The 131,792-nt window shown below is 36.6% G+C and overlaps 7 protein-coding genes, 1 long non-coding RNA gene and 1 other non-coding gene across 10 annotated transcripts; 4 read left to right on the top strand and 5 right to left on the bottom strand.

The window, feature by feature from the left end:
- Window positions 1-1,702: 1,702 nt before the first annotated feature.
- On the bottom strand, window positions 1,703-52,170 carry lars2 (leucyl-tRNA synthetase 2, mitochondrial). Its single transcript, XM_046846800.1, has 21 exons — window positions 52,021-52,170; window positions 49,629-49,860; window positions 43,171-43,299; window positions 37,762-37,853; window positions 37,164-37,224; window positions 36,078-36,167; window positions 34,944-35,087; window positions 26,626-26,733; window positions 25,923-26,082; window positions 24,512-24,616; window positions 23,560-23,675; window positions 22,554-22,837; window positions 18,167-18,265; window positions 16,535-16,672; window positions 15,403-15,506; window positions 13,900-14,082; window positions 12,689-12,858; window positions 11,366-11,443; window positions 9,192-9,303; window positions 4,966-5,093; window positions 1,703-2,173 (listed from the first exon to the last, which is right to left on the bottom strand). Exons 1-21 carry the CDS (start codon window positions 52,029-52,031, stop codon window positions 1,994-1,996), a joined length of 2,724 nt encoding a protein of 907 aa, XP_046702756.1. The 5' UTR covers window positions 52,032-52,170; the 3' UTR covers window positions 1,703-1,993.
- Window positions 42,387-42,458, top strand: trnae-cuc. Its single transcript has one exon. It is a non-coding gene; the product is annotated as a tRNA-Glu (tRNA).
- A 9,157-nt stretch (window positions 52,171-61,327) lies between the features above and the next one.
- LOC124384801 (transmembrane protein 158) lies at window positions 61,328-63,340 on the top strand. Its single transcript, XM_046847741.1, has one exon. It carries the CDS (start codon window positions 62,296-62,298, stop codon window positions 62,959-62,961), a length of 666 nt encoding a protein of 221 aa, XP_046703697.1. The 5' UTR covers window positions 61,328-62,295; the 3' UTR covers window positions 62,962-63,340.
- A 134-nt stretch (window positions 63,341-63,474) lies between these two features.
- On the top strand, window positions 63,475-71,728 carry cdcp1a (CUB domain containing protein 1a). Its single transcript, XM_046847740.1, has 9 exons — window positions 63,475-63,690; window positions 65,312-65,509; window positions 65,742-66,083; window positions 66,246-66,608; window positions 68,942-69,139; window positions 69,226-69,603; window positions 70,025-70,375; window positions 70,540-70,624; window positions 70,706-71,728. The coding sequence occupies exons 1-9, from the start codon at window positions 63,618-63,620 to the stop codon at window positions 71,172-71,174; spliced, it is 2,457 nt and encodes an 818-aa protein (XP_046703696.1). The 5' UTR covers window positions 63,475-63,617; the 3' UTR covers window positions 71,175-71,728.
- Window positions 71,701-74,685, bottom strand: clec3ba (C-type lectin domain family 3, member Ba). The gene is made up of 3 exons (XM_046847742.1): window positions 74,461-74,685; window positions 74,177-74,293; window positions 71,701-72,800 (listed from the first exon to the last, which is right to left on the bottom strand). Exons 1-3 carry the CDS (start codon window positions 74,552-74,554, stop codon window positions 72,400-72,402), a joined length of 612 nt encoding a protein of 203 aa, XP_046703698.1. The 5' UTR covers window positions 74,555-74,685; the 3' UTR covers window positions 71,701-72,399.
- A 2,481-nt stretch (window positions 74,686-77,166) lies between these two features.
- Window positions 77,167-89,071, top strand: decr1 (2,4-dienoyl CoA reductase 1, mitochondrial). 2 transcript variants are annotated; one of them, XM_046847953.1, is made up of 10 exons: window positions 77,171-77,419; window positions 78,718-78,923; window positions 80,986-81,043; window positions 81,332-81,418; window positions 81,555-81,702; window positions 83,035-83,134; window positions 86,036-86,108; window positions 86,358-86,504; window positions 86,789-86,851; window positions 86,942-89,071. In XM_046847953.1, the coding sequence occupies exons 1-10, from the start codon at window positions 77,354-77,356 to the stop codon at window positions 86,999-87,001; spliced, it is 1,008 nt and encodes a 335-aa protein (XP_046703909.1). In that variant the 5' UTR covers window positions 77,171-77,353; the 3' UTR covers window positions 87,002-89,071. The 2 variants fall into 2 exon arrangements, with proteins under 2 accessions (XP_046703908.1, XP_046703909.1); XM_046847952.1 differs by lacking the exon at window positions 86,942-89,071 and having other exon boundaries at window positions 77,167-77,419; window positions 86,789-86,938.
- calb1 (calbindin 1) lies at window positions 87,728-99,683 on the bottom strand. Its single transcript, XM_046847954.1, has 11 exons — window positions 99,531-99,683; window positions 99,140-99,216; window positions 94,180-94,254; window positions 93,520-93,600; window positions 93,034-93,090; window positions 92,177-92,254; window positions 92,041-92,096; window positions 91,904-91,943; window positions 91,761-91,814; window positions 90,737-90,808; window positions 87,728-88,583 (listed from the first exon to the last, which is right to left on the bottom strand). The coding sequence occupies exons 1-11, from the start codon at window positions 99,607-99,609 to the stop codon at window positions 88,470-88,472; spliced, it is 783 nt and encodes a 260-aa protein (XP_046703910.1). The 5' UTR covers window positions 99,610-99,683; the 3' UTR covers window positions 87,728-88,469.
- Window positions 99,684-108,614: 8,931 nt separating this feature from the next.
- On the bottom strand, window positions 108,615-118,982 carry pnp4b (purine nucleoside phosphorylase 4b). The gene is made up of 6 exons (XM_046846195.1): window positions 118,883-118,982; window positions 117,487-117,659; window positions 115,737-115,840; window positions 110,346-110,521; window positions 109,559-109,749; window positions 108,615-109,017 (listed from the first exon to the last, which is right to left on the bottom strand). The coding sequence occupies exons 1-6, from the start codon at window positions 118,903-118,905 to the stop codon at window positions 108,794-108,796; spliced, it is 891 nt and encodes a 296-aa protein (XP_046702151.1). The 5' UTR covers window positions 118,906-118,982; the 3' UTR covers window positions 108,615-108,793.
- Window positions 110,530-115,728, bottom strand: LOC124383859. Its single transcript, XR_006925289.1, has 3 exons — window positions 115,308-115,728; window positions 111,130-111,171; window positions 110,530-111,031 (listed from the first exon to the last, which is right to left on the bottom strand). It is a non-coding gene; the product is annotated as an uncharacterized LOC124383859 (long non-coding RNA).
- Window positions 118,983-131,792: the final 12,810 nt, after the last annotated feature.

The raw sequence follows: 131,792 nt of genomic DNA on the forward strand, positions 1-131,792 counted from the left end.
GTGTGTCCAAACTTTTGGTCTGTACTGTATGTGTGTATATATATATATATATATATATATATATATATATATATATATATATATATATATATATATATATATATATATACAATGTACATATACAGTTTTATGCTATTACCCAACCAATAAATTGCATAAATGCACATTCCATGAATCCCAGTTTCACCACTGAGTACATCCTCATATTCATATCTACAGTAAATAAATAAAGCAGATGTCTAATTTGAAATCTAAAGCATCAATGATCCAATAGTAAAACTCTGAAATCCAAAAAAAAATTTTAAATCTTCACAGGATTAAAAAAAAGCAAAACTGATCTAGACACTGCAGTCACAATCCTAAATACAGGATAAAAATAAACTCAAATAAGGCCTTAAGTTCCAGGGAACACCTGCGGAAGGTGAAAGGGGGAATGAAAATGCTTCCTTTGCAAAAAATGAAAATGAGAACATACAAAGGAAAGCATAAATATATTACTATCTTAGAAAAGGAAATAAAAAGTACTTGTGCAAGAAATGTTGATCGCTGTCATGTCAGATTTCCTGTCTTGTGAAAGTGTTAAAAGGCAAAAGACAGCGGCTTTGAGGACTGGAAAAATGGTTATTTTATTTAGTTTTATTGATATTATTCAGTGGTATAACATCAGAGAGTCACTGTGATGTTCCCATGGAACACAGGGGAAGGAATAGTTTTCAGAGCATGCAGATCTGATTGTGAGAATAAGTAATGTGTGGTTTGAGAATGACATCTGGCTGTGTTATGTGAATAAACCCAAACAATAGAACTACTGTATGATTCTGAAACACCCCCTGGACTCCAATACCCAGGAGGCCTAGCTCCTCTTGCAACATAAAAGAGGGGCTTTTATGTTTTTATTCGGATATTGTTCTTTTTTTTTATTGCTCAAAGGCCAAGAAAATTCTTCTGCAGTTGTGGGGATAAAGTTAGGAAACTCAAGAGAGACTGCTGTCTCCCATTCAGCACGGTGATAATGCCCACTGGAGCCGACAGGAAGGGGAGGACAGGGACACAGAGTTACACTGCTGCTGCAATGTGATGATTGTGCTCTCTCCAAAAAAGAACTGCTGATGGACTTGTGGCTGACCTGCAAGCCAACATAGACAGTAGTCTATTCGAATATCTGTTGTGCAAATGCAGCACATGAAACTAATTAATTACGGGTTTCAAGCAATTTGACACATACATTCAGGTGCAAAATTGGCAGTTAATTAAAAAGTAAAATAAATCTGATGACAAAAGTGAATCCCTAACACAAGCTTCTAGGCCTCAGTACAAGAACAACTGACTCAGCAGTTATTCATTTCGGTCGGTTGGATTTATTTTAAACGACAGCCATCAGTTTAAAAGAGAAAAATGAAAAGAACAGGTCTAGACCTTCCAAATATAACTCACTGATCCAAAGAGGACAGAATGAGTCACATAAAGCTCAGTTGTCATTGACTTTAGTCACAGGCACTAGCAGGATTCTAAGAGTAGAGCAGCCTCTCCATCTCTTCATCTCTCTATTAATTTCACAATCTCTTCAAAGATGGGTATCTGTTAGGGATTTACAGTTTTATAAGACATCCTTTTTCGTAAGAGGAAATGCAAGATATATTATTATAACAATGAAAATGGCTACCAAAAAGACCTAGAACACTGAAAATAAAGAACAAACAGGGACAAGCAATTAGTAGAATTTAATATCCATCATTATCTTGACAGACATCTTTTCTCATTCAGTAGATGATCATCAAGGTCAAGATTATATTCTGTAAAAACCCAAAACAAAAAAAACCTAGGCTTTAATTTAAAAACAGATATCGAACATTGTTCATCGTTCTCAATTCAATCCTCTGCCCAAGTGCAAAGGCATTGTCTCTCACTCTGTCTGGAGATCTTTAATGAGATCCTCTCATCTGACCATTTGCATACCGGAAAAGCATAATGGTTTCCTTCTTTCTCACACTCTTCATTCGTCCACTAAGAAGTTGATAAGAGCAGTCCTGGGAGAGAGAAAGGCTTTCTTAATGACCCGGTTGGCAAGAAGCTTCATGCCCAGTGGACTGCTGAGTACTAGCTCTCGCACCTTCTCAGCATCCTGAGCCGCCTGGCGAGGCACGGTCACACTCCCACATGCCTTATTGTTAATCTGAGAAGGGAAGAAAAAAAAGTTTGACTATTTTTTTAAAGAATCAACAGTAAAATAAGTGTTTACAAATCAGGGCAAAATGTCATTCATATGAATAAATAAGTCCCAGCAGGTCAAATACGATAAAAAAAATCAATTGTAATGATCAATAGTATTTTTGTGGAACTTCTTGAGGTAAAGCTTAAGGTGTGTGCACTTCAACCACATCCATTTGTGAAATATGTGTCACTGTCCAAGTACTTCTGGACTCATGTTAGTTCTCACTCGCCAGTGTTTTGTATTGTTTAAAGACTAAAATCACACTCTTGATATCACCTAAATGAGGATGGGTTCCCCTTATGAGTCTGGTTCCTCTCAAGCTTTCTTGCTCATAACATCCAAGGGAGTTTTTCCTTGTCACAGTCACCATGGCTGCTCATCAGGGGTAAATACACATCATTCACCTTATCTGTTACAATGTTCGTTGTGAAAAGCGCTATAAAAATACACTTGACTTGATGCATATTTCTTTTAATTAATAAAAATCTAAAATATTTTCCTGACGTTGCAGATAAATGGGCAAACAATCAGCCCCTATTCCTCATATGGTTCCTGCATTTGCCAAGATCAAGTGAGACCACTTGTGTTTTGATAAAATCTTCCTGCGTGTGTGTGGGTACTATTCTACCACAGAAGCCGCCCTGCTTTGTGGGTCATTACAGGGCATGAACTACTTTAACTTCTGCAACTAGGCAGGGGATTCCCAAAATACTGCAGTATGCACACCCATAAGCCCACAAAGCCAGCTCACCTCACCAGTTAGTTTCAATAGGGCAGAGCCAGGGGGTGGAGGACACCTCCGCATACACACACACACACACACACACACGCACACAGGATTAGAAAACAGTGTGAGAAACTGCAGCAGGCTTTTAATAAACTAGGGTCCTGGATACACAACTTTTTATAAATCAGAGCCTGTTTAAACTGTAGAAATGTAGCTAGATAGATAGAGAGATAGATTGACAGATAGATAGAGTAAGGGACAGAAAGGGTGACTGGGAGAGATAAAGAAACCCAGAGAAAGAAGGAGCGAGAGTGTGTGTCTGTGTGCATGTAAGAAAGACAGAGGATGTATGTCAGAGAGAACAGGAAGGAGCCAGAAGGAGCAGAGATTTGCGTAATGGTGTCTGAAGTTAAAAGACAGGTGCCTTGGAAATATTTATTATCCTTGCTGGCTCCCAAGTCTATATTTGAACCATTCCAAATAGAAGAAAATGTAGTTGAGCACAATGTTTTGAATTGTCTTTATCTGGAAAAAAATGGGGTAAATACTAGTTTCTGTGCAGGTATTATGTCTGAATCTAACACAGGTTCAGTATATACAGTTGGCTGATCAAAAACCCACACATCTTTTACAGTTCATTTATTATATTTATAGTTACATGTGGGTGGTCGTGTGTATGTAGTTCATATGTGGGTGTTTTGTGTTAGTAGATGTATTCATTCATGCAATTCTCTCAGCTAATCATGTGGCAGCGCAGTGCATAAAATCATGCAGATTTGAACCAACAACTTTGGGTAAGGCTCATGTCAACCATCAGAATGTGATCTCTGTGGTTTTGACCGTAGCATGATTGTTGGTGCCAGATGGGCTGGATTGGGTTTTTTAAAACCCGCTGATCCCCTGGGATTTTGACATATAACAGTCAAACATCCAGTGAGCAGCAGTTCTGCGGTCAGAAACGCCTTGCTGATGAGAATGGGCAGAGAAGCTACAGTAACTAAGTCAATGGATCTCTTTTGAATCCTTAGAACCACTTTGGGATGTGATAGTACGAGAGCTGTGTGGCATAGGAATGCACCTAAAAAAATCTGCAGGAAATACATGATGCAATTATATCGAGGGACCAGAAGCCCAATGAAATGTATCCAACATCTAGTGGCATCCATTTCCTGAAGAATTGAGGCTGTTTTGAGAGTAAAATGAGACCATGCCCAGTATTAGTTTAGTGTTCCTAATAAACAGATATAGTATGAAAATCTGCTCAATTGGAAAATTTGTGTAAAATATGAAAGTGCTAACATTCAACCAATAAGAACAATGGAGCATTTTTACCTACAGGTCAATCAACAGCATTTGAAATACTATCAATTTTAATAAAATCATTTGAAAATGCAAATTGGTCAATTATGTAATCATTAATATTATGTTAAGAAGATCATATACTATACCACTGACTGATATCCTAACTGAGCATTCATAGAGGATGTCTGATCTCTAACTCAATGCACATACATACATACATACAGCCTCCACAGTCAAATTTTATCTACTGTATGCACACTTACTAAAGTGAATTCTCGGTTTAAACTAAAGCAGAAAAGTGCGTTTGTCTGTCACTAGGGTATTCGAAACAAAGCTCTTGATACTGTTGAACCATCAAAGTGATTCAAAGGCCAGGGACTTCTACACAGCCTCCCACCCAGATTAATTACAGACATGCTATAAGAAGACACACTGGTCTCGTTAGGAGGAGATAGTTTCGCTTCCTGCATTCCAGCAGACTCTCTAGAGGATCACATACACTCATGTTCCTAAGTTAACACTGAGAGAGTCAGTAGGCTTTTGAAGACAGTAGATCATTCGTACTCGGTAGTCTTGGGGGTTGCGCCTGTCAGGCCTGGTTAACACATATTATAGAACAGTAGAGGAGATTTAATAAGACGGAAATCACGTCATAACAAGGCCGTTACTAGCATACTGTATTTATAGTTAATAAGTGTAATGCAAAACGATTTGTGTGTCTTACCCGTACAGACACCTCGACAGTGTCAGGAGTCTGCAGGTACTCCGGGTCCACGGTAGGCCAGCGCTGCTGCAGCACATCTCCACTCCCAAAGAGAGTGGGATCAAGAGGGTTTCTCACCTGTGACAACCCTGAGAGCCATAGAGAGAGTGATAGATTTTGTCTATTATAAAGACCCATTAACAACAACAACAACAATAATACATAATGACTTTTAATGACTTGATATTGTATTGTAAATTGTACACTGCATTGATAATACATTAACACTCACCAAACCAGGTTTTGTCCAAGAATATACAAATGCACTATGGATTATACTATTCTGTTCTTTTCTCTAATGTGTAAAAAGGCACTTACCTAATGCAAATTTCCTTTGCATTAGAATGAGATAGAGTTTTGATAAAGAATGAGGGCGAGCACTCAGGACTCATGTATGCAGTCCGTAATTGAATTTGCAACGCAAAAAACACTGGGATCAGTTGGCAAGGCCCTCTCTCCTGGGACATGGTAAAATTAGCATTCTCTCTATGACCCACACCATTCGTTCAGGAAGGATATGTGTTTCCGCTTAACTTTGTCCTAGTGTGTTTGTGTGGGGCTACTTATTGATGTTGGGCAGATGGGGGATGGTGCACAATTGTAATTTAATTTTAAATGGAACAATAAGAAATTATGCTCTCACTAGACAATTTGATTTTGTGTTTTCTTACAGAATCACATAATATTCTTTAATAATTAAATAAATGCACATCACCCCCATCACACACACACACACACACACATCCATCCTGTCTCTCTATTGTGAACATTCCTTGCAGTTATCAGCAAGAGAATGGGGATGTGTCCACGCAGAGGCCGAGAAGTTCAGGCCTTGTGTCCAAATTACATGTGCGACAATAGCTGGATGTGCCGGACAGTTGTTTCCCCAGTTTCTTCCGGTGTTTTCCACAGCCCATAACTCTTGAGTAGGTTGTCTCTATGCCAAATATTCTACAAATTGATACTTTTCATGTAATGATTTATTCGGGCTGACTCCACAAGTGTCATTATACAAATGATGTGTAAACACAAACACACAGATTATGTTACAACCTGTAACTAAAGTAGGAGGAAATCAATATGGCTTGCACAATTATTCAGAAATAAAAATACAAAAACGCAAAGAAATTCACCCTGGTACTGTGAAAATCCTAAATCGGTTCTTATGCAGCCAGTTGCTACAAGAAATTGTTCACCTGTGTGCAGTTAAAGTGTCATGTGTTCTCTATATAAACACAACTGCTCCTGAAAGAAGAGTGAGCATACCTAAACAAATAGAAGCAAAAAGACCAAAGAGCTAGCAAAATAAGTAAAAAAATATTCAGTCAGGGTTTGGGAATAACAACACTCGCAACCTTTGAAAACGACATTAAGAGTTTATGAGAATAAATGGAACAAAAATGACATTCTCGAGGACATTCACAAAAAGTCACTATGTAAAGTGGACATTACATAGAAAAAGCAGCCAATGCATTTCACACTATAGGGGCTGAATACTTTAGCAATTACCACTTTTACACTGTAAAAGTTCTCCCACTTCAGTAGTGTAGACTGTTTTGTGTATATACAATTTATTCTGATAGTTCTGTAACAACAAGGCCAATTCTATTGTTTTTGCTACATGTTAAAGACATTTATTCACATTAACATTCATGCCATTTGGCAGATGCCCTCAACCAGAGCGAATTACATTTATACCATTCATGCACCTAAACATCTATGAGGTTTAGGGCCTTGCTCAAGGGCTCAGGAGTGGCAGCTTGGTGTGGCTGGGATTTAAACTTTCGGATTCAAAGTCCAATGCCTTAACTACTAAGCTACCACCTCTTATGAAAACATGGGTTTAAGATCAGGGGATGAATATAAGAATTTTAACATCATTTCATCATCATTTCCCTTTTTTTATTTAATTTTATTTCGATGCTTAAACTTTGAACAAGCAAATACTCTGTATGCTACAATAAGTGAAGAATTAATTTTTTATACATCTCTAAATGTTTAATGCAAATGTTTCTTCTTTTATTAAACACCATATGCTTTGTTGCTTATTTCTATAAACTTTTAAATACCTTCTATACTTTTAAAATGAAAGGTGCTATATAAATAGAAAAAAAGCATTAAATTAATGTATACTAATAGTAACAATAATTATTGTGCACATTATTATTATTTTGTATTATTATTATTACTATTATTATGCGTCATAAAAATGCTGAGCAGGGCCATGTGACGGAAATTCTGAATGAAGATCTTTGTTAGATAACAGGTTTAAATGAATTTGAAACAAAGTTCAATATTGTTGTAAGGACGGAAGTCTCCAAGCCGGCTTGACTGGCTAATGTTTTAATAGAAACAATGACTGAAGTGACATCTGCATTCAAACCTATTCAAAAAGCACCAGGAAACTGTGGCAAAAAAAGTGCACATTCACATGACTGTGATGTTTGTGGAGTATGCAATAAAAAACATCTGTTCTCCATGTGACCGAATATTTCAATACGAGGCGTGATAGACTTTCAGAAAGAACAGTTTGTCCGCAACTACATAAATAAGAAGATTATAGTAGGATTTAAAGGTTGGTGCAAAAGGTGATATGATCAGATGAGTCATCCTTCCCTATAATGCTAAACAGTGGGTAAATGCATGTGTGGTGTGCATCAAGAGAACCGTATAGGGCTAAACCCTTGACCCATACAGTGAAAAAATCTTGTGACTTGGTTATACTCTGGAAACTTTCTGTATGCATGTTCATGATCCACTTGCCCCCTCAAGACAAACAGTTACTGCAAATCAACAAAAATCTTTTGACTGATAACCTTTATCCAATGATTAATCATTGATATCCTGAAGTAAAAATAGTATAAATTATATACCGTAATTTCGGACTATAAAGTGCACCCATATATAAGCTGCACCCACTAAATTTGACAAAGATTTTTATTTTGAACATAAATAAGCCAGACCTGTGTATAAGGTGTCTACACTGAAACTAATAAACTTTACACAGGCTTTAACGAAAGACAGTGCCTGTTACACGGGTGAAATATGTTGTGGCTCCTTTAAGAGCAGAGCGTCATTCTGGGAATAGCCTGCCACTGCATTTTTTCACTATTACTGCATGTGTGCAAGACCGAGGAATATGTCCTTATTATTTTCTGATGCTCATTTCTAAGTTTCTTTGACTAACCCATAATGCTGTTGCCAAGAAAAAATTAAAAAGCACGAGTTTTGGAAACCTGTCTGTGCTTATATGATTTCTGTTGCAACTGGAGTTAGCGAGCTCTCCCATGACCCAGACTCAACGCGTTACAACGACTTGTATCTAAACAATAGCCTACCAAGAAAGTCATTGTTCACTGTCTTCCTCCTTCCTTTCACAACTATTTCTCTCTGGAGTTTATCTTTTGGCATCGTTGTGCTTTAAAAAAAACTTTTTTTCTCCCGATGCCGTGCAGCTCAGAACACAGGTGAGGTGCGTTTTTCCGTTTCCGTTTGGAAATTTCATTGGTCTAATGTTATGTTGCTCAGTTTTTTGGCTTGAAGTTTGTGAAACCGGAAAAAACCCAGGAAAAATTCATAAATAAGACTCTTCGTTGTTTAAGCCGCGGGGTTCAAAACGTGGGAAAAAAGTAGTGCTTATTGTCCGAAAAATACGGTACTTTATGGTTACCAGATCTCAATAGATGAGCTTCCACGAAAGATTTTGGACTGGTTGTGTAAGACAGTTCTCGCTACCAGTATCATCAAAACATCACAAAATTTTCAAAAATGCTGTTTGCTCTTCAATCCAGAGATATGTAGAATGGATACTGAGGCACATTGAAGCTGTTCGTTTTGTCCAATATTCTTATATATATATATATATAATATATGTAGGTCAATCATCAGCAACTTTGACAATGGAAAAAAAAAAAAAAAACATACACAGTTGTATTTTTTCTAACATAGTTGAAGGTGGAATGAAGTTTTGGAATTAGATCAGTTAAGACGCTCTAAATCTGTCTGCTCTTTATTTCCCTGTTTAATTCTTTGCGAATCTGGTGTTAATATAAACCACTGATCCATGTGGAATTCAGTATAACAAAGGCTGCATGCAACTTATACCTGGGATTAAAATGCATGGGTATTTCTTAGAGAAAGCTAATGGGGATAAATACTTTACATTATTTCTTTAAGCTCAAACCTACCTGCCCAAAGCTCAGAGGTCAGATGAGGAGCCATGGGTGCAGCCATTACACACATCGAGACTAGGGCCTGCTCAAATTCCACACTGTGTAGCACCACACGAGGAGATGCTTGCTATAAGACAGAGATGAAAATAGAGATTTGTGCCCAGGTGCAAGCAGGGGGGATGAAAAAAAAAATCAACATTTTATCACTTTAAAGTTGTGGATTATCAACATGCAGCACATAAGGAATAAATATATAGATAAAAAAAAAAAAAACAATTGCAAACATGAAATACATCCTATAATGCAAAAAATGCATAACCATTGTCCCATATGTGCACAGCATAACTTCTTTAGGACAGGTCTTGATTACAGGAGAGGAGAGAATCCCTATATACTTAGAAATGTCATGAAGGCATCTTTATATGCATATATTTAATCTACACTGGTTTTCTAGCCTCTATCCTGAGTGGATAAGTGACTCATTACTCAGACTTACATCCACCAAACAAGTAAAAATAAATGTTATAATTAAGGTGCGGCCAGTGAGATCAGACGATATCTCATGTACAATTTATGGCACATAAAATCTACTTTGAAGATAATACACCTCAGTGTACACTGAATAGCATCATGTAATAATACCGTTAGACGTCTGCAAACCCGCAATGGGAAACAAATATAACAACAGAAGACAAATTACTTTCATAATATTGAGTCCCTTTTCATTTTGAAAAATGCTGCCTCTTATTTTATATAAAAAAAATAGGAATTTCTTTTTCTCCTCATCACAGCAACTCGCAGATAGATTTAATCCTCTTGGGGCCACAATTATAACATTTTCTTTACTCATGAACACAATGCCATACTTTGAACGGATTTCAGTTACATTTAATGCTGTGGAACATGTACAAGATACAAGTTAATCAGCCAAATAAAAAAAAAACACCCTAAAAAGACCCAAACATTTGGCATTTTACAAAGAAACCAAGTTCAAAGTGCTTCGTGTTGTCATGGAAAATTCTATAACAGCAAAGAGGACTTACACAGATCAGGCATAATTCAATGACCGTATAACATTATGAGCAGTAAATGACACTGAATATAACAGTATCTGTTAGTGGGTGGGAAATATTGTGCAGCAAGTGAACATTTTGCCCTCAAAGTTGATGTGTTAAAAGCAGGAAAAATGGGCAAGCGTAAGGTTTTGAGTGAGTTTGACAAGAGCCTAATTATGATGGATGGACGACTGGGTCAGAGCATCTCCAAAACTGCAGCTCTTGTGGGATGTTCCTGATCTGCAGTGGTCAATATCTAACGAAAGTGCTCTAAGAAAGGAACAGTGGTGAACCGGTGACAGGGTCATGGGCGGTCGAGGCTCATTGATGCACGTGGTGAGCGAAGGCTGGTCCATGTGGTCCGATCCAACAGACGAGCTTCTGTAGCTCAAACTGCTGAAGAAGTTCATGCTGTTAATTCTCGAAGGGTCACGACTGTTTTGGCAGCAAAAGGGGACGAACACAGTATTAGGCAGGTGGTCATAACATTATGCCTGATCGGTGTATATATTATGAACATATAACCCTAAATCCCTTCCAGTTTTAGGCATGTCATGAAAGAGAAAATAAGCAAAACTGTGTACTTTGGCTGGTTTTCTCATACAAAATAATTAACCCCTGTATAGGGGCAACTTATAGCCGCTGAGAGGCTAAGCAGCAGGACAAACTCTGTGACGCTTTTTGTTTCTCAGCATTTAAAACCATGTACATTTATTGATGTTATATTGAATAAAGTCCGTAAGAGAAAACACTTGAAACTGTAAACCCGTTGAGAATTATTTAACAGAGAGTAAGCGTTCCCACCAACTCACCCCCTCTCTATGCACTTCAAACAGGAAAACACTAATTACGTAAATACCCACTTACACCTGTGCGACCAACATTTTCGGAAATGCATACAAAAAAACAAAAAACAAAATAAAAGACGTACATTTTCTGCACTTACACCCTCTAAGGATTTAACCGTATAGAGCAGACATGGTCTTGCAAACATCTCTCATAATGTACATACCTACTACTTCCTTTGTTATTCTGTTTGTGAAATAAATGCTGTACCAGTGCAGACTTAATACAATCGTCCTGAGTGTGTGTGCAGAACTCTAAAGTAAGGATGAATGTGCATGGAAGACTTACTGAGAGTGTGTTGGTCAGGCCCATCAGCCGTGAGATTGCCGCATTCAAAAGGAAGTCTTCTGTCAAGTGAGTGGTGACCTGACAAGCAAACACTACACATAAGTATTCCAAACAATATTTTCTGTTCCCTTCAACCTTTATCGTTGATTCTTCTACTTGTTTGCCTCATTTATTACGAGTTACGACAGATAATTTATACCTTCTTCAGGACATTTCTTAAGGGTGTGGGTATAGCCAACAAAGCTCAGCAGGCTTAAAGATAAAAATGAATTTTGTATTAAAATCAATGCAAATTAGAACGTACCGAAACAGAAAAGAAGAATAATATAATTCCTGTGTCCTAGAGATGTTCCACTGCTACAGATATTTTGGCTAATTAAAGGGCACAGAGAATGTGAACATTATTCCTCTAATCCTGCTGGAAAAAATGGGGCCCTGAGGGTGAAAGTTTTTTACACCAGAAGTTTCATTATGATCTAAGAACAGTGTGATGTCTTTTCCTATGCTGATTAAGTTAAGGTCTGGGTGGTCTGGGCTAGGGAAACTGATCCTTAATCAGCTGTGGGGAACTGCAGGTGCTAAAAGATGCCCCTTATTCTAGAAAAAACATGATTGATGGCAGAGGATTTTCAACAACAAGAAACAAAGGGAGACAGCGTGGCTTAGAGACTCTGGTTGGATCGAGGCCCTCTACGAAGGGGAATCAATCCCGGCCTGGGTTTTCAGAAGCTATTTATACTGCACTAATGTATCATCTGCTCAATTTTACATTGTTCCCCTACACACTTACTATTAAGAAGTTAAGATCAGGTTGTGTTTCAGTGATGGAAAACAGGCATGTGGTAATGGTGACATTCTGTTTAATACATTTTCTTGTCCCTTTTAAGTCATTGAACACACGGAGGCACATCAGCCCTCACTCTGGCGACACCAAGTGGACAAAGAGTGCAAGCCTCGCAAGAGTTTTATATACTGTACTGATCAAAATTGGAAATGCAACAAAATTAGAAATGCAACAATTTTTGTTTTTGCCCACATTTTTCATGAGCTGAACTCAAAGATCTAAGACTGTTCTATGTACACAAAAGGACAAATCTGTCTAAATCTGTGTTAGTGAGCACTTCTCCTTTGCCGAGATAATCCATGTGTACATAGAAAAAGTCTAAGATCTTTAAATTCAGCTCATGAAAAACAAGGGCAAAAACAAAAGTGTTGCGTTTATAATATTGTTCAGTATAAGTCGCAAAGCATAATACAGTACAATGTACGCTCTCCATTATCATTATAGATGCAATCATAATCAGTGTAAGTACTTCCTCTAACCTGAACAATGGCTTGATTTTTGTTTTCCCAGATCTTTCGTGCCTCCAAGCGCTCTTTTTTGTTGAGGATAGAAGGGTCGGGTGTGTCGCTGCCCTCGCGAGCCTCTCTCAGCTTAGTGACAAGCCCCCAGAGACGAGACTGCCAACGCAGCACTCCCGGGAGAGCATCAGCTACACACACACACACACACACACACACACACACACACACACACACACACACACACACACACACACACACACACAAAATCAGTCCAACATACCATATCAAATTACTAGTACATGCCTTGTTATCTTTGTACTATAAGTTCTTTTGTCCGTTTGACCTTTATTCACATCCACTAAAAATGAATGAATGAATGAATGAATGAATGAATAACATGTATGGAACTTGGAAGCTTAAATTATAATTTAAAAAGTATCTTAAATAATTTCGTATGTTCGAATGTATACATAAACACATAAAATGAAATAGAACATTCTCTGTAATCTATTTAACGTTTAAATTTTTTCTTTGTTTTAGAATGGCTAAGATAAAAAAAAAATCTAAATTTTGGATTTAAAAAAGACTCTAAAAACAAAATATTAGTCAATTAGAGAAAAAAAAAACCTTCAACATAACTTATAATTGATTTAGTTATTTGTTAAGGCAAAAATAATGTTAGTTACTAGTTATTTATTATTTTTTAGTTGCAGGAGTAGAAGGAGTATTTTAACAAGCCATAAAATATACATTTTGAACAAATGTACATTCAAAACTTTCATAGTTCCCTGCCCACATTATGAATTGTTAAAAATTATATACATGTAGATGTGTGCAGCATTTCTGGGCCCATAATTATCAAATAATATTAGAGATGCCTTAAAATATATTTTTATATATTGTCATGAATTCTGCCTAAAGCCTAAATTCTTTATTACATGTGTTTGCATTTTGTGTTAAAACAAATTTCTGGACTAAAACCGACTAGCAGAGAAATGCCTCAGATTCAGACTTTTTCCTTTAAAGCATGTCTAATCCAGATTTAAGGATGTTTTAACACATGAACAATACTAGAAAAGGGGCATGCTACTGTGTGAGCTAGAAATCCAGGTCCAGCTGCTTCTGTCCATCTCATTTTCATTCTTTCTAATAAATAATAAATTATACAGTTAAACCGATCTGGGAGATGCTGGATCAAAATAGAGTATTAGAATTTAAAGACATCTCACTCTTTACGTCCCACAGGATGTCCTGCTCAGGGGGAGCAGCGTAGAGGATGTAGAGGCGCACGGTGTCTATGCCATACTGCTGCACCACTTCCTCAGGGTCTATACCATTGTACTTTGACTTACTCATCTTCTCCCAGCTCACCTTCAGCTGCTTTCCACTTTCACGCTGAACCGGCTCAGCGGCTAGAAGATAACAAAAAACACATGTACACCAGTCTGAAATGGACTAAAAAGCTGAGATGCAGAAAACTCTTAATAAATGGAGGTTATTTACCGTAATTTCCGGACTATAAAGCATATATAAGCCGCACCCACTGAATTTTACAAATATTTTGATTTTGAACATAAATAAGCCGCACCTGTCCATAAGCCGCAGGTGTCTACACTAATGAACTTTACACAGGCTTTAACGTAAGACACGTTACACACGGTGTAATGGGTGAAATATGTTGCGCTTCCTTTAGGAGCATAGCGGTGTTTTGGGAATAGCCCTGCACTGCATTCTGCCAGTAATACTGCGTGTGTGTAAGACTGAGGATTATGTCCTTATTATTTTCTGATGTTCATTTCTAAGTTTCTTTGACTAACCCTTAACGCTGTTGCCAAGAAAAATAAAAAAGCACAAGTTTTGGAAACCTGTCAGTGCTTATATGATTTCTGTTGTAACTGGAGTTAGCGAGCTCTCCCATGACCCAGACTCAACGCTTTACAACGGCTTGTATCTAAACAGTAGCTTACCAAGAAAGTAATTGTACACTGTCTTCCTCCTTCCTTTCACAACTATTTCTCTTTGGAGTTTATCTTTTGGCATCTTCGTGCGTTTAAAAAAAAAGTTTTTTTTCTCCTGAAGCTGTGCAGCTCAGAACACAGGTGAGGTGCGTTTTTTTCGTTTCCGTTCGGTAATTTCATTGGTCTAATGTTATGGGGTTAATTTTTTGGCTTGGAAAAAAAAAACGGAAAAAAACCAGGAAAAATTCATAAATTAGCTGCTTCGTTGTTTAAGCCGCGGGGTTCAAAACGGCTTATAGTCCGAAAAATACAATAATGGCTTCTTTAAAAACAACCCTAAAGGTAGGAAATATGTTAAATTATTAACCCTATTAAACCAGAGCATAAACCAAATCATCATCCCTGTCCTTCCTGACACAGAAAGTGTTTTTTTTATTCTTTTATCAAAATCCCTTTGATACCAAAAAAACACAGTCCAGACAGAAATTCCCTGTTTACCTGGTTGCCTGGCAACAGTTCAGCCATGTACGGTCCAATACTCACCAGAGACAGACACAGAGCGAGAAATACAGAGAAATAGACAGGTGGAAAGATAGAGATTTATACTGCATTTGTCTCGAGTGGTTTCTATGACTAAACTGACTGCTGTTGAGTTGCACCGAGGCATAATCTATTTTTGTCCACAGCAACAAGCAAACCATAACTGGCTCAAGATACCAGCAGTTTAAGGTCTAATGATCAATGAGCACCAGAGTGAAAGCGTTAAACACACACCTGTGAAATCAATATCCTCCTTCTTCACATACTGCCCACTCTCAGCTTCTCGAAAGGTCTGACCCTTAATAAGACCCTGCACCAGCAGCTTCTTAAATGGTTCCCTTTAGAAGAAAATAATTGATTATAATTTGCTTCAGTCCACTTCAAATTGTATTATGCTATGCTTTGAGATATTATGACTTGCACTCATTCAACAGGCTTCATTTATTAATCTTTTTATTAAAAAAGCTGTGTGTAAATACTAAAAATTCCTGTCAGACTCGCAAAGTTTCAGTGAGGCTAAATTTCTTTCTGGACATGTGCACATGTTGATAAATGCCATTCAGCTGCAAATTGCCAAGCGCATTCACGGCAAAGATCATTTGCATTTTGTGACGCCCACAAAAGTCCATAACTGACAGCACACAACGCTGAAAAGGAGGTAATAGCAACTAAATGGTGTGCACTAAATCTTCTAGTAATGTAGCTCAGTCACTGCAAATTGTCGAGCATCACAGGCACAAACTACTTACTCTGCTCATCAAATCGCAGCATTTCATTTGACCTAATGGCTAGTTAGATTTGTCTTAATAAACCGATTTCTTTTAGATCTTTTAAGCCACTACACAAACAAACGTTTACAAAGTCTTTCATTAAATTTGTGTGTGCAGTCAAAATATTAAACAGCATAATCCATATATAAAACTGTCTTGGGTTTGCTACATTTTAACGTTTTAAAGTCTATCAGCTGAGTTTCACATTAGTGGAGTCTTATTATATGGACATTTATATAAACTCAGAAACTCTTAAAGGATATGAACTCTAGTTTTATTAATGATTATAAATAAATCAGTTTCTTTTTCAGTTTAAAAAAAACGAGGCCTAATACTGTCATGTAAAGCAATATTATCCATCAATTTGTGATGTGTGACTTTAATATTATCATAGTCAAATTCTTCATCAAACATTTTATTACTACACAATAATTAGGTCATTTCTGACTTTTAAAGTCATATGTACATATGTTTTTACCCTGGCTAATGTCAGAATGTATTGCATTCAAGATAAGGTCTGTTAAAAGTGCTATACGTAACGCTAAATGAGAAATTGCTATGTGTGGGACATCTCATTTTTAATTTGTGTGATTTACTTGTGGGAGACCAAGCCCTGATCCTTGCAGAAGTGACTGAGGAAACGAGCGTAGTACAGATGCATGACTGCATGCTCTTTTCCTCCTATATACACATCCACAGGCATCCACTGGTCAGCCAGAGAGCAGTCAAAAGGCCTGCAGCAGATAGGACACAGTTAAATTGTGTAAATAAGTACAAACTCTTTTGTGAATTCTTTTAAAACAAAATATTGCACAATACAGTTTAAGAATGAATGGATACAAGGACTACCACTAGAGGACATCCTTGCACAGCCATCCAGTTCAAGCATACAATCTGATGTTTATTACATAGCACACACGAGTGCTAGGTGTGCATCTAAACACTTGAGAGCTCAACTTCAGATGGATGCATGATATCAAACTGACACTTAAACTCACCCATATCTCGTAGACAAATAAGTAAATCCCATATATCATATTGATGAAGTAGTAGCAGCTTAGGAAATTATGTTCCACAACCAGCACTGCTTTTCTCCTCTATTGTGAGGCTTTGGCAGAGCAACAGACTGAAATATGATTTGAGTGTCTGAGTGGAAGAAATGTATATATTATTCAGGCTGCTACATGGGTGATTCTACAATTAGGGTGCCATTTGCATCCCACTGATGTCAGATGTAGAGGCAAAACATTGCAATCATACAGATTCAGGGGTAAGTAGTTTAGTTAATGCTTGCATCAAACATCAGAATGGGGAAAGATGTGATGTCTGTGCCTTTAACCAAAAGATGGTTGCTGTTAACAGATGGGCTGGTTTGAGAATTTCAGAAACTGATGACTGACTGTGTAAGTTCACACACAACAGTTTCTAGAGCTGAGATAGAATGGTGCAAGAAACATCCTATTTGTGGTAAGTCTGCTGGCCGAAACACCTTTCTGATGAGAGAACCGAAAAGAATACCCAGACTGGGGTAAGCTGACAGGAAGTCTATAGTAACTCAAATAAGCAACTATCGTGGGCAGAAATGCATGTTCCTGTACATTCAACTCATCAAACCAACCATCACACTATGGTTAAGGACACAGAGATCACACCCACCTGTTCTGATGTTTAGTGTGAACATTTCCTGAAACTCTGGTTTTGAAGCGCCATGGTTTTTTGGTGTAATTGGTGATTAAACAACTGAATAAATGAGCAGGTATACAGATGTTAATATTATAGTGTTCCTATTATGTTCCTATTATAGAAGTGGACGGTGATTGTATATATATATATATATATATATATATATATATATATATATATATATATATATATATATATATATATATATATATATATAATATCATACTTAAGAATATCCTTTTGCATCAGTAATCCAGTACAGATAATGAAAAATTATTTGTATCCTAGAACATTAAATCAGCAGTGTTAAACAGGAAGCTGAATTATCTGAACTTCCTGAAGATCTTAGGAAGATGCAAATTAGTTTATAATCTCTTTAATGCTCTCAGGCCATTAGCACTAATGTTAGATAATCACATGCTGTGTATTTGCTAGGTCTTGACTAAACTCCATTCTGTTACATAAATGGCATAAAAGGTCAAAAGAAAGTGAAAAAATGTGGATAAAGAGGGAATTAATAAAAACTCATGAACTTTCATTCTTACCTTTCTGAGTTGTGTGGGTCGGTGTATCTGAAATAGTACCAGGCAGAATCTACAAACGTGTCCATAGTGTCGGTCTCTCTCTGAGCAGGACCTTTACACCTGTCATATAAAAGAAATGAGTGGGAAAAAGCAGTTACAATACAGACAAAAATTACGGCATGATTTTCCCAAATATAGCCTGAATACAAAACATAAAATGAGTACCTATCAAAGGAATGTACATAATTCATTTTACATGCAAATATTAGTTAAAAGTTAAAATGATACAATAGAAAACACTGTAGCAAATACAGTTTCCATTCAGAAACTGTTTATATATATATAGCCTTGTCAGTATGTATGTATGTATATACATACATACATACATACATACATACACACACACACACACACACACACACACACACATTTTTAATAAGCCTGACAAGTAAAACAAATCACAATGGAAAATGTCATCAGGAACCACAAAAATACGAAAAAAGCATTGCTATTAGCAATTATTTGTTTCATCTGTCTTTTCCACAAGGTGTTGCAGACATGATAGAGCTGTACAGAAACTATGCATGTTCAGAATATTTATTACTTTTATTTTCAGTGTAATACAAAGTCTTTAGAATAGATTATTTGAGCTATGCCATATAAATGTGAATTTAATAATGAAAAATTATTTCAAATGATATGTATACATTTGACTAATGAAACTTTTGTAACTGCATAATTACTTAATGGGAACTACATCCCAAATGACATCAAATAAGCATATTTATCCATGCTGCTAATTCACTGAACAACTTCTCCCAGTAGATTAAATTACATTTGAACCCCTGTTGGTTTACACTGGCCAGCAGGACACTACACCCGAAAGCACAGCAAATGCAAAATACCAATAATGTATAATAATGTTTCTCTAATAAGCAGCCATCCATGCATGAACTCTAGAATGAAAATGTCAGCGCTTGGTCCACTCCATCCTGTCCTTCAGTCATGTGAATTATTTAGGGACTGGCTGCTAATGGACACAGTTATGGAAATTTCAAGCCAAACTCAGAGCAGCACAGTGCATATGCGGCTGTTTTTGTGCATTGGAGTTCCAACTTCCATCTCTTTCTTCCAAAGAAAACAAAATGTCACCCAAAACACTTCCACGCCAAAAATCTGAAGAACAACTTGTCCACAGGATAATTAGTCCCAATCAGTTCCATGCTCACCTGCTCACCCTTTTAAATAATAAGTTGATATAAATATTTGGATAAATATTTACAATACAAAAATAAAAAAAAATCATGCTGATATAGGTCAAGAGCTACAGTTCATATTCAAACCAAACATTTGAATGCCACTTTGGCTTTAGCATGGTTGTCCATTCCAAATGGACAATCTTTGTGTATGTCAAACACTGCTGATCTCCTAGAACTTGAACATGGATCTTCATGTGGAACCATCCCCAGCTGTACAGAGTGGCCTCAAATATTTGTCCATATAGTGTATAAACAATATGTCATAGTCACTTCAGTAATCACACAAATGTAAAAAATGTAAAAAAAAAAAAAAACCTGTGAAAGAGCTAATAGCTCTTCTATAGCATTTTGTCCCAGTTCAGTCTGTTGAAATATTTTGCTAGATCTCCATCAGGACCAGAGTCTGCAATTAATGAAAGCTGCTTTGCAGTAACAAGCAGGTGATTTGTTATCAGCCTTTCTCTCCTCTTTTCCAAATTCATTCCAACATATATGAAAAGTTTTTAAAAAATAGAAAACAATAAAACACTTACAAAGAACAATTTTATTCATTGTTTTTTTACTGCATTATCTGTGTAAAGCTGCATTGAGACAATGTCCATTGTTAAACGTGCTATACAAATAAAAATGAATGTAATAAATTCCTAATGTACAGTACAATTTTTCAATATTCCTAATATAGCGATACAGATTGTAAATATAGTCATGTATATGATATATAAATTTTTGCTACACCCCTCTGCCTAATCTGATGCTTACAGTTTGAGCTTGAGGCTACCACATTGCTAAGCAACTGCCTCAAGGTAAAGCAGGTTAATTCGTTAAAAGCCAGGTGCCATTTAAAAGACTGAAAATCTTCACGCAACCCATAATGAAGTGTCCGGCTGAGACGGAAGTGTGCGTGTGAGATGGAGGATCAAGGAAAAAAAAAAGATGTGATGTCATTTTGTGAGTATAAAAAAATGGGGATTTTAGCAGCCCTAAGCCATTTCGTCTCTTGTTAAGTAAGTCTGAATGTGTGAATGTGTAATTCCGGTCTCACAGATTTATGGTATAAAAGGTTCTACGGTGGCGTATTATATCTCTGTACCTGACTGAGATAATGGCAGCTATTTGTTCACTGAGGAGATGAGAGACCCCATTAGACAGACAGTAACAGCTGAGGCTTGTTGAAGAGGAGACTAACTGTGGGTGGGTATGTGTGTGTTCTGTGTCTGCCCACACTACTGGCTCTTGGATAGAGTGGTGCTTTGCTGAAGTGAGCCAGACTCAGCTGCTTCGTGTTTGCTTGAATCATTTTCAAACTCATTATGCCATTCTGTTGTAATAAGACACTCTTAAAGTGCTTTATACATGCACATCCAAGATGGCTTCAATTTGGCTCGACATTCATTTGGATGGAAAAGATTTTACTTAACTGTAATTGTTGAAATGTTTGGTGGCTTTGGCTAAGGAATGGGTAGAGGATTTTTTATTTTTTATTTTAGTGTTAAATTTTTGTATTCATTACTCATAAATGTAATAATTGTCATGAGCATCCTCGGCACCAGTTTGGCTGCCTGCAGGACAACATTTGGGGTTTTATGAATGCTAGCCTACAGCAGGCTTTCAATTAGTCCTCTGGTTGCTACCACAAGACCAGACAGAGACAATATCACTGCTCAGGAAATGACTTGCAGCTTTTTTTAGCACTTCGCAAGACTCGGCCGATAAGCCTTATCGTGCACTCGATCTTTACTCCGTAGCCTGTCTGATTGAATGGGGGAGGATCAGTTTAAAACCGAAGTCATTTTCCTCAAACTGTCACCACGACATTCTGAACAGATAAGAAGTCTTTTAGACTCTCTATAATGACAAGAATCAATCGACCTCAACGACTAAAGTTTTCACTGTGACAAAATCACCTGACTTTAAGGATTGTATTGTCTTTATACAAAAGAAAACCCTTTCAAGTCCTTGAGGATCAGCAGTACTGCAAGTTAAAACAGAAAAGGAACTGAGAAATGTTACAGGAATATTCTGGTTGGAGAAATTCAACATTATAGTTACTTAAATATAATGAATAATTCTGGGTTGCTAAGTCACATCAAACAGACCTCTGTGGTTTCTGACACTGCAAGGTATATTTATCTATATAAATAGGTAAAAGTACAGTTCTTACTCAGCGTATTGGTTCTAACAAAAGGTGTGGCTATCAAACATCCAAAGTTTGCTCAGTGAGTAATCATTTATCTTCCCTGACTCTTAATCTTGTTCAGGGTCATGGTGGATCTAGAGCTTGTTCTGAGAATACTGGGCATGAGGCAGGATTGTATGAGATAGGGTACCAGTCCATTGCAGGGCAAGATGCACACGTATTCAAATCTTGAGGCAATTTCCTTTTTTTTTAAGTGGAAGGAAACCAGAGAACATGAAGGAAAAACCACAAAGACAGAAGGAGCACAAACCAAATACAGACAGTAAACAGATCAATCTGGGAACCTTTGAAGCTGTGAAGCATCAGCACTACATGCTGCATTAGATTATATCAGATTTTTTCTTTGTAACTTATGACACTGTTTATTTAAATATATGTTTTAAAAAGAAATAATGTGATTATGTGACAATGCAAGTCCTTGATTGTCAGCTAGACCAAATGAGGCAAATGGCACTTGGTTACCTGCATTTGTGAGAGGAAAATTGTTTTAATTTTCTCCTTAAACTGTCAATTTAATGCAAAGACACAGAATGTGTGTCTCAAATCAGTCAGAAAACATGCTCTGCACAGACTGGACATTTTACCATAATATTTTTCTTAGTCTGATTGGCATTTACCCAGAATAAAGAACTGAATAATCTTCAATGGTTTTAGCATTATGAAAGTTCTAAAACTTATTGCATAACTATGACACTTAAACCAACTCAGGAAGCATCATACATCCAGACACCCTTACAGACTTTTTGACACAGTTCTGACAGTGCCTACAGTCTCACAAAGGACATCAGTTCTGCTAAGGAAATATAATAACTTTTCAGTTTCTCAGTCCATTGTTTTAACCAAACATCTTTCTCTCTTCACATCTCTGAAAGACTCTTAAGCAAACAAAACAACAAAAGATTTCCTGGCACTTGTGGACATCAGTTAGAGACACAGAAAAGTTCAATTTTACCTTGGACATGAACAGTTGACCCAATCCTGGGCAGACTGCAGGGGCGATGCCCCTTTCCCTGTAAGTGACACCACTTTAGGAAGCATGACTGGCAGCTCCTCCACAGCAACAGGAACCGGACCACATGAGCTGCAATGCACTATGGGAATAGGCGTACCCCAGTACCGCTGTCTTGAGATCAACCAGTCCCTCAGCTTTGAACTTGTGAGGTAACCACCCACGTTTTTTTCCCGGGCTTTATGCGTAATTGAGTTGAAGGCCTCGTCTCGGTTCTGACCTGTAAACTGCAATAATTCAGATAATGATTATGAATGAAAAAAATCTCATTGTTTTCTCAATGTTAAAATCATAATTAATTAAGTAAAATATTTTTATTTTACACTGTATCACTATACACTTTATTATTAAATTATGGTTCTGTTCCTTCAAATTAGTCACATTAACTAAAGGGTTTTTTCATGGTAAAAAAAAATGGTAAATAATACACAATGAACCTAACATTCAACCACAGCAAATCAACAAATCTATCAAAGTACATTAAAACACAGGAGCATAAAGCTTGTAAAAGCTCATACATACCACTTTTTCCAAGTGAATATGTACTACAAAAGTAAAATTCACTGAGGATCTCTGGTTAATACTCGATTCATATTGTATGTGACTTAATGCTTTTGGACATATATTTGTTACTTTACAGCCATGATAATAAGAAATTCTATGCTTTGTCGAACACTGACTGGTTTTCTCTTCTTCGCCTCTGCAAGTGAAATCTGCCTCCGAGGCTTTTATGTAAGTCACCAGAAAACATGACACTAACCGAGACGAGGCTGACAAGCATTTCACCACATGCCCATTGTAACTGACTGGTGTGTTATGAAGAATGAAACAGCCTCGTCCGTTTCTAACCACCCCAATTTCTCATCTCTCTGTTCGCATGACATCTAGTTACCAACTGTGTCATTTTCACAAATATTTCAGGCTGGGAAGTGAAAGCTGACTGAAGTACCTCAGCAGAGTTGATCAAAGTGTGACTTCCATCGTCTTCACTCTTCACTACTGATTCCCAGTTAACTCCCAGCTCCTGTGCCACACATGCATCCTCCTCACTGCTGTCAGGGATGCCTGCCCTCACCCCACACATACAAACATACATACATACATACAAACATACAAACATACATACAAACATACATACATACATACAGAGATTTTATTGGTGTTATTAGAGCAGCATATTTTTCCAAAGGATTTCAAAACATAACACAATCCCACTCACTCAAATTCACTTCCCTACACATTTACTCTCGCAGTCCCTCACCCACTCACTCACATATACACACTTGGTCGCTCACTCACATACTCCCTCACCCCTTTCCCTACACACAGTGTCCATCCCAACTCCCTTTCTTCCTCCCTCCCTCACAGACTAGCTCCTAACTCACTCACATACTTCCTCACTCACAGACTCCCTCCTTCCCTCACAGACTTCTTCCTCACTCAGACACCCTCCCTCACTCACAGATTCATTCCCACATACTGTATACCCCTCTGTCCTTCTCTCCCTCCCTCATTCAGAATCCATCCTTCACATTCACTCCCTCACTCATTCACACAGACACACACTTCCTCCTCCTGAACTCCCTCCCTCACACATTCACTCACTCACAACCCCTTCCACCCTCACAGAAGACTAACTTTCTCTCTCTCACTTATTCACATACTCACTCCCATTCACTCCTTCACTCACACACTCACCCCCCTAATCACACACTCACCCCTTAATACACAAACTCACTCCTCACAGACTTTTTTCCTAAATATTTTTTTTTACTCAATGGCTTACTCACTCCCAAAATGTGGAATGTTTACCAGCATACAGAGGATCACAAACAGCCAAAACATGGAACACTACAGACACAATTTTACAGAGGAATACTGTATCACAAATAAATTCTCACCTATCACAGTATCAAGGTGTCCCATAAACTCAGACTTAGCGGAGACAACAACTGGAACCTCACGCCCGGTGAATAAGTTAAGTGCAGTGACCTCACTGAGCGAGTCTGTGGGTCAGAAGTCAGCATATAAGACCAAATAGTAAAGTGTTAACTCTGTGTGGGTGTGTGCACCTCTGACTGATTATTAGCCATGAGCTCATCCACATGGGAGGGAGCACTACCACCTGGGACTCCCAATTATACCACATCCATGTGTGAGTACTGTGAAGAAACACTTAAAAAAGAAAACACCTTTGCATTCATTTTCATTCTTAGGTGTGAAGTTTAGCTAGAGAGATAATGCTATCGAGTTTGTACAGAAAAACAAAATATACACAGAACAAAATGGTTATAACCAGACTTTATAGTTTTGCTCTCTAGTCTACATTTTAACTTGCTATTTAGCTAAAGGAGATATACAGGGTTTTTTAAAAAGCTTCATGTTTAGTGCATGCTGTGCACTATGAGTTTACAGTGGAGCAACGCCTTTCCCTTCAAACTACATATTACCGTTCTGAACAGTATTCCACTGAACCTCTGGTGTCATTAATATTCAGGCACACTACTTAGCATGCATTGTGTGGCTTGGGACACAGAATTGAATTCTATCTAAATGTGTTTACTTGCAGCACTGAGATTTATCTGCACAGGAAAGGAAGAGCGCTGTACAACCTACAGCACAACCCAAGACCCTCTACAAGCTCTGCATGATTTTTCTATTTGTTTTTTACCAAAATAATCAGCAAACTAGATATAAATGTAATAACTACTATTAAAATACACATTATTGGGTATATTATGTATTTGATAGAAAAGGAAGATATGATATGCCAATTTTCACTGTTTCAATACACCTTATTTAGGTATTTTAAATTATATATATATATATATATATATATATATATATATATATATATATATATATATATATATATATATATATATATAGACTTAAAATAACTAAAAAACCTGTTGAAAAATTAGGGACTTGTTACTTGTATGATTAAATTTAAAATTACACTTATCTCTAATTCGCATGCATTTAGAACATCATTCCACTTTTAATACTATTATTTCAGGCTATTCTTTGATATTGGCTGCTTTTTATTGCTTCGTATGTATAAATATTTGACTCAGTCTATGCCTGCTTATTGGGAATAAATGTTGAATTAATCATATTTGTGTAGTGGGATAAAAGTACAAGTACACAACAAGAATAGAAAACAGTTATATACACACTTTAGATTGTAGGAAATCTGTTAAAGTGACCCAAGCTAAAAAAAAACAAAAAAAAAACAAAACAGCAAATATACCTAATGAACTGGCAGTTGAATTTATTTTGGTATGTAAGAATTGTGTTTGTTTGTCTCACTTCTTCCAGGCTGAACTGCTTTGTGCAGGGCAGGTCCCACAGGACTAGAGCCATGCAAAAGCCGATGAGAAGGCAGGATGGAGACAAACGCTGCTCCGAACACAGCTTCAGGGGCCGACGTGTAAGCAGCCAGCACTTCACCAGTCTCTTTGCCACCCAACTAACACAGGAAGAAAAAGACAAAAAGAAAGAGAAAAAAAGAAATAGAGAGAGGGGGTTACATATAAAACAAAAACAAATTGTTCGCCAAGATTATAAGACTGAAAACATAATAAGGAGAAACATCAGTACAGTTTGCAATTAATAATTTTCCATTGTAAAGTACATCACTTGTACAAGAAGGCTATTTGCAGGATGTCACGGTGACGCTGGACATATCATCCGTCTCAGCCCACCTACACTCTCTACTTGCTCAAACGTTTGGAAATGAAATTAAGGATTTAATAAGCAAGGCCACTGCTAACTGAACATATTTCATCTCATAAAGAGATGGAGGAAAAGCAGCGTGCGTAGCCTTGAGCTCAGGCTGACACAAAGTGTAATAAAGTGCACAAAACGCAATAAAACGTTCAGACGTCATGATGTAAATTCATGGGTACAAAGACTCAGAACAGTTAAATACAGTGAGAAAAGATGAATATAGAGTAAAAAAAAAAAAAAGGAAAGGAAAGGCTTTTCAAATCAGGAGAAAGAGCAGGCTCACCCTCAGCACATGGTCGAAATAGCAGCCTGAGCATTCCCCAATCCAGTTGGCCTGCATCGCTTTCACACCATACCACTCTGGGAGATCCGCCAAGGCATCCAGGAGAGGCTGCAAGATAAGCCAAAGCAATATACATGCAGCTTCGGGAAAAAATAATAATAAATAAAAAGAAGGTGCTTAAATGGAAATTGCAGAGCTTGGTTAACCTCAGCAAATGCAAATGGCTGTCAGAATGCATAGTGCGCTTTTGTTGCAGTTTTATTTCATAGCTAATGATCTGTAAATAGTCATTTGAATATCATTTACCATTATAAAAATGTAGTTACAGCAACACAAAAGCACACAGTCTTAAAATAAGCACACACTGTCTTTAAGTAAAGCAAATCGAAAATAACTGTCTCCTTATCCACTCCTACACAAATGCACTCCAATCCACACACACACACACACACACACACACACACACACACACACACACACACACACACACAAACACACACACCTCTGACCCAGACGAGCAAAAGACTCCCAGAAGAAGCCGAGGGACAGTGAGTTGGAAGGATGTGAACACTGGCACAGGTGAATAACAAAAAGGGAGCTATGCATAATAACGATCATGGGGGCCAAGTGGCTCAGCTGGGCTGAAAGGCAGTGAAAAGAGAGGATATGAGCAGTCGCTGCTGCCTGTTGTGATATCTCTCTCCTCTCTGTCACTCTCCATTACCACAACAGGCCCTGAGGGGTTTGGCTCCCCAGAGGAAAGGCAAATACAAAATAATTGTCCGTACCCTACGACTGCTCCCGGCTTTGCCTTTCTCTCATTAATGGAGACAGCGTGCACTCTCACAGGAGGTAAAATGGGTCAGGTGTGTGGTCTCGCTGGGAAAGAGGCTGTAGATCTCACCTATCATTTCTGCCATTTACCTCAAGAAGATGGTACTACAAAGCTCTTGTAGTGCAATGGAGACCCACTCGTCTCTTCTGGAAACATTTTCTATTGTTAACGCTCGTGTGTCATCTCCTCACTATAATTAGTGATATTGATTAAGGGGGGGCAATGAGGTGAAAATATCAATACTAATCAATACAATACAATATCAATCAATATCAATACTAATCAATACAATACAATATCAATCAATATCAATACTAATCAATACAATATCAATCAATATCAATACTAATCAATACAATATCAATCAATATCAATACTAATCAATACAATACAATATCAATCAATATCAATACTAATCAATACAATTTTTTTGATTGGAGCTTATTTATGTTTCCCAACCTTGAATAGAGTCTGCCATCATCATGCTTAATCCTGGTTATGGTGCACTTTTGAGTGATCAGATGTTATGATTTTTGTGCCAAACATATCTATTAAAATGCTGCCTTTGATTTTTCATGTCAATTTCTAAAGAAAATTGGTATCATTTTGGTAAGGCAATGTTGTCTATTTGTTCATGATGGACTTCATGTTGTTCTATAGCACATCAAATGATTGGGATTTTCTTTTGTAACAATTTTCACAGTGAGATACCATACCTGCTTTGAAATCTCTTTGCAGAGCTTACATGGATTTAGAAATGAGATGAAACAAAGTTGTCAAGAAAACACCAACGCAACAGCTGCTTCCTTATAAGAGGTTTATCAGAATCCTTTTATTGATGACATGTAATTTTGAACGTTAGTTTGAATGTGACTGGTTAATTCTGTAAACAGGCACATGCCCCATTTTAAGAGTGCACAACCAGGTTATTCTTATTTCCTTCCTAAATGATTTATAAGGTTTTATTTATTTAGAATTTTTACTGCTATACAACATCAGTGGTAGAAACATACCTGACATGATTTTTGTATGTATATACTGTATATATATATATATATATATATATATATATATATATATATATATATATATATATATATATAGTATATAGAGTAGCTAGAGCTAGCTACCTATATTAATTACTATTTTGCTCACCAAAGGTAATTAAAGTTTCATAGACCTCTCACAGTTTCCTCAGTCAGAGCTAAATGTGGCCAAATATCCAATCCAAGGAGTTGCGCAAATCAGGTGTCAAAAACAAATTAAGCCAGCCTCTGTGGCCTTGAACCACGGCACACAATCTTGATCTATGTCCTTCACTAAATGAAAGACGTCCACACTTTCTTATAAAGTTTCAATTTGGATTTTCAACACACATCTACGGGCACAAACCGTCTCTATGGAAACACATAGCCATTAAGCACTATAGGGATAAAGTGAATGGAACCATGGCAAAAGAGTTTATCAAAGGATGGTGAAGATACAAAGTATACAAAGAAGAAAAGTGTACGTCTGGGGACGTGTTATAACCACAGGCAATCATTTTTACACATTTTCCTGTACTGCAAAACCAACAGAAACACACTTAACTCAAACTTCACTTACTGTGGATGTCTAATGGAAGTTCTTGGCCAATAATTGAATATTTATGGCAGGGGTCACCAACCTTTTTGAAACTGAGAGCTACTTCTTGAGTACCGATTAATGTGAAGGGCTACCAGTTTGATACACACAGTTTTCAGTTTGATCTAAAATAACAAATTTCCTCAATTTACCTTTTATTATGTTATTATTAATAATTAATGATATTCATCTATGTGAAGACACTGATCATGTTAATGATTTCTCATAATAATTATCAACAATGATTTAACAAATTAGGAAACATCTATTTTTAGAAAAGGCCCGCGGGCTACTCAGGTGGTCCTTGCAGGCTACCTGGTGCCCGTGTTGATAATTATTATAAGAAATCATTAACATGATCAGTCATGTTGGTGACCCCTGGTTTATAAAAGTTTTAGAGAGCACATTCACCAATTCTTCATTTAACGTCGATTTCACAAAGTTTTGCAATGTCTGTGTCATTCTAATGGTTTTATTGTTATAGTAGAATGTAACCTTTAATTAGTATTCTGCATTCTACTTTGTTAACAGAAATTCAATTTAAATTGCGTTATATCTAAATTGTTTGTATTTATTGAAAATGCACCGTCACTAATTCACCTGTGTGTTACAATTTTCTGGTAAATGTAGCCCAGAAAGGAAACATATTTCAGTTCTAATCTGGCTTTAATGATAAAAAAACCAAAACAGTAATAATTAATGTTCATGGTTCAATCATTAATTAGAGAGACAATTAATGAGTAATGATACTTCCCTTATTCTCCTTCTTTCTGCAAACTATACTTACTCTGTCACTCAGACACGCACACACATCCACACACGCGCACACGTGCATCCACACAGCTCCACTGCTGTGCAAATGAAAGAATCTGTGAATTCACAGGAACAAACTAGCCTACCTTAACATGCCAAACATCTGACAACAAAGAAAAACATCTACATAACACAGACGCAGTTCTAGTGCTTAAAAATAACAGCAGGCACAGAAAATATGCCCCACATATGCCCTGAACAAATATAGCAACTGTCTACTTTAATAAAACCGACTTTACCTGTCAGCATCATAATAACAGTAGATTTCCTTACTAATAGCATTCCCACACAGTGAAAAGTTTTTCATCTGAACACGTGGACAAGCTCATATCTCAATTTGCTCGCACATCAAATCAGTTTTCCATATTGAAAATACTTAAAATGGCATTAATCCGTTCCAACCCAGCAAAATGACACTCCGTTTTTATGTTTCATGTTATTAAATTGGAAAATACATTTCTAAATAACAAATCTTGTATAAAAACATAATAGAAATAGTATGTAAAGATATAATAAGGTTTTATTCAGTGTATTTTCCTTGGAGATGAAACGACTTGAGCTAACGAAAACGCCGGTGAGGTGTGTGTGTGTGTGTGTGTGTGTGTGTGTGTGTGGAGGGGGGGTAGAGGCGATAAGCGGAGGCGGAGGGAAAACTCGTTTTTTACTATCACTCCTGTACACTACGTATCCCTAAACTTAAAAATTTTTACTTTTTATTCTTTGCTTATCTTAATTTTCATCACAATCTTCACTTTCTGGCTTCGCTTTGCCATCTAGCAGCGGCGTCTCAAGCTCATACCTCAATTTTTTGCTCGCGTAACAAAGCAAAAAATCTAACGAGTGACCGCTCGTACCTTCGAAAACTCGTACATTAATGCACTCGTAGATCAAGGTACCACTGTAGTTGTAAAAGGAAGGAGGAAGACAGTGAACAATTACTTTCTTGGTTGGCTACTGTTTAGATACAAGCCGTTGTAACGTGTTGAGTCTGGGTGATGGGAGAGCTCGCTAACTCCAGTTGCAACAGAAATCATATAAGCACAGACAGGTTTCCAAAACTCGTGCTTTTTTATTTTTCTTGGCAACAGCGTTACGAATTAGTCAAAGAAACTTAGAAATGAGCATCAGAAAATAATAAGGACATATTCCTCAGTCTTGAACACACGCAGTAATACCAGAAGAATGCAGTGGCATTCTTCCGGTATTTTTTCCCATACAAGAAACTAAACTAAATCAGAAGCTAAACGTGGGGCTTATAGACAGGTGCGGCTTATTTATGTTAAAAATAAAAATCTTTGTTAAATTCATGCGGCTTATATATGGGTGTGCTTTATAGTCCGGAAATTACGGTATATATATATATATATATATATATATATATATATATATATATATATATATATATATATATATATATAAGCTGCAGGTGTCTACACTGAAACTAATGAACTTTACACAGGCTTTAACGAAAGACACTAAATGCAATATGTTGCGCTTCTATTAGGAGCATAGCGGTATTTTGGGAATAGCATGCCACTGCATTCTTTCGGTATTACTGTGTGTGTTCAAGACTGAGGATTATGTCCTTATTATTTTCTGATGCTCATTTCTAAGTTTCTTTGACTAATTCGTAACGCTGTTGCCAAGAAAAATAAAAAAGCACGAGGCCCTACTCAATGATAAAGTATCCAAGCTGAGATACATGGAATTCCAGCCTTATATCTACACTTTGAGGACATCATGTTACACTTGCAATCAGGGAGCAAGACCCAGTCAAATCAGCTGGCTGCTGTGCGGGCTCTTTTAGTCGAAAAGTCCTGGAACTGAGAAGGACATGCTGGATTTGACATGGCACAACTCTATAGACCTCATAAGCCGAACAACTCAAACGGTGCTGCTTGAAAGAGCGATGACCTGCATGAGGCACTGCTCCGTATGTGATTGTAGGAATGAGTGCTGATTGCCAGTTGAAAATCCACACTAGTCCACGTAACGTTATTCAGCCAGAACATGGTCATTAAAGTTCAGTGAACAAGCAGAGTCTGTGCAAGTACTTCTGTAGAAACACTGCTATTGATGAAGCAGGATTGGATTCCACCACACCAGAAAGCACAATGTCACACGGTATGCAGGTAAAAAAAAAAAACTTTACATTTTGAAATCCTGGGATGAATTTGATTTGATACAATAAGAATGATTACTAAATAACAACATTTACAGCATTGGATTATATTTTAACAACATGAAGTTTTAAGCTTTCGTTTTTCAAGCGATTTTCAAAGGATTTAGACATATTCCTATAAGCTTTACTGTAGTAAGGAAAGCTGTAAGTGGTAGCTCAGTGGATAATATGTTGGACTTCTAATCGGAAGGTCCACAGTTCAAATCACAGCATTACCAAACCAAAACTGCTGGGCCCTTGAGAAAAGCCCAAAGTTGTATAAATATGATAATTGTCGCTCTGGATAAAGGGGTCTGCCAAATGCCATAAATGTAACTGCAAATGAAAGCAACAGCAGCAACGACAGCAAAAATGAAATAAGTCTGTATAAGTTCTACAGAAATCATCTGGAGGTTGAAACCCCAACATTTTTATAAAAAATCTGATTTAGTCTATCTTGAGAACTCCCCTCACCTAATGCTTAAATAGCAATTTAGCAGAGAAAAACCCTGGAGAACTGTTCACCCAGACATGACTCCGGATGAACAGGAACAGAGCAGGCCTTTCAAGGTTTTAGAATTTAATTTCTTGATCATTGCAAGAAGGCCAAAAGAATAATATGAGAAATATGTCATATCCTAAGTATATATTGGACTCTTGAAGCAAGACGCACACAGAATATCTGGCTGTATCTACATCTGTCTGTCTAAATAACAAACATATAATGAAATCCAGAAGCTTTTTTTTATGGCCAAAGAGAAAAACGGAGTCTGCTGCTTTAGCTTTAATGTCATCAGAGAAACCACTTCGTAAAAAAGCCACATTAGTAATATGAAGCATAAGTACATTTTACCATTTACAACTGGCAAAGAAGGGAGATGGTCCATTAAGATGTGTGAAACTGGCTGCTTGACCACTAAGAGACAAAATCACGCCAAGGCCGAGCTACACTTTGGCACTGCAACTACTTAAAAGACATAGCAGGAACACAGCGCTATAACACAACAGATCTCTGTAACAGCCAGATTGATCTCAGGCCAACAGGATGCTTCACAATCTTTCAGCAGTTTTCTGAATCCCCTTAGTCCTCGCACTTTAGTTGTTTTGTTTTTTATGCAAAGCACAAAACACTACATCATTATAATCTGTCCAAAACTACAGTCTTTAGGAGCTGTAATTGCAGTAAAAGCAGAACAAATTCCAGACAAGAATAACACATGACCTCGTTATATGACTGACAATAGCGAATACGGCAATGCAGTTAGTAAAAGCTAGGATTTTTTTCCCCCACACCTAATCACTATCCATTGTATCCATGATAACAGTATATCTGGGATCCCATAGACGAGGGTTTCAGCAATTTTGCTTTGATAACATTTTTTTTTTACTTGAAACATACAGCAGAAGTCTAAGGTGACTTGGGGGCAAGTCTGAAGGCTAATGTAAAATATGTCTCTGTAGAAATTGTAGAACATTGCCACAAATTATTCAGTTAAATTGTAAATTAAATTCTAAATGTATACAATGACAATAGCAACAATACCAACAATAATGATAACAGCTTTAGCAAGAAATTTGGTGTAAAAAAAACATAGATTTCTTAAATATGGTATTTATTTCCGAGTTGAAATTAGCAATTTTTTATTACAATCACATTAGTCTTTATCCAACAAGACTTTGAAGTCTCTATTAAAAACTCATGAATTGAAATGAAAAAATATTTTTAAAAAAATCAATCAATAAATAAAAAAGGCACATGCGCAGTAAACAAATGACTCGACTATCAAAAACCTTAATGCTGGCTTTTAATTATTATTAAATCTTTATTATTTAAATCTTGTTAGCAAAATAAAAAGTTTTGTGGGTGTCTTTTCACTGTCAGGGAACACACTGTGCACTTTAGAGTTGATTAACATATGCAAGTATGTAAATGAATCAGCTTTTCCAAAATCTTTAGTTCAGCCAAATACAATTTTTTTTGTTCAGTTTGGCTTTCACAAGCATTTACATGTACGGCCAGTTGTCTTAAGCCTGGATCTGGATAATTAATCCCTATCCACATCTATAAAAATATTTTACACAACACCCTCATTAGAAAACTCCCTTGACATCTGGAAGGTAATTAAATTATTGGACAGCCATGCTTAACATGGTTGTTTTTCCTTAAAGGTATTTCTAATGCCTAGTGCTAAAACCTTTTTCTGTTTTAAATATAGAAAAAAAATCATAGGAACAATAATGCCTATATTTATTTATTAGCAGAATCTAGGGTTAGATTTTTAAAAGAGCTGGGAGCAATACAACTGCTCATTCTATTACTATTTCTAGAAAACTAGAAGACTCATGTTATTGTGGTATATCTGTATAGTGAAAAGATGTTGCTTTCTACTTGTAGCTGATACTATTACAGCCCCTTTTAATCAACTTGTGAGATCAATGTCTTCTGCGGATATTTCCCTTGGATAACAAACTTATTCAATGCAAAAGATTAAATCTGTTGAAAAAGCCTTTCCAGGAGAAGACAGAAAATTCTGACATGGCCCAGGTGAACGTGAAGAAAAAAACGAAAACCATGTGTGCACTCCTTGTCCTCTTTTAGGTATTGATAGCTAGTAGTACTAGAAGGCATTTCTCTACACTATCACATTTTATTGTTTAATGATGATATTTGCCAGACGTACACATATAGTAATTTCTTTCTTTTTTTTTCGTGTATGGGAAAAAATTATGACTGTGATCATCAAGTATATTACAGGCATACAAAATCTTAAATATTGTTAAATACGGGTTTCCCGCAGCACTACAAACGGTACTTGTCACCAGACAGTGCTTTGACTTAGTTATTTCTTTTAGGATTAAAAATGGTCAGGTTGTATATTAACTCACCTTGGCATAGTTAGTGGTTTTGATGAACCACTGCCTGAGGAGCTTCTGCTCCACAAGGGCACCAGACCGCCACGAGCAGCCGTTTTCATCCACCTGCTCATCAGCCAGGACTGTCTGGTCCACCGGGTCCCAGTTCACCAGCGCCTAAAAAGACACACGCTTTGGTATTAATTATTTTTTTTAGCACTCAGTGAGCAAAGATCTGTGAGCTAACTAAAGACTCTAGATGTGTGCCTGTGCATTCACGTCTTAGGGGAGATAAAGTCATATAGTGCTCAGGGGAGAAGCTGCTGGGAACACAGCACACAGGAAGAATGTATATGTTGCCTGGCAGGAGAGAACATCTTCCCACTCTTTCTTAGAGATCATGTTTCCTGCCTCTGATTTCAGGTGTCCGTCAAATTTCACATCTACATTTAATATACATAACGTGTGCCAATATATCTGTATGCGATGTAAGGAATGGCAATAAAGCCTACTTGACTTGACTAATGCAGGCACAAGCCGTACTATTCGAGCACGCTTTCACACACAGGCCTGTGTATATCTCACACCAGGGAAGAGACAGAATAACAGGAAACCTTGTTGGAGGGTATACAAAAAACTCAGTGTTTATTTTTCAGACAATAGTCCCTTATGTTCTAGTAGGTAGGTTCCATCCAATGTTCCCACCACATTCTCTTAATTTGTAAACAACACTTTCACAATGTGCACCCCCCCCCCAGCATTGCACCCACTATAATTAGACATAATACAATAAATATATAATTCTCTGTTTAAAATTTTTTATTTTTTTTGCCTAAAATATGAATAAAACTATTTTTTTTTGGCTTAGAAATAAATTCTATCCATAAAAAGTCCCTAAATGGCAAGTCATAAAAAAAAAAAAACAGCTTGAGTGAAACATCCTCATGAATCTGGTTAAGCAGATTGTGCTAAGAATTTAAAGTCACTCAGTTTATTTATTATTATTCTAAAATTGTAGGAAATAGTAATGAACCATGAACAATTTATGTGGTGCGCATGCCAAATCTTCTCTGCGCCATCTCTAAGTCTGACATTTATGCTCGGAGAAAAGGATATAGTCAAAAGATTGCATCTGTTCTGGTAACACCTTGTGCTTTCATATCTTACCTCTTTCTGATAGGCCAATCCTGCTTCATAAAGCTTCACAAACAGGTACTGGGTCCACTTGTAATAGTCAGGCAAGCAAGTAGTGACTTCCTGCCAAAGGATTGTAATTAAAACCAAATTATCAGAGCAACTTCATACATGCACTCACTTAAATCTGTTTTTTTTACTTGTTACCTGGAATATACATGTGCTCATTCACACAACACACATCCGAATAATCCATCAGGTTAGCAGATTATTCATGTGGTCATGTACAGTACAATCCAGTTTAGTTTAACATCTAATACCAGATCAAAGGTACTATCAGATTTCATGAAATCAGATTTTGGTTGCAGTTTGAATTACATTTATATGGGGAAAAAAAATAATTGTGCATATAGACAAACAAATTCGACAAGGGTTGTGCATCAACATAGCCAAATTGAGCAAGAAAACCAATCTATGAAATATTTTTCATTAAACAGAGTTGACAACTAATTTGTTGGTAGCCCATTTATCACCATTGCTTTTCTACTTGGTCAATAAAACAATTTAACTACTCAGTAGCGACTTGACAGTGGTGATGCTTTCACTAGTAGAAATGTATTTAAAGTAACAGCACTGTTACTTGTAGTGAAGCTATATATCCGAATACTGACCGGCTCACACAGACAATTATTAGGTTGTTTAAATACATATAAAAGAGTTGATAAAATAAATAAAGTCTGATCTTTTACTTGTGGTTACTTAATAGAGTATTTCATACAAACACACACTAATGTAACTCAGTGCAGTCAAGATACATTGCTGATACTAAAAAGAACATATTTTCTCTACATGCGCCAAGTACGGCCAGGTGTTAGCTCTGGAAGGATTTTGAAGGGCATTATTTCTGTTAGTACTGGGAATACCAGCTGTCTGTTCACATGGTAATCAGTCACTTTCTCAAACATGTGCCTTAGGAAGCTTCATGGCAACAATAACTCAAGCTTCGGAGTCAACAGTTGAGGTGATGAAATGATGCAGGTTTAGCAGGCTGTACTGAAAGCTGTGTGGCCCCTCACCTGTGGAGAACCACACACACGTGTCAGATTTCTCCCTACTCACCCTGTCCCAATTAAAGCACAGCCCCAGGCTGTTCAGCTGCTCCCGCATGGACAGGATATTACTGTAGGGAGAGTGAGAATGTAAAGTAAAGGTCAGGGACGACAAGGAACTAACACGTTGATGTGTGTAGGTGGATGAATCCTAACGGTAGCTGTGTGTTTGTCAATGTTATTATCAGCACTTGCTTATAAACATATCATTTCCGAGACTCATTGCAAAAGGAATCAATGACATCACTGGGCATGCCTCAAACAGTTTAAGAGAATGACAAAGAGCATGTGTGTGTGTGTGTGTGTGTGTGTGTGTGTGTGTGCACATGAGAGAGAGCAAGAAAAAGAGAGAGACACACTATGGAGAAAGAAAAGGTCAGAGAACAGCGAACACTTCTATTATTACAGAATAGCAATCAGCAGTACTGCAGAGCTTTGTCTCATATTTGACCTCGTTCTATGTACACGAGCATACAAACATACGCATGCACACACGCCACAAATATTATCTAAGTAAACGATGCTGTGCAGGCATCCATGGTATGACAAACAGGATATTAAAAATACAAACAAAAACAGATGAGAATAGAGAGCGTACACAGTACTACCTCCTGGTCCAGTGCTCAGGGTCGAGGCCGCGCTCGATGGCAGCATTCTCAGCAGGAAGGCCGAAAGCATCCCAGCCCATCGGGTTCAATACCTGCCATTAGAACACAAGCATGTTTCAGATCTATGTCTAAAATGGTGCTAGAGGTGAGGATTTGCCCAAAGGCAGAAGTTTCATCATAGCTCCAGTAGATCCTAATGATAAATCTGCCTCATTACCGTAGTATGGGCTTTTAAAGGAGTAACCTTTTGCACAATGAAATAAAGCCCTTATGAAAGGCATTTGTCACTCACAGACAGAGAAATAGTGTAATACAGTAGTTTTGTATCAGAAGTGAAGTGTCATGTCACACAATACACATTCTTATACAATGTACAGTACCATTCCTTGTAAGAAAACTAATCTGTACAGTGATGCAAAAAAATGGTGATGGAAGAAAACTGTCACTGAATAATGAACAATGCCGACAATGACTCAGTGTACCATTAAAAAAATACATAAATCATTAATGTTTACATTAATGAAACACTCATTTGTCTTATCCTGTAATGATCAAGTCCCCCACCCCACATTTCTACCCCATCTCTCTATCTCTCTCTCTCACTCCATCCACTGGATAAAATGTCCTCTTTGCTTATTGTTCTAATTAAACTTGGACAATGAGTGCAAAGAGTTCTATTTTTAAGCGTGGTGATCCAAAGAGGGAGAGAGAAGCTAAAAGAAAGTAAAAGAGAAAATGAAAAGAAAAAAACAGAAGGCTTGCAAAAAGTACATAAGGAAAAAAAAAAGATGTATAGAGAAAGGGAGGGAGCTAGAGGAGACTTTGTCTCTGAAAGGTTTGCCACTCGTGTTGAAGCGGAGGAGAATCAGTATCCTTGGTAACTGCCTGAACCTCATTTGTTAAGCAAAGCTGTTCGCTACGAAGCCAAGAGGGTGCTAAAACTCCACTGTACCAAGAAAAAGGAACAACAAGGCAAACATGAAAAAAATATAACACAATCTGTGCCTGCTAATTAGATTAGGGTGGAGATGGCAGCACCACCACAAGACAAAGTCATTAGGACCAGCAAATTAACAATCAGTGGGCAAACACGCACTCACATGCTAACTCGTGTCACTCCCTACTATTTAAATTATCTTGCAATTAAACAAACAAAATAACAAAGTACAATAAAAAAAGGTTAAAAGTGGCACATAGCCCAATATCCAAAATCAGAATGTTGCCTTTACAGCTGGAAATCATCTTTAAAATCAGCTTACACATGCTCAGAATGTGATGCAGTGATATGACAGAACCAGCTGTATTTTCCCCCCTTTGCTTTGCTGCAGCTACTTTCATCTTTTGTGTTTTTTTTTGTTTGGTCTGCTGGCTCTCCTTTACAGGCTGTAAAGGAGAAGTGCGAACTGAAAGAAAATCAGTTGATTTTATTTATTTTTTTCCCACTCTGACTTTTATATTGAACTGAACTGAGCCGTCTTGGTGGTGTGGCGCGGGTCAAAGCACATCCGCTGCTACTGAAACTAATGCGATTTTCCAATTACATCATCATTAAGATAAGGGGGTCTCTAGATGCTGTTTTCTTTCATCTGAACTAGTGACAGTACATCCAAATCAGTTCATTACTGAGATGGCACGCTTCTATCATGTCCACATTTCCTGCTGGCTCTGTTAGCTGACTCACCCTCACATCAGGACTCCACATAAAGCATCAGGCCCACTGTCATGGGCCACGTGCCAAATATTTGATCACACAGCAACAAAACACACCACCATGTTAAGAGAAAGCAGCATGAGAGGGTTTGTTAAGCCAGAAATGGAATCAGTTAAAGAGACTCCTCATTATATTCCCTTGTATATATTTGCACCACATTTTTTATGACACTCAGTATATTAAAGAAACAAAACAAAACAAAAAAAAAACAAACATAAAACCTTAACACTGTCTGTTGCAGGAGAAGGAGAAAATTATTAAAGATACAAATGTGAACTAAAATGAGAGGAAATAAGTCATTTCCTTACTGTGCAACTACTAAAACTTTTAATATATGCGAGTAAATGCTTGAGATGCAAATTGATTCTCTGAGATTAAGCAAACAAGTCAGTTATGAATCACATGATCATCAGTCAGTGATAGATCCAGGTGAATAAATATTTAATATCTATTCAGAGTCAACTTCATCCATAAATATTTCTTAGGTTGTTCTGTATTTTCTTTATTCTTGTGAGACGTTTGTGCAGGACTGATGTCACTAGAGGACATTGCGAACACAGTTACAATGGCATTTATTAGTGGGGAAAAAAAAAAAGAACAAGCTCAAACAGAAGTGATAATGAATAGGTTTTGGTGTTATCTCCTAAAAACAAGAAGCAACAAGAGATTCTTTTCGTACTCTTAATTCTCACTTTACATATTCAATTTTATGAGAATCCCAATGTAAAACTAGAGGAGACAGCAAATGTTGGACTCAATGTTGCAGAACACAATGCAGCTGGATGACAGTTGTGCAGAGATGCAACAGATTTGAATGTGCTATTAGCATAAAAGTTAAAGATTTGACAGCATTAAACTGAATTGTTGGCAGAGTATACAGAAGGTGATAAGAGAGCTGGACAGACTATAAGACAAAAGCCCTGCTGTATGGCTCTTTTGAGGCAGACATCAAAATGGGAGGTTAAATCGCAATGCCAGGACTATTTACAGATAGTCAGACACTGTTTCTAATAGAGAAAAAAAAAGTGAAAACAGACTAACACATCAATGAAGTAAGTTTTAACCCAGAAAAGTTAATTCAAAATTTTATCATTAAATCATTATTTTGCTACTAAAGACAAGACGAATATAAATGCTGTCATTCAGGATGGATTTTTCCATTAACAAGCCACTAATCCCTTAATAACGGTCATCAGATTGCTGATGGACTCTTGCATGGAATTGTAGCAACTGCAACTGTTAACCAAATGGAGTCTTGGGAAATTACAGCACAAACACAAACAACCCTGTTTCTGTTCGATTATAATCCCATGATTAAGTTCACAAAGCCCTTCGCCCTTCTTTTGCTCCCTCTTTACCCTTCCGTAATAAGGAAATCTGACTGAGCAATGTCAGGCTCCAATTCAATAAGAGGCTTTGGGGCTGGTGCTGCAGCTGCTGCTGCGCCCGTGCCGACACTCAGCCCAGGTCCATTAAGCCATCACCTATACAAAGCGCTGCATTTACAAAGCCCAGCAGCTGCTGCATGTCCCTGACATGAGCATGGAGCGGACAGCACTGGATAATGAGATCATTTAAAGGCCAAACTGAGGATGTGTTTGAAATCCAGGTTGAGTAACAACAAAAAAAAAAGTGGGAAGAAAAAATGCATTACAGAATTATGTAATAAATACAGCCCTCTCTGAAAACATTTGAAATGTCAAAGTTCTATTGTTTTTTTGCTATCCACTGAAGACATTTGGGTTGTTAGTTAAAAACATTGAATGTCAAGATAGATAGAATTTCAGCTTTTTACAGATATTTGCAGGGGGGCGGGGGGTTCTCACTTTAGTCTCAATTTTAGGAGTTGAAACGCAGCTTAATTTCCCCTGATTACATCTTTTGTTGTGTTTGTAGCATGTTTCGAGTCATTCTTTTGATGCATGATAAAGATGCTACCAATTTGACTGGATGAATTTCTCTGTTAATGTATTTCTTTGCTAATAGCCTTCTGATTCTTAGTGCTGATGAGTAGTTTGCATCTGATGAGTGCTTTGTAGATTGGCCTCAATTGGAAAAGCTTTGTTACTAATAGTACCAACGTGTTTTATTTATTTATTTATTTTACGTTTGTCCTTATTCCTGTGAGATTTTTGTGTGCAGGACTGTCACTAGAGGACATTGCTAACACAGTAACAATGGCATTTATTAGTGAGGGAAAAAAAATAACCAAGCTCAAACAGAATGAATAATGATTAGTTTTTAGTGTTATTTCCTAAAAACTAGCAGCAACAAGAGCTCTTTTTTTTTTTTTTTTTTTACAGTTAATTCTCACCTATACTTTTCACTTCCATGAGAATCCCAATGTTAAATTGGAGGAAACAGCAAATGTTGAACTCAGCTGGATGACAGTTGTGTAAAGATACAACAGATTTGACTCAGCTAGCAAGCATTATGATTGTGTTAGTGGTATTAGCATGGAAGTTGAAGCTTTGATGGCATTAAACAGAACTGTTGTAGTAGAGTATAAAGATGAGAAGGTGAGAGGTAAGAGAGCTAGACAGACAGGTAGTGACACTGTGGCTAATATAGAAAACTGTTCAGCAAAGTGAAACCAGACAAACACATAAGAGCTCTTACAATGGTTGACATTAACCGCTATTGTTATCATTGGCCAACCCGTTTCATAAATGGCTGTTATTATGCAAGTGTTTTATTTCATTTTCAGGACATGACAATTTGTTGTATCGGTTATGACCTTTGCATAAGCATTTTTAAATGGCTCGCTTTTTCTCCCATAAAAAATGTTGATTTATCCTTTTTTTAAACAACAAAAACAATCATCTTCACAGGTGAAACCTAGAGCTCCAACAAAAGTACACCTGGGCAAATATTAACACCTTTTTCCAATTTTTGTAATCACATACAAGTAGTTTCCCTGGTGGTCTAGTGGTTAGGATGCGGCGCTCTCACCGCTGCGGCCCGGGTTCGATCCCCGGCCAGGGAACCAACCCCAGCCACTCTTAGTGCCGGTCCCAAGCCCGGATAAATGGGGAGGGTTGCGTTAGGAAGGGCATCCAGCATAAAAACATGTGCCAAATAAAACCTGTGGATGATCCGCTGTGGCGAACCCTGATGGGAAAAGCCCCAAAGTTTTTACATACAAATAGTTTATTCAAAAAAGCTGTTAAACACAGAGGTAAATTTCAGGAAACGAATGCTGAAATGTTGTTCCAATACTGGAGGAGACTGTGTATCAAGCTAATGATAAAATGCTATAGATGTTAGAGACCAGTCTTAACATTTTAATAAGCGGACTAGTAATCAGAAGTGTGAGTTCACATTTCTTCCATTTATACAGATGCCTCTAACTTGCAATCACCATGATCAAGAGATATTAGCACAAACACCTACACTGTCAATTTAAAGCACAGTTTGCAAAAAAGCTTTCAACCAAGCAAAACAAACATTATGTATATACTGTACATTATGTATAGTACACACACACAGTATATAATCCCATATATATTTTGACATAATACAGTACATACAATTTTATACCAGGATCAAAAAGGTGAGTCATGCTGTGTGTGTGTGTGTGTGTGTGTGTGTGTGTGTGTGTGTGTGTGTGTGTGTGTGTGTGTGTTTCTGTGGCTGTGAGTGTGAAAGTCAAAGTGAATAATACAAGTTTTTGTGCAAATTGTCCATATAGCAGCTACCTTATGACCTCTCATGCGTTGAAAGTGGGCAATGGTGTCACTGATGGTGTAGACCCTCACATGACCCATGTGCAGACGTCCAGATGGGTAGGGAAACATTGACAGGACATAAAACTTCTTCTTGGTGCACTGAATAACAAAAGAAAAGAAATATTAAAGCAAGTTTAAACTTTCTATATATTGCATGTCGCTGCCATATGATACTTTGGCAAACATCTCATAACTGAAATGCACAAAGAGGAAAACTGACTACCTGTCTACTTTAAGTTTCAAGTGAATAAAGTAACCAAAAACAGCAAACTCAGACACACTGAGAGACAAGGTTATTGAAATGAAGAGAGACTTCATGCAAACAAATGGAGATTTTAACAAGGTTGTTCCAGCATTCATCATCAAACCTGTAAAAATATTCGGAATCCTTCATTCAGTTTATTTATGGCTTTTTCATTTACATTTGTTACGTGGTAAGCCGTCATCTAAAAAAAACGCACGTTTTATGTAATGCAAATCTGCAAAATGGTGTTATCATGCATATAGATGTGATCTTGTAAAGACAGACAGAGAGACAGAGAGACAGAGAGACACACACACACACACACACACACACACACGCACACACTTTAAGAACTTTTAATGATTCATAAAGGCTTGAAGAAGGCTGCTGGTTCAGGAAGCATTAATCAGCTCAGGTCATGAGACGCCTGAATTATTCACAGGCTTCTAAAACGACAGTAAAACTGCTCCAGCACAAGCTTTGTAAAAGATCTGCACTAAATTCTCAGCAAAATACTACATGTGACAGGGGAAAAACACCTCAGTTTAGAATTAAATGTGGGTTGAAAGTGTAACTAAACCTTTTGACAGTGGTTCATTCAGAATTTCAGAGATAATGGCATGGCAGTGCAGTATCACACGTATTAGATGAGTCCCTTTCTTTCACACACGGTGAGAAAAGCACACTACACTATCCAAAATAAATGAAACACCACATGAAACTTCAGGCAGACCGGAGAACCATTTATATATGTCAGAAGGCTTTAATGATCTGGAGATAGCTGTAAGGGATAAAGTTTTTTTTTTTTTTTTTAGAAAAAGCAGTGACCATGACATTAATTACAGACTAACACTACAAACAAGCTATTCATCTTTTACAGAGTCAGGTTAGGATTTTTTTTTCTGAAAGACAAATGAAGTATAAAAAAATTAAATGATTATTTAAATGGATATATTAGAGGCGCATCATCAAAGTAGAATGTTAAGGTGTATTCACTGTCCATTGTGCTTATCTTCTTTTGTAGATATATGAATTATCGGAGCAGATCGGAGGAACCCGTTTACTTTCCACATAAACATCTTTCAAGGCCATCTACATTAAACAATACTAATTGGGACATCTGACTTTACCAGCCATATGTGCTTCTTCTCCAAACTGTTACCACAAAGTTTAATTGGACACAATTGTATTGGGTATATTTGGATATGGCATTAAATCTTCACTTCACTTGATCTGTGCCAGCAGGACAATGCCCCTATGCACGAAAAGACCCCCATGAAGAAATAGTTTACATGATTTGGAAAGGAAGATCTTGAGTCACCTGCTTAGACCTCAACCCTGTTGAATACTGTTGGGATAAACTAAAATATAGACTGCACACCAGGTCTCCTCACCCTACCTCAGTAGCTTACTTTACTAATGCCCTTGTGGGTGAATGAGCACAAATCTCCAGAAGCACAATACCAAATTTGGTGGAACATCTTCCAAGAAAAGTAAAGGTTGTTGCAACAGTAAACGTGGACTAAATGTGGAATGGGATGCAAAACTAAACACAAAAAACACAATTCTTATGGTCAGGTGTCCACAAAACACACCATAATTATTTCTTGCAACATATATGGTTTTAGTTTGACCCACATGCCTCTGTGAGATGCAAGTTGCATGTAAACGTGAGCCCTCATCTGTACAAAATCCATTAAAATCATAATCTACAACAGTGCTCTGATTACGCAGCCTGTAATTGCAGAGCAAAGTGTGTTTATGGTAATGATACCCATTACACCAGCATGGAGAACTAGAACATACACAAATAGGCTGTTTGTCTTATGTGATATTTAAATGAAATGTGTTCTCATACTTCCCAATAGACATTCTTTACCACTGAACTTGTCCTCAACCATTTCATATTATAAACTACAGAACCATACTAGAATGTTCTTTGTGTGCCCTTTTTCTATCAGAAAGCAAGTGGTGTAGAAAGACAAAGAAGTATTACTTGCTTGCTCGCTAATCCCGTAAATCAGGATTTCATGCACTATTGAATTACTCGAATACTCGAGTAAAATGTAAATAAAAACAGAATGCAATGATTTGCTAATTTCTTGAACCGATATTTTATTCACAATAGAATATAGAAAACATATACAATGTTTAAACTGAGGAAATGTTAACTTTTAAGAAAACACATTAAAAATTATTTTTTATTCGATGATTATGTGTCAAGAAATTTGAAACATATTTTTAACAAGACAATGCTAATCTGCATACTGTATCTATTACAACAGCATGGCTTCAAAGTAGAAGAATCCAGTTGTTGAACTGGCCTGCCTGCAGTATAGATTAAAATGTGGCACACCATGAAAATAAAATTATGAGTAGGTCAAGGTACCACTGTAGTTGTGAAAGGAAGGAGGAAGACAGTGAACAATGACTTTCTTGGTAGGCTACTGTTTAGATACAAGCCGTTGTAGCGCGTTGAGTCTGGGTTAAGGGAGAGCTCAAGTTGTAACTCCAGTTGCAACAGAAATCATATAAGCACAGACAGGTTTCCAAAACTCGAGCTTTTTTATAAGGACATAATCCTCGTCTTGAACACACGCAGTAATACCGGAAGAATGCTGTGCCAGGCTATTCCCAAAATACCGCTATGCTCCTAAAGGAAGCGCAACATATTTCACCCGTTACACCGTGTGAAACGTGTCTTTCGTTAAAGCCTGTGTAAAGTACATTAGTGTAGACGGCTTATAGACAGGTGCGGCTTATTTATGTTAAAAATCAAAATATTTGTAAAATTCAGTGGGTGCGGCTTATATATGGGTGCGCTTTATATTCTGTAAGTTACGGTAGTCTACGTCTGTGGTGTGTGAGAATCAGGAAATAATACACCAGTGGTAGATTGAAAAAGTGGTGCTATGACAATAAATAGGTTGATGGGCTAAAAACGAGCAATGAGAAGAAAAAATATTGATCATGTCATCAAATAGATTAAAACTAAAATATATAAGAAGTAGAAAGTACAGATATTTGTGTAAAAAAAAATCTATGAGTGAAAGTAAAAAGCTGAAATAAATAGTGAAGTAAAGTACTGATACAAGAAAAATCACTTACCGTGATTTCCGGACTATAAAGCGCACCCATATAAAAGCCGCACCCACTGAATTTGACAAAGATTTTTTTTTTAAACATAAATAAGCCGCACCTGTCTATAAGCTGTCTACACTGAAACTAATAAACTTTAATGAAAGACAGTGTCTGTTACACGGTGTAACAGGTGAAATATGTTGTGGCTCCTTTAAGAGCAGAGCGGCATTTGGGAATAGCCTGCCGCCGCATTTTTCCGCTATTACTGCATGTGTGCAAGACCGAGGAATATGTCCTTATTATTTTCTGATGCTCATTTCTAAGTTTCTTTGACTAACCCATAATGCTGTTGCCAAGAAAAATAAAAAAGCACGAGTTTTGGAAACCTGTCTGTGCTTATATGATTTCTGTTGCAGTAGCCAACCAAAAAAGTCATTGTTCACTGTCTTCCTCCTTCCTTTCACAACTACTTCTCTCGGGAGTATATCTTTTGGCATGGTCGTGCGTAAAAAAAAAATAAGTTTTTTCTCCCGATGCCGTGCAGCTCAGAACACAGGTGAGGTGCGTTTTTTCGTTTCCGTTCGAAATTTCATTGGTCTAATGTTATGTCGCTCAGTTTTTTGGCTTGAAGTTTGTGAAACCGGGAAAAACCCAGGAAAAATTCATAAATAAGCCGCTTCGTCGTTTAAGCCGCGGGGTTCAAAACGTGGGAAAAATGTAGCGGCTTATAGTCCGAAAAATACGGTAAGTACAGTTACAATGGTTTTGTACTTAATTTCTTCCCACCATTTTTTTCTCTCCAAACAAAGTGTTTCAAGTTCACCTCAGAAAGTTATATTACTGTCTCATCAGGACAATCTTTTTTTTTAAACATGCATTTAATTGCCGAACATGTTATACATGTTTTACTTAGAAATGGCTTCTGCCTGACCACTCTATCATAAAGTCCTGATTGCTGAAGTATGTCTGAGATGGTTATTATTCTGGTTCTTCCATCTCTGCTAAAGACTCTTTTAGAGTAAACATTGGGTGTCTGGTCAAATCTTTTATATGTTAAAAGCATGTTTTTGCATTCTCATTATGGATTGATTTATAAAATTAAAAAAATTTTGATTTCATACATTTTAAACAAAATCTACAATAAAATCTTTTAACATAACAGAAGGAACCTAATAACTTTTGACCACACTGTAAATCTGTTCTACAGTATTTAATTTACAGTTAAAATGACAAAAAAAGGTTTTAGATTAAACCCATTTCACAATGATAAAAGCTGTAGACTACAGGTGCATCTCAATCAATTAGAACATCATTAAAGAGTTGATTTATTTTAGTAATTCAACACAAAAAGTGAAACTCATTATATACATTCATTAAACACAGACTGATATATTTCAAGTGTTTGTTTATTTAATTTTGATGATTATGGCTTACAGCTAATAAAACCCCAATGTTCAGTATATCAGAAAATTTGAATATTAAATATTTTTAAGACAGAAATGTTAGACTAGTGAAAAGTATGAACATGCACAGAACTCAATACTCGGTTGGGGCTCCTTTTGCATGAGTTACTGCCGTGGCATGCGAGGCGATCGGTCTGTGGCGCTGCTGTTATGGAAGCCCAGGGTGCTCTGATAGCGGTCTTCAGCTCTTCTATGTTGTTGGGTCTGGTGTCTCATATCTTTCTCTTTACAATACCCCATAGATTCTCTATGGGGTTTAGGTCAGGTGAGTTTGCTGGCCAATCAAGCACAAGGATACCATGGTCCTTGAACCAGGTAAACCAAAAGTCCTGTTGAAAATTGAAATCAGCATCTCCATTAAGCTGGTCAGCAGAGGGAAACATGTAGCACTCTAAAACTTCCTGGTAAATGGCTGTGCTGACCTTGGACCTGATAAAACACAGATTAAACCACTACCAGCAGATGACATGACTCCCCAAACCAAGACTGACTGTGCAAACTTTACACTGAACCTCAAGCAACTTGGATTCTGTGCCTCTCCTCTCTTCCTTCAGACTCTGGGACCTTGAAATGCAAAATTTTCTTTCCTTTCATCTGAAAAGACGACTTTGGTCAACTGAGCAACAGTCCAGTCCTTTTTGTCCTTTGCCCAGGTAAGACACCTCTGACATTGTCTCTGGTTCAGGAGTGGCTTGGACACAAGAAATGCGTCAGTTGTAGCTCATGTATACGTCTGTGTGTGAAGGCTCTTGAAGCACTGACTCCAAATGCAGTCCACTCTTTGTGAAACTCCCCAAATTCTTTTATGAGCTCCTTTCACCTTTTCTACCACATTTTTTCTGCCATTTAACTTTTCATTAATGTGCTTGGATACAGCACTCTGTGAACAGCAGCTTCTTTAGCAATGACCTTTTGTGTCTTACCCTCCATGTGCAGGGTGTCAATGATCAAAGTCATGAACTGTCAAGTCAGCAGTCTTCCCTATGATTGTGTAGCCTGAACCAGACTGAGACACCATTTAAAAGGCTCAGAAAACCTTTGCAGGTGTTTGGGTTTAATGAGCTGTTGACACCACGAGTCTCCAATATTAAACTTTTTCACAATTTTCTAATTTTCTTAAATTCTGAATATTGGGTTTTCATAAGTTGCAAGCCATAATAATAAAAATGTAAAGAAATAAACACTTGAAATATATCAGTCTCTGTGTGATGAATCTATATAATATACAAGTTTCACTTTTTGTATTGAATTACTAAAATGAATAAATATTATATTGTATTCTAATTTATTGAGATGCACCTGTAAGTGTAAGCCAAACACCCTTACAGTTGTAAGTGGGTCAAAACTTGTCAAAACTTCCAACCCACTCTGATTGGCTGATTTGTCAGTGTGTTCACAATGAAAATACAAGAACTAGGACGACAAAGTAAAGATCTGGGAGGGAGAGTGTAATGTGAACACTTTTCCAGCACATTCCTGCAAAGTGTAAATTCACAGAAATCCATGAGTAGCTGAACAGATTTTGAAAATAAGTTGAAGAATGAAGCTAATTATACCTGATAATGAATGGATTACAATATAAACCTTTCTTTCAATTATAACCTTGATAACTGCTGACATAATGTGATTCAGTGATTTACCTGCTCCTTCATGTCCTTTTGCCATTGCTCTTGGATGCGCGGATGCCACCAATTCTCCGCCCTTCGCCTGGTGTCTGCCCTGTAGTCTCTCTCCCACACTCCACTTTCACTAAACACACTCCGAATGCCAGGCCTGATGGCAGACGTGGCCTGGACGAACCAAGGATGTAGGCATCCCACTCGCTTCAACAGTCCCACAGAATACATAGCACCCTGGCAAGGCATCGTGAACCTGGAACAGACAAAGAAAAGCCGTTAGCATATACAGTACAAAAGAAATTAAGTATGGCATAGAATATTAATAATATTTGTTGTTATTTAACTAAGTAAAAACCCTGACACTGCGATTAAAATACACAAGTTTGACATGATTGTTTAATGAAAAAAAATGTAGCTGCTACCAAATTTTTGTAGTATAAGAAGAATAAGATGTACAGCAAACCACCCACTGTTTATAATTTTCCCCTTACAGAATATCTCATCATTTATTATGTTATTATTACATTCAAGAAGGAACAGAATAAGGAAGCTTTAACCCTCTGTGCACCAGGGGCGCTGTATCATGGCTGACCCTGTGCTCTAACCCCAGCTTCCTATCACCGCTTTAATATGCGAAGAAAGAAATTCAATGTATATATGACATATAATATCACCAACTTTGACCATTTTTAGAAAGCCTGATATTTTAGACACATGAGAGATCCAAAAGTAATACAAAAGCATATAAAGTAGCTGCTACTTTGTAGAAAGTAAAAAGGTGCTCTTATAATCTAGAAATGGTGGCAGTTTTTAAATGCTCACTTGATGGACACTGAATTATTGAACTAAAGAACTCAATCCCTGGAATTCCACAATACCCTCATACCAAATGAAAAAACATTTTGAATTTATGAACCTCCAAGTATCATGCCATGGCCCAGTGATAAATTTGCCAAAGGGTGAACCAGAGTGTGAACGACCTGTTATTAATATGCAGCGGATTCACTTATACTCTGGCCTGATCTGTGCATTCCAATTTAGGAATGAAAACATTCTCCTTCATTTATCTATTACTCTGTAAACACTTAAAACTTTTCACAAAAATGAAATGATAGTCTTACTCTATGATCAGAAAAGCATCAGCAAACACATCGAACTACTGCACTGTAAATCCTCCACCATCACAAACACGTCAACACACTCAACCAACAGGCACTAAACCCAGTCTCATCACTGTGTGTCACTATGGCAACATGGGATACTGTAAAGGAATTATTAAGCAATCACCTTGGAAACTAGAAATTAAATAATAAAGCAGTAACAATCACTATTCTTAAGGGATCATAAAAGGAAATTGACTTTTTTTTAATTAGCCTTTACAATTTCCATTACTTTTTTTTCCTTCTGTTCAAATTAGGTTCAAAGGGGAACAAAGTGCCTGAAGCACAGTTTTTACACTAAAACTCCCATATCCTCTACAGGTGGATCGAATCATACACAAAAACATCCTCTGCTACCTTAACATTAAATACTGATCTTGACTGGAATTGTTTTTGGGTTTTTTCCACCAGCACTGAATTACTGAGGATAAAAGGTGTTTTTGCCACAACAATTCTCAACTAAAACGCCCACAAGCTTCGAGTCGCAGCTCTGCATCACAGCTGAGTGGTCCAGCTGAATTTTGTACCAAGAGAGGGAGTCAGGGAGGAAGAATAAAAGTAAAACAGGGAAAAATAAAGAAGGAAAATGTGTGTCTTTAAATGTGTATGAAAGAATGATGTGTATATAAAAGAGAGAGTTAAACACAGACACACAGTGAGTGATAGAGAGAGAGAGAGAGAGAGAGAGAGAGAGAGAGAGAGTTGGTTGCTATGGGTACAGATCTTTATAAAAAAAAAAAGCTAATAAATTGAACTGATATTGTCACAACAGCTTAGCAGCATCGAGACACGATATTTACAAATTAAACAAATACGTCTTTAATCGACATAGTACCTTTAATAAGCATGATGCATATCATTGAGTATACCATAGTCTCATGGTTAATCTTCATTTTAATATAGAGTTAATTATGATTATTTTAATTTCTGGCATAACAGATACACTGACTGCAGACACATTGACTGCAGGGACCACACAGATAACCAAATGATTGAATGGGGTGTATGTGAATTTTTATAGTGTTTTAGAGCGTTCAATAACATACAGCTTAAACCAATCTTTTCTTATTCTGTTTGCTTTTATGGTCCAAAAGCTGCACTTTTTGGTCTTTACTGCATTCATTTGATTTTACAAGTTTGTCATTCAATTGCAGGGGGGGAAAAGGAGCAGAGGATGTCAGGATCAGCTGCAGAAAACACTATCACATCATCAGCCATCACATCAACACAATATAACAAACCACGTTACTCACAATAGCGCCATTGCCGAGGAATATCCTGAGTCACGTAGACTATATTAATTCATGTCCAATCCATATCACGCTCGGTTAATATTTGTCACTGGCAGATCAGACTGTACTCACACCGAGAACAGGGCGCCGCCATATTGTTCAAATAAAACTTTATTAGTTTCTTTACAAAGACAACCTCAGTGCGGCGCCTTTCTATTGATCCCAAAGAGACGTTTGATTGTTAATGTCTCAAATGCTGTAAATTGCTGTGATTTTGTTGGTGTTTGTTTGTTTAAAGAAATGTGTACGTAAAAAAAAAAAATATATATATATATATATATATATATATATATATATATATATATATATATATATATATATATAATGTTTCTAATTTAATATTTTTCCTACACCCAATGACTGTATAAATAGATATATAATAGGTGTTGAGCTCAATGATCAAGAAGAGATGCAGAGTTAAGCTGCTCCATCTCTAAATTGACTAAAGCATTTTGGGTGGTTTGGACAATTTACATGGATGTAAATATATCTGGTTGGCTCCAGATTCTCTCCCAAAAAAGGTAAACACAATAATAAATACACCTGCAATGGCGCCCTTATGCACTGCATATACTGTTTACCCTATCTATCTATCTATCTATCTATCTATCTATCTATCTATCTATCTATCTATCTATCTATCTATCTATCTATCTATCTATCTATCTATCTATCTATCTATCTATCTATCTATCGACATAGTCATTATTACAGTAGTTTTGTTCCCATAATATTTAATTATTTTGTGTGTTTATAATAAAAGAATGAATTTGTCTCCCGAGAAAATGCCAAGATCTTTTGCTGCAAAACAACAGTCTTAAAATAATGTGTTGCTTGCTCACTGTATTGAGTGTGATATCACTGATTGACTGTTTTCATATGAATCAAAGCACAGTCTGACATTTTCATTTACATAATCACAAACAGATTCAGAGCTTTCTGGCCTTACCTTTGGCATTGACGTTACCTAAGGCACAGCTCCATCATATAGTGAAATAATAAACACACACACACACAGTTTTTCTTAGTTGCTTTGGAGCGTTTCTCAGATCAGAAATGAAATTCTCAAACTACTTGTTCAACCTCCACATAATTTAGTCATTTGTGCTCATCATAACAACATTTATTGTTGCTTTGATCAAATTGTGAATGCTTTTGTACATTCATTCAATCAATTGTGTACAAGTGTCTGCTGTTTCCTACATTATCAGTTGTTTATGTCATGTTGTTTAAAATATATTATAATGGTTTCACCTGAATAGTTTTAACCCCCAAAACACCTTGGCATTAGTTCATTGTATAAGTCATTGAATGCGAAATGGTTAAACCAATTGTTATCATCTGTCATCTAAAATCTTTCAAAATATTAGTTGATCTGATGCCGTTCACTCGCCTTCATTAGTGACATTCCAAAATCATCTGCATAATTCATCAATTCAATTCACATTTTATCAACATACCATAAACAACTGATAATGTAGGAAACAGATATTGTAGATAATCAAATAAAAAATCACTGTACAAAAGCATTCGCAATTTGATCAAAGCAACAAGAAATGTTCTTATGATGAGCACAAATGACTAAATGATGTGGAGGTTGAACAAATGGTTTTGAGAATTTCATTTCTGATTTTAGAAACGCTCAAAAGCAACTGAGAAAAGCTGTGAATGGATTTGTGCTGCTGAAATTCACAGATGCCAAACAGAAGGAATTCAAATGCTGTGCATTTTCAGTTGTTGTGATGCAAACTGTAGTTTATATCAAGAAATCCTGAAATTTTGCACCATCATACTGACAACATGATTAAACATTTTGATAATCTTTTTTGTGAACAATGACAAAGGGACTTTATTCTGATGGGAATAAGATGCTCATTGACACAAATACTTTAAGAGATGAACTAAGGGATCTTGAGAAAAGTATAGGCTTTTGCAAGAAATCCAATGATTTTTGCTGTTTGTACACATTGTTTTAAGGAATCCACTTACTGCTTTGCAAATATTAAGGATGATACAAGAAATGCTCCAAACAGCTGGGAAAAGCTGTAAGAGGTTTTCAGAAGAGTAGGAGACTTATATACTGCTTTTCATTTGCCTGTAAATAAATCTGTACTTTATTTGAGAAGGTGAGCATTGAATTTGATAAATAAAAAAATTTATATTACATACTGAATATTTCTGACTTTTCTGGCTAATGTTTTTGTTTGCAACCCAATATTAAGAATATATGGGATCTTTCTCTAATATGTTTAATGTACACCTAATTAAAAAATGGCCCAGAAGTAAATAGTGCTTTATGTGCAGGCTGTAGAGTGTCATTATGTGCAGAATTGGCAGAGATCACAGTAACAATCAATAGACCACATGTAACAATTAAATCCAAATATACATCATGGTTATTGTGCTTACAGTGAGGCATGTATGATTGACAGCACAAAAAATACTTTCATGTGAAGTTTGTCAGGTTTATTTTATGTTCAGTTTAGTGTAATATCTGTCAGCCATGAAAATCCAACACTGGACAATTTGGCCTGTTACCTTAGCAACCCTTTTATCTGTACAACACCAGACTGTTTTCAGTTGAAGGGTTTAGATTTGTGAAGCTGAAGAGAAGCAAACACGTTAGAGCAAAAAGCTAGGGACATTCAGCATGTCACAGCAATAAGGCAAATCTAAACACAAATCTTAACATTTTCTTTTGAGAGAAATGTCTCTATTAGAGATAAGCCAGTATTCTTTGTGTCCATTGTCTGAATGTCCATTTATTACAGATAAGCAATGTTGAGGTGTGCAGTGATGGTGATCAGATGCAAACTGTAGTCCTGAGTCAGTGTAGCAGACTGTTGACATTAACTACAATCCAAATCCATCTTCAAAGCTCCTGTTCTTACTCTGTAATTTTATGGATCCCCAGGGCACCATCCAGAGGCAGACCTGGACAAACTGGGTAGATCTGAGGAGAAGAGAGGGGCAGGAACAGTGGTCACTGGAACCTTAGGAGCATGTTTAATGAGAGAGAGAGAGAGAGAGAGAGAGAGAGAGAGAGAGAGAGAGAGAGAGAGAGAGAGAGAAGAGGGGTGACAGGAAGAGAAGGATTTGTATTATTATGTGTCCCTATTGTTGTATGAAAGTTAATGTCACTGTGCAGTTGGGGACTTGGGCAAGACTCGCTATGGCAGCATAACTAAAAGAGAGAGCCAGAAGGTAACACAGACATAAGGGATCTCTGGGATAAGAGACGACCCACCACACCACCGTCAACAAACCTGAGTGAACTTGTGAGAGTGAGAGGACGATAGCATACAAAAATCCCAGTTCACCGAACACTTTATATCCATGATCCCTCCATGATCCCTCCTTTACCTAAGAAAAATCTACCGATAAAAGTCTTGACTAAATAAATATGTTTATTAAACTGTATTATTCTCTATTATTATTTTGTAGCTAATGTCAACAGTCTGCTACACTGACTCAAGTCTACTTTTCGCTTCGGATCATCATCACTGTACCCTGCAACATTGTATATCTGCTATAAATGGACATTCGGTGCAACCCAGATGAGGATGGGTTCCCTCTTGAGTCTGGTTCCTTTTAAGGTTTTTTCCCTTATGCCATCTCGGGGAGTTTTTCCTTGCCACAGTCGAGACCGGCTTGCCCATCAGGGACAAACTTACTTATAAAGAAAATATTCACTTTTAATCATCACATTATCTGTGTAAAGCTTCTTTGAGACAATGTTTATTGTTAAAAGCGCTATACAAATAAAAAATAATTGAATTGAATTAAACACTGAGACTGTGTTTGAGTCCCGAACACTGACTGAAAGGCTGTTCCTTAACTGTGGGGCTTTATAAGAGAAAGATCTGCCCCCTGCTGTAATCTTCGTTATTTGAGGTACCAACAAATAGCCTGCACCTTTTGATCTAAGTAGGTGTGGGGGATCATATTGGTACAGAAGTTCACTCAGATACTGCGGCAAGAGACCGTTAAGTGCTTTATACGTCAGTAGTAGCATTTTATAATCAATGCAAGATTTAATTAGGAGCCACTGATTAAAACAGGGGTGATGTAATCATATTTTCTAGATCGAGTAAGAACTCTTGCTGCTGCATTGTGAACAAACTAAAGCTTATTTATGCACTTCCTTGAACACTCAGACAGACTAGGGTCAATAATCACACCTAGGTCTTTGACTGCTGTACACACTGAGACAGAAACACCATCCAGAGATGCTACGTAATTGAAAAGTTTACATCTAGCTGCATGTGAAAAGCATTGGGCCTAAGACAGATCCTTGCAGAACACCAAACTTTACATCAGAGAGTGTGGAGAACTCACCATTTACATCAACAAACTGATAGCAATCAGTCAAATGAGACCTATGCCAAGAGAGAGCTGTTCCCTTCATTCCAGCAAAGTTCTAGTTTTAGTTCTAAAGTTCTAGTATAGTTCTCTAGTAAAGTTCGCTGTCTCTGTGCTATGATGAGGCCTAAATCCTGACTGATACACTTAAAAAATGTTATTCCCAAGTATGGTAGATGTGACCATAACTGCTGTGCAACAACCTTTTTGAAAATCTCGGATTAGATAGGATTTATATTTATCGTCTTGTTTTTTTTGCCTGATGTTTTCAACAACTAAAGTCAACTGAAAACACCAAAAAAATGTTTAGTAGGCTATGGACATGAACAGAAATGTTCAATTTCTATCTGTGCTTTTCCTTGCAATTATGATTATGTGTCTGCTTCCCCGTTGCTTGCTCAGTGAATTCAGTAGAAAATCTTTCTTTGCCTGTTTTCATGTGAATAAAAGGCCATCCCTGCCATCTTCATCTAACTGCAACACACGGTACAGAAAAACTAGCAGAGGAGAAAAGATTAAGATGAGATGAAAGCGCTAAAATACAGTAACAGCTTTCACATCAGCCTACTAAACTTGCAGTACAACTCACACGTCATACAACAGAGTAAAAAGCACACAAAAGCACAATATGAAATGCCACTGAAAAGACTAAGAGGAAAGAAATTATATCTCTGATAAAATTATAGCCCTCTCAAATAGCATTTCGTGTCGGTGCAACAACCTTTATTATTGCAAAATTTACAATCCTAACTGTCACAACCACAGGCTGAAATGTACCATAGTATACTATAGTATAATATACTAACCTCATTCCAATACATGTCAGAATACATTCGTTATTGATTTACGTAACAAAGATCTAATTCTGGTATCAATCTTAAATAATGACTGTTCACCACTGGGTTATAAATAGAAAGAGGTTCTATGGTGTGGGACAGTGTTGAGTCAATATTAAATCCGAGGTGCCTGAATCACATGAATCACTAGGAAACTACTGTACTGTAGTTTTATCAGGTTGTGGCACAACAAAAAAAATAAATAAATAAATAAAAATTATGTAATCCTTTTCTGACTTGTCCAGATCAACCATAAAACATATCACATGATCTGAGGCAAACGCACACAGTGAGTTGACATACTAAGTTTTATGTCTCCAGATGATGTCAATCAATAAAAAAAGAGGACAAAACCAATTCCTAATTCCTCATTATAAAATAAAGGAAATAATCATCAATCTTGTGCTGTAATGAGGCATACTATTGGCTTAGATTGGTACAGTGACAGGCCCTTAACCCAGTTAAGCATCTTCAAAATGTTATTTTCAATAATAACATTTTACAATGCGTGTCTAAATGATTAGACTCCCTCTGATGAGCATCCTCTGCAAATAACCATTTCTTTTTCATTGCTATGATGACTTCTTAATGAGCTGCAGTCTGCCATCACTTCTTCTTGTTCAAACACTATTCTTCCAATATCTGTGCTGAGGCATGTTTTCTGAAATCATTTCATGAGCAACATAGACCTGAAATCTGTTTGGGCACGTACTCTAAACAGCCTTTATTTCTTTTTAAAGGCTGGTACAAACCTGGTTTGAAGAGTCACATGGGACCCTAAAGTGTTGGGGAGAGAGCAAGAAATGGGATGTTTGTGAAAATGGACATGACCTGACCTGTCATGTCCAGTATTGTACACTGTCCTCTCTTTTACAGACAGAACCACGGAGGGCAGGATATATGAGACTCTTTTCCAGTTGATTAAAGCCTGACAGGCATCATGCATTACAATAAAAATCAAAGAAAAAAACGAAAAATATTTATTTATTCAGTCAGCTTTAGTGATAACCATTTATCGTAACCAGTGTTGCAAGAGATCCAGATCCCATCCAAGGAGCACTGGGGATAGAATCGATGCGTTTAGACTGTAATTTAGAGTGACTAAGCATGATTTGAAGAAGTGGAAGGAAAAATAAACACTTCAGTGCAATCAAACTTTGATTTGGAAATGATGTTTTTTGAGACAGAAGTGAGAAGTCGTCAGAGCACCTCTTACATAAAGTGCGCAAATGCTTGTACTTTGATTTTCAGCTTGGAAATTCAATGTAAAAAGTTGTTTTCTACCTTAATATACGTTTTTCTAACTTTAGATGCCTCAAAAACTTTATTTCCATCTAATAAAAATTGTTAAAAATTTTGTTGCTATCAAACACTGATTTGGAACATTATTTCTTATCTCACTGATCCCTACATGACTAAAGCATACCATTTGTCAGTGTAGTTTGTTTGTAATCATATTTTTGATGCCACTTGTCACTTGTGTGTTCTGTGATGACTCATCCGGCTGACAGCTCGACAGGACTCCTGAGAGAGATAAACACCTCCCCAGTGCTCTGAATTCTTCCTGTTCTCTTCCTGCCCTATGCTTTCTGGAGGTCTGCCTCAACAGGGCCCCTTCACTAATTAACGTTACTAATTAGTGTTCGGATCCTTTGACTACCTACAAGACGGTGTTGGAAGAGTGCATAAACCGAGACTGTGCTCCAGAGGCCATGCCCCAACTGAGCTTCACAGTCTCAAGCCTGTTGTCTCTAGTATAGCATTGAATAGACATTTACACACCATTTCATAAAGATGTATGAAACAACAAGTCTTACAAATACGCATTCTCATGACGTTGTAAAACAACAATAAATATGTTAATGGTTAAGTACATATGTGTATTTAAGGTACAATTGTCTGTGACAGAGACTGAAAAGTGTTTCTTACTGCAAAACAAATTCTAAAAGAAAATCAATAACCTTCTAAAGTTTCATTTACACTGGAGCAAAAAGCTTTTAGTCATTCAGTTTCCCGAATCGAATAAAGACAGGTGTCTGCATGTGCCATGCTAAAAAATGAGGTGGCCTTGCTCTAAAAGTCACTGGAACCCACAGAAGCCACAAGGTCTTTTATTTTCTTTCTTGAAAGCAGAACTACATTTAGGAAAATGAATCTTTTATATTCTCTTGGCACAAGAGACTTTTTATCTCTGTTCCATTAGCATTTTTGGCACTGAACCAATTTACATTTTTATAGCATAATTAATGAACAAGAAAAGTCATTTACATTTTGCTTCTGCTGGCTGCCTGAGCGTCTGAGTCCATCAGAAACTGAACATTTGAACAATGTGTGTGAGTTTTTAGTGGAGAGGTTGAGGTGGCAGAGAGTAAAGAGCTAAAGATAAGGAATAATGAATAGCAATTTGATAAACAACAGAGATAAATAGAAACGAGTTTCTTTCAGGTGTAAATGGTAGGCTAATGTGACCCATGTCTTTCACATCAGTTGGCCTAAACATCAAACGATAGGAGGCAGGACTCTAGCACAAATTAAGCCATTTAAGCAGCACTGAGAAAAACAATTCATTCAGATGTCATACATATTCCTCAGGCAACATGAAAGCTAGGGCTTACTGTTCTTACTTTTGCATAAACTGATCAGTTCCAGTGTATTTATTGTATATTGCACCCGTCTCATGTATATGCAATTTATGTACACTCCTGGACAAAATATATGGCTTAATTTTAAGCCTGAAATTATGAATTATATAGCTTTTACTGGTCTTAATGGCAAAATAATTGATTAGGTAATTAGCAAGAATTAAACAAATGGATAAAGTAATTTGTATGGGAAGTGTTTCCTTTTGATATTGCTGAATGTTTAAGCTGTGTGGGTAAACTTTTCATAAATAGTCAGTGTAAACACACACGTTGGATTTGATATCAAACATGTGAATCACTATCATGATTTTACTTTGATGCACATAAAGAGTGAATGATCCTGTTTCTAGATTTTTCCAAACATGTTCACTGTAGCACAAGTTTAACATGCAAATGGTGGTACATGAGCTCTCAGGAGTGCATTTGTAATTTTTTACCAGTGATATTTGTTTTCTTAAAACCAATAAAAGTTTACTATTTTACCATTTGGGGGCTTGACCCATTTTGTCCCATGCATCACGCTACCATGTTACATGATAAATAATATCGGCCCTAAAGAAACATTTATTTCCAGCATGTACACACTATACACTGGAACTACAATATAACCCCCACTTCTAATTTTGTCCATATTAGAAGTATATCAAAATATCTATAAGGAGCTATGATTTGATGGTGTTTATTTGTGGCTCTTTTATAAGACTGTGTCTTTCAGTTCATAATATAGTTCTCCACAGATGGTGGTTAGAAGTTTTTAAGAGATATATTTCAGATATTGAGCCAGACATAGGGATCCCAGGAGTCATTTCACCTTGAGACAAAAAGAACATTGAGCAAATGATGCAATCTGTCCAGACCAAGATATCTCCTCTGTGGTTCAACACCCTCCAGCTCAGAAATAAGGTCTTCCTTCCAGGTGTTTAGATTTGAATTATAGTTTAGCCTCATTCTGCTTTGAAATATAAGATTTTGACACACTACAGATGTATCTGATCTGGAATTTTGAAAGGCAGTTGATGTGAAAGTGTTTAAAGTGGCCACCTGCTCCAGACTCATTGAGTTTTGGCACAGAGAGCCTGCTTATGGTGATGCGGAGACCACTTAAACCAAATTTGCTTACAAATTGAGGTCATCCGACCTGACATCTGCACAAACAAATTAGTTTTTAACACCTGCTTTGAAGTGACCCTGACCTGTTCTGAGAAACTTCACAAACTGTTGGTGCAGTAATTGCAGCAAAGTGGTCTGCACATGTATTTACACTGTGGTGATTTTGACGATAGATGCTGGATGGTCTGCAAGATATTATTAAAGGTTTTTCTGCAATGAACGGGAATCAAGACAAGTGCATTTATGAGGTCTTCTTCAAAAATCAGCATTAATACCTGCACCAGAGTATCTAAGATTAATCCATTATTCTCGGGGGGAAAAAAAATCAATGGTAATTAAGTAAAAGTAAAAGAACGCAAGAAATGCAGACATTTTTAACCTTGGAGCCAGTGAATGTAGTACTTTTAAAGCATAGGACAAAACCTATGTTTCGTTCTTTTCATGTTGCTGCAGGAAATTGGACAAATACATATATTAGTGCACATATTTGCACATATACCAGATCAACTAAAAAATCTGTGACTCGGCTGTGACATTTTAAACTTAGTTTGAACTATTGATTATGTGATTGTTGATTTGTTTTCATGTAGTAATCCAACAAAGGGGAATCACTAGTAGCTTTTTTTTTTAGAATCACTAAGGTCACATTTTTCAACACATATAGCATGGATTGGCACTTATAGGATTGGATTCACTTCATTTCCACTCCATCTGGAAATGATCCAACACTGTAAGAGCTAATCTATTCCTGTGGTTATTTATTCAACACCTTTTAATCGTGCTTATTTGCTTTTTGTGTTAAAATCTCCTTGGAAATGTGGCTGTGGAAAAGATTTATGATGTTAGTGTTCGTGCCATGTCTGTTATGAAATGAGACAGAACTCGTATAGAATGAGACAGAACTCGTCAGTTGGTGAATTGTGGCGTGTGTGGATGAGGACTTCTATATTCCTCCGCCTCCCTCCACCCTTTATAGGATGTGTTATCTGATTCATCATACACACACACACACACACACAGAATCCACGGTGCTGGAGTTGTCTTTGGAGGCTGGAGGAACCCGGAGGCGCGCTCAAATGGCTCCGCTACAGATCATTGTGTTGGTTTTGCAAACCTGACAGTCACAACCCCAGCGCAAAACTAACCCCCTGTGAGATGTGGCTGAGATGTGACGTCCCCGCGCTCGTGCGCACCTGACGTCTTTTTTGCAAGTGTACAAGTTGAATAGTGTGCCTTGGCACCCGGTACCGGAGCGCCATGCCCTCGGATACACGGCGCGCCGCATCATGCTGAGCCGCTCGGCCGCTCTCGTGCTCACCCTGAGCGCCGTGGCGGGTCTCGCACCGCGTTCGGGGGCCTGGAGCGATGACAAGCTGGTGGCAGCGCCCATCAACTCCACCAGCGGCTTTCTGGCCAGCCTGGAGGTGGGCTACTCGAAAAGGTCGGTGGCAGCAAGCGAGGATGACGACGCGTCTTCCAGGTGCAACGTGAGCGTGGAGAGGCTGCCGGCCAAGCTGGTGGCGCGCTGGGACGGAGACTTGGGCTTGCGCTGCGACGTGCTCGTGTACACCACCAACAGCCACGGGAAGGCGTTCTTCTCGGCCGCCTTCAACCGCGCCGCGTCGCCGGTTTTCATCGAGCACGTGGGCGTCGCGGGCGCACAGCAGGAGTTCAGGCTGTGCATTGGATGCGGTCTCTCCCGGTTCAGGCGCTTCGGCCGATCCAGACCGGACACCGCGGACAGCGTGCACTTCTGCTGCCTTGACTTCGCCTTAGACGAACTCAAAGGAGACCGGAGCTGGAGGCTGAATCGGAAACCCATCGAGTCCACGCTCGTCGCCTGCTTCATGACTCTGGTTATTATCATATGGAGCGTGGCTGCCCTCATATGGCCGGTGCCCATCATCGCGGGCTTCCTACCCAACGGAATGGAGCAACGGAGACCCAGATAAACCCTTTTATAACCAAACTGGCTTTACTTCCTTCACCGTGCGCCAATGTCGTTAATTGGCATATAGGATATTCTGGTCAGATAGTAATATTATCATGTTTAAAAAGTCTTTATAGAATCTGTAAAACGTGCAAAATAGATTTCATGTGTTTTTTTAATGGGTCTATGAATAGAGAGTAGGCCTGAGTATTAGCCTATATTTATTCAGCTGTCTCTTAAAAAATGTTTGTATTGTTTTTAATCTTAAACGTTCTTCATATTATTGAGAGGACTGTAGAAACGGTTTATTTGTTATGGGGATTTTTTAAGACACACAAAAAATGTCCTTGTTGGCTTTACTGTATTTATATTTGTAAAAGCTAATAAAATGTGGAAGTCCATTTTGTGGAAATTGAGTAACAATAGAGCCAAACCTGACCGACCCACACACTGCTTTTAAAACACCTTACTGAAATCCCTGCCCTGTGGCCGTCTACTGTTCCCGCATGCTCCTCAGTGTAGCTACAGGGCGGATCCCTTTCTGCCCACCTGAGAAACTACACCGTGGAAGCGGCTCTATTCCCGGAAGTTGGCCGCATTTTTTTTTTATCGATCTGGTTGTGTATGGCGAAGAAGATTTACACTCAGTTGTTCTAACCCATACGGAGGAGGAAAGTCATGAGGCTGTTTGGTGACATGCTGGTTCTTTTTGGACTGGTTCACTGGCCGCTGTGGATCATCTCAATCTCAGGTAAATTCAACTTCATTCATGCCCTACGCACTTAACGTCAGCACCGGATCCTGCCACCTGAACACGCTGTATAAAGTCTATCAGGAGGCGTTGAAATGATATATTTATATTTTAGAAAACTTATTTTACAAAGCAACTTATAATGTAAGGATGATTTGTCAAACCAGAAAGTCTGGGTTTATTAGACTGCACCGAGATTAGGGTAGTGTTTCATCCGGTTTTGTTCTAGTATAATAAAAAAAAAAAAAAAAAATATATATATATATATATATATATATATATATATATATATATATATATATATATAAGTAAATATATATTGTGTGTGTGTATGTATGTATGTATGTGTGGTTTTGTTTCATTCATTTCTTTCCATTATTGTACGATTGCTTTAGTTGTGATTTCCTAAATAGCCTTACTTAGAATTAAAATGTCCAAAAAACAAATTATTTCCACCCCAAAAATGTCCAGAAATGTGATTTATTTTAAAAACAGGTAGACCTGTAAACGTGTCTATTACCAGAATTTGCCAAGCCAGAAATAAATGTGTAAAGTTTTAAAAAAATTTATGTTTTAAATCATTTTTATGTTAAATTGATTAGTTGAAGTTTGACAATATCTGTTTTTCTTAGATGCACATTATGTGATATGACCCTTTTGCTGTACCTTCTGTGTACCTTATATTTAAAGGACGTAAAAATAGGGTGTAAAATTGGAGTATATCAAAACACAATTATTTATCAATTATATGTTGAACATAATTAATATTTAACCTAATTTGACCTTGTAGATCTATGAAAAATGAAATGTTTTTATTGTAAACCTTTTAGCCCCACTCAGCTGCTGTACTGTGATTAGAAATGGTGTCTATGTGAGAAAAGTGAAGAGAACATAATGCTTATGTGTATTAACATGAAATTCATTGCAAAACTAAAATGACATAGTAATTAATTTTTATGTGTTACATTGGGTGTGAGCTGATTTTGAGCTTGACATGCCATTACCATTGTTATCAAACACATAGTTACTACTGGAGTGTAAATACTTGATTGGTAAGATATAATGTGAGACAATCAGATGAGACTGTTCATTTATCCTGTTTAATTTTTTAGACAAATTTAAACCATAGTATTACAGATGCTAATTAAATCATTGTGACAAAAAATCGCTGTTTGGCATCAATAAAATTAAACTCTATTCCTTTCACAGCCATTAAATATGTTGCAAAGAAACAGCTGTAAACGCATTACACAGTTGTGGAAAATAATTATTATGAGACCTAAGGCTAAAATCATATAGACAACTTAACTGTATTTTGACCTTAATTTCCAATTGCATCTTCATGCAATCCAAATGCTCAAACCCCTTTGTGAATTTAAGAAAGCTGGGAAGAGCTGTGGTTATAACAAGTATGACTCAATGATATTAAAACACACAATGAATTGTATCGAATATTTGTGTAGAAGAACTTTACTTATCACCCATGTCTTTATATAAAACACCTTAAGTGGTATTAAGGATAAGATCTACTGTATATAGTGGATTAGAGGTACTCATTGACTTCTATTTTGGTTTTGATTGACACCACACTATTAAAATCTTATTTTTATTTTTTTTTCAGGAGGTCAAGCACTTTCCATACTTCTTTACAGCAATTCAACCATACATATAAATAAGACAACGATTTTGCCAATAAAATGTGAAGTGTGTATCGGAAAGTCGTGCAAGTCCTCTATGACGCTCAGTAAAAGCATGGAGGTGGTCTTCAACTGTCCACAACCAGAAAAAGCCTTCATGGTGGAGATTGTTCAGCACATTGGTAGACCATGTCTTTCCTTCTTTTACTACACATACCAACAATTTTGAATTACAAATATTTTATGTCAATGATTATTCAGATTTTTTTTTTTACACACATTTCTATTGCACATTTATAAAGATACAGGTTTATATTTGGGTTCTAGTGTTGCATACACTTATTAAGCATTATTCCTCCACTAAAATATTTAAACTGTTCAGTTGACCAACACTGACCTTATCTCTTTTTGCAGTATGTGCCAGTACGTGTAATGGTACAATCATTGCAGAGGACTACCCTTCTCTCCAAAACTTTAACCGCACCTTTACCTGGAATGTGAAAGTCCAGGGACACAAGTCTTTTGGCTTGGACTTCACCAAAGCAGGTTTAAGACAGATCCAACCTACAGAGCAATGTCAAGACAAACACATCTACACAGTGTCTACAGCCACAGCCACAGTTGGGAAGTTTTGTCGTCAGGGCACAATCAAAAGCATGCAGGTGCTTCGGGAAGGCATTGTGTCTTTGCAGGTTCCTGGAAAACAACAGCTGAACGCAGCGAACTATGGTGTATCGATAGGATCGCAAATAACATGTAAATACGCTTTAATGAAACACAGTGGTCTTTGTTGAAAAAGTAGTACAGATGATCAGCCAGCAGAAATATTCATATGATGGTTATACATATAAAAGTTTAGTTAATATTTTACCTGGCCTGTACTACCGCAGTATAATCATTATGGTTACTCTTCAACAGCACCTGCGATTATCAACGTCACCCTGCCAGAGGAGCCATCGTCCCAGGAATTCTTTTCACCAAACTACCCAGGGAGCTTTCCTGATGATGGTCTAATCACATGGGCCTTCCAAGTTTCAAACAAGGTCTATTCATCAGTGCACATACTGAACTACACTGAGCCCATATGTGATACAAAGGATACACGAATGGAGTACCAGCTACATAGCAAGACCTTTGTGAAAAAACTGAGTGAGGCACAGCTATCTGAGCACCAGGGCTCGTTCAATCTTTCACTGCAAAACTGTAATGTAGACACACAATCCTCCTCCACTAGTCTCACTCTGCATTTCAAAATATCTGCCATCCGGAGAGGCAGTGAAGGTTAGTGTGGTTTAATGCTCCTTTTTAAAATAAAATTTTATAATGTGTTTATAAAAAAGCATTTCACTGTACCCCGGCAAAAGCATGGAACAAGGCAACTGTTTAATCACAGTTGCTTTTAGGAATTATACAGATATGCTCTAGAACTATTCTGAGCAGGGTCAAGTAATTAAAGAAATATAATAAATCAATAAAGACTATAGAAGAATATTAAAGGTTATTAAAGATTTGTAGAGTGCTAAATATTTGAATGAACAATGGCAGTCCCAGTAGTAGTTTATAGCTGATGCTTTAGGGGGAAACGCAGCTGTCTAGAGCAGGGGTTAATGCACAAAACATAATAACATTCTGGATTAAAGAAAAAAAAGGGCTAGTTAGGAAAAATCTCCAAGTTATGTATGTAACCATGGCTCCCTAAGGACTAACAGAGCCAACCCTTTGGTAAACTGTTTGTGAAGCAAATCCAGCACTGAACCAACCGGGCAGTTCACTGAATCCAATTGGCGCAGATTGCACATACACTAAACAAATGCCATCTCGCAGCATATGACCTCCTCATAGAGGGAGCTCTGGATTGGAGAATGGTCTCTACCACCTTGGTGGAGAGACCAGAATCTCAGAGCTGTTATTGCGCCCCTGCTTGAAAGAAGAGATCCCTCCTGAGAAGAATCTTCCAGGGAGGGTACTCGAGAAGGGCTACCAGGTCCACGAACCATGGTCTGCCCAGCCACCGCGGGGCCACCAGGAGGAGACAGACTCCATTCCAGCGAACTCTCTCTATAACTTCCAGAAGCAGCGCGATGGCAGGAAAGGCATACAGACGTAGCCTCAGTCACGCCTGAGCCATGGCGTCCAGCCCAAGAGGGGTCTCTTGAGTCCCAAACAGGTCTACTTGAGCCCTGCTGAATCTCTCCGAAGTCTGCTTCACCACCTTAGGGTGGATCCGCCATTCCCAGGGTCTTAAACCCTGTGGAATCACATTAGATGCTGCTGCTATAAGCCCAAGCAGTCTCTGTAACTGCTTGACAGTGATGGAGGGATCACCTCTATGGCCTCCTTTCTCAGAAGAGTGTCTACTTCTTGTTCCATTAACACAGCCTGCTTGGGTCCCACCAGGGTGGACATGCAATCACAATGTGCACAGTGGGCTCCCTCAAGAACCGACTTCGCATGCTTCGCTCCCAGACAAGCCACACAAAGCCTGTGTGTATCCCCCCCAATATAGCGGGGCAGGGAGGAACACACAGTCGGTAGGTGTGCTTAATCTTTTTTGCAGCCTTAATTTTTGGACAAACAATTGACATAGAAAACGCAGGATTACACACATCATTTAGAGCGTGGACAATGCAGAAAGGTTTCCAAAGCGTTGTTAAAGCAGCTCGAGTTCCTGAAAGGGAACTGGCCCTAATTATGCTTAATTTTTAAACAGCTTACAATATATCTCAATTCTAATGAATTTAGAAAATATCTAAGAGAAATAAACTTGACTTGACATGTAATGCATAAGGAAGAACAGGTCTTTACTATCACTGCTTTTTGGCTATGCAGTATCCTATTTAATTCTGTTTTATGTTTTATTTGTGTTCATCCCTGTGTAATTATGAGTTATTCTTTATTTTACCCTTCTATTCTGGCATTTAAAATGCGTTTACAAATAGAGATGGCTTGTTTTGACGCAGTTAACAAGTTCACACTGAAAAAGGTATCACATAATGATGATAAAGATGAAGGCTTGAACATCTGACCATATTTCATGGACTGTGCAGTGTATTATAATTCTTTTAAATCCCATTAAAATGTGATGTCCTGGGTTTATTTGCTTTCACCAGATGTCCACTGTTTATTTAACTTTTTATTGTTTGCTGTGCTTACACACTCATGAATGCCTAAATGCCTGTCTTGATTGGCTACTACTAAAGAGAGACTCAGAAAGAGCAGAAAGTTAAGAGTTAATTGCTTAATAAAAGGTCTGTTTCAATCATCTCAAAGTTGAATTAAACAAAAATTCAAACAAAAGCTCAGTAAGAAACAGGTTTCTAATTAATAGTAAGGTTACCTGTACAGTAATAGTTATATGATTGTTGTATTGTTGATGTGTAATAATGAGTCATTTGGATGACTCCAGTTCCTGTCAGTTCTTCATTTGGAAAGTCCCATTTCATTAGTCAACTTTTATAGAGAAACCAAAAACCCCATTTATTTCTTCAAGGAATTTAATCTCACGCCTGCAAATTTTATGTCCATTTTACACTAGTTCTTGAAATTTTTATAAATTTAATAGCTCCTGTGTTTTTCAATCTATAAAAAGCTTTTGGTGATTGTCACTGTTTCAGTGCGCTGTACTGTGGATCTGAAGAGGGAAAAGGCACTACAGATACTCATAATGAAAAAGAAACCCAAATCGGATTGTATTTTAAAACTGAATTCATTGGCACAGCAGACAGCTACCATTACTGCAGAAAAGATCTCTTTTGTATCTTTTATCGACTGCAAGGAGGAGGACCTGATCATCACTATTAACAAAACTATAAGTAAGACCTTAAAATTTTTTTTGAAAATGCTAATCATGACCATTTTCCACGAGACAATAATTCTTCATTTATCGTTTTATTACCAGAATGTCAGCAGCTGAGAGACTGCCCATCCCCTGGATCTCTACGGGTGCCTTCACTAGAGAAATGCATCATGGGAGTTGTGCAAGAGGTCCAATGGCACCTGTATGGCCCACAGCATGGCGCAGTGGAGCTGTTGTCATCAGCGGGCAGCCTGCAGCAGTCTGTGCCTGGCCACACATGCAACAACACTGTACTTCTGACTGTGTCAGAATATGAGCCCCAAGGCGTCACTGTTGGACAGTTTTGTCCTCAGGGAGCTATTCACAAGATCCAAATCAATGTTGCAAACATTACAGTGAGTGCTTCTCCTGCAGGAGGCAAGAGTTTAAGGCGGATCACAGACTCCCTCTTACAAGTTTCATTTATTAAATCGATAAAAGGTAAACACTCAGACAGAAGACACTTTGACACTCGTTTTTTCAACTTATGTATAAGGCTGTTTTAGATTTGAATCATTACATTCTGAATAGACAACTCTTTAGAGTATAGAGAATAGAGTATTTAATGTTTTTAAACTAGCCTGTTTATGTCTTTAGTTAAATTCTATAGCTGATGTAAAGGTGTTATAGACAAATATTTAAGACAGAATGTAAGGCTTTTTAAATGGCATAGACTTCCATTAATTGGAATCCAGTGTATAACTAATCAAACCTTAAACTCCCAAATTGTCTAGTCTGATTGATTACTTTTAGGATAAATTGTATTTTATTTTTGGCTGAACTCATTTTTTTAATGATCACTCTCCTTTTTAAACAGATATCTTTGTAAAGTGGTCACGTATTTCTATCTCTTTTGTTTCAGAGCACTACATTTTCACTGTCTTGCCAAAAAAGGATATACCAGTGCTCTTAGCAACTCCAGCATGGCCATTGGGAATGAAGGATTATGCCACTGTCTCTTGGTTTGTCTCATTCCCTGCACAGCTTGAGGCTAATGTGAGCTTTCCCAATGTTAGCCAGCTCACATGTAAGAATCGCCCCGCATACATTAAATTGCACAGGCAACGATCACAAGACAAGATGTACAGCTGGCAAGATCAAAATCCTAAGAATGTGGTTCTGTCAGAAAGTTTTTACCTCAACATGTCCAACTGCTTGCCATTGAAAGGAGGCTTTAGCGTGGTCAGCCAGGTCACCTTGCACACAGGCAAAAGTACAAATTTCTTTATTGATCTCTGATATTTTTCTATTCACATCATTCTCTTTTGGTGTTGTTGATTCACACAGTAAAGGATGGCCACAGTCTTACATTTACCTAAGTGTATTATGTAGTATTACCTTGATGCCATGATAAAAATAAGTTTTACCTTGTTTCAGGTGTGCTTTTGAGCATCATCCTGAGTGTTGTCAGTGTTGTTTTGCTGCTGATTGCAATCACTTTAGCTGTGTTTTGTATAAGAAGGTGAGTCTATGTCCAGAATAACATCACTTTTAATCTGCATGAAAGTCTGGTCATGAATGTATTATCTCTTACACTAAACAGAAAAAAGAAGCAGAGGGCTCCTGAGGTCGCAGTGTACAATCCCAATGGCCATTCCTTCCTACCAGGCACTAACAGGATTCCACAGGAAACGGAGGATGAAGATTTTCACATTTATAATTACATAGATGACCACATGGTATATGGGCATCTTTTGAAAGACTCAGTGGAAATGAATGAGGTTGGAAAGCCAGCTGTAGGTGTGTACCGGAGCTTCACTGGACCTATAGAACAGCAGCCTTTAACAGAGAATGGAGGATGTGAGGAGCCAGAGGTAGGGGTCTACAGGCCTTTCATTGGGCATCAGAGATTTTCTGATATGCCTGATAGACCTGTAACTTCAGAAGAGAATCTGGCATGTAAAGACAAGCAAAAAGCAGATGAGGAAATCATAGGAGGTGACGCCATTCAGCAACAGGAAACTGTGCCAAACATTCAGAAAGTAGTGAAAACAGAGGAAGAACAGGATTAATAAGAATTTCTGGAGAGTTTTTAATTACTGTAAATCTTGTAATGCACTGGAAGCAAACATAGAGAGGACCATGTCTATTTTTTAACTACTTTGTCTCTTTGTGTACTGTGTAGCCCGTTTGACTAAATATGTGCCTTGAATCATCTCTGCTTGTTATTACCACAAAATGCTGAATTGATTTAAAATACATGTAAAGACACTGATGAAAATGTATCACTTTTAACAATTTATTTTGTGCGACATAATAGAAGCGTTGTGATGAATGCGGTAGTGTTACTACCACCTTTTTTACAGGTTAAAAAAAATGTTTTGTCACATATGACGCATATAAAGTGCACCCTAGGTGCTAAATTAGCTTATATGTGTAAAGGGAGTTTAGAGACCAAAATGCTCCATTTAAGTAAGTTACATAAATAGGAATATTTATTTTTAAGTTTAGATGATGTCAGTATTACGCCAGATAATTTACACATCTGGCGCAAGTGTGTCGTAATGTTATTTGGAAGCAACAAGAGCCATATTATGTAACTCTTAATAAAACATGTTTTATTAGACATTACTGTGGAGTGCAGTAATCTGTTTAACTGGAATACATCACTTATTACAATAAGAACTGTTCAGAATCTGTGCACTGAGTGCAGTTCCAAAAGAAATGTAGTTTGATTTATTAAGCAGTGTACAGAAATGTGGCAAACTGCAAATATGAATGGGTATATTAGAGCTGCAGTATCTGTTGTGAAAAACTATGCATCCTGCATGGACTTCCAGAAGTAAGTGCCTCTTACTGTAAATTGATCATTTCTGATCAGTTTTTATAACAAGCCATTAATAAGTTTTAATAAAAATCAGTATGGAACACAAATCGCAAAAATGCCTGTATTTCTGTTATTTAAAATCAGGTTCTGTTCTTTTTTTGAACAGATCAATCACATTTTGAGTATGTTTTTGGACTAGATTCTCTACAATTCAGCTGACTCTGCATCTGTTTCTATTTAGTAAGAGATATCTTAAAAACGAGTGGATGAATGTCTACTTGTGTAACAAAAAGTAATACGAAAGGCTTGGCTTGTTAGCAAAGGCATTCTCATCACCACTGTTGGCTTTTAGTTCAGCTTGTTTCTTACTTATTAGGCAGGTTTCAGCCTTTGAAACCAAATGCACTATACAAAGCTGTTACTTTCATGTCTAAAGGACATGGTTAAAGATAAAAAGGAGCAACAGGAGCTCAGACAATATTGAACTCACAGACAAAGGCCTTCTCAGCACGGCAGTTTGCATCAAACCATTTCCCACTGTCTATAATAGACATGAAGGCGCAATTCTGGCTGCGGCCACCTACAGGCTGACGGGTGACTTCGGTCTCCCAGTTTTGAAAACGTATCCTGGACCCTGTTATGTCAACCCACTCTCCCTCTTTCAGAAGGTCATTGATGCCAAGCCAAATTTGTTCCATGGGTCCAATCGTCTCATGCACATAGACATAAAGTTGGTAATTTTCATTGCCTGTAACAGGAGTGCTCAGGCTGCCACCCTGTAATATGCAATCATCAGTAGCAGCATGGAAGTTCTTCTTTACTGGGCTGGCCAGGAAACACTTGCCTGGAACCTTAATGCCTTTCAGACAAACTGGAATAGAAAGGATGACAAGGCTATGTTAAAGTTTTAAAAGACAACCAGCAGATGCTAAAATGTATGGCAAGAGGAATGTCAATTCCAATTGATCTGGTGCAATGTAAAAATGTACATAGAAAAAGCCCCTGTACTGTATTCTTACCATCCACAAGAAGATATGTATACACATCTACAACTTTACCAGGTTTGACTGCCATCTGTCCATACAGATGTTTGATAGTGTGATGAAATATTGTGGCTCGGGGAATAGAGTGTGATATACAGTGCAAGAGTTATAATTTCAGTCAGTGAGGAGGCAAATGACAGCAGTGCCACAGCATCCCATCCATTCAATATGGTATACTTAAAGAGTAACAATAAACAGTAAAGTATTTCCATTGCACAAGTAATCACTGCTAAAACATTTCCATATTTTGTGGAAAGGAAACTAATCTAATTGTGACTATCATTCATGTTCTAACAGATCCTGGGTTGTTCCAGGAACAGGTAACATTATACTAAGGACTTATGACACTTTTATTGTACACAGGTGTTTCAGAGCACTGTGGTGAATGCTGTAATCCTTTATACTCAGCATTTGGGAAAAAAACTGACCTCCAATTAAAAAAGGGGAATGGAATAGTGATTCAACTGGGAATTCCATGTTGGAAATTTGTTTAACACACACATGGCCTTGTCATAAAAAATAAATAAATTAAACCTGACAACATTAGAAGCAATATCCCTTTGCATCAATTACTACTTGGGAAATTTCAATTGTAATTGATAGAAGTTGTTTTGTAAGAAGGTGTTGGAATGGTTTTGTAAGTTCAGATTTGTAACCAACAGTAATTGTAGCTGTTATTCCTCTTAGATTTTATTAGCATGGTTAGACAATTCTGAAAAACAGACTATAAATACTTTGCTAATCAATTCATGAAATATAATCCCAGAAGTGCATTTCAGAGCTAAGTTTTAAACTGTAAATGGGAAATGTTTTGCACTGAAAACTAGACTTGTGACATTACATAATGTTTTTAGATTTTTATAAGAGCCCAGATGTACTAAAGATTTTACAGTCTATGTGGAAAAAAATGTATGTAAATGCATAGGTCATTCTAATATTAGAATGGGGCCACTAAATGTAGTGCTGTATTTAGTTTGTTGAAAAATAATGTCAATGCAGTAATTTCAGTGTCCCCAACTCAAAATGCTTTTTCACACACCTAATTCAGCAGAATGACAAGTTCAATATACAGTAAATGCACAACATTAAGAGGCCACATGGCCACTATAAATGCACAATTATTATTATTATTATTATTATTATTATTATTTTATACTGCCCTCTACAGGTAGATGTATTGTATCATGCCAGTTTTATTCAGTACCTAATTGCAGAGCATGCACTTGCTTCAGGATATTCAAATCCTTCACAATCTCATCGATCTTTTTCCTCAGCTCTTCAATGGCAGTGCTGTGAGCGTCTTTTGATTCCAGCAGCACATCTATTAAACATTCATGAAGCAAACAACTCAGCAAAGCATACACTTAATCATACATTCTTATACTATTTACCATTTTATACATTTCAATAAACATTCATTTGTCTAACCTTAATGAGTACACTAATAGAATTAGAAAAAAAGAAATACAATTTTCTTAGTATACTTGCCTTTTGTTTCATTTTGTGTCTGTATGCTCTGTTCCAGCAGGCCATGAGCAGGACACATTATACACAGGAACAAGGCAATACCCCTTAATACCATGTTTACTTTAAACTGGATTCTTAAATTGTATGTGAACAGAGAGATCTAATAGCTGAAGTAACTCTGCTCTGTGTCAGCCTGTGCGATGTGAAACATGTCCAGTGTGAGAGCTGTGTGAGACTTAAATGAAACGCCTACAGGAGGGAACCTTTGCTGTACTATCCCCCCTGTTCCTGTAAACACTGCAGAGCTCCAACTTTCTTCCACATCCCCACACCCATATCTAACCAGCTGTATGCAATTTACTCAAGATATGCTTTTCTCAACTTTAGTTTAATACTGCACAACATAATAAAAAACAAAAACAAACAAGCAAACAAAAACCGTTGTACTGACGATTATGCTATGTTGCGGACAAACAGAAAGAGATAGAAAAAAAATAGACACCGAACCAATATAACAGCCACAGTAAACATTTCACTAACGTAGATACACTGAACAATAATATAAATAAAACTTTTGTTTTTGCCCTCATCTTTCATGAGCTGAACTCAAAGATCTAAGACTTTCTTTGTACACAAAAGGCCTATTTCTCTCACAAATCTGTCTAAATCGGTGTTAGTGAGCACTTCTCCTTTGCCGAGATAATCCATCCACCTCACAGGTGTGGCATAGATGCTGATTAGACAGCATGATCATTGCCCAGGTGTACCTTAGGCTGGCCACTATAAAAGTCCACTCGAAAATGTGCAGTTTTACTGTATTGGGGGTCCGAAAACCAGTCAGTATCTGGTGTGACCACCATTTGCCTCACGCAGTGCAACACATATCCTTCGCATAGAGTTGATCAGTTTGTTGAATGTGGCCTGTGGAATGTTGGTCCACTCCTCTTCAATGGCTGTGCGAAGTTGCTGGATATTGGCAGGAACTGGAACACGCTGTTGTATACGCCGATCCAGAGCATTCCAAACATGCTCATTGGGTGACATATCCTTTGAGTATGCTGGCCATGCAAGAACTGGAATGTTTTCAGCTTCCAGGAATTGTGTATAGATCCTTGCAACATGGGGCTGTGTATTATCATGCTGCAACATGAGGTGACGGTCGTAGAATGGCACAACAATGGGCCTCGGTATCTCGTCACGGTATCTCTGTGCATTCAAAATGCCATCAATTAAGGGGACCTGTGTTCGTTGTCATGACCCACACAACGCCATACACGCTGTCTGCCATCTGCCCTGTACAGCGAAAACTGGGATTCATCCGTAGAGAGAACACCTCTTAAAAGTGCCAGACGACATTGAATGTGAGCATTTGCCCACTCAAGTCGGTTACAACGACGAACTGCAGTCAAGTCGAGACCGATAAGGAGGACGAGCATGCAGATGAGCTTTCCTGAGAAGGGTTCTGACAGTTTGAGCAGAAATTCTTTGGTTATGAAAACCGATTGTTGCAGCAGCTGTTAGGGTGGTTGGTCTCAGACAATCTTGGAGGTGAAGATGCTGGATGTGGAGGTCCTGGGCTGGTGTGGTTACACGTGGTCTGCGGTTGTGAGGCCGGTTGGATGTACTGCCAAATTCTCTGAAACGCCTTTGGAGATGGCTTATGGTAGAGAAATAAACATTTAATTCACGGGCACCAGCTCTAGTGGACATTCCTGCAGTCAGCATGCCAATCGCACGCTCCCTCAAAACTTGCGACATTTGTGACATTGTGCTGTGTGATAAAACTCCACTTTTTAGAGTGGCCTTTTATTGTGGCCAGCCTGAGGCACACCTGTGCAATTATCATGCTTGATATGCCACACCTGTGAGGTGGATGGATTATCTCGGCAAAGAAGAAGTGCTCACTAACACAGATTTAGACAGATTTTTGAACAATATTTGAGAGAAATAGGTCTTTTGTGTACATAGAAAAAGTCAGATCTTTGAGTTCAGCAATGAAAAATGGGGGCAAAAACAAAAGTGTTGCGTTTCTAATTTTGCTCAGTGTACATTAGCCAAATAAAAACATAGATTTATATTCCCCACATCACTAACAGATACATTAATTTCAAATCTTCTGTGTGAGTAATTATGTAAAGATACATATGTAATAAAATATTTACTAAATGTTGTTTAAAATGCATGCGCTTCTAACTTTGTGGTAACCATTTTTTTCGGGAGAGCCACATATACATGTCAGATTTAGGTAGACAGACAGACAGACAGACAGACAGATAGATAGATAGATAGATAGAATGTTTTTAAATCAATGTGTATTTACAGGCGACCCAAACCTGTTGCAACAGAGCCCTAACACACCTCCATATATATATATATATATATATATATATATATATATATATATATATATATATATATATATATATATATATTTTAGATATATATTTTATACTTATATAAAATCAATGTAAACTGCCGCGCTGTAGCTTTTATCAAGAAAAAGCAGCTGCATCACATACAACAGAATGTGACTTGTGCACATGGGGACTCTTATTTTTACCCTGTATAGTGCACTGCACGTTTCTAGAAGGTGTTTGCGTAAAAACAGCGCCGCTTGCTCAATGTCAGTGGCGCTTACTTATATCACTCCACGCCCCTTTACAGTGTTTTAGTGCATCAACATAGTGCAAGATTTGCGCATATATGTAGCAGAAATAAAAAAAATATATATATACATCACGATTATAAACATATAACTATGTTTAAGAATAGTTATTATTATGGTTTTCTTTTAAATCGTGTTCTGTTTTAAAGAATTTGTCACCGTTTTTATGTGAAATAATATAAAGAGGTTGAATTTTGGTTTTATTCTCTATATGAACTGGTACACTTGAAGTTGTTTGGGTTGGAGAATATGGCGCTGTGCTCGAGGTTTTCATATGCACAGAAATCTCTATGGACATGTTTATCTTCCACCCGGGTAAGAGGAGCATTCTGACAGATTGTATTTATTTATTTATTGTAACATAATAGGTTTAAACGCTTGCTGTCGATAATCATGACACTGAACTTCTCTAAAGCAGAGGCGCCCAAACTTTCTCAAATGAAGGGCAATAAATGAAGCTTGTTTGTGGGCTGGAAGTAACTGTTGCATTATATAAACATTATATTACAATTAAAGTGCCTATAGTTCCCTTCATGTGTGATATGATAATATTTAGAAATAAATAGAAAACATTCCTGTAATCTGCTTAACTAATGCATTTTAAAAGTTCTAGTCTAATAAACATAGTGCATTGAGAAACAATTCAATTTATAGTACAATAAAGTTGCCAAATACAGCTGAATTACACTTTTATAAAAGCTTATCACTTATGAGTTTGTACCTAATGAGCGAGCCGGTTGTGACAGTGACAAGGGAAAAACTTCCTGAGATGGGACTAGGAAGAAACCTTGAAAGGAACCAGATGTAAAATAGAACCCATCCTCATCTGTGTAGCAAGAAATGTCCATTTAACTGTTCACTGATTGAGACTTGAACGCTAAATCTATGGTGATTGTAGTCCTATGCCATTGTAGAAGACTGTTTATATAAATTACAGACCAAATCCATCTACAAGGTTCTTGAGATTAATGCTCCACAGTAACCTCATGGATCTTTAGACTGTTCATGGGGAACTCTCTTCAGCAGCAGCGAGCAGTCTTCAGTTGAACAGAACTCCATTCAGAGGTAGGGTGTCAGGATGAATCAAGCAGGTCCAGAAAGAAGAAAGGAACAGGATATTTCAGCTATTCACTGACCGCCAATGAAGCTGCTCCTTAGTTTTCAAAAGTTTTTTCAAATTGGCTGTAGCAGACTTTTTGACAAAGTCAGGATATTATGAAAGTTATTACGAGTCAGTTTCCACTACTTCAGGTTGATCAGACTGAAGGTCTGCTCACAATGGGAGGTACTGGCAACGGTTTTGCAGCTAAAAAACAAAACGAAAAATATTCAAATGTTATGTTAGAAATAAAGATCTGTGCCAATAGCGCCCCCTTTATTTATTTATTTTTGGTTTGTTTGTTTTGTACTTTTCTCATATATGTCATAACTGACAAACGTTGCCTATGTGCCCTAGTTTGGGCTTCTTTTTTCAAAGGGAATATATGCATTTTTGTTTATATAAAGTAAATTAAGATGAACTTTTATATAGCTTCAAACAGTTGCAAACTAGGTCAAATGTAATTTATACTGCTGCTTGATATGGATATGGCATTTTACTTTCTTTCTAACAGTTCTTTGGAAATGGGACGAAGGCTTTGTGGCAAAACAGCCCTTCTTTGCCTCAGGCAGGATTCTTTCCTCAAACGGAAGGAGTGATGCTTCCACCTGGGACTTTTCAAAACAAAGTGGCCTTCATCACAGGAGGAGGTACAGGTCTGGGTAAAGGCATGGCCACTACTCTATCTGCCCTCGGGGCACAGTGTGTGATAGCCAGCAGGTCAGTGATGCACTTATTCACCAGTTTCTTGACATATTTCTGTCAATCTACAGCATGTTTTAGCTTCACAGGAAGCCATAGGGTCTTGTTTAGTGCATAACCTGAAAGTACTATCAAGATGTTCTCCAGAATTGTGTTTCAGAAATAAAGAAAAAGCAGCGTTTATTTGTCACATAGTGCCCCTGAAGCAGAAAGGGTCTTACTCAAAAGCACAACCAACAATTGCACCTTGGAAGTACTAGGGCTTGAGCACTTAACCTTCTGATCATAAACCCAGAACCACTGATCCTCCACCAGTACAAGTATTATATTTATCAAGCTGCTTATCAAAAAGTGGCACTATAATGTTGTGTCCATTAAAACACATGATTATATCCTGTTCTTATTCCATGATCATTTCTTAAGAGCAGCTTTTGGTACCAAACCATAGAGCTGCATGGTAGGTAAACAATTAAACAAGAAAGCACAAAGAGATTTTTATAAATCAATAACAGTTAAAATCATAAACCATCAAATAATAGATTACAATTAGCTAAATGTAACAAATTCATAATAAATGATGTTTGAATAATCCTAATTATACATGCGCACTAGTACATCACAGGTCTAATAAACCTAGACATTTATAGCAAACATCAAGTGATGTCAAGTCAAGTTTATTTCTATAGCTTTTCACAACAGACATTGTCTCAAAGCAGCTTTACAGAAATCAACAGTTAAGGTGAACGGTGTGTATTTATCCCTGATGAGCAGCCGTGGTGACTGTGGCAAGGAAAAACTCCCTTAGATATTATGAGGAAGAAACCTTGAGAGGAACCAGACTCAAAAGGGGAACCCATCCTCATTTGGGTGACATCAAGAGTGTGATCATAAATCTTTCAACAATACAGAACACTGGAGAGTGAGAACTAACATGAGTACTGGAGTATAAGATTATAAGTAATGTTCTCTCTACAGTCTTATACAGTCTATATGGTTATAAAACTAGGAGCTTCTGAGCTCAACATTTGTGATCATCACAGATCCAGCATCAGCTTCTCCATGCCAGAGCCTTTAAATCCTCCAGGAGGTCCAATGTCAAACCAATGTCAAAACTTCACACATGTAGCGGGATCCAATTGGCACTGGCACGTCTCTAGATGGTTCAGGATGTTTGCGAGTTCGGCATCTACTTCTTTAAAGGTCCATAATCTTCATGAGGTGGGACGTGACTGGGGCTGGCCAAAGCTCAGGATGCCTCGGGATGGGGAGAGAAAGAGAAGCAGTGGAGAGAAATTAGCGTAGCTGCTGTTCATGATATTAACAGCACAAGTTAATAATGTGCATTTGATCATATGTTCTGGATGATAATGATGAGATATGTATGATAAGTATATACATATATATAAATAAAAACATCATAACAGCCCAAATAATACATGTACAGGTTTAAGCATGTAACAACTTTGAGGAAGTCTCTCATCCACAAGAGAGGAAAAGGGCATCTATACAAACGCCATGTTGCCCACAATAAACACACGCTACTAATTAAGCACTGGTGGCAGCTGATCAGTCATATTTTGCCACCAGGCTTTACTACATCAACAGGTCAGATGGGCATTCTTAACAACCACCACCCAGGAGAGTATCACCAGTCAAATCACTGTATGGGGAGAAACTTGTCTATGATACCAAATATCACTACATCTACAAGATTTAGTGTGTAGTATAGTTTAATCATGGGGGTGTGAACTATATTTTGTTGTAAAGAATGATGGGCAATATGACAAATATATCTTCAGAACTTTCATCTGATTCAAAGCATCAATTATAATATAGATTTTTATAAACTGGCCATCTTAACAGTAGTGTTGCATTAAAATAAATATGGAAAACCCAGTTTAATGATTTAGACATTTCAGTTTCACTACAAAAACCAAACCTTTGTCTCGATTTAATGTGTGACTGTATTATAAAATGCTATAAAATCCATTCTCTTTTAACCCAAATAATGTCATTTTGGCATTCTTTCCCAATGTATATGTTTTTTTTCTTGATGTAATGAAACGTTTTCTTATTGCAGAAAACTGGATGTTTTGAAACAAACCGCTGAGGAAATCTCACATCAGACTGGTAATAAGGTAATAACTTGAGATTAATGCAGTACACACAGGAATTGACTTCATCTACATTTGTTGCTAATCATTTTTTACTTCCGTAATTGGCCTGCTCAGAGGGTGTCAGTGCTGATTAGGGGTGCGTATTTTTCCTTCCCGGATTCTCGTCTTATAAGCCTGTTCTGCATTGAAAATCAGGCACTTTATGTGATTTGCATTGTTTCTGCTTTATTTTAAATTGTGTAAAAAAGGACAGTTTTTATCAGTGAATTTGTGCACCTGTAATGCTAAACAATATGCTGCATGTTTCAGGTTCATGCAGTCCAGTGTGATGTGAGGGACCCGGGCTCTGTAAAAGCTGCTGTAGACCAGCTGGTCAATGATGTTGGGCTTCCAGATGTACGTCTGTAAAGTTTGTCCCTTGCCTGACAATCAATTTTGTGTTTTAGACTTAAAATAGTTTTATAACAAAAATGTGAATAGTGTTGAACACAAGTCTTAAAATCCTATGAACCATATGCTCTTTCATACTCAGGTGGTGATCAACAACGCTGCGGGGAATTTCATTTCTCCTTCTGAAAAGCTCTCTGCCAACGCGTGGAGAACCATAACAGACATAGTTCTGAATGGCACAGCCTACATCACGCTGGACATTGGGAAACGTCTAATCAAAGCTGAGAAAGGTTAGAATTATTGTTGCATTAAGATCATTTAGTTGTTGCCAAACTTGATAGTGTATGCAAATTAGTTTGCTTCCTCAAAGTTTATAGCTTGCTCTGGTCTTTAATTATTCACAACCTAGTTTTTCACTATTTATAATGTTCTGAAAATTGTTTTTATTGCAATATCCAACCACAAGATGGCAGTAAATAATCAGGGCCGCACTATTTTGAGCTCTGGCAGAACCATGATTGATATGAAACATAACAAATACTGCTATGGGATTTAAAGTATATTATGAAAGATTTTTAATTTCCACTGGCAGTGATTCCCTTACAGTGTAAGATAAAATATATGGGCCCTTTTTATCACTTCACAGATGCATTTTATGATCATATGTTATTATTACTTAACAGATTAGCAAATTAACTGTATATTTACCATATGTAAGAAAACAAACATATTGTATGTCCATAAGACAGTTTAATTTACTTTAAATTGTAATTGAAATATATAATATAAAACAAATGCAGCTTGTGATATTGCTGAAAAATTGCAGAAAGTAGTGAAAAAGTTAATAGAACTCAATTATCTCTGCTACCAGCATTCACACTAGTGACTCCCATGGAACAGTAATTAAAAATGTTAAATAAATGAGGAAAAACAAATCTTATGAAAGGCAGTGAGGGGAGCAGTTATGCAGAATTGTTTTAATTACACAGAAATTGCACTGAAAGGGAGACATAAGTGACACCAGCAGCGTAGCATCAACAGCTGTCAGCCAACCAGTTCCTACTCAGTTCTGTTCCATATGTGATTATTCTACTTCATATTACACATATGCTTTATCATGAAAATGTTTGTGTATAGGTACTGCATGGATTCAGGAATAGTGATGGAAAAAAATTTGGCTAACTGGACATGTAGATCCCTTGAATATTAATACGCAGCTTGCTTGTGTTTGTGGTTACCTACAGTATGATGCATAGTGAGAATTATTGCTATAAATACAGGCCACCATAATCATACACTTTTTTTTTTTGTTTGTTGTTGATGGAGGTGTATCAGTTCAGCATCCATCCAGATCAGAACATTTTGATTAAACTCTTTTGTACAGGTAAAATGGTACAGCCCTGTGTGATTATTCTGACCTTTTCCTTTCTTGGAATTACAGAAAATGCAATTTTCTTATTAAAAATAATTGCTCATATCTGTTACTTGTTTGTTCTGCTGGTCAGCTTTTAAATACTGGAACATGTTCCAGTGATGCATACTTTGGATTTGATTTGTTGCTTTTAATCCAATCCTTTTTTTTTTTTTTGCTTAATTTGTGTTTGCGAATTTGGTGTTTTCAGGTGCTGCTTTTCTGGCCATCACTACCATCTATGCTGAGAGTGGATCTGGATTTGTTGTGCCCAGTGCATCTGCTAAAGCAGGAGTGGAGGCACTGTTCAAGTAGGTAAACCATCTAAACTAATGTTGATGTCTTTTTCCTTATACTTTCATTAACAACCAAATAGCATAAGAATGTAGTAAACAACAAGTAGTACAAAATAATTCATAATAATAAACAAAACAGTGTATTGGTGTGTGTGTAGACCTCTTAAAAATGTGTTGGTTTGAAAAGAAAAAAATGCGTCTCTGAACCTCCTTCCCTATTCATACAAACTCTATCATTACAATACACTTTTTGTCCAGCTTTTAATTGAATGCCCTCATTTCCTATATACATTGGCACTAAATATGCAGCAATGAAGGCTTATAAGTTCCCATTCTATCAAATGTTCTATGGTTTATCTAAACCATGAAATCACTTGCAGCTTATGTTGTATTTAAAGCTTATTCATTAAGTCATGTTATCACTGTACACACACCGTCGTTAGTTATCAGTTCCTTTTATTGTGGTGCCCTGTAGGGTCTGATAGTGAGAACTGCTATTTTTAATATTGTAATTCAGCATGTGTGAAAAGAGAATAGAGTCTCAGAATTAAAACCAAAGGCTACAAATGGTCTTTAACCAGTCATGCCCATTTAATCGTGTATAAAAATGACACACATTTGGGTGTTGAATGCTACCGAAAAAATGCAAATTTTACATCGGTACATGTATTTATAGTGTTATAAAAATCTAAAGACCTGTGAAAGACTGGGTCGTTTTCCAAACAGCAGCACATTTATAGAATGAGTAGTTGGTGTGATGGTGTCACTGGCTTTTTTATCGTCTCGATCGCGGTTAATATTTACCTATGAACTGTTGAGAATGGCTCACACCTGTGAGCACAGGAACTAGATTATTTGTGTAGGTTTAGGAATATTTCTTATTTGTGCCATTTTATGACTTGCATCACTGTGCTTATGTTTAATTGATTAAAATGTACTCACTTAGGAATAAAGTAACCAGCGAGCATTTCCTGATTTGGTATCATTTTAAGTATGTGTCACAATGCCACAATATGTTTATTAGTATAATCAGACACTAAATTTGTAGTTTTTTTAATTAGAAATTTTGAATCGGGTTCTCTTCAGAAAGCATGTGCATAAACTAAATGATAATGTTGAATTACTTGAATAAGATTCTTTCAGTTCGTGTCCATGGAATACAAAAACATCATGAATTGAAGGCTTACTCAGAACATTCACATATGTATGCATTTTCAGTAGTACATCCAGTTCTCTTGTTTGGTAAACAGCCTTTATTATGTAAAGAGATTTAAACTATCTTTGTCATATATGCTGTAATAGATTATTCTGATTTTAGTTTCCAGAGAGAATATGATGATCAGCCCTTTTCGGATTACTTTATCGTTATAAAAAAGTCTCCTTCACTCCAATTTTGAATGCTGTGCTTGTTTTGATGGCTATGGTATTTTCCCCACCCCGTGTGTACTAGAGGCAGCGCGGATATCACTGTGATTAATAGTGATCTTAATCATTGCATCTGCTTTCTCTGCCTGACAGTCCTTTTAGATTTAAGTTACATTTAGATTGAGGTGAGATAAAAAAAAATTGTTGCAGCAAAACAATAAACAGAAAAACAAATGACGAGGACAAACAACACACAGGGAACACAATTGACAGTGACATGTTGCCCCATGGTTGGATTAGTCTGGAGCTGAAAGAGCTCCTCTGCATGATAAGGTATTCATGAAGGTAGTGAGAGACTTTGTTCATAATGAGTAGCCTTTTACTCAGCTTCCTGTCCTGGAAACCTGATTCCAGGGAGTCCAGATTGGTCCCAATGACCTGTCCAGCTTTTCTTGTCAGTTTGTTAGACGTTTCTCTTGCTTTAATGACACTGCTGCATGTGTACCACATGCCAATCTGTGGTCTCCATGCAGCCATGCAGAATATCAAATGCTTCGGGGGTCCAGTTCCTAAATATTCTTTTGAGTGGGAAATGTTGGACAACTGGACATGAGCAGAACCAGAAATGGATTCAAACCATATTTTATGATATGGATTATCGAATGCAACTACATTATATAGACAAAAGTATTAGGACACCTGATACACCTAATACTATAATTAATTCTCCCTTGACTTGAACTACAAGACTTAAACATGGTCCATGTGCTCCTGTGCACAAGTCCTTGAACATATGGTTTACATGAGTTAGAGACGGTAGATCATGAGTGGTCTGCAATAGAGCACTGACCTCAACCTTATTGAACACTTTTGGGGTGAATTGGAGTGTTGGTGTCCTCACCCTACATCAGTGCCTGACTTTACTAACACCCTTTTGGCTGAATGAACACACGCTTACAAAACCCACATGTTTTAGTGGAGCTTTTTTCCATAAGAGTGGAGGATATTATGTCAGCAAATGTGGACTAAATATCAAATGGGATGTTCAAAAAGCACATACAAATCTTATGGTCAAACTTTTGTCCATATAGTGTAGTTTAAAACCGAGTGAGAAAGCAAACCTCCAATGTATTGTTGTTCTGCTTAAACTTCATAGTCCCAAAGCTAGGAGATAAAAAAAAAAGGACTCTTCAGTTATCTTTCTCATCTTACAATTATATTGCACTGGCCTCCTATTTCCTCAGACCCTGTCTAGCATCATACATCCAGTGGATTGGATTCCCCGGTCTAAGAAAGCAGCTTAAACAAATAGATCAGTTTACCTTGGCCTGACCCCCTAAAGCAGCCTGATAAAATTTGTTTTCCCTTCCTACTATTGCTTTATGGTCTATTTGAAAAGTAAACGGTATTCTGGAGATAATGGCTGTGTGTGTGTGTGTGTGTGTGTGTGTGTGTGTGTGTGTGTGTGTGTGTGTGTGGTGTTGCGTTAACATGTTTGTTTGAATGTGAGGTGCTGAATATTATTCAAGCTGTTTCCTTTTGCATCTGCAGGTCTCTGGCAGCAGAGTGGGGAAGATATGGCATGAGATTCAACGTTATTCAGCCAGGGCCAATCAAAACCAAGGTAGTGCATGCAAGAATATGTTTATGTAAAATTGTACATTTTCAAGTTGAGCCATTAGTCACCCACTGATGGAAATTATTTGATGCAGATTCACAGATTCTTGAAGGTCTCACTGACCGTTTGTACCCCTTAAATTCTGTATTGCTCTTTTAAAAAGCAGAGTTTTATATCTCCCGTCATCTGCAAACTGTCTTGATGGCCAAACGATGTGGCATTTTAGGCTAACATATTTTCTTATGAATTCTGAAGGGTGCTTTCAGCCGCCTGGACCCCGCAGGCGTATTTGAGAAGTCAATGATTGAAAGGATACCAGTGGGTCGGCTTGGTACTCCAGGGGAGATTGCCAATCTGGCTGCCTACCTCTGCAGTGACTATGCCAGTTGGGTATCGGGTGCGGTGAGTATGCTCTGACCTTGTGGGAAAGAACTGCTGTCTCTTCAGACTGCAGCTCACATAACAGCTTCCCTCAGGGCTTCTCCCCTTTCAGCTACAGCATGAGCTAGCCAAATACATAGTACTACCATCTTCTGTGCCCTCTGACAGGAAACACAGTTGTGGGAGGCAGAGAAGGGGTGCACTTTAAGTAGACTATATTGCAGTTGCCAATGTGTCATAGTAAAACCACACAGTCCTGAAGGTCACTCTTGCGATCCTGTATCTTGTGTATACATTTCTTTTAGATTATCAGAATGGATGGTGGTGAATATGTGTTTATGGCTGGAGAGTTCAATTCATTAATCAAGGTAAGGTTTTTAATAGATTTGTTAAATATTTCTAAATTGTTGTTTTCTCGTGTTTGCCTTTCTGTGTATTTATTTATTTTGATCTGACAGGTCACACCAGAGCAGTGGGTTATGATGGAGGCCATGATCAGAAGCACAAAGGGTTCTTAATGGCACATGACCCATTTTACTGCTAACATCTTTGCGATTCATATAATTCATATGATACAGAATTTAATCTCAGATTGTTAAACCTTTTTTTTTTTCTCAAACTGTCAATTCACTCTAGATTAATGTACTGTTCCTATAAGCAACTTAATACATTTTCTAGAAAAGAAATCCACTAGTTGTTTTTTTATTTACAAAAGTATTTACAAATAATTGTGTACATATTCTGAAACTTAAAAAAAAAAAAATTCTGTTAGATCCAAACTATTTAAAGTTCTCTGGGGGTCTGTGGAACAGGGTTGTGGTGGACATCACAAATCGGTGTTATCACAGTCATTATATAATTAAGTCTCCTATAGATATTTTTTAGTAGATTAATCTAAAACTTGATATCTAATAACAAGTAGGTTTGTAATAATGTGAGCTTGAACTTAATGTGGTCTTTTGGTGGAATGTTCACAAAAAAAAAAAAAAACACTGGCTCCAATAAAAAGACAATATTATTGTAAACCTTTAAGTGATGCATTAATGTACTTCAAAATTGTTTCAATACTATTAATATGAACAAGTGCTGAAGGAGGTCAAATGAACCTATTATATAGCTAAAGGGGTCTCTAGCTATAATTGTTCACATGTTTAGAATTGACTATGTACAGTATATGTAATTGAAAAACAGGTCTTTTAGTAACACGTACTAGCCCATGGACACAAACCACAACACACTATTAGTAGTTCAGATAGCACTTTATTAAGTATAATATCCTCATACACAGTGTCACTGGGGTTCAGCACATCATTCATTACAGTGCAAATACAGAAATATGAGACTGAAGTGTGGGCAGGGGCAATGCAGTTTATATAGATGTGGTATGTGCTTATAGAATCTTGCTGGAATTGCTAATGCCTCACAGCAAGGTGTGCCTTCAGTCGCAAACATGCACTGCGAACAGAAATTTAGCCTGCTGCTTTTTACATACAAGTACTTTCCTATTTTACAGCTTCGTACCATCCACATTCCTCTACCACTTTATTGCTTTGGCTATATCATAAGGTAGATCAATTGAATTTTTATTATGAAATGATTTGCTGAGCCTGTGTTGAATTATGATCTGAATTTGTTATACCCATGAAGCTTCAGTGTTTTGGGAAATGTCTCATTTTCTGGGTGTGAAAACATATTTCATGTAAGTGGCGACCAAGATTCTTGTCCTTTGAAGTATTGAACTAATCTTGTCTTTACAAAAATCTGTACATTTAGAAACGGTATAGAAACGATAGATTGAAAAGTATGTGGCATCGGTCTCTGATCTGTGTACCTACAAACACTCGGCATGTACTTGACTAAATGAACAGAAATACATCCAGTGTTTAGCTATGTTCACATGATGAGTGAGCAGACAGCTTTGCTGGCGGTGGGATGTGGATGGAGAGGATGTAGTAGATCAAAAAGACATCAACTGGTGGACAAATCTCACATGTCTTCAGCACACAACACCAGCGCCAACTCCGTTCTGTAGAGTTTTCCTCCATCAGAAAGAGCCATGATGGCCTTCTTATATATAGGGATTTTGCTTACTTCTAGAACCTGTCAGATATAAAAAGGCTTTCATTAATAGACAGTTTCTTCATCACCAGTACAACTATGATTTTTAATGCCTTCCTAGTGTTGCAAATCATGCAACTCTGCTCAAATTCTTTATTTGTAAAGTACAATAATTATCACCATCAATCCATCATATGTCAACACTCCTCCACATGGCCTATTAGTGAAACAGTAGCACAGATATTATAAGGATGAAGTGACATTGATATGATGGTGGCATATCAGTGGGTGTTGTACCGGGATTTACACCTCAGTGTCACTGGGTGGTTGAAAAACATTCAAAATATTCACCTTGGATATGATTAATGTTTACTGTGCCTGCTGAAAATAAGTCTTCATGTCTTTATACAATAATGTACAGCTATCTCTTAAAGCGATCATTAAGTCTACACAGTCAACATATATACAGTAACTGCTATTACAGTCTGTGATGTAATGATTCAAATAAAAATATTTCTGTCTTTCTGTGATCCTGTGGTTGTCTGGCAAACTAGAACAGATTATTTACAGTCATTAACTGTATACCTACAATTACAGGTCATACATTTTTTTTAAAGATATGTATACACTCAATGAAAACTTTATTAGGAAGCCTGTACTAATAGTGGATAGGTCCTTTATATTTACTTATAATCTTACATTCCAGTGCTCAAGTTAGTTCTCACTCTTTAGTGTTCTGTATTTTTTAAAGATTTATGATCACACTCTTGATGTCACCCAAATGAGGATGGGTTCCCCTTTTGAGTCGGGTTCCTCTCAAGGTTTCTTCCTCATAACGTCTAATGGAGTTTTTCCTTGCCACAGTCACCATGGCTGCTCATCAGGGATAAATGCACACCATTCACCTTAACTCTTAAAATGCTGTAAAAAATGCTATAGAAATAAACTTGACAACTTATTTGCTCTCAAAACAGCCTTAATTCCATGTGGCATAAAATTCATAAGATGTTTGAAAAATGCCTTTGACATTATGGTTAAAATAATTGTATGCCACAATTCCTATAAATTGTTCAGGTGCATTTTCATCATGTGAAACCCCTTTTACCATATCCTGTTCTATTGATTTCAGATCTGCTGCAAGAGGGTCACTGAAAAAACAGAACTTGTTAATGAAACCAGCGGTGATACATTATCATGCTGAAAGTATCCAATAGAAGATGGTAAAGTGTGACTTGAAGTTATACACATTTTCAGCAACTATTCTTAAATAATCTGTAATATTCAAGTCATGATTAATTGGTATTAACAGCCCAAATTATTCCAGAAAATTCCCAAAGTTGTCCCAACATTACACCATTTACAACCTCAACTGTGGACACACTGAATTCAGGCTTTTATTGCTGACCAGGATATTTTTTTTCTGTCATAAGCTGTTCAGTTTTGGTGAGTCTGTGCTCACTGCAGCTTCACTTTTTTGTCTTTCGCTGACAGAACTAGAACGCGACATGGTCTTTGACTGTCGTAACTTTTCCGCTTTAAGTTTTGCATTTTGAGTTGCTTTTCTGCTCACTACAATTGTTCAGAGTTATTATCTGAATTACAGGTCACACCTATCTGTCCTTTCTCTGTTTATCTATCTCATCCACAAGCCTGCTGCTCATTATATCATTTTCTTCATTGCACCATCCTTTGTGAACTCCAAAGAAAGTCCCAGATTAGCAGGTTTAAAAATACTTAAACCAACCTATTTGGCACTAACTATCATGTGATGGTCTAAATCACTGAGATCACATTTTCCAAATTCTGATAGTTTATGTGAACATTACACAAAACCACACGCTCATAACTGCATAATTATATGCCTTCGACTGTTGCTACATAATTGGCTGATTAGAGAATTGCACAGGTACAGGTGTTTCAAATAAAGTGCTCAGTGAGTATATATAAAAGGTTTTTGCAGCCTAGTGTGAGGCTAAAGTAAGCCATGTTGAAGTACTGCTGTAGCCACACATCTGTATGCAGAACACACACATAGCAGGAGATTGGATTTTGACTGATGTTAGCATGCTTTCATGAGTCCGCTTCAAGAAATTGTGTTGGTACAAGCCCACCTCAGCGCTGACAAAAAAAAAGTGAGTTTCAATGTAATTTGCTTAACCAAAACCTTTCAGACAGCTTGTGAAATAGACTCTCACCTTTTTGTTTTTCTCGCATAGGTCTTTGAGCAGGGCATCCAACTCGTTTTCATCCATATAGCCATTCCTGTCCTGGAACACAAAGAATACAGATAACCACAGATATTTTCTTTGATATACAGTAAAGTCTGTTTCATACCATTCCAACTGCTTTATTCGGTCATTAGAAACATTTCATGTGGCGCTCTCTGAGAATGAGAGAAAGCAGGCATTGATGATTGGTTTTGCACAGTCAGTCCAATGCTACGCTAGCTATTATGCTGCTCATTTCATGCTGCAAACATAAATATGAGGTTAAAAAAATTAATTCTTCAGTATCAGAAAAAAACATGCCATTGTTCCTATTCTGAAAAGCCGAAACAGTAAGTTGGTCTTGATAACGTTAATGATGTGGAACTGCTTGTGGTAGGCATTACGAAGAGTATCATTTATCACGCACTGTCACTTTTAACCTAAATGCAGTCCTGTGACCCTTTGCCACCTCCAGAGCTTAATGGGGCAAAATTAATCAGCAAACAGTATATGGCCATAACAGACGTGTGCCAAATGAGTCAACGGTATGCCAGCCTGCTCTGAGACACCTCAGTTTTGCTAACAAGTATGTGTTGTCTTTTTTTATGGCAAATCTCCTCTCTGGGTATTGTGATTGTGTGTATGTGTGTGTTGGGGGGGGAGAGAGAGAGAAAGGAGAGAGGAGTGAGTGTGCAACCTAAAGCTGCCAGTCAATAAGGATCAGAGGTGCTGTCATCAGTAGCACAGAATTCGTCCTATTCAGGGACACACTAATACTTTGTGTTGAAGCCAGAGCCAAGAACTCCAATACTGCTGGAGGTAATATCCAGACAGGACACACTCTATGCATACTAATAACTTCTACCTTAAGGACCCAAGAATAGACTCACATCTTGTGAATGCCTCACTGACCCATGTACTAATGTTTATAATTAAAATATATGCGGCAAAACAGACTGCAGAACCTGTATGCCATTATTTTATATAATTACGCACGGTAGCAAGTACTTACCTTATCATATAACTCAAAAATCTTGTTGAAGTCTTTTCTGGCCATTTTTACTCCCTGTAGTAAGAATTAGTGTAACATTAGTGCATGTAAATCTAAATGGAGTATTTGGAATATATTAAAACATATTCATCATAAAATCTAACCTGAAATTTCAGTAGAAAGTTTTCTTGGTCTGGCAGTAGCCTGATGGTTTAAAGATAACACTATTATACATGCGGAAATACAATCTGATACGCAGACAAAAAATTTTGAGGGTTTGTTAAGCACTTATAAGACGAACCTTGCCATTTCTGCCAGACACAGTTTCCCATCATTATTCAAATCAAATATTTTTAGCTGCAAGGAAAAAAAAGAGCATTTCAATAGCAGATTATGGAACCTTGAAATAAATAACTGATGTGAATGTTTTTTCCTACCGTGGTTGATGTGTATTCCTCTAACTTTTTCTCATCAAAAGGTTTCTTTGCTCTCTGAAGCAGATCTCTCAAAAAATTCTAAAATGGTAGTGACAATGAATTTTCATTAGGACTCACTGAACAAAATCAGCATTAGCTCAAAGGCTATAGTGAACTGCTGATTGAGCAGCCATTCAACCGCATTAGATTTATATCGTTCTCACACTGTTTGAATATCATGCTCCAAATCTCAAAATGTATAACCTCCACTCTTCAGATTTCCTACTGACCTGTTTCATTTTCTTCTAGAGAAATGAACCTTTAAACACATAAATTACTATCTCATAAACTGGAACAACTTTAACAACCCTGACTTCTAGAGTCAATTTCAAATCTTGCTCTTTTGCTCTGCTTCATAACCTTATTGCGGTATATCTATAGGTCAGTTGAAGTGTTTCAACATCTCACAAGCTGTTCGTGCACCTCTCTACTAATAATGTTAAGACTGCCAACAACACGTTATGTTCATGGAAAAGGCCAGCACTTGACAGAGGGGTGATGGTTCACTTGGCTATAACTGACCTAGTCATAAATCAGAGCTTTACATCTACAACTCCCTGTCATGTGTAATCGAAAAAGGTCAGCAGTGTTTCTGAGTGACAAATCCAATCCAGATTCTGTGGAGTGAAAGTAGGCAGGTAGCTTTTGGAATATTGGCCTGAAGGGTTGTATTTCAGTTACACTCTCAGCTGGAATATAAGGCTGAAGAAATTATATTTTTATTCTGCAGTATAAAAAGGCCTGAGGTACACTCTTTGCCAGAGGTGAATGATTATTAAATGTGTATCTCTCAGATCAGGATACCATTTTTTTCTTACCTTAAGCTCATCAGCTTCGATGTAGCCACTATGATCAGCATCATAATTCCTCCAGGCCTGTTAGAGAGAGAAGCTATGGGTTAGCATAAATGTCTGCATGCAATGAACTAAAAAAAATAAAAAATACTTCTAGTTCCAGTATATTGCTTTGGTTTACTTTTTGTCATAAAGTGGATCAGCAATGTGGAATGATTAGTCAATACACATCATTTTTTATTTTCAAATCTGGTTTTAAAGCCTACCTAATATTTGAACAGCCTCAGTAGTGAAGTAGTTTTGTTTCCATTTTACAGTATGTTTTATATAATTTAATTTGTGTGTCGTTAACACAAGAATGTTTGTTTTAATTTTAATTAAATTATTTTAATCCATGCCGATCACTCTTATTAAACAGTCCTGCTTTGTAAATAAAGCTCCTACTAGGACATTTTCATAAGCAATGGATCTTGAACAATAAACATAAAAATAAATTATGTTCAAGAATACCTCCATAAATTCTGCACAGGACCTCAGCTGTTGACGGAAAAAAAGCAAAAAGTTTTCCTCTGTGGGTAGTATTTGCACCAACTGCAATACAAATAAAATAATATATATTAGTTAACAAAAAGCTGGAATAAATGCACTACAATATATTTACCATAATAGCAGTTTTAATCCTGTGATTAAACTAATGAGACAGAAAACAAGTGAATAAAATTCGTTGGACGTCATCTCACATATACAACACCTGAATAAAGTGTTCTTGTGCTCTTGAGAGAGCATCACTGTCCACTGCTTTTACTCCAAAAGCTTTTACAGCTCTCTGTGGCCTTTGGCTGAAATTGGCAATTTAACCAGACGATGTCTAGACTGGGAATTATAATTTATTGGTCAAGTGCAGGCTTGTGCACTCCGGCTGTCTCCTGCGTTCATGTTTCAAAAGGTTTGGAGAAATAAACTCTCAGTCTACATGTTATCTGATTTAGGTGTTCAGATTTCCTTACCCTGAGCTAACCACAAGGCACGATCTAATTATTATGAATCAAAGCTTTACTGAGCCAGAAAGATAGACTTAATTGACCACATACAAGAAGAATGAACAGAAAGAACTTTCATTCTGAACTTTTGCTACTTTCATATTACAGTTAAAGACCCATCATACCTTACCTCAATAATGTCTATTTTTCCATCAGTATTTTTTTCATATTCTTCCACAAAAGCCCTCATTTGTTCTGTTAACTCCTGTAAGATACACATAAGAAAGAAATGATATCAGCCGCCTTTATTAGGTATTAAAAAGAAAAAGTATAACTTTAAATTGTTCTAATATAATGGTATGTGGATTTTGTAATTCAGTTTGTTTGTAAGGTGTACAGTTCACCCCATACTTCATACAGAACAGTGTTGCTGAGTGATACTTTTGCCAGAGATAAACTGTTAGTGAGGGGATTACAGTTTATATCTGTTGTGATGTAAGTGGTACTAACTTGTTTCGCAGATGGCCTATAAAATTAAACTGAACTATAAACAGGTAAAATGTATGAAGGGTAGTATGTACAAACTATTGTGGTATAAAAGGAATAACACACATTGGGCCGTGCTGACAAAGCAAACTTAATTTAGATAAAATTGTTAATGTCTGTTTTTCCAAACATAAAGAAAAATCAGAGATGTGAAGTAATGAAGTACAAATACTTCGTTACTGTACTCTAAGTAGATTTTTCTGGTATCAGTACTTTGCTTCACTATTTAATTTTTGGTCATTACATATTTTACACAAATATCTGCACGTTCTACTTTGTACATTTCCAAACCAGGCTCATCAACATATTTCTTGTCATTGTGCATTTTTATCCAATCTACCACTGGTATATGATTTCCTGGTTATCACAAACCACAGATGTAGGCTAGTTTACGAAAATAACAATAAGCAGTCAGAAGACAACAAGAAGTCTGGGGTTAACGTTAATGAGACAGAAGGAGTCAGTGATGTAAACATGTCTGAGAACAGAGACATTCCTGATCATCATCATCTTTTCTCTGCTTGTGTTCTATATGTGGATGTTCAGCCTGGATACATTCATTAGGTAACAACATTTGAAATACTTTGGTATTAATATATTAATATGACGTAAGTTCCAGTTACCAGCGTGACACTAAAACAGGTAGTAGTAATGGCTACTTTTTACTCAAGTACATGTCAGAGCCTGACATGTTAAGAACTTCTTTACTTATACTTGAGTGAAAAAGTGTAGTCAGTATTTCAACTTTTACCAGAGTCTTTTAAAACAAAAAACTTCTACTTGAGTGAAGAATGTGGAAATGTATCTTTAAATATTACCTGACTCTTATGTAGACCCCTGTTTAGAAACAGGGGTCTACATAAGAGCCAGCAATGTTTGCATGAATCAAAGCTGTACTAGATTTTTAGGACTTTCAGTCTGAATGTACATAATCGATTAAACACGAATAAATTATTTAGACAGTCCCAAATTTATCATCTTTTAATCTTTTTATAATTTATTTATATATATATATTTTGTTTTTATCATCTTCCATTATTAATCTAATAATGAGTATTACACAGTGAGCTGTCCATGGTAATGATTCTGTCTTTTTTGTCTTGATTTACTGCTTGTTGTAAATTATTGGTTAATCACCAGTTAAATAGCTCATGTGCACAATTTACACACTAATATTTGAATTAATTAATGATTTTTGCATTTGCTACTTGGCATACAGTATCAGTATTAATGTTTCAATGAAAGAGTGACTTGGGTGCTTTACATGCTGTTAATGCACCAGGGAACAAAGTATTAAGTTCCTTGTTGTATTAATATATATTATGCTAACATGCTTTAAAAAAGAGCCAAAATAATTGTTATATTTTATTTTATAACCATTTGCACAATAAAGAAAACTAAAGAAAACATGGCAACATTTAAAACAGGGAAACTACACCTCCAATGTTTGCACTGCTGCTCTTATTCTGTTGCACAGTTTAGTCTGCAGTATCTGCATTCATTTCAGATGTTTTTAGTCTTCCACCTGTCAGTCCACCTATCAGGACAGTGCCACAGCACCCAAAATGTGGATTTAGCCTCAGCATGTCAACTGTGATCTTTGGATTTTGTACTTCAAACTTCAGTTTACACAACAATTAATTTAATAGACATTACATTACACAATGAGACCAGCTTTCAAATGAAATAGCTATTATATTTCTTTGGCATGCTCACAAAGATAAAGAGAAAAGAAAATTCAAATGGTCAGCTTGGTTTTTCCCAAATGTAAAAGAAATCAATGATAAAATGTAACTTATTTCAACTACTGTTTTCTCTATAGTTCTGCCTTTCATGTTGCCACAAAGTAAATGCTAGATAAATTAATGTTATTTCCAATAATCCAGTTGTATTCATGAGCTAGATAACCAAGTCAAATTGGCAAATCACAACTGTCAACTAAAAATTGGCAGGAAATTTGTAAAAAAAAAAAAAAAAAGAAAAACAAGAAATGAGACATCACATGCTATCTTGGATCTCTCAAACATAATAATATAATACCTTAAGCATAAACATAAGTTTAACAACATGATAAGGAATGACAGTCAATCAATGGAGATCTTAAGATTATGAGAGTGGGACTAATCATGATTAGTCTTGTATTGATTACATTTTTACAGGCTGGAGAACAAAATACACAGATTAGAAAATAAAACACACAAAAAGCACAAACCATGTAATAAAATATACACACTAAAAGCAACCAGACATACTAGTTTCTTGTCTACAATGAGTTTTATCTACAAATATTAATCTTCATAAAGTCCTTCTTCTCAACTCCAAACATTTAATTTTTTTGTTTTCAAATACTGAAAATTATGAAAACGTAGTGATGGTTGAACATTTCTTTTTGCTATGTGACAGATATGAGCTGACTGTCCTTCGGTTTTCTTACTTTTCTAGATGTTGCACAATTATTTGGAAAAGAAAATCTAGAAAAAGTTTGCTCCCTGTCACTTAGCCTCTATATTATCGAACCTAGTGGTCAAAATTGGAACTGCTGTCTACTGGGAAAGGAGTTATGCTACCTCGTGCTTGGAAGGAGTTGGTTTGTTTAAAAATGCCAAGATTTTAAAGGCAAATCAGTGGAAAAAATCTAATATCTTTTCACAAAATGGGAAAAGTGCAGATATCTTATACTGATTGGGAGAGGGAAATGGGGATAATGGGGTGGATTACATTTTTGACATTTGGCAAATGCCCTTATCCACTTAATCTTATTTACTTACAGTCATCTCATTTTTAGTCACTTAGCAGTTGAGGGAAAAGGGCCTTGCTCAGGGGCCCAGCACTGGCAGTGTGGTGGTGCTGGGATTTTAATTCACGACTTTCTAATCCATAGACCAGCATCTTAACCAGAAAATATGTCCCAGTATTTTAGGGTTTTTTTTCAGGTGGTTTATGTGAATTTTGAGATTCAATTGGTTTGGAAATGTAGCTGAAAATGGTTAATGAAATTACCTCAGCTGCACATGCTCACAACAATATGCTTGACTGCATGTTGTCAGGTCTATTATGTGGTCATTCTAATATGAATTGATAGTAGCCAACAGCAAGTCATGTGTGATATTCTTACGATTTAATTTTATATGAGGCTATGTTGTAAATAATGACTCAAATTCCACCACAAAATTAACTAGCTACAGTAGCTAGAGTTTTTAGAGGTTTACATCTACTGAATGCAAAACAACCCATTTTAGAAAATTTAATTCTTCGTTAAAAAAAGATTTAAAATATACAACTGCTTTAAAGTGCTGAACAAGGATTTAGAGGGGAAAAAACATTACCAGTCTGCAATGCCTAATACTAATAAAGTATAGGGTCAAATGCTCATCTTGTGATTAAATATGTCATGTTTTAAGTAAAAAAAAAATCTCCTCTGAAAGAGTATATACCTCTTTTTCTTCTTCAGTTAAATATTTACCTCTACCTCAATTTTTAATGGGGAAAGGCATCACCCTGAAGACTAAAGATCCACCCAAAACAGCCATTTTAAAATCAATATTTAAAATCTATTCTGATCAACCTTCTATCATATTCATACCTTGACTATTTTGTACATCTATAATATTGTTCTGTTTAGAGTTGTGTTATGAAAAGCAGTTTGAATTGCCTTTATATAAGACATGTGCTTATATGAATAAACTTGCCCTGCTTTCTAGTTGCTAATTGTGTGTGGTGAATGTGATAATAGTAATAATTATTATATTTATAACAATTAATGATTATTATAAGATTTCAATAAAGAATTTAATGTATGTAATCTTTTCAGATAATTAGCTTTTTTCTATAAATAAATGCCTAAAATATTTAAGCATAAAATAAATTAAAAACAACAGTTTTTAGAATAGGTTTAATAATCTTATAGGAAATGGAATAGAATAGGGAATGCTAGATTGCTGACTATATTTAAAAATTTTTTACTTTCGGAGGTTTCATTGCAGTGATATATACTCTGTGTCTGGTGTGGGAAATATAACAAATTAAAGCCAGTTAATTCCATTATTTGCCACAGAATCACAGCTGACATTGAAAGATATAGAAAGGCAAAAAATATAGCCATGCTCAACAAACATCACAGCAAATGACAATTTCAAACGACAAATATGTGAAGTCTAACAATCTAAATAAGACTGAAGCACATGTTACAGGCTTTTCTCCTTTCAAAAGTGGTGCAAAGTCAAACCTAGATGCAAATTAAACGCAGGCACATCTTAGTGAAATTAAAAAAGACTGCAATTGTTACAGATCAGTATTTAAAACAACACATCAGTGGTGCAAGGAATTAATTTCCATTCAGCACTTTTAAAATTCCAATCGATTCAAATATTTAAATTGATTTATTATATTCATAGCCTCACCCTAAAGTGCTAAATGTAAGGAGTAAATGTTAGAATTCAGTCTGACCTTACATTAATTTAGCATTGTCTATAGTCCCAAAATAATCTAGTCCCAATTATGACTGCTAAACATTATAATCATTTTAAGCATTTATACCCTGTATAACTTTTTTTTATATGAGTTGCAGAAGTAAGATCATAATTTATGAGTAAGAGAATACTTACCAGGCCTGCTTGTTTCCGAGCTTGCTGAAGTTCCTTAATAAAGTTCTGTAACTCTTTTCCCTCGATATAGCCATTACCTGAGAGAATTCAGATGGTAGTAATATCAGTGACTATTTAAAAAGAGTCTCAATTTAGACTTAGGCTGTGTAGTGCACAAAAGACCTCATTGTATATTTTGACATAATTACTGGGCAATTCTTTTTGCACAAAAGAATGCAAATTTAATTGGAACATGTGGCTTACAATCTGTTCGGTGCCACATTAAGGTAAAGGTAAAATTCATGTTTAAAAAATAAAAATAAATTTGCTCAGAAAAAAATCAAGCAGTTAATCCAGAGAAATTTGTTTAACTTCATACAGTCTTCTTTCCAAGAAATGATGACCACATTACCGTCATTGTCATAATGATGAAAGATATCCAGGAACTGAGAGGCAGAAATCTCCACTCCCTGTAGGTAAGAGTTGGCCATGTTTCCTTCACTGATGCTGTTGCGATGCTCTGACACCGAGAGAGCGCCACTCTAATCACTGCACTCTCTCTTTATAAAGCACACTAACAGCCCTATGCTGGATCAGCTGGGACAAAATTTCACCCTCCCCTTGCTCCTGCTGTCCACCTGCAGCTCAGCATCTGAATACTGCTCTTCCATAGGTCATTTCTCAATGTTCTGCTTATTCCTGCTTGTATCAAATAAAATAAAAAAGCTTGATCCTGAATTATTTGAGAGAGGGATGGCATATGTCTAGGCACACATTTTACATTTAATTTCTGCTTTCTGAAGAATAATCTGCCCCTGTTCTTTTTTAGCCTCAACCTGATATCATGAGAAATTTGTCAAAATTCAAGCAAACAGTGCCGAGGTGGTTGTCTCTGATTTTATACAATTCGAACAAAGTTCAATGCCTGCATATTTCTTTGGAAACTTGAATATAGTAATACAATTTAAAAATTAAACCACATTTGAATATTTAATATTTCATGCAAACTACATATAATATATTGACTACATAGTAGTATTAGTATTGTTGTATAATATTCCCAGGGGTGTTAAAAACCATCCAGCACATTATACAAATTCATTTAATACAGATTACAGCACCGGACAAAGAGAATCAAATTCTCACGTTTATAGATGAGGGAGAGGAAATTATTCAAAAAAATTTTGTGCCAGAAGACCCATCATTCCATGCTGCCGTGCTGTGCCGTCCCGTCCTCCTCCCCTCTGTATGCTGAGAGGATCCTAAATGCGCTTCTTCCTAAATGCCTTTGTGCTTCTGCAGTCTTGTGGTCACAGGTAGCGACGAGGCGTACACACTGGTGTGCACAGATGTGAGTGGAATTTAAATTAGGATTTGCTCTTCATGCGGTGGATGGAGAAGAAGGCACAGGACAATCCCATTTATCAAGGAAAAATTTTTATGAGCAAACATCTGGTATCTAAAAATGATGTGCATCAATTTCACATGCATCCTAAGGCACAGCTGTTAAGCCTGCGAGGGAAGTGCCTAGTCATTCAGAATACGGTCCATCAGGCTTTGCAGTCATAAAACACTTTCTTCTGTTCTCCTTTAATCTCCAAAGTCTGCAAAATATTTTATTTAGGCCCTATGTCTATCTTTAGGCACTGATAAATCTTTAATAATAATAAAAAATATCTTGTTTTGTTTTTCATACTACACTAACTCCCCTAAATAAGTTTTTTTTTTATTTTTTTATTTTTTTATTTGTATTTACTCCCTGACCCAGTGAACCAGCATCAGAATATATTTATTGATAAAGACTTCTAAACATTTTTTTAATGCTCTGTACATCTTTAATACATCTTTAATATGAATATACTATTGCTTTTGAGTAAAAGTAAACCTCACTATGAGGCTGTTGAGTATTATGAATTACCTTATTACATTTATTATTGGAACATTTATTCAAATTATAACATTAAATGCAGAATCTCTTTTAATATCTTTCAAATTTGTTTTCAGTACTAATGAGCTTTAGTCTAAAAATGATGCCCAAACCTGGTGCTCTGCCAGTGATTATCTATACAGCTAGCTCAAGGACAGAGATTTGGCAGGGTTTTTTTTCTAAGTGGATGGATTGATTGGTGGATGGCTGGATAGAAGTTCTTTTGTTTGGTTTTTTTTTTTTGTTTGTTTGTTTGTTTTTTGTTTTTTGCTTGGTTGGTTGATTAATAGAGCCTGAGGGAAGAGGGTAGCATTATAGTAACCATTAGATTATAAGCATGCAGTATATAATCATACAATACATTTAAGAAAAAAGTATATAAAAGAAAACAACAACATACACTATAAGGTTTGTCTGAAAAGCACACCCACCCCATCCCAGATTGAATCCCTTCTTTGATGTTATAGTTTTTTCTTTATTTTAGTTTCTAGTGTTTCTATTTGATTTTTAAGCGTGGCTGAGGGCCTGGGTTGCAGCTAGCAGTTGATTTTAACCCTGCAGCAGTTCAGTGGGTTTTAGGTGCAGCCCAGATTTTTAAATTCCAAAATTGGCAAAATGGCATTGCCAAAATGTCTTCAGAGTGTTCACATTGTGCCCAAGAGCACGTTTATGCTTGCACATGTTTGGGTCTCTTAATGTCAGTAAAAATTAAAAGAGCATCCTATATCCAGGTGTCCACAAACATTTGGCCATATACAGATGTTGAGAACTCTTGCTTTTCCAGCCATTTTACCTTAAGCAGTTTAAATAATATTTTATCTAGATCTTGTTTTTTAGGGTCACTTGCAACAACTGGGTAAGAAAGCTAAGCAGATATCCCCAATCATTAAAAAAAGCTTGAGGTTGCCTCCTAGGAATCATATTAGGCAACTAAGTCAGTTACACAAAGAAACAAGTGTTTCACACAATCAACTAGTTATGATAGTTTAAAACACAAAGGCAGGACCTCTTTTGAGAAGGAATTAAAGTGGATGCCATTTACCATTCAGATGCTATCAATATTTGAATTCCACATATTAGACATATACATCTAGTTATCAATTGTATTTTTTTCTTACACTCGTGTGTGTGTGTGTGTGTGTGTATGTGTGTGTGTATACATGCTGAAATTGTCATTGTAGGTGCATGTCCACTGTGAGAGACATAATCTAAAAAAAAAATCCAGAAATCTTAATATATGATTTTGAAACTGTTTATTTGTATGATACAGCTGCAAATAAGTATTTGAACACCTGTCTATCAGCTAGAATTCTGACCCTCAAAGACCTGTTAGTCTGCCTTTAAAATGTCCACATCCACTACATTTATTATCCTAAATTAGATGCACCTGTTTGAGGTCGTTAGCTGCATAAAGACACCTGTCCACCCCATACAATCAGTAAGAATCCAACTACTAACATGGCCAAGACCAAAGAGCTGTCCAAAGACACTAGAGACAAAATTGCACACCTACACAAGGCTGGTAAGGGCCAAGCAGCTAAATTGCCAAGCAGCTTGGTGAAAAAAGGTCCACTGTTGGAGCAATCATTAGAAAATGGAGGAAGCTAAACATGACTGTCAAACTCCCTCGGACTGGGGCTCCATGCAAGATCTCACCTCGTGGGGTCTCAATGATCCTAAGGAAGGTGAGAAATCAGCCCAGAACTACACAGGAGGAGCTGGTCAATGACCTGAAAAGAGCTGGGAACACCGTTTCCAAGGTTACTGTTTGTAATACACTAAGACGTCATGGTTTGAAATCATGCATGGCACGGAAGGTTCCCCTGCTTAAACCAGCACATGTCCAGGCACGTCTTAAGTTTGCCAATGACCATTTGGATGATCCAGAGGAGTCATGGGAGAAAGTCATGTGGTCAGATGGGACCAAAATAGAACTTTTGGGTCATAATTCCACTAAACGTGTTTGGAGGAAGAAAAATGATGAGTACCATCCCAAGAACACCATCCCGACTGTGAAGCATGGGGGTGGTAGCATCATGCTTTGGGGGTGTTTTTCTGCACATGGGACAGGGCAACTGCACTGTATTAAGGAGAGGATGACCGGGGCCATGTATTGCGAGATTTTGGGGAACAACCTCCTTCCCTCAGTTAGAGCATTGAAGATGGGTCGAGGCTGGGTCTTCCAACATGACAATGACCCGAAGCACACAGCCAGGTTAACCAAAGAGTGGCTCTGTAAGAAGCATATCAAGGTTCTGGCGTGGCCTAGCCAGTCTCCAGACCTAAACCCAATAGAGAATCTTTGGCGGGAGCTCAAACTCCGTGTTTCTCAGCGACAGGCCAGAAACCTGACTGATCTAGAGAAGATCTGTGTGGAGAAGGGCCAACATCCCTCCTGCAGTGTGTGCAAACCTGGTGAAAAACTACAGGAAACGTTTGACCTCTGTAATTGCAAACAAAGGCTACTGTACCAAATATTAACATTGACTTTCTCAGGTGTTCAAATACTTATTTGCAGCTGTATCATACAAATAAATAGTTACAAAATCATACATTGTGAATTCTGGATTTTTTTTTAGATTATGTCTCTCACAGTGGACATGCACCTACGATGACCATTTCAGACCCCTCCATGATTTCTAAGTGGGAGAACTTGCAAAATAGCAGGGTGTTCAAATACTTATTTTCCTCACTGTAGTTATTTAGTCGAGAGTAGGCTAACTAAAACTAATGTGGGTCATTGTTTTTGTAGAATCTTACATACATTAAATTCACTACCTCTGTTTTTTTTTTTTTGTCACCCAGATGAGGATGGGTTCCCTTTTTGAGTCTGGTTCCTCTCAAGGTTTCTTCCTCATAACATCTAAGGGAGTTTTTCCTTGCCACAGTTGCCACGGCTTGCTCATCAGGGACAAATTCACACCATTCACCATCACTGTTGATTTCTGTAAAGCTGCTTTGAGACAATGTCTGTTGTGAAAAGCGCTATTCAAATAAACTTGACTTGACTTGACTATAATTTCCACCTGTGCTTTTGTGCTAAATTTATGTAAAGATAAATAAAGTGTTCTGTAAAACACTTACAATAACTGTCATTTTATTATTATTACATATTATATATTATCTAAATTTTATATATTTTCTTAATATTAAAAATTCAAACCAAACCTAATTTCCTTAAATGTTCCAGAAAAGTTATTTTATGTTATTATAGGATATTAGTCCAGTTTATTTATCGGTGACTTTTCATTTTTTTTTATTATTCTTTACATGTGAGCAACAGATTAGCTCAGCTTGAGTTGTGTGACCAGAGTGTTAATTGCACTCCATGTGTTCCTGCAGCGCACTGTGCCAGACAAAACAGAAGCAGTCTTACTCATTGCCTGAAGGTAGTACAGATATGGACAGGCTGAGGGGTCAAACATACAGTATACTCCTGGCACAGAAGAAATCCAACGTCCAGAAGACAAGACAACATATTTTGGTCCAGATTTCTGTTAACTGTGTAGCACCATTGTCATTAACAAAATTAGCAAGATGCAATCTGTATGCATGGGTCTTGTTTGGTTAATGATGCCTGCGGTAGTCATTTAGACAATGCAAGTTGTTTATCCACAGGTGACAGGCAGTAAAAAATGACACACCAGATGTGGTGTGAGCAATATGAAACACACCTGCAGAGTGTAATGTGAGAAAATTATATTGCAGGTTACATGGTACATGGTCACACCAACATTTAGTAAAATTTAGGAAAATCAGAACCTATATTTTATGATTTGGCGCTCAAAACATTATGACAATGTTTACGTTTTCATGAATAGATTTGGTGACTTAAATTTTATGAGTCTACCCTAAAAACACCAAATAAGATGATAATTGAATTAAAATCACTGGCAATTAATCATCACAAACAGCAATTATCTAAAATCCAATAAGTTATTTTTTTACTTTGTCTCCTGAAATATGTGCCACAATTAGTCCTTTTGGCTAATGACTTATTTTAAACACTTAATGAATCCTAGCTAAAGTCATTACCAAAACACTGACACAAAATACATTGAATTAAATATTTCCCGGTCATTTAGCAATTTGTATTCTGTAATAGCTTTTTAATTTGTTAGCTTTTTAGTCTGCAAACTAAGAATCAAAAACATAAGTGGATTTGTAGGAAATATATATTATTTTCAGCCCAGTTTGTTCTGAAAATGCCCTAATATGACAGCCAAGTATATCACCCACCAAACTGTCCCACTTAATCATATGTTATCTTCAACTGGCGGTGGACTAAGTGTGCACTGTGGAGAATATATATTCCCTTCTGAACAGTTTATCATGCAGGAGCAGTAAAGTCGTGACAGCCCCGGGTATATCTACCAACAGTGTGTTTCACATTTTCTTCAGCCAGTTTCTGAACACTTCCATTTTGGAACAGTGGACAACGCGGAGACATAAAATTGCTGCTTTTTAAACTGAAGCTTGCTTTTTCATTTCCTCACCAGGCTGAGCCACTCATCTGTTCCATCTAAGTCATTTTTGCTTGGAGTGGGTATGAGCTTGGAGTTCAGATGGATGTTCTGTCAAGAATTGAAGCCAGCCTTTAAATGAAGTTTGCCCCTGTTCTGCATAGCTGCCAAAAGGTCACAAAACTATTTGAAACGACTGCAGTCTCCTGCTGACTCAGACTATTAGTAGTGCAGTGCTTTGCATAAAAGTAGAACTGGATTGACTTTCTAAGAAAATCAAATAAGGTCACTGGGAGTATTAAAACAGAACTAGTAGAAATACACTTTAGTCAGTTGTGCTACTACTACTACCACTACCACCACTACTACCACTACTACTACTGCTGCCACCACCACTACTGCTACTACTACTACTACTACTACTATCACAATTTTAGTCAAATACAAATGCCTTAGACAAATGTTGTCCCTCTGGGGGGAACCAATGTAAAGCTAACCTACTGCAGTATTTCCCTGTCAGAAAGAGGTCATTAAACCTTTTTTTAAATATGCCTCACATGCTTAAAGAACTCTTTTTACTCCTACTACTACTACAATACTACTAATAATAATTATTATTTTATAGAATTCAGACAATATTTTATTAGGATCATCTCAGTGCAACAAGTAATAACTTGTAATAACAAAAGACTAAAACTGGTTTAATTACCTTTTTTTTACACTCAAGGTTATTTTACAGAAGTTTTAGGTAAGGGAAGAGAGTTAGACTGCTGATATTTGCATAAAATATATTTGACAAAGTTAAACTGACTGAAAAACCAGGAATATCAAATATTACAATATTACTAATTAAGGGAAAATGCTTGACTCATTGGGCTGTTGCAGAACTGTAAAGTAAAGTCTTTTGTCTTATAGAAGTAAAAAAGAAAGCTACATGGACTTATTAGCACGGTGCAACATAGTCAGATAAGAAGGCTTCAAGTATAGAGGATATGGAATGGTGCACAAATTCTTGTGTAAAATTTAGCTTATAAATGGTAAATGCATAGCTTCAGTAAAGGAACATGCTTAATGCAACTGCCATTTTAATTTGCAAATACAATTGTAATTACCACCTCCATTTGCATTGCATCATTTAGTTTCCCATTAATGCAAGCCTGTGCTAATAAGATTAATTAGGTTTAATTTAGGCTTTAATTATTTTCTTTTTAATGCATGACCAGGCAACAGTCATATGGAAACACAAGATTAATTTTGAATGATTGATAAATTATTGCAAATTACAATACTTATGCTAAGGCAGGAGCCCTGTATAAATGTAGTAACTATTACAGATTCTAAGATTTCTTAGATGGGATTTTTTATAACCATGGATTTAGGATGGATTATACGAGTCATTTACCATAAATGCAGTAAATCCAAAGTCCCATAAACCCCAACCATCTCATATCGCCTTCATCTTTCATTAATCTAAGAGATGAAATTTGAACATTTTAAGAACTCACAGTGCGCATCCATAGGTGATTTTATAGGAAATGGAATATGTGTATTTGTAGTCCTACAGTGGGTATTTGTCAGGGAAAGTAAGTTAATATGGATGCAAAGGATGTTTATTAAAAAACTGGCAGACAAATCCAGTTCATTGGGAAAGGTCAAAAACACAGAACTGGCAATCACAACACAGCATAAACTAGAAAAATACTAAATAAATAAATAAATAAATAATAAAGATGCATGCAAATTGGGCATTACTTTGGAAACAGGTGAATGTAAACAGCAATCTGGTGATTATGATCATGTTGGAGCTTGTGGTTTCTGGGAAGTGTAGTGCCCAACTCTATAGGCCACAGTGCACTCTAAGCACCTGAGTCAATTATTAAAGATGTCAATTATTCACCTGACAGTGAAAAAAAACAGATATTTAAAAAATGTCAAAAGTCCCTGCTAGGTTTTCATCATTTGCATTTAAAAAAGAATAAAGAAAATAATACTAATTATGCATCTGCCACTAAAAAAACAAACGCTACCAAAAATGCTCAGCTGCTGAATACATTTGTTTGTCAAGATGCAAAGGAAAACTTCTGACAACTTGGCACTATATTAAACTATTTCTTATAGTTCAAGTTGAAGTTTATTTCTATAGCGATTTTCACAATGAACATTGTCTCAAAGCAACTTTGCAGAACTTGTGTGACTTAGAACTTGTAAGACCTGCTTACACCTCGTGGTGATAGCATCGCCTCCCAAGCCAGGTTCCAGCAAACCTGTCCCCAGAAAGCCTGTCTTAGTTCCCTAGCAAAGACAATGTCTACCTCTAGGATCTGGGTTTATTATGGATATTTGGTCCACAGGGTTATGTCCCCCTCGCCTGCACACTAATGTAATGATGTTGCCTGATTATTACCTCAGTCTCTGGTACACTGCCAAACTCTTGCAGATGGAAAATAATAATAAATTTGAGATATTCTTAAAAAAACAAAACAAATGTTATGCTATTTTTTAATTCCAAAGTCACTGAACCCTGTGCCCTTTGCTCTGCACATAATTAGAAATGGCCTTGTTACAAGCATTACACAGACTTACTCAAGCGGTACTGTTTTTTTGTTACCAATATGTCTTTAATATTTAGATATATTGTAATACTAATCAGTCCATCTGTATTTTAATTTGAAAATCTCATTGACTCCAACTGTGTATGTGTAATGTTTATAACACAGTTCCTGTTTTTGAAACAGTCTACATTCTTCACACTGTGCCTTTTTAATTTCTTAGGTTGCCAAGAGCACAATTCATTGCTGCCACCGTCTGAGTCCAGTGTCCTTGTTCTCTATAAGGGGTAGTTTGCTTTTTCAGAGGTGACTTTGCACATACAGTCAGAAAGATCTGACTGCACAATACAACACAGCTCAGCAGCAGTGATTTATTTCATTGTTTAATGCAGGTGCATGCTTCATAGCAGTATATTCAGGGGTTTCAGCTATCTTTTCTTTGCATTATACTAAATATCAGAGTGAGTTTTTACATGCAAATTAGTTTGTTCTCTAAATAATGTTTAATATATGAAGATCATTTGAGGATGTTCACCTGAATGGATTAGTAGTTAAAACTCTTTATTTACTCTTTATTTATTTTTTGAGCATTTTTATGTACAATAACTACACTCACACGAAAAATATCAGCTTATACAGAATGGAAAATACACTGCTTGTGTAAGAAACAGTCATAAGCTCTGGAAAATATTCTTTTGGTGTCTATGTAAATTTAGTCTGCTTGAGTCCAGAAGGTCTAGCAGCTGTTGATGGTCTCCACTTGGTGGGATCGAGCAATAAAGGTGATGAGCATGTTCTGGAGCATCTCAGCTCGCATTTTGCTAATCTGCAGCACCTCTTCATGATTGACCTTTTCCTCATTGCTGTAATCCAAGGACACCTTGTTGGTGATTAGAGACAGGCCTAAGACTCGCAGGCCACAGTGCTTGGCCACCGTCACCTCTGGGATTGTGCTCATCCCTGCAGGGACAGCATGAGATAGACTCTTAATTAAGTGGCAGTGTTATTGTTATTGCTGAAAACCACCAAAGAGTAGAATGCACTGCACAATTAATGAGAGTTCTGTCTAATGTTCTTCAATTATGAGAAACGACACTCTACTCAATTCCCAGCCCTCATAAATGGGATAATAAGGGTAAATGTATAAAACATTCTGAGATGACAAATAGAAGATACTTGGAGAAACCAGTAAACTCCTCTTAAAACTTCCACTGAGATGATAGAAATAAATTAGAATTAATTAGAATAAATAAATTGTAATTATGATTTATAACTATATATAAATATTATAATAAGAATAGAAAAAAAAATTGAGATTGAGATTGTATTTAAAAATTGAGTTTCTAATAATTTCTGCCAAAATTGCCTTTCAGTGTATGTATTGATGAAGTGTACATAGTTCAGAATGACATCAAATACATCACACATTCAGTTATGCATTTGTCTATGCGTTTATTTTTATTTCAATTATGTTGAACAATGTGTGTCTTGTTTTCTTTACCTACGGAGTCACTTCCAAGGATATGCAGCATTCGTGCTTCAGCAACAGTCTCAAAGTTAGGTCCACTGACCATGCAGTACACCCCCTCCCGCACAAAGTCAGAAAAGCCCAATTCAGTGCTGATGTCCAGCGTCAATTTTCTTAGATCTTTGCTGTATGCATCAGACATGCATGGGAACCTGATCCCAAATCTGAAGAAGGTAAAGAGTTTTTACATATTGCATAGTAAAATTTTGTATTAAAGTTTTTATGTATGTTAAGGCATTGATAGCTTAGTGCTTAAAATGTTAAAGATGGAGTTTAAATCGTAGCCCTATCAAGCTGCCAGTGTTGGGTCCTTTAGCAAAGCCCTTAGTCCTCAACTGCTCAGTTATATAAATGAGATAAATGTAAGTCGCTGTGGATTAAAGTGTCAAAAACAGCATAAACATAGATGTAAGCTCCTAAATACGTTTAGGCAGTATGATAATGATTAACAAGGCACTTAAAACACTTAAATTGTAGCTGTATTCACTATCATGTAATGCATTCCTTTTTTTCTGTCCTCTAAAATCTACTCATCATCAAAAGGAATCTGTTTTTACATCCCAAAAATAGTAACCATCAGGATGTCCAGTTCAATATTTCCATTGTGGTTTGCATTTGCACTTCAATCACATCAGACTAATGATATTTGTAGTCTGCACTCACAAAAGAAATGTATAATGGTAAATGTATGTTAATTTAGCCACATTTGAATTGTAATCATTGTTTTTCTGTTAAATTTTCGGTATCTCTCAGTACCTACCGTTCATCATTGGGCCCACATAGTGGATGTTGTCCAGCAAACCCTGGCAAGTTAATGTGATCCTTGATGATCATAATATCTCCCACTTTGAAGTCCTGACAAAGGCCTCCTGATGCATTTGTTACTATAATCATTTCCACTCCCATCAGCTTGAAAATCCGCACAGGTAATGTGACCTGAAAAGAAAAGACACAGATTAAACAGAAATTATTTAGATTGCTGTGTTTATAATCTGTTTTTTTATTATTTATTGTTTATTTAAACTGTCTTCAGGTTATGCAATTTGGGATTTTATCCAAATCATTCATATGTTAGTATAAAGGCTCATAACCTATGTAGTTTTTCCAAGTATCACAAATTCATTCATCCATCTACAAAATCCATTTTATTCTGATCAGGAATCCAAAACCAATCCCAGTAACACCAGGTGCCAAGCAAAAGAATTTGCCCCAGATGAGAATTGAGTCTCAATCACTGGGCACCAATCACATATGCACATTCACACACTTACTCAAACAAAGTGTATTTAATTAATGTAATGACAAGCTACTTTTCTGACAGTGTAAGGAAATATGTGGCATACAATGTTCCACAAAAACACCTTAAGAAACAAGTGAAAAGCCGAACAGGCAACAACCTAAACTTGAGTTCAAATGATAGACTCTCTGGGACACTCTATAGTAAGCCTGCAATAAAAACACACAAAATAAAATTAGCCAATTGCTAAATATTTTCTGATTATTTATATCATCTAATCACCATGCAGAAATATGTCAGATTTTACCTAGCTTCTTTTTTCCACTGCCAGTTTCCATCAATTCAAAATCTTGAATGAAATAATAAAAAAAAAAACAATATATACTTGTAAACATTGTGGAGTAAAAAGCATTATAATTTCTGCTTTACATTGTCCTTAATTTCAATCTATATTTTGTTTTACTTTGTATATGTACGTGTGTATGTACGTGTGCGTGTGCATGTGTGTGTGTGTGTGTGTGTGTGTGTGTGTGTATGAGAGAGAGAGAAAGAGAGAGAGAGCGCAGCTGCTGCTTTGAGCAGGGGGTAAAGAGAATCTTTAGTGTTGTTAAAAGAGATAAATGCAGAATGTGCATACAAGGCCATTAGGGTCTGTGCCACACAGAGAGTGTGACAGTAAGAGACAGAATGAGAAAAAAAGAGACATGAATAATGAACTTGATGAACTGATGAAGCTTGGTGAAGGCAGGAGGCTGCAACTGAGTTTTTTTGTATAGTTTATGCTCAAAAGCACTCCAAGAATCTAATTCCAAATCAATGCTCTCCAAATTACTTGAGACACCAGTGGAGCTTATAAATCTTTTCAATGTAGGGCAATTATTCCAGTACAATTAAGAAAGGACAAAGCTATTATAGCCAATCACCTGTGCCAGTAAGACTGTGTGTGCATAATCTCCTCCAAACATGTCTGACTGTCGTACACATTCTTTGGAAAAAGGTTGTTTAGAAGATTCTTTGGCCAGATCTTAGTTTATTAAAATAATTAACCTTGGAACCATTTTTGTGATGAAACTGTCATGAAAAGAGACCTATGTAGTGGTCAGGAATTAGCTTAATTCTTAAAAGAAATGTACAGTATCTGACACAAGAGAGTTCAACCCTCAATTTTCAGTAACCATTTAGTCTTCTCAAGGGACAATACTTTAGAAATTAAACTTATATATATATATATATATATATATATATATATATATATATATATATATATATATGTTTTTTAAAGGACAGTAAATCTGTACTGCTATACAAGCTGCAAATTGACTACACACACATATATATATATATATATATATATATATATATATATATATATATATATATATATATATGTGTGTGTAGTCAATTTGCAGCTTGTATAGCAGTACAGATTTACTGTCCTTTAAAAAAAACATACAAGCCATTACTGTCAAAATAGCTGGCAACAAAAGTGAGACAATCTGAGACCAGAGCTGCACAGATTGTTGCTGGGATCCTCTTTCACTCCTCCATAATGTCATCACAGAGCTGCTGGATGTTGGACACATGGCGCTTCTCCACCTTCCACCTCCACTGTTAAATAGGCTTCAGGTCTGGAGATATACTCCAACATACTATCACCTTAACCTTCAGATTCCTCAGCAAGTCAGTTGTCACCTTAGCGTTGTGTTTTTGGTCGTTAATATGTTGGTAAATGCTGTTCGGCCAAGTTTCTGAAGGGAGGGCATCATGTTTGGCTTCAGAATGTCACAGTACATGTTGGAATCCATGTTTCCCTCAATGAAGCACAGCTCCCAGTACCAGCAGCACTTATGCAGCTCCAGACCATGATGCTACCACCACCATGCAAGACACAATTTTCTTGGTTCTCCTCACCAGGTCGTTTCCACACACAAACAAGTTTATCTTCAGATCAGACCACATCACATCATCACATTATCACATTAGACCACAGGACATGGCTTCAGTAATTTATGCTCTTAGACAGGTTGTCTTCAGCAAACTCCTTGCAGGGTTTCTTGTGAGCAGCTTCAGAAGAGGCTTCCTTCTGGAACGACGGCCATGCAAACTGACTTGTTGCAGTGTGTGGCATATCTGAGCACTGACAAATGGACCTTCAACTTCTGCAACCTCTAAAGCAATGCTGGCAGCACTCATGCGTCTGTGTTTTGAAACCAGCTTCTGCACCTGATGCACAGCACAAGGACTCAACGTCTTTGATCGACACTTGTGAGTCCTGAGGGGAACCCGTCTTGAAAAACCTCTGTATGACCCTGGCCACTGTACTGTAACTCAGTTTCAGGGTGTTACTGATCTTCTTATAGCCTTAACCATCTTTGTAGAGAGCAAGTATGAGAGAATTCTACTTAAAGCAATACATTTTAACTGCTCTTATACAAGATACACAAATCTGTATGGGCCTGTCAAGCAGATAAAAACATGAACATGATGAATAGGACATGTGGCTTTGCATGGCTAAACCATGTACAGCTGTTCTCACTTTGGGTGTACTCACTTTTGTTGCCAGTTATTTAGACAATAATGGCTGTATGTTGAGTTATTTTTAGAGGAGGGTACATCTGTATTGTTTTTTAAGCTGCACATTGACTACTCTAAAATATATAAAAGTTTAATTTCTATAGTAGTGTCCCTTGAGAAGATATACTAAAATGGTTGCTGAAATGTGAGAAGTGTAAATTTGTAATTTCTCATATACTATTTGTAAAGAAAATAGCACTAAAATGGAGGTTTACTATTCTTAAGATCCCTAAATATTGTTGTGGACTTCAATCCCACTATAAAAGTAACTGCTACCTTTATTTACTCAGTTTTTCTCTTTCCACTTTATCTTCAAGGCATTGATGGTGTAATAAAACTTAAGCTGCAAAAATAAGGAAAGTTTATTCGAACACTAACTGCATCAGCTCTGTAAAAGTGCCTTACTAATTGAAATAACCAGGGGTCAATGAAGGGTTAGGAACATTGTTATCCAATTACCCCAACATCACATCTGTCAGCAAAGAAGAGTTCACTTAATTAAGTTGTGTACATGTTTGGTTGTGTATTACTGCATGCAATCAATCTGTAAATAAGGCAGGTCTCATGGTAACATATCCTCATTTTACAACTCTAAAGTGAGGAATGGTTTAGCCAAACATTCAAGTAAATGATCTAATTGGGTGAGTAGTGTGATTATTCACTCATTGAGCAGAACACAATCATGTCTGATAAATGCTTCATAATTTTGGCTTATTATGGTGTATTCAGCTGCATTTGTATATTGACAGGTAATTATGAAATCTTTTGATTAGGGAGTTAAAAAAGCAGCGTTGGAGAGGATTTAGGAGAATTAGCACCTCAACCAGTGGAAAATAATTGTATTTCCAGTCCTCTTATACCCCAGATTAGCTATTTCAAATCTCTGGCTGCAGATGATCAAGCTGCACCGTCAGTCAAAATTAGAGCTGCTTTTTTTTTGTTTTTAAATACATTTTGTTCCTGTTTAGTTATTGCCAATGCCCACACAGTAGTAAATTCCACTGCATATCACATCAGACACCAGTCTGTGAGAAGGACCATTTCTTTGATCCAAATAGCAAGACAAAAAAAACACTGACCAAAGCATTAAGTGTAATTACTCTAATAGGAAACCTAAATCTTAAACATAAGCCCTGATGAAACTTTGATTTGGGTCAGTACCCTACCACATATACACATATATGGCTCCTTGAATGCTAATACTGAAAAAGACAGGTGATGGATTGATTTAATGCCTAAGCCTACATTAAGAGTGAAGAGCTCTTGCCCAGCTTTACAGACATATGCTGGCAGTGACATCTAAATGTAATGCATTATGTCACATTGTCAGAGGTGCAATTACTCTGGCAGTTCCTCCACACTTCTGGAGGATGCTGATCCCTTTGCAATTTGATGAAAAGCAGGTCTTTGACACCTTGTGCCACAGTTAAATGATCTCTTTAGATGGACATGTGTAAAATTCAGAGCTCCTCTCTCAGATGTCCCAAGCAGCTCAGCTTAGATTTATTTCTCTCTGTCTTCTCTAGAGCTAATAATTCAGTGGGCAAAAGGGCACCAGGTTAATTGCAATTAAAAAAGGGATTTTGTGACTTAGTAGTCTAATACACCAAACTAGCTCACAATTAGACATGCATCATTGCATAATTGCAGCATACTACACAATGGGATATTGGACTGTATGTGATTTCAGCTTACTGTACTTGTATGCTACCTTCATGACCCCAAAGTTTCTTAAGATTAATGTCCTTAATCTTGCTTTTTAATTTTAGACTATACTAAACATTTTTATGTATGGTAGTGACAGTGAGAGAGAATCGTTTATTTCTCTCCAGTATCGAGGCCTCTGGTTGTACACTCAATATTTATGCAGCACAGCTTCTGATTGTGACAGATAAAGTTAATGATCCATACCTGAGGTGCCAACTCCATTCTGTTTTGCAGATAGGAGTAGCTTTCCCTGGGTTCAATTGTCCTTGTAGAGTCAGAAAGTGCCAGGGTCAATCGCATATAGAGATAAATGCCACATCTACCTGCATTCATTAGTAGCTGCACAGTTTACATCGATTAACCCATAACACCTATGGTATGCTGAAGTGGAAAAAAACCTACACAACCTCGATTATGATTATGAACAGGGATTTTACAGAAAGTAGACCCTGAGGAATAATTTGAATCTTGTCTATATTCTGATTAACACATTAGAGGAGGATGTCTTCAATCTTAACTATTTAAGTGGATGTGATCTAATGCTAAAACACAACTGTATGTATAATGCTAGAATCCCTCAGAGTTAATGATTGCTATAGTGTTAAAATTAAGGGCATGAAATTTCAGACTCACCTTGCACATTGAATAACCCTCATATAGATGAAACCTCCCCTGCATGAAGACACAGGACTTGTCTTTTATATGACCAAACACAAGCTGCCCTTCATGGCCAGGAACTACACATGGGAAAGAGATGCACTTTTGACATTTTTCACATTATCTTGATAATAATAATAATAACAACAATAATTATTGTTGTTGTTATTATTATTATATAATGTATTTACTATTATGTACATACTGTATATTTTATAGAACATATATTGAAGTAAAACATCATGTTCAATGCCTTTTTCAGAATGCAGCATTTCATCATATATGAAATGCATATCTTGTTACTTGTGCTGTTCTCAGACCAATATACAATGATGTATGAAGCAATATAACAATAAGCTAGTATGATTTGCCTTGTAGCCATTACTGTCACACACCATATAAACTGACAAGTATTTGTTGGCCATCTTTTGGTGATGCATTAATGAATAAATGAATGAAGATATTAATGTATTCAGTCATGCCATCTGCACTACATTTAATATGTTTGGCTTTAAATATGCCAGGTAAGTTTAATACCATGTGGAAGGCAAGAAAATCCATTGTTTTCCTATTTGGGGAAAAAGGTTCTGACTAGTCTCAGCCTGTTGAAATGCAACCTTAAATTCTGTCTTTTGAGATTTGCTTAACCCTAAAGTTTAGACTGTAATAAGACAGAGAACATGTCCTCTGTTGCAATAGGAACATTTTTGAGAATTGACAGATGGTTGAAGGAAGGGGAGTTATTGTTTTTTTGTAACCATTGAAATGTTTGAAAGAAAAAAAACAGTTTGTGAGCATATAATAGCTTAATCAGCATATGTCTGATATATTTTGGGTGGTACAACAATTGTAATTATCATTAACAAGGTCTATTGTTTTGCTCATGATGTTTAAGGCTTTTGTGTTTTTCCCCCAAGGTCACTTTGAGGTCAATTAAAAAGTACAATGAAAACAAGCAACATTTTAATGTGATGTAAGAATACTTGATTGTAGAAAGTATGTTGGTTGGGTTGCTTATTTTTTGGCCCAGTCATTAAAACAATGCAAGAGATCTATTTTCATCAATTGTTTCATTAATTTAAAATGAGCACATGCGCACACACACACACACGCACACACACACACACACACACACACACACACACAAATATCATTATGTGCATTCTAACACTTATACAGATTATTCACTTCATCACATAAATATTTAAAAATATCCAAGATATCATAATAAGAATCCCCTCTGGCAGAGATTAGGGACTATTTTTACCCAAGTCATCATATTTTATTCATGGCCAGTAGTTATTAATTCTCATGAATTTATGGCTCATTTTACAAAGACTTGGGCATGATTTGTTAACCACAACAAAATGAAAGGCACAGCCAAACCCCTGTGTACCTCATTGTAGAATCTAATCTAACAGCCCCATACTTCAACCACTTTCTTTGTATTACATGAATAAATGTAAAATAATTAGTATCTTATAGCATGTGCTCGTTTAATTTATATTCTCTTTGGAAAAATCTGACTAAATTTAAGGTTTATTTAAATATCAGCAAAAACACAATGCTGTTTTTTTCCAACTTTAGGTGTTAAAAGCATTTAATATCAAGAGTGCTAATAAGCAGTTTTCAGCTACTGACCAGTTGAAATTTGCAGATCATTTATTTCTGTACCATTCAGTTTGAAGCAGGTATAGAACATGCTCCATCAAATGGGCACGCCTACCTGTGCTCACAGGGAAATTGGGGATGTCCTCATAGCGAAAAGACTGCTTGTTGGAGGTGCTCTCTGCAAGGAAGCTGAGTCCAGAGCCACATATTACAGCTATCTTCGGGCGATGTCTAGTCCTGCTCAGAAGCCACTCTGTGGCTAGCTTGCACTCATCAAATGAGCAGCAACTAAATCAAAATAGGGACAGAAATTACAGTAGGTTTATCACTAAAACGATGATGAAGATCTTGAATTTAATTCTTATATATAGATGTAAGACATAATACAAGATTAGGTTCAGTTTAAGAAGTGTGAACAGCTACAAAACATTTATTCATTTATCCTATTCAGGAAAAACATATTAGACTCTGATATTAGCTTGATCCAAGGATGCGAGAGCTAAAACTAGTAAAAATACCTGGTGTGACATCAGTTTAAAAACTTTAGTATATTAAAAAAAAAAATTTAAAGTCCCTTTTCTAATAAATCTTCATCGACGTTCACTGTGTATTTTACTGCTTTTCAAAATAAATAGGCATCTTAACGCAAACACAGGAATAGCAACTCATCTTTCAGCTATTTAAACAGATGTTTGTCTATAATGTGACTCGACATAATTAGTTCATGTACATAATGACCCATTATCGTTCATTTCATCTGATAAAACCAGTATATAAAAACTTGGCTTTTGTTTTTTGTAAAGATGTAATCTTCTATAGCTTGTATGTTTTATGCACAACAGAGCGTCCTGGTCTGTCCAGAGAGCAGAGTAAGAACCATGCTGAGGGGGAAAAAATAAACTCATCACTCTCATTTGACCCTTTTCATTCTGCATGGGTTTTTTTAATTGACTTTTTATGCCTGATCTTTCTATTAGCCCATTATTTCTATATTTACTCATGTGCATGCTTTTAAGTGATTTTGGGTTTTTCAGCTGCTACCACAGTTGCCTACTACTAGTTTAAAAACTATTTAAAAGAGGGACCTTTTTTCAGTTAAAACTACTTATTAATCCACATTTTTTCTTTTTTAAGATATGAATGTCAGGACAGTCATATTTTGTATGAATGCAATATGTATAAACTTTGTGATTAAAAAATGTAAAAGCAACGTGAATACAACCAATTATTGCTTAAAATATCAAGAGCAAGAAAAGGGCTAGATAGTCTATATTACATGTATGGTCTAGAAAGAAATTGTCTTAATTCTATAAAGACTTATTTTGTCTAACTTATATTATTTTCCAGTTTGGTCTAATGCTGTTGTGGATAGCTGTTCTGACAAACTACTTATGCTTACCGTTTTAAAAATATTGTATGCATTCATACACTACATGTTTAGTACCAAATAAATTTGTTCATAATTACAATTAGAAAATAATAATCAGATATGACAGAATTCAAGCATTTACCACGAATTGCCCTTGCTGTGCATGATTCCAGGCTGTAAACAAACAGTCGAACTGTGGGAACCGGACAGAGACCTTGTAAAATAAGATAAAAGTGAGTGTGAGAGAGTAAGTGAGAGAAAAAAAAATCATGGTAAAGTCTCTAGTGATCTAGTGTCTTCTCATTGGCTGAGCCTGTGGTGGGAGAGGAATATTTGCATAGTTTTCTAGTGAACTGACGTTGTTCTCATTTGAGAGGCCCATGTTTTGGAAGCCTATATTACTTTACCATTAGTAATTTATACCACATGTGCCATTTTTGTTTGTATTTCTTATTTATATATAATAAATAAAGAATATTTTTAATATAAATTTTTATATAAGTTTAAATATATGTACTGACATGCTGCCCTTGACACAACAAGCCCTTTACTTGGAAGTGAAGTAGATGTTTATGTTTACTCAGCAGCACCACCCATTTTTTACTGTTATCAATAGAGGACAAATCAGCAATTCCACAGGTTTTGAGAAGGTTAAAAAATGAAGCCTGGTTGATCAGAAAAAAAAAAGAAATGTTTTTGCACAAATCTTATGTAGTGATTGATTGACTGTTAATAGATATTGTTGAATATCTAAAAACAAGCTAAAGAAAAATACCCACAGAATGTAAATTATATGTGTCTGTTATAAAAATATCAGTTATGTCTCAGTAATCAGCAAAAACGTTTGAGAATATAAATACAATTTAGCTATGCTTTAACTGTCCAGATGCATGATAAACAATAAATCACAACTAGGTTTTGCTGTAAGTTCATGACTTTCAGATCGTCCTAAATACTTGTTCAGACATTATTCTTTTGTAAGTATCCACTAACCTTGCTTTATAAGATATTGAATTTGCCATGTTGTATTATGCTCAGATTACTTTTGTTAGCTCAAGTGCTGAATAACAAACAAAAACAAATGAGTCATAAACAGACACTTCTGCATATGCTTAAGCTCAGGCTTTGCATTGTGTAATAAAAGATCACAGAGATCGCAGCCCTGAGGGGGATAAACAAAGCCATGCATTAAACAGGTATGAATCTTTCTGATTATGCATTGCCTCATACAGACAGACTCATAAGCTCATTAATATGGAAAGTCATAAAAGGCTGAACATGTGGCGGTCATGTAAGAAAATCACACCAAAAATCTAAATTCATTATCACATAAAACTTTAAGAATGCTAAACTTTAAGGAAAAAAAAACCTGCACTGCCTTTTTTGCTATTTAATCGTTTCATCTTAGAAAGAGTTTTTTTGGTTTAGATGACTGCAAGGCAATGAGTCAGCACTATGCCAGGAGTCCAAGGTAATAACAGTTAATAAGTAACACAACCAGACCTACAGTTATGCACAGTTATGTTTCATCTGAGAGGTCACAGGAAAGGTAGCAGGTGATTAGATAAATAAAAAGTGAACAATTACTTCTCATGTATGAATATATGTACTTGTTACATTTTAAGGACTGGTTTCAACTAAGAAATTCTTACTTAAATAACCATTTTTCTAAACTGATTTTTTTTATGCAAAAATGCTGTTAAATTATAATGTTTAGTAACCATATAGGGATTCCAACAAACATTGCAAAGTCCAGAAAAGCTAAAAAAAAAAAAGCTTTATATGCTTTAGAAGTAATGATAAGAGTGTAGATTATCATTACTTTACATATTAATTGACAGTTGACTTGATTTGTCAACTTAATGACAATAATCAAGAATGAAAATAATTTTTGTTTAGGGCAGAAAACCTCTGGTTCTGTTCTGTACATTTTGACATTGTATAGATACAAAAAAATATTTATCTTGGCATGTAGGTTGTGCCTCATGATCTGAAATAATGCTATTTACACTAAAATTAATGTAACTAATTGTATTGTTACAATTATATACCTGCATGTGTAAGAAACAAACTGGAGCTCACATCTGTTCAGTTTAAATGCTAATAGCTACTTCTACGATTTTGACAGTGTCCATCAAAATGTTACTGCTATTTTTACACATCTGAAGTTGTCAGTATTATAATTATGAAAAAGGCTGATCAGTATCTCACACACACACACACACACACACACACACACACACACACACACACACACATAGAGTAGCAAAGCCACCGGGTCATTGACTTATTTAGCAAACAACAGTGGTTCAAAGACAGATGTTTCTATATGTATGTGTGATAAGAGAACAGAAAGTAGTCCTCCTCCTCCTCACTAAGTGTGTGTATGTGTGTATGTGGGTGTGTTTAGGAGTGGGGGTGGCACTAATATTTTCCTCACCATGTAGTAAAAACCTCCAGATAATTTCAGTCTGCACTTAATTTATTGTTAGATGTAGAATTAGGGTTGTACCACATTGGTTTTACCTGTTTAAGCGAATATTATGATCTGATATTTAAAAAAAAGTAAAATATTAATATTCAAGAATATTACAATATTACAATTCCCCTGTTGTTACGTATATTTGCCTCCAGTCATTTAGGCTCACAAAATATATTTCTGAAATAATTTTTCAGATGTATGCCCCTGTGGCCTAATTTTATGAGTAGCATGCACAGTACAGGTAAAAGAGTGTACAGTACAGAGTACTTTAATATAGTACAGACAGCAGTGTGTTTACTTCAACTGGCAAATAGATTCACCTGCACCTTACCAAATAGCCCACTAACAGCCTATAAATAAGTTCAGAGGTGTTTACACTAACACAATTCATGCATGCTGATTATCACTACATTAATAAGGGGCAAAATCTCATGACACACATACAATACCAAAGAGAATTAAAATGAACTATATATTTTCAATCCTGACCCTTGCTGAAAAGTCTCAAAGTGCTGAATAAACCAAATAAAACTTATTTTCCATTTTAAGAACATGAGGTGAAAATATGATACAGACTGTGATTTCTAAATGTTCACTGAAAATGAATTCCTTAAAATATCCCAATGTTTCTTCCAGTAATTGCTCTATTTATATCATTACTCAATTTTTAATTCTACTGTCAAATTTAAGTAATATTATAGACATACTATTTAATTTCCTATAGCCACAATTTATTATTCTATTTTGTACCAAAACAATCATGGCATCAGAGCTGCACACAGTACAGCAGATTGACGTTCATCACATAATTACACTTTCAACCCATGTCATTAGAAAGGGGCAAATGTTAATGGTCTTTTAAAAAGAAATTCTGGAAACCGTACCAATGAATGACCAACAATACCAAACTATTAGTATGATTTTTTTTAATATGACAGTCATGTTCAAATAAGAAATCATTTTATTAATAAAGTTTTCCCATTTGAGGCCTGCAAAAAAAGATAAACAACAATTTATTTATTTTTTATTGTCAGTGTTGCTGTCACTCTGAAGTCCTGGCTCAGCATGTTCCAGATTTGCTCTAGTGTTCACTGACCTGCTTTAAAGTCTGTTATCTATGCTGGGTTTTTATTGCAAACAAGTCTTTTCTGTCTATGACATTTGTTGTGGTGCAAACTTCTGCTATTTGTTATGTTGCAAATGTCTGAGTAATTTCTTAAGTGTTATGCAGATTTAAACCTCCTTTAAAATCCAGGTATTGTTTCGTTTGGTACATTTGTGGGACTGTTTTAACATCACAAAAATCCTTACAACTACTACTACTACTACTACTACTACTACAACTATTAATACTACTACTACTACTACTAATAATAATAATAATATTAATAATTGTTTCTGTTTGTATTCTGGAAGTTCTAAGAAATTCTAAAATCAGATTCACTGCCACTCTTTCCAGTGTTATTCATCAAGGTAGTTCTGCTTACATCAAAAACATTATGAGAGTAAAATTTTTTTCCAATGTAGTTTAATTCCCATCATTTTCAGTATTCATGGTGTTGAATAGGTCATGCCAAACCTGTCATTATGATATGGCCACAGCTTTGTCAGCTTTTATTTTCAGGTCACAGTGGTCAGGGCCAGCAAAATCTTCTCTGCTGGTCTAAACACTATCAGAAGCACTGACCTACATTTACAACCTAAATTCTAAAATTTGTTGCACGAAATTGTATTTATTTATTCCCAACAGTTTATTATCTTCATTTCTTAGCGTTTCTCTTGGCTGCACTGCTTCCAGTACGTGTATGTGGATGTTGGATTTTTTGTCCAATCAGATTTCAGCCATATGCTTCCATGTTAATCTAATCTGCCCAATGTCTTCAATGTCAATACTGCTGGCCCTTTTATCATAGTGTTCTTAAGAAATAGCTCTGTTTCTTTAACCAGTCAAATTTCATATTCTCCTCACAGGCCCAGAATAGCGTCAGCATTTTTCCGTCCTCTGATTTGTTGGTCAGTGGGAAACTGTTACAGCCAAGTTCGACTGGCAAAACACGTCTGTAGCGCTCTGCACACATGAATACATCTGAGTTAGACTTTTTTATGCCTACGGAGAAAGAATTAATTTGGTCTCGGACATAGTTAAAATACATTCTGAAGAAAAGCTAGACATTGTGAGAAGTGGTCGGCCAACCCCGAAGCAAGCTAGCTTGTCTCAGCCCAGGAAATGGTACACGAAATGCCTCTCTCTCTGTAATGATACGCGATGTTATAATGTGTTTTTGTATAGTAATGATGGTTTGTATAACTGCAATGTGATAGTGGTGGTATTAAAAGGTGGATTAAGTCGGGTAAGTCCCCACTGAAGGCCCGGGTACCAAATGCACGCCCGCCACTGTCAGTTTAAATGTGTTTCTCGGTTTTACGAAGTGTGACTAGAATAAAATATATTGGCCAGTCTATTGCCAACTTATAAAGTTGAGATAAAAAAAAACACTAGAGTACTATTTTCAAAGGTAATTTTACAGAATACAATCTTATAGGAGTGAAGCAGATGGGCCAATCCAATGGTGTCTTTTCATTTTTCCCCACAGTCATCTCTCTTGCTTTCCATCTGTCTCTCTCTTTCTCTCTCTCTCTGTCATTACACACACACACACACACACACACACACACACACACACACACACGCTACTAGACAAATGTGACAGCAGCTCCAAACTTCAATCAGTAACGCAAGAGCTGGGCAGGAGGCAGCCCTTCACTCTGCAGATATCTATTTTCAAACTATCATGTTTAATGTTACAGAACGGGTATTACATTTTTTTTTCCAAAATACCTAATGATCCCTGAACGAAATTTTTTGCTCAACTCCTGTTTTGTTCAGCTTATAACAAGGCAGAATCTTCTCTGCAATATGTTAATAGTATTTTTTTATTGTTTAAATATTGTTTTGTTCCAGCTTGATGTCTAGCTTAATTTCAGAATTTTAATAGAAGTAATTAGTGATTCCAGACTACAGACAGCTGTTTCAAGGAAAAACTCACATGCACAGACAAACACAATTGTGTATGACCTATGGATAGAACTTGACATTCCCAGGAAGGACATTAGCCCTTATACCTCCCTAAACCCCTGTTCCATTAGTATGATATGACCCAAAAACAAGTGTGTTCGGCATGGCAGGAGTGTAGGCACACAACAGTCAGGCAGTAAATCAAAAGTTTGAACCCCCCTTTTTTTTACTTCGAGATAAAATAGTCTCCTGCACAAAATATAAATAAAAATAAATAAATAATCTGATAAATGATTTGGCAAGCCAAATCAGTGCCAAATAATGCTTTATGATAAGTATATTTTTTATAAGATGCTGAAAAAAATCCTTGTTCTAAGCAATAAAATATTTCTATGTGTATTACTTGATTGAACAGTTACTGCAAAATGTTCATATTAATTGCTCTATTGGACATTTTAACATTACAGATATTAAAGGAAGTGTTACCTGGTGTTTGGGTCAGTACAAATCTTATCAGGTCTGTGCTGATCTTGTGGGCTAAGTGCATTATTATTTGTAGCATGTACTTCACTGCGATATCTACAGACAAAAGCATGTCATTCTCTCAGATTAGATGAAACATCTAATCAGCACTGAGTGATTGGATAACAGAAGGCAATTAATTTGGGCCACATACTCATATGTTGGAAACGTGCTCAGACATCGCTAATGAGATGGGTGCTTATCATAAAGAAGGTCATTCTTCTATTAAGTCAAGGTCCTTTAATGTGTCCTAGGAAGATTGCTATAAATATGCGAGAAAATCTTTTCATTTTATACACCTTGATTTTGTATGCTGTAGAACATTATGCCTTGCCTGGTTATACTGTGTGAGTGAGAGGAAGAGAGCAGCTGGCCTTGCAATTGCCTTAAATGATCTAAAACGTCTGAGACAACACCGCAATGTATCAGCATCCCAATAACACAGAACTGGAATAGCCCTATTTCTTTGCGTATCGCAATTTTAGGCAGAAATTGAGAAGAAGAAAAAACGGTTACTAGACAATACATTTTTAGTGGTATATTGCTTCGAAAGAAATACAGAATAACAATGTGAGCAATGATTGAATAAATTGCATCTCTCAGTTAAATATAATGCGTTATATTTTCCTGTCTTTATTCAGGAGGAGCTGATTTGATTCATATCACCAAATCACTGTGGGGGACAGAGGTGCTGAATTACTTTGGAAACCAGAACCAGTGTGTGTGTGCGAGACACACAGCGCCTACAGTTGATCACCCTACAGAGAGCAGCACTCTCAGCTTTAGGGGGTTAATTAGAGCTGTGAGTGGTGTCCAACCATAGCCTGCTGATTTATTACTCACTGTTAAGGGTCATGGGGCATTACCAAGGAGAAAGGTCAAGAACAATCAAGTGCTTGATGTGTAAGTGAGTTTAATTTGTTGGAGATTACAGATTTTTGTTATAAGACAATACAAAGCCATCTTGAACTAGAGGGTAATAATAATGTACCTCTAGTACAATGCCAAGCAAAGAAAAACCCAATAGAAAATGCACTTTTTCTCCCAATACTATCATTCTACCTCTTTCCTCCAGTTTTTTTCTAGGAAATTTAAATTGATTGTGCATGTTAGAAAACCACTACTGAAACCAGTAGTGTACAGTAACAAAGTTAATGTAATTTATTTATTTACTTTAGAACCTTTTCTGCATATCTGTACTTCACTGATGTATTTCTATTTGGGAGAATTTAGCAAAATCAGTCTTACCTTTTTATTTATAACAGATAAAAACTTAACTGGTCAAGCATGCAGCAAGCCACCAATCAGAGTAAAGCACCCGCTCTGTTTCGAACTTTTTCTGATTGCCGCTTGGTGGTATCTACTTGCCACGTTTATGTAGTCCAGTTCAACAGCAGGCATAGCATTTTAAGATAAGATAAGATAAGATAAGATAAGATAAGATAAGATAAGATAAGATAAGATAAGATAAGATATACCGTATTTTTCGGACTATAAGCTGCTATTTTTTTCCCACGTTTTGAACCCCGCGGCTTAAACAACGAATGGGTTTATTTATGATTTTTTCCTGGGTTTTTCCCGGTTTCACAAACTTCAAGCTAAAAAACTGAACCCCATAAAATTAGACCAATGAAATGGCAACAGCGTTACGGGTTAGTCAAAGAAACTTAAAAATGAGCATCAGAAAATAATAAGGACATAATCCTCAGTCTTGCACACATGCCGAAATAGCGAAAAAATCCAGTGCCAGGCTATTCCCAAAATACCGATCTGCTCTTAAAGGAAGCGCAACATATTTCACCCGTTACACCGTGTAACAGACACTGTCTTTCATTAAAGCCTGTGTAAAGTTCATTAGTTTCAGTGTAGACACCTGCAGCTTATAAACAGACTCATTATAGACTTATTTATGTTTAAAATAAAAATCTTTGTAAAATTCAGTGGGTGCGGCTTATATATGGGTGCGATTTATAGTCCGGAAATTACGGTATCTTTATTCGTCACACAGTGGGGAAAATTCTCTGTTACAACAGCAAGGAAAAAGAATTGCAAATATGTAAAAAAAGAAAAAAAACATAATACAGTATATACACAACACAATGTATAAATACAAAAGAAGAAAAAAAGAGACCACGAGTAAGTAGTTACGCTATTAAACATATTGCACATAGGCAATACTGCACGGTCTAAAATTATTGTTATTGCACGTGTTGCTTAAAAACTTTGTTATTGTTATTATTGCACAGTTAAACAGTAATAACACTATATATTTCGGTGACTGGTTTACTGGGAGCAGCTCTGATTGTAAAGTCTAAAAGCAGCAGAGAGAAAAGACCATCTGTATTGCTCCTTCAGACACTTAGGATGTAACAGTCTGTTATGAGAGTATTTGTGTGATTTTTTTTATTTTTATTGTAGTTAAAAAACAAGGTTTTGGGCTCACAGTAATTTGAATAGATATCAATCAGTGTTTGACTCATTAATATTATTTTATTAATAGATCTTTAATTAATTAATAATAATAATAAATTATTTATTTAATTAATACATTGATATTCTTTTCAGATAAACTGAGTTGATTAAGCAAGAGTCTTTCGACAAAAAATAATAATAGGACATTGTAGCCATAATAAATCACATAATAAATCACAGTACTTTAGATATTTAAATACATTTGAAGGCAAGTACTTGGAGTAATATTTTACCTAGTGTAACTTCATTTTAACCCAAGTACATGGTTTATGTACTTCATCCACCACTGACTGAAACTTAATATATAATAGTTATTACGTGTATTATTTGCAGAATGGGTAAATAAGTGGAAAAACATTGCAAAAGAATTGTGATCATAGCTCCAGTACATCTCCTCACACTTGTAAATTCAACATACACTGCTGCTGTTCTGGAGATTCATGGTGGACCAACACCATACATATTTACTTAAATATGGATCTGAAATATTATAGCACAAATAATATCAATATCAATATAATTATATTGACCATAACAACATATATAATGTAAAGGCTTTAAATCCTTCATGATACAAACTAGCACTCTATTTCAGGAATACATGTGTTTTGTATCATGATGAATTGATAGAGAGTAGTCATGCTAGCACTCACTCTGAGAATATCAGTGTTAAGAATGACAGGCTGTTGATGATGGAGGAGATTACACTACCTCACTTTTCTGTTATCTGCCTATGTCCTGTTATACAACACCTTAACTGGCTGGCCTGAGGTGGAAACGAATGGGCAAGCTGTGAATGGGCAAGAGGTGACAGCAGATGTGGGTGTGTGCTATAATTTTACTTTAGGGATATGTCATGTCAGTGGCAAGAAAAATGATTGCTAGTAATCCTAAATTGAATTTACCTTAAAATTGTCGTTTTTAACTATGTGCATGCAAGCTACCTCTGTGTTTGTTTTTTGCTAGACACAGTGATCAGTAATGTATGTTTACCTCCTCATAAACTATATTGTGCTGTACTGATTAAGTAATTAATGTTATACATTAACGGAGCACATTCTGTAAGTCTTTATGCTGACAGATCACAAACATACAAGTATATATAGGAAACCTCTTGCAACTATGATGATTTCACTTATCTTTCTGAAGAGGAATTATGACTTGAAGGGTTGTTTCACTTGATTTAAGTTTAAATTTTGTCAAATTCAACACAACTTTCTTATCTTATGGGGCAAGGCCACACACACACCCAATGCCGAGGAAGCAAGTCTCTCAGGCAAGTCTTGCCTGAACGACTACTGTCTCGTTGCACTGACTCCTATCATCATGAAATGCTTCGAGAGGCTTGTCATGATTCACATCAAGACCCTGCTTCCTCCCCTAACTGGACCTGCTGCAGTTTGCATATCGTCCTAACCACTCCACTGATGATGCCATCTCTACCGCACTTCACCTAACCCTCAGTCACCTGGAAAATAAGGACTCATACATAGTAATGCTGCAGCATTCAACATTATCATTCCTCAGTATCTGATTGGGAAGCTAAGTCTGTTACACCTGAACACCTGCATCTGTAACTGGATCCAGAACTTTTTGACTGAGAGACCTCAAACACCATCACAATGAGCACTGGGGCCCCACAGGGTTGTGTGCTCAGTCCCCAGTTGTTCACACTGCTGACTCATGACTGTGTAGCAATTCATAGCTCAGATCACACCATCAAGTTTCCCGATGGCACGACCGTGGTGGGTCTCAGCAGCATGGTGGGTGTAAATGTGAATAAAACAAAAGAGATAATTGTTGACTTTAGAAGGACATGCAGTGATCGCTCCTGCTGAACATCAACTGCTCCTGGTGGAGAACCACACCTAGTCCATGAACACCAGCTCATTATTAAGGAAAACCCAGAAGCGTTTCTACTTCTTGAGAAAGCTGAGGAAGCCACAGCTCCTACCAAACATCCTCACAACATTTTGAAGTGGGACAATGCAAGTGGGAGCATCCTGAACAGCTGCATCACTGCCTGGTTTGGAAATTGCACCGTCCCGGATCGCAAAACCATACAGCAGCTGTTGAGAACAGCTAAGAAGATCATCTCTCTTCCCTCTATCATGTACATTTACACCACATGCTGCATTGTGGCTGACCACACACACCCCTCATACACACACTCATTACTCTCCTGGCATCTGGAAAAAGGTACCAAAGCATTCAGACCCTCACATCACAACTGTGTTACTGTTTCTTTCCACAAGAAGAATACTTAACATGAAGGGACTGGACTGACACACACACACACACACACACACACAGAACTCTAAACAGTCTGTACATTAGTACAGTAATCCCCGCTTTACAGCGGTTGGAATCTCGCACCCCCGGGTTTATCGCGGAATTGCATTTGCCACATAACTAACTAGTTTGGCTGATTTTCCTGGTCTCTCGCAGATAACATGATAGACCAAAAGACTTTTGGAATGTAACCGCCACAATAAACGGGGGATTACTGTATTTATTTTTATACGGACATCTCATTTCTTTAAACCTTCTAGACTGTACTGGTCGGTGCTACAGTGTTGCCGTGTTTGTTGATAGTCACTGTGTTTACTGTCTCTTTGTATTATGTTGTCGATGTTGTTTGCACTGAATGTTCCACTTGTGCACTTTATGTTGTTAGTTTTGGGTTTTGTGTAGTTCCATGTTACTTTTTATTAATTTATGTTGTCTGATGTAGCACCTTGGTGTTGAGGGAACGTTTCATTTCGCTGTGTTCTGCTCTATGTGTGGTTAAAATGACAAAAAACCTACTTGACTTGACTTTCTTGACTTGAAATATTAAACACTTTGGAACACTTTGGGAGTAAACATATATTTATTTATTAACATAAACAGCATAATTGTCAGTGGTAGAATAAATACTAATGAATTATCTTTAATGTGTAAAGAAATGTATGTAATTTAGAATCAGGATTGGTTTATTTTCTTTCAGTGATACAGTGCAACCTCAAAACTTCTATAGGTTCTAATGCCCCTCGTGAGCAAAAAAAAAGTCCAGAGGTTTTGTCTCTCTCCTTTTAATGGTTCCTTTTTCAAGGGGAATTGTACATGTACTGTACTGTAAACTCAACAAAAATTGTGAATTTCTTGTCATAAATGTTTTATTTACTACTTTAAATGAATAATACAATAATAAAATAGTTTTTTAAACATTTTTATGTAATTTATCGAGGCTTCTTGCAAACTATCAGATTTTTCACAAATTACCATTAGTCCGGCTCCAAATGAAAAGTCACAAACTATCGAGGTTGCGAGTGTCAAGGTCACGAGTATTGAGGTTCCATTGTATATACTTTTCAGAAATCAGCCTGCAGTATATGCATCAGATGTACAGCACTGTGCAAAATGTGTCTTCGCACTGTAGGATACTTTCAAAAATATACATTTTTTGTTTATTTTTAGCAATTTACAAAATGCAAAGTGAGCGAACAAAAAGAAAACCATAATCAAATCAATTTTCAGTGTGACACTTCTTTGACTTCAAACCAGCATATATTCTTACACTTACACATTTTGTACACTTGCACAATGTCAGAGATTTTATAGGATCAGAGTCAAATTATGATTAACCATTCCTACAAAGTTTGTGATAATGATCAATTGCCTTTATAGGTTGAAACATAGTGATGAACTGAAATAGAAGCAGCTGTGTAGGAGGTTTAAAACTGGGGGAGGTACAGCCAAACTCTGCTTATAAGGTGAGGTTGTGGAAGACAGTTTCATGTCACAGGTCATACGCCATGGCAAGACTGAACACACCAAAAATACACAAATACTGAATCAGCAAGGTCTCTCCCAGGCAATAATTGCAAAGCAGACTAGGGTTCAAGATGTGCTATTTTAAAGAAGCACAAATAACCAGGGAATGTTGAGGACCGTAGATACAGTGGTTGGCCAAAAAAAACCTAATTCATGTTCTTCATCTAAGAATTGTTGCCAAAAAGCCTTGCCTCCAACCAAGTGCGACAAAAGTAAACACATCCTTCACTTAAGTAGAAGTACAGATACTCATGTTTTAAAATACTCTAGTAAAATTTGAAGTACAGACTATACTTTTTTACTCAAGTTAAAATAACTGGACCTCACATCATATTAATATTAAGAGTTAATTAACTCATGATTAATCGCAAAAATAAATGTTTACTGATTCAGAATACTTTTTTGGTGCTTATTTATTTATTTTTATATATGAGGAAAAAGAAAGATTGTCAATAAATGTGTGTTTCATTGAAGGTTTTAAATGTATTAAAATTGTATATTTCTTTATTCATATATTTTTAAAAAAAGGTCAATTATAAATGTTTGCTGCATTAATTGCACGCTAAGAAAATTAGTGCTGTTACTAAAGTGCTGTTAAAATGAATTAGCGTTAACGCATTTTGACAGCCATAATTTAAAATTTTGTTACCTAACGAATGTATCCAGACTGAACATCCATCATGTAGAACACAAGCAGAGATAAGATGATGATAATCAGATGATCAGAAATGTCTCTGTTCTCAG

Source organism: Silurus meridionalis, chromosome 4, assembly GCF_014805685.1.
Source record: "Silurus meridionalis isolate SWU-2019-XX chromosome 4, ASM1480568v1, whole genome shotgun sequence".
Lineage (NCBI taxonomy): Eukaryota > Metazoa > Chordata > Actinopteri > Siluriformes > Siluridae > Silurus > Silurus meridionalis.

Coding starts and splice junctions, on each gene's coding strand:
- lars2 (XM_046846800.1), bottom strand. Junction 16,673..18,166: donor GACCCACACAACTCAGAAAG/GTAAGAATGAAA, acceptor TATCTGCTGCAG/GCCTTTTGACTGCTCTCTGG. Junction 5,094..9,191: donor GACCTCTGAGCTTTGGGCAG/GTAGGTTTGAGC, acceptor TATGGCTCTCAG/GGTTGTCACAGGTGAGAAAC.
- LOC124384801 (XM_046847741.1), top strand. CDS start 62,296: ATGCTGAGCCGCTCGGCCGCTCTCGTGCTCACCCTGAGCGCCGTGGCG.
- cdcp1a (XM_046847740.1), top strand. CDS start 63,618: ATGAGGCTGTTTGGTGACATGCTGGTTCTTTTTGGACTGGTTCACTGG. Junction 66,609..68,941: donor CATCCGGAGAGGCAGTGAAG/GTTAGTGTGGTT, acceptor TCACTGTTTCAG/TGCGCTGTACTGTGGATCTG. Junction 70,625..70,705: donor GCTGTGTTTTGTATAAGAAG/GTGAGTCTATGT, acceptor TACACTAAACAG/AAAAAAGAAGCAGAGGGCTC.
- clec3ba (XM_046847742.1), bottom strand. CDS start 74,554: ATGGTATTAAGGGGTATTGCCTTGTTCCTGTGTATAATGTGTCCTGCT. Junction 74,294..74,460: donor GACACAAAATGAAACAAAAG/GCAAGTATACTA, acceptor AATGTTTAATAG/ATGTGCTGCTGGAATCAAAA. Junction 72,801..74,176: donor AGTGCATGCTCTGCAATTAG/GTACTGAATAAA, acceptor TTTCTATTCCAG/TTTGTCTGAAAGGCATTAAG.
- decr1 (XM_046847952.1), top strand. CDS start 77,354: ATGGCGCTGTGCTCGAGGTTTTCATATGCACAGAAATCTCTATGGACA. Junction 78,924..80,985: donor CAGTGTGTGATAGCCAGCAG/GTCAGTGATGCA, acceptor TTCTTATTGCAG/AAAACTGGATGTTTTGAAAC. Junction 81,419..81,554: donor ATGATGTTGGGCTTCCAGAT/GTACGTCTGTAA, acceptor TTTCATACTCAG/GTGGTGATCAACAACGCTGC.
- calb1 (XM_046847954.1), bottom strand. CDS start 99,609: ATGGCCAACTCTTACCTACAGGGAGTGGAGATTTCTGCCTCTCAGTTC. Junction 92,255..93,033: donor TCGAAGCTGATGAGCTTAAG/GTAAGAAAAAAA, acceptor CTACCATTTTAG/AATTTTTTGAGAGATCTGCT. Junction 88,584..90,736: donor TATGCGAGAAAAACAAAAAG/GTGAGAGTCTAT, acceptor TATATCTGACAG/GTTCTAGAAGTAAGCAAAAT.
- pnp4b (XM_046846195.1), bottom strand. CDS start 118,905: ATGCACAGCAAGGGCAATTCGTG. Junction 115,841..117,486: donor CAATTTCCCTGTGAGCACAG/GTAGGCGTGCCC, acceptor TCCCATGTGTAG/TTCCTGGCCATGAAGGGCAG. Junction 109,750..110,345: donor TGTGGGCCCAATGATGAACG/GTAGGTACTGAG, acceptor TACCTTCTTCAG/ATTTGGGATCAGGTTCCCAT.